The following is a 138,263-nucleotide window of genomic DNA, read 5'->3' on the forward strand; positions in this document are numbered from 1 at the left end:
GTGTAAAAAAAAAGCCCTCCGAATATTTAAAGCCATTTTGAGCAATCCAAGTATTAAAATATCTTCATCAGAGGTACAGGTTTTTATCATAATTGATTATTTAATAAATTACAAAAAGACGTAAAGTGAGTTATAATTTAAGAAAATGAGTAGTGTTATATAAAATGAAATTATACTATCATCATGTAAATACAGTATATTAATTTTATATTTTAAGAAATAAGATGGCTGTACAAGCAACCTAATTGAACTTTATAAATTATGGGATATTAAAGTAATTTATTTCCAAATTATTGTTTTAAAAGTTCTGCATATAAATTATGTTAATACTAAAATAAAAAACCTCAATTGAATTTTTTTAATATTTTTCGTTTCAAGGACAATGTATCAAAAGTTGTCCTTTTACAACATTTTCACAAACAGAGTCAAATTTGCAATATTAGAAAACAAGAATATTTTTGTACCAATTAAAAAGATATCCATCATCATATAAATGCTCGCCGATAGAAAAATTAAGTTCAAATAAATAGTTGAATATAATACAAGTGTCTTTGTAATTGAAATAACGAGATGGTGATTCTTGGAAAACCAGTAACATTTATTCAAATTTCTTTAAAAATCAACATATTCACATTCTGTTTTCCATTGCTATGGCAAATTAAACTTGGGCACAACTTTATAAAACAAATCTAGAGAACAAATAAATGGACGAAATACAAAGCTTTGGTCTCTTTATATATTGCAATGATTTACTTAGAGTTACGTGACGCTTGCTGCCATACGTTCGACTATACAAATGCACTCTCAGTATTAATGTACACAGGAAGATGTAGAGTCGAGATGTTTAAAAGGTAACATCTTCGATCGTCTAATTTTACTCTACGGATCTTCAAAAGTTTGTGATTGTAAATTTAGTTAGTACTATATAGAAGAAGGCAGTGACTAATTTTCAACATTTACCATTGCACAAAAATTGAATTTTTTGATAACAGATATTTTAAAGAAATGATAAAAGTTTTAAATACAAAAACTGTACACATTCTAACAAAAAAGTAATAATTTTGTTGGTATCCATTTCAAGTTACAATAGTTGAAAAAGTCTAATTTTTTTCTAATTCTTGATACAGTACAAAACAATTATCTGATTCATCCAGTATATAATATACAGAAACTATACAAGATAAAAAGTGATTTAATCTAATGTTTGGTGTTTAAAGAAAATAATATACAAGTGAATGGCACTATAAGATTATCCAAATATTTTTCAATATTAATGAGCAAACCAAATTGTCTTGCAAACATGTTAAAGCAATTTTACATAATGTGAATAATAATATGTTTATCATGATAAATACTTTTATGTTCAATTTACAAATAATGGAGTAAATTAGAATATTTTTCTTGCCACTTCTCTTGTATAATCAGCATGTTATCAATTAATTGAGAATACAACTTTGTGGCAATAATGAATTCTGTACATAAAGATAAAACAATGACCAGTATATAATTCAAGACAATTCTCTTCTGTGAGATATTGTCTAATCACAGTGATGGCTTCTCAGACCCTGATATGTCAAATCCTAACAAAAAGATTTTTTTACTAAATCGATTCTAAAGCAGTAATATTAATATGAATAGAAAATCAATTTAGGAATGACATATTTTTGGCAATTATATACACAAATATTTTCACACAACTATAAAAATTTTTCTTATTTATAATTTTTTTGGCTTTCATCCTGTATTCACCAAAATAACAGTTACTGTTTTTATTGAATAGAACACATCTTCCTGAAATCGTTTTCAAATTCGTCTTCTATTTCTTTCATGTCCGGAAGTCGTCCGCTCACGTCGGGCATGTACGATTCGTAGTCCAGGCCTTCTCGTTCGTAAAACAGCATATAGGCCGAATTGGCATCTATCTGATCGAGTTCTAATTCCTAGAAATGACATTTATGTCTTAAAATGAAAACAAATGCACTTCGAAAATACGACTTGATTTAACGGTAAAATTCTTACCTTACAACTGCTGTCGTTATAGCAATACCATCGATTGTTAGGATTGCAAGCATAACATATATAATGTCCTCCTCCGAGAATGCCAGAATGACACTGGAATATAACAGAAAAATTAGATATTGTTTGCTTAAAAACATGGAAGTTTTCATTTTAATTACTTACTGCAAGTGCATATAATTTATATTTTAAACTTAATGGATCATATCCACTTTGAAGTTGATGTTGATGATAATCCTGAAAGTTTTCTTCCTGTTTTTTTATGTTATGGATATTCATTTGATCTTTGCATTTCTCACCCAGATCCAAATTATTGTTCTCGTATTTTTCACTTAAGGGATGTTCAAAAACCACACTACCATTCATTAATTTATTTGTATCTTTTTTAGAATTTAAGGATGAAGTTATGAGCTTATCTTGACTAGGAACATTAATTGAATGTTGATTGCAATTTTGATTCAGTGGAACTTGAAATATATCATCACTGTCTTTGTTTTGCATTAAAGCTATATCATCATTACAGTTTGTAATAAGAGTTATATCTCTGTTACTCTGAGAAAGTGTTTTGTTATGCCTCTGCTTCCTCCAGTTCATTACTGCACTCTTTGGTTCGGATCCCAGATAGTCGGTGGGATCAAATTGATGGAATGGAAAGTGAACTATTTTGTGTGACTTTACCCATCGACCGTTTAGCAATTGAAAACGTTTTAGATGAACAATCTGAAAAAGATTTTGACGTTAAAATAGAAATGATTAAATATTTTCTAATTTCTTAATAAAATTTACCAAAATGGGTGGCAATCTCCAAATTTGTAATTTTTTTGAAGCTAACTGATGCTGTTTGCATTTTGAACAGTAATATTTTTCTTCTTCTCCAAGTTCTTCTTCTTTAGTAAAAGCTTCAAGACAATCATGTAAATTAATAGGTTCTGTCTGCTGCCTTCTGGTTTGTTCTACACTCCTATGATCCATAAATACCTATTGCCAAATTAATAATAACTTTTAATAATTATTTTCATTAGTACTTTCAAGAGATAAAAAAAATACTTTATTATGTACTAACTATACTGGATACTTCAAAAATCTTTTTAAGATCCAGTAACATTCTAAAGAAATGTAGCAAATGGCTACAAATAAGCAGAATCTATCATATTTTTAATCTATTACTAATTGCCTAAATATAGATGCATCTCAATATATTCACAGTCCAAAACAACAGTAATGTGTAGATTAATTAATCAGTACATATACATTTTTGGTTATATTAATGGTAATCAGTTTAAATGAGCTTTGTCAAATTCAAAATGCCTTTAAGGCAACATTATGATGTAGTATTAAAATGGACAGTTACTGTATACAGAACTGCACTAAAACACAGCTGCCAAACATTATAGTTTTGGTAATAAAATATGCATAGTTTATTTAACAAAACTTAAATTTTAAAATAACTATTTTTTTTTTTGAGTTCCTACAATGAAAAAAAACTCAAATACAGTATTAAAAAGATGATTTCAATTAGCAGTAAGCAATAAATTTTTTCCAAGTTTCAATTATTGAAGATTATAGTTTAAATTTTATTTCTTTTCTAGTTAATAAAATGAAGCAGTTAAAAAATAATTTTTGTGTCTAACTTATAATACTTAAATTCTATTTTCTGTGGTAACACAATATAATATTGCAATGAGTTATGACATTTATACTCTAATATCTCCTTTTGTACATTATCAGGTATAGAATGAAAGCACTACTAACTTTCTAGCTTAAGTTACTTGTATTTAAATTATTAAATACAAACTGGATCGACATAACTGTTTAAATACAATTAAATTGATCCTAGTTTCTTACAGATGAATATGAGGCAAAAAAATTTTAATACACAGTAGAGAACCGAAAATCGGAATCAATTGGGGACTGGGGTTGTTCAGATTAGTGATTTGTTCCGATTACTGATTATGTACAAATAAATATTTTAACCTGTCCGATGTTCAAATTTTTCTCCGTTGCGTGTCGCTTCGTGTTGAATTTTCGTCGATTTTAAGCCTAACGGAAATTTTTATAATAATAATCGAGGCTATTGTATCGTTAAAAATTATTTCTGCATTTTGTACAAACAAAATAAATTTATTGAAGAATATAAAAACATGAAAATTATACTTTAGAAGTAAATTTAGTATCAAAAATGTTCGATTCAGCACGACACAGTCCGACTGAAAATCGTTCCGATTACTGGAGGTTCCGATTAACGAGTCTCTACTGTATTTCTTTATTTGATAAAAAATTACTAACTCTTACATCTGAACTTTTATACAGTACGACCTCACTTAATGTGGGGGATGTGTTCCTAGATGACAAAGCGCTAAGCGAAACAGCGTTAAATGACAGAGTAAATAGGGATAGGTGAACACACGTCCAAAAATACACAGATTTTACTTTAATTTCAAGTAATTTTTATATTAATTTGCATAATAATATACATAAACATATACATACAGAAATGTAAAGTTCATTTTTTGTGACAAAGGTCCTGATTTTTCTGAAATTCTTGTTTTTTGCAATAAAGTCGTGAAGTTTCATTTGTCGCTTTTTCTTTCTTTAAGCAAATGTCGGTAGCAGAAGATCACATCCAAAACTCCTCATTTTGCTTTTCAAAATCTGAATCACTCGCGACAATTTGATCAACAATTTCAGTTGTCGTTACCAAACTTTTACTAAGGAAATCTGTAGAGAAATTTTTTGGGTTCTTCGTTTTCAGAATCTGTATTTTCCAGTTCTACATGAATTCCTTGTTCTGCCAGTTCTCAAAGGTCATCATTGGTAAGGCGCTCACCAGAAACCTGCTGTAACTTCTCAATATCTTGCTCGTCTATATCTCCTAGTCCCGTTATATTGATTAGGTTGACAATTTGGTCAACCTAACTATACAGCAATAAGCTCTTCTCGTTGAGAATTCTTGGATATCTTCAGCCATAACTTCTTCCACATTTTGTTCGTGTATTTATCAGTTAATTCTTGCCAAGCAAAGTTGATATTGCCTATGGCATCCGTGATGTTATATTTTTTCCAAAATTGCACCAAAAAACGAGATTTAAAGAAAGTACACCTTTTTGGCATCTTTTGCTGATTGGTTCGTGTTCATAAATAATCATATTATATACGAATCAATGAAATGCTGCGATAAATTAAATCAACGTAAATTTTGAGCTGTTTTTTTTTTTTTAAGGCTTAGAGCAGATCACGTTATATCGAATAAGCATTAAGCGGGGTCTTATTGTATATTGTTTTTTAATATTAATCCTTTTGACAATGATAAGATTTATTACTATTACTAAAAATTCTATCAATTTATCAAATTGATTTAAACTCCTTCAATACAAATAATTACCATAGATTTTCTGTTGAATATTTGATTACTTTTAATTTGTTGCTTACCAATTCTTGTGAAGCTTGATATCTAAGATGTAATGCTGTTGGATCCCAATCAATTGCAATATATGCTGCTGAAAAATTGAAATCTGCATCACAGCATTCTATACGACATCCCCGACAGAAACTGTTAATAAAGAGAAAAAAAATGTTGAATTCATTAAGTTAAATCAAAGTTTAAATTAATTCCTAAATTGATTTCTATTTTAAGTTCTTTAATCAACATATTTATTCAAGACAATTATAAACAATATTTTATATGTTCTAAGGTAAAAAAATTTATAATATTCTTATATCAAATATTTTCTATATTAAATAAGGCTGAATGATACTATATATATACAAATCTATCTCAACTTATAATAGGATTCCATTCCAATGTAGTATATGCAAATGAAAACTGAATGCAAAATGGTAGAAAGAGAGATTACTGGATCATTAGAAAAGTATCATGTCATGAGATATTTTATACTAAGGTGACTATACAGTAATCAATATCAGTAATGACAAAAACATAATGCGCACATTATGTTAAATTAAACCATTCAATATAGTTACTACAAAACGTATTATGGAAAATATAAAATCATATGTACTATTATATGGCAAGTAATATACTTACTTTATTCAGTTTCAACTGTATATACTGTACTGGTACCTTGTGTTTGCTTATACACCTACTATGAAGGCTTTATGAGATGACTCTTGCTACTTTGAATAGTCATATAGTATATCAAGGGATTCTAAATTGAAGTAAATCTGTATATCTACTGATTTACATGTTAATTATATTGATCTAAAAAGTATTCTAGTAATAATACTATTAAACAGAATTTTTCTGCAAAGTATGGTTCATTATCTCATACTGTTTACCTCCCACAGATTAGTGTATGCACCAAGTCAGTAAGTGATACTTCTTTGCATTTTCTCCCTGAAAATATAGACTTTTAGAAGCTTCTTCAAGTAATACACATGCTCAAATTTGAAACTGATACTCTCAAGTTCTCTCAACATTTGTTTTAGTAAACATTTGTCTGGAATTCTCACTATTGTTGGCACATTGTTGAAATTGTTATTCATATTTGTTCTGTATTCTTTGTGTTAAACAATATTTTCAGTAAAGTTCTTTATAAAATGTAATGATGCATTGAGAAAGCAGAGCAATCTTCCACTAAACCAGACTCAGGTAAAGAATGTGTGAAAAACTGTAAATTTAGATGGAAATAAAAAACAAACATATTTTCTGAATTTTCTAGTAAAATCAAATGGAAAATTGAACAAAGCAAATTTTTACTTTTTATGCTCTGAAACCAACTGAAGTTTTTTATAATGTTCACTCTATTTTGTCCTAATTTGATTCAAATAATTTTAAACTATTTTAAAAATTAAAAAAATAATTATATTGGCCATGTGATTCAAGATTGGGGAAGAGTTGGGTGGAATGGCCCAACCTCTATCACATGCATCACTCATCACTACAGTGCATTTATACACACATATCATGATATACATAACCCAAATGAAGAATTTAATTAGATTTTGGAATGGGAGGATAGGGGTTGGATCATCTCCCTTAAACATCATTAAAATGCATTGTCATTGGACTTACAAGGCTGAAGCTTTGAGGACAACCTATCTTAATTAGAAGCAGATGAAATTTGAGGATATGATAAAAAGCAAATTAAATAAAAGCATTTAAAAACAGAAGCTATTCTTTGCTGATACATGAAAGAAGCAGAAAGATGTTTAAATCTAAAACTGATATAAGATTTAATACAGCTAACCCTTGATAATCTGACGGGTATGGGACCAAAGGGGTGTCAGATTACCAAAAGTGATTGCATATTTGGCATTGTTTTGCTAGCAGTAGCCTACAATATTCCTACATTTTATGAGTAAAATGCTGCCTAGGTTAATATGGAAATGAAACACCCATTTCGGTTAACTAAAACATGTTTATTAAAAGAAATATGGAAGAAATATGGAAATGTACATACTGTATTATTTATGCCTATACATACTGTAAGTACAGAACTGCTCATGGAAAACAAAAGAAATGTGTGTCATCGTGTAAGAATTGGGTGGGGAGATTCATGTCGCGACATCCTTCTGTGCAAGCAGACACATAACGGGACGGGGACTACGGTGACCTTGACGGGAGGTGTGTCGGACTACTGAGCATGTCAAATTACAAAAGTGTCAGATTATCAAGGGTCAGCTGTACACATATTTGAGATTATTTATTAAAATTTACTAGATTTTAATATATTTTGCATTCTTTGTTCAATATTAGTCTTACATTGAACATATTAACTATAAATGTTAGAGGTTCCAAACACAACCCATTTAATAATAACTGGATTCTTTTCTTGAAATCTGATTAACATAATTTATATTTATTCTACTTTCACCTTTTTTCAAACAACATGAACCTATATCCACATTAACAACACATAAGAAATCATTTAATGTTGAACTAATGTGCCATGAACTGCATAGTGTGGTAGAAGGTGTTCCTTACAATTTTCTCTTTGCAAACATTTATTCTTTATTACTCATCCTTATCCATTTCCAATAATGAGAATTTAGTGTTCCTTCTTTTACCACCTACCCACCATCATGACTGCCTGCCACTCACTGATTCCCAAAACTAGGTAAATAATTATCTTATTTGTTTTCATTAAACTTTTTAAAATATGGTATGCAAAGCTCACAATTTATTTCAATCTTTCAATCTCTTAGAAGAGTCTTGTTTTTTTATTTAGAAGTTTAGTGATGTTTTGATGACTGGAAATATGCTGTAGGAACTTAACTCTTGTTTATATCATTTGGCCTATAGTAAAATTGATTTCATTATGCAGTAATCCTGCATTTATGCAAAATTCATGGTTGAAAAATTTTAAATAATTATTACTTACTTCCATAAAGTTGGTTACATCAAAAAGTTTTTTTTTTTGTTACTTATGTAAATGGAGGGATCACTGTATATTAAAAAATAACACCTGTATTACATTATGATTCAGTTATTGGTCATGTGCCAATAACTGCATCATAATGCAATACATTAATTCATTTATAGGAAGAGGAAACAAATTTACACAAGCTAGCCCCTAAAGGCCTAGGCTATTAAGAGAAATCAATCCAGGAAGGACTTTTTCCTGTCTACAAAGTAGTAACACCATATACTTTTTGATTATAACATTGTTATTATATCTTTCCTTTTTAATTTCTTTTTTTTGAAAAAATCTATAATATAGGTATGGTTTAAGTCCATTTAGTCTAGCCTATTTTTTGTCTCAGCTAGCTTCTATTGTAATTAGGCTAAATATGATTTTTTATTAGGCTTCTGACTATTTACTTTTACCTATTTATCTGTTTCAGAAGTTGCTAAATTCATTCTCTTGAAACCAAAGACAGATAGTCCTGTATAAAGCAGAACACCTAGAATATGATCTAAATATAATTACACATAGCCTGCCTATAAAAACACATGCAATGATCTGCTTTATTTAATTATAGTTCCTCTTCTTCCAGAATCAGAAAGGGTTCAAAACCAATTTTCCTATAACCTAAATTCTTTAACTAAAATTGGATTGTCAAAGAGAAAATTGCAAATTTAAGCAATTTGGGGTTTGTTTAGAAGATGAATCACAATTAATAATGTGGATCATTTCAAATGTAGAGAAAGTATATTCTCCAAAGTGTAAGAAATTCTACTTCCTGCCCAATCATTTTAAGGATGATCTTCCAGGAGATGGAGGGCCTCAAAAGAGACAGAAATGTATTAATGCAAATGCAAGTAGTGACAGATTTGTAAGTTTGCTTAGTTACACTCAAAACAGACTCACTAACACTTGCATTTGTGTTAGTAATGTTTCTGAATGTTTCTGGTTAAAAAACATCAAACAATATCTAAAACAGCCTTAATGTTAAATTCCAATTTATTTACCTGTTCTGTGCAATAAAATTTAGGAATGCACACAAATGAAAGTTCATGTTATTTGTATCCTACACAATACACAGAAGTATCAGTGTTTATGTCACTGTTGTAGAAAACAATATTCCTCAGGGTCATTCAAATTAGGATCAGAACCCTTTTCTGATTTTGATAAAATACAAAACATAAATTAACATAGACCTATTGAAAAATGTTGGCTAAATGGCATCAAGAGCAAAAAGAAGGTGACAATCACAGTCTTAACAAGTTAAAATCACTATGCCAACTGTACCAATAACTATACTTTCGCAGTTGTTTCTTAAAATAGTTAAATATTGAAAAAATGTAAGTGGCAAGAAAAACCAAGTTGAAGTTTGTAAAGTAAAATGATTAAAGTTTCATTAAAAAATTTATGTTGAAGGTCTAAAGACACCAGACTTTGTATTTTATTGATTCAAACATAAATATTTCCTTAAAGTACCCATCACTTGCATTTTATTCTTTAAAATTTGGTAAAAAAATTGAAGAGTATAAAAATATCCATCCCATAGTCAATGATTATCTTTTTGGGTTTATAATAGAGAGAAGTAATTTATTTTTACAAATCTCTCTATTTTAGAAAATACATAACACATTCAGTAAGATGTAGGTTTATAATTTAATAAAATACTAACCTATACCAAGGACACAAGGCACAAAGTAGACCATCTTTTTGAACTGCTTTCAAAGTGAAAGGATATTCATAACCCAGACTGTCATCACTACAAAAAAAATTTAAAATAATGTATTAATTATAAAGTAATATCAAATACTGAGTTATTATACTAAATGATAAAAAAATTGATCATAAGAAATTATATTTTAAAATGTCAGTAAAGAAAGCAACTGGTCACAATTTCATGAGTTTTTAAATACTAATATAAATTTTACTGAGTGATCCTCTAGATGCAGTAAATACTGAATACTCTTACTTAAAATATTGTACTGATTTTGCATAGACTTAGTCAATAAAGCACTAAACAAAAATAAACAAATATTTTCTTTGAGTTAATATTTCGGTTTTAGCATTTCATATTAATATAAATCATCCGTACGTATAAGTATTATTACTGTTGCAAATTACTAAAATAAACATGATGATCAGTTATAAAATCTTTTGATAACACACACTGCTTATTTTCATAATCATTATCAACATGTAGTACATGATTTAATGTAGTACACCTGAAATATTGAATTGTCAAATGATATTTTGTTGAAGTTTAATGGTATTCAACAATTTTCTGTGGTGTAACTCTATTGAAGAGGCTTTGGCAAAGTTGTCAAAGTGAATTGCATTTGGAGGTAACACGTGTGTTTTTTTATTGATGTTCAAATAAGACATCTAAATGTTTAGTGTTGTGTGTTCTGTTTATACCTCTAGAAACCCTCAATCAAAACTGATTGCTCAATTTTTTAAAAGTAATCTGATGTTTGTTTTTATTATGAAATAAAAAATGTGTTTTATCCAATACCAAATTCAACTTTAAATTAAAATAATGAAATATTACAAAGGACTTTAAATTGTAGTTTTTAACTTAAAACAATTTAATCAATACTACTGAGTTTTTAAGTTAAATAATGATCAAAACAAAAAATAATTCTCTTGAAAAACTCATAAGATTAATTTAAAATATTTCTGAATGTTTCATAAAGAAATTAATATTTAGTATACAATTTTTTATTTAAGCAAGAAATTTGTGTATGATTTTATTTCAAAACAATTACTAGATTAATGATTCTTATAATTTTTATTTTCTTTTATGGCAAGGAAATTCTAAAATTGGCTGAATAAATCATTTGGAATAACAAAGTACAATCCCATTAGTTTAAAACAAATATGGAAAAATCAGAAATTATCTATATTCATACTGATTACTTAATTAATTTAGAGTATAAAATGATTTAAACTTCTGGACTTTTTTAAAATTCATTTTAAATAGATGTTTTTGCTTATTACAAAAGTAACTTTGACTAGTAAATTCAATAAAGATAGTAAAGGCAGGACCCCTAATGTATTATATTTTACTGATATAACAGTTTTGTTTTTATAAAAATTGAGTAATCTTTTTGATACTTTTGACAATTTTAATTTTAAATCAACTATTACAAATAACTCAAGGAGAAAATAATTTATTTTTACTTAATCTATTAAAAATAAATTACTCTCTTTTATCTGCCAATTTAACAAATTTCATTTATTCAGTTATTTTATTTCATATAATATTGCTGTTTTCTTGACGAGTCTTTATTTCAGTATTAGAGATTCATTCAAGATCATCTTTATACTCTTGACATTTCTTGATAACTGTGCATTCTATTTTAAATATTTAATATATACATGAAAATTTTTTTAAAAATAGTTGATAGTAAGAAAAAATAAACATTTAAAATGATGCAAAACAAATTAGTTAGAATAAAATGGTTTGAAAATAGTTGATTATATGAGCATCAAGAATGAAATGTTGACCCCTAGTGGTACATAAAAGATTTGAAAACCAAAATTTCAAGGATACTAGCAGATTTCTTCTCCCAAATGGCAAGGCCCAAAATTTGTTGTTCATTTTTGTGTGCTTGTGTGCCCATGGCCATCTCTGTCTCCAATCTGCTGTTTGATCTCTGCCAGTTCCATCTCCAGAATCACTGATGACACAGCCTTGGAGCTGACTTGTCGAGAGAACATCATAGACAATGTAGTACTTCACCTCTGCTTTGGAGTTTTAACAAACATTGTCCAAGAAGAAGCACTTTATACTTTATGAAAAAATTACTTTCAAACTGAAAGTTTTTGTAAGATTTTGATTTCTTTCTAAATAAACAGGTTCAATTGTATGCCACACCCACATATCTCCCTTCATCCCTCTTTCTATTCTGAATTTGAAATTCACTCCATATCACTGGTCTCACACTGTTAACAAAACAGTCATCCAGAAAATTACCAGTCACTCAGTCCACTTATTACTGTAGAGAAGTTACATTTACTTGGTTAGTAATAAACATAATTAGTGTTGAACTGAATATTCAGCATTATTTGGTATTTGGGTATATTCAGACACAGAGTAAATACTCAATATTTGGCTGCAAAAGTTCACACAAGTTCAATATTTGGACCAAATACTGTATTCACTAACGTATAAGATGAGGTTTTCATTCATTTTTCACTGCTTCAAAAACCTAGGTCATCCTATACACGCAAGCAAAGGAGTCTTTGTGTTGTGGCCAACCTGAAAACACCAAATGTGTCTCCACATAAACTTTGTCTCTCTCTCGAGTTCATTCTTACCACATGTGTTGTACTGGTGCCAGTCCTACCACAGTTCCAAATAAAATGATTTTACTTTTTTAAGATCTGTGATTATTTGGTCTAAAACCCAAAGCTTTTTTGCAATAATTTCTGTGAACAGTATATAGTTCATTCCACCATTATAGGTCTACAGTCTATTTATTGTAAGTTGGCACCTACTGTAAACAAATTAAGACACTCCCCCTTTGTTTATTGGTTTAATTCTACATCCATCAATTGAAACCATGTTGCATTTCATTTGTCCACAGAAAATAGTTCTATGTTATTTCTAAAATCATTAATGAAATACAGGTCACTTAGGAATGATTATAAATGTAGTTATTTCATATTAGTTAAATTGTTCTTCTTAATGAATATTAGCACATACTGAATCATTAAAAATAAACTTTTTCCAGTCATGCATATTATAATGTTTTGGTTTTGTTTTCCATTATCATGTATTAAGGCAAATATGGTTGTTTGCCTTAATATGTGCATTTGATATTATTTTATTTGTGATTAAATGAAATAAAATTAGAATTGTATTAATAAATTTAATTTTCTTTATTTTGATCACTAAAGTCACACTTCATTCTATATGCGAGTAAATACGGTACTTCCTGAAGGCCAAACTATTCAACCAAATAATATTATTTTATTTGGGGAAAAAACAGTAAAAGAAGGAAAAAATAAAACACCAAATAGAATAAAAATAACATTTAAAATCTCAGAAATTTAAAAATATTGGTTATTTAATGCTTTCCAAAACAAATTAACTTTAATAGTGAGTATATGATCACATATTGGAAGTGGCCACAAAATAGAGACTTATGTTCAATTTAAATCAATGGAGAAGTTTTGAGAAATTTTTCTGTAACACCTCTCATTTGTGACCAGAAAAGGGGGTTTTACTGTACAATACATAGAGTTGATGGCATGCACCATAATGCCTCCAACTTAGTGTTGTAATATACAATGGTTAATATATGTTATGTGATTATGAACATACCACCATTGTAGATATAGCAGTTCTCTAATATAAGTGTATTTTTCATCTCTGTTACAAAGAAAATATTAATATTTTGTAAATAATACTCACCAATCTTGAGCGTGGTTAGTTACTGCTGCTTCAGATGGAGGTAAAGGAGAAACAAGACGGGCTACTTGAGTCCATACTGCTTGATATAAATCTTGATGAGTTGTCATTTCATGACATGGTAATATTAATGGTAGACCAAATAAAGTTGGTTTGGTTTTTTGAGATGAAAGAAAATAGACATCTTGTCTTATCTAATTTCAAAAAATATATATAAGTATCAAAACTAAAAAAATAAACAGACAATTGATTTATTAATCTTTTATATTAGAATTTAAAGAATTTACTGATTTAGTACAATATCTTATATTTAAAAATAATCTTCAAAACTTTATTTTTTAAACAACAGTTACATTATATTTTACTATAATATGTAGGAAATTGTAACAAATTGAAAAGTTTAAAAGTTTTTATTTATCATAATCATAAAACATGCAAAATTAACTGGAAAGCTAAATTTAGAACATTTCACTATCATTCAGTAGCTTCAGAATTTTTCTTAAAAATCATAATTACTTTAGAAAAGTATGCATGCTTAAAATTTTGAGTTAAAAAAGCAGATAACAAAACACATTTAAAAAAAATGTTGAATTATCAAAATTTGAATAATTTCATAAATTTATATTAAATAAAAAATGATAGAAATATTGATCACTCTATAACCAAACAATTCAACAAAATTGATCAAAAAATAAAAATGGAAACTGGTTAATTAAGAAATGAGAAGAAATAAATTATTAGATAATTATCATTTCAAACTTGTTTATTCTTAAAACATTTTTCTTAAATTCTGTATGAAAATCTAAACATGCAAGAATCACGAGTATGTACACTAAGAAGGGATTTTTTGAAATTCCCCCCAAGGAGGAGAGGGAGAGGATTAAAAATTACCCTGAAGAACTCAGCTTCTACTGTACTATTTTAGATGGAATTTTTTGTTTTTAACTGTGTTTTAGTAGGGTACCATGTGGGAATGAAAAAAGTGTATTCCGTAACAATGGAAGTGTTAAGAATGGGCGTGTTAACAATGGAAGTGTTGAGTAACAATGGCAGGTTAAGAGAAAGCAGCATGCAAGATTTAAAGGTGCAGATGAGATTTTTGCATTTTTACAGGAAATCGAACATATTTTTACACACATCTAAAAATTCTCTAATTAGTCTGGAAACAGGGGGACCTAATTCTTGCATTCTGTGAAAACAGGTAATATTGGCTATAATATAATAATCTTAATCTTTGCTATCGTTAACTTTTTGCCCAAGCAACGCCAGGCTTATCTGCTAGTCTATAATAAATAAAAAAGGACTTTAGTTTTATATGGTTGTAAGTGCATTCAAGATGCTAACAATATATCAGTTACTGTGAAAAAATTTATTATTACATGACGTATTTTTATTTAGAGAGTTTTTAAAAATTAATTTTAGTTTAAATGCTAATGTAATATTTATTACACTCTATCTGTTAGTTCAAATCATTTAGATTACATATAAGAATATATAAATAATACTTATTGCATTACTCAATTTTAAGAATATTTGAATTTTATTCATTTTATTTTAACTCAACGAAATATGCTTTTTTAACATATGAACATGTAACATATTAGGTAGTGATTCTCCACTAATTTTTCCATGTGTAATACATAATTTCCGTTCTTTGAATTTGATGATTCTGAAAAATCTTGTGAATGTCTTCTCTGCAATGCAAAATTTTAACATTGTATGCTATTTAGTTTACAAGATATTGTTTATTTTTACAAAACATCATCTTTGACAAGACTCCCAAAGCGATTCCTACAAACTTTGCAATAGCATGAGATAATGTGAAATGAATATAGCTGGAACTAAATGAAAAGGAGTGCTGAGGTGTTTCTCAGAGGACCAGAAAACGATTTTTCTGTATTTTTCAGACATGAAATAAAGCTGTAAAAGCATTTATATTGTCCATTACCAGAATATATTACAGAAAGAAATGTACATGGTTGTAGTGACTTGCAGACTGCCATGTCATTATGTCACGTACAGCTGACAAACATTTATGAAGTCATGACTACCTCTTGCTGCAACTGTGTTAGACCTCCATGACATCATTTTTGATAACAAAGTCACCAAAAATGACATCATATTGGAAAATTGCTGAGTTATGCATGCAATCACAAAATAACTATATAAATATTTCATGCAATCACATGTAGTAGTGCTGATTTTTCACAGTAGTTTTTGAGGGCCTGTGATAAGCAAAAAATTTATTTCACCTGAAATTTTTACTTAAGTTAAATGGATAGCAGGTAGCACAAGGATATCATGAAAGCGTAGCTAAGTAAGTCAATTTGGTGAAAAATGCCTTTGAAAAAAACTAGTAGGTGCAAAAACATATTAATCTGTGATCATATGCTCTCAGTTAATAATTTTATTTAAAAAAACAAAAGTGCTACCATACATTAATACATCTGTAAATGATATTTCACTGAAAGTAATATTCACACATACAGCTTTTTCCATTGTGCTAATTTAGCTTAAGATTCTTTACAGCTATTACATGACAAATAAGAAATAATATTTGTAAAGTATAAAATTTCTATGAGTAATACATTATTGTCTCAAGTCCTTCAAAATCATTTAATAAAAATATAAATATGACTTTTACAAAGAAAAAACTTTGCATGTTGTCCTCCTTTTTCACCGTTTGGACCATCAGCAGTCCTTGAATAATTCACACCAATATAGCGCTGGCCACGTACCTATATTGGTTTTTTTACTTAAAAAAAAAATCCTTCAAAATCCTTCTAACAAAATAAGTTTTGCTTGAATGTATATTTTTATATAACTTTCAAAATGTATGTTCAATTAGAAAATATTGATAATTGGATTTAAATGTTTCAACATTCTGAGTAACTTTATCCAAGAAACTTCACTTTATCTGAACCGATGATCAAAATTTTATAAGTGAAGTTTTGATCATGGGTTCAGATAATACAATTAATTTCTATTACTATTTGAAAAATAATTTTTTTTTTCTTATTACTTGAGTTATTTTCACTTATTATAATGTTATTCAATAATCAGATTATTACTTAATATAAAGTTTTTAATTAACATTAACTAATTGGTATAAAAATAAATATATTTTAATTTTTATATTCTTACCATTTTCCTATGATATGCAATAACAAAATTTTTTCTCATTACATCCATTAAATCAATATTAGAAGAGTTGCTAATTAAACTTGATGACATACTAGATGAATTTGAATTTCCTATTACAGGGAAAGGAGCCATTGGATGCCATGAACTCTGTGATAGCTGGTATGAAAACTGTGGTGCTTCATTCTAAAATATATGTAAAATAAAGGCTTGTTATATATTTCAACAAAGCAAATCAATTCTAATTGAACTATAGGTTAGCATAAGTTTTATAACTTTAAATATAATTTGTTTTATGAAACCATGTCTTGTTCTATAATTTAGACTTGATAAACACTAATGTTGTGTGTTTTTTCTTCAAAGACACTTATCTTTATTCATTCTGAATAAAGATAAGTGTCTTTGAAGAAAAAACACACAACATTAGTGTTTATCAAGTCTAAATTTAAATATAATTGTTAAACTTTGTTTATTAATATTCTTTATATAAGAAGTTAATTCTTCATACTAATTTTTTGTTTTTTAGACATTGTACTCTAATGTAATCAATTCTGCTGTAGTTTTTCATATGCTAAAACTAATCTTAGTTCTTCAATTTTATACAAAATAGTGTAATTTATGAACTGACCCAAAGTAACAGTAATAATGAGATAATAAATGACACTTTTAGCCCGTGACTTTAATTTAGATAGCGTAATAAATAGGATTTTAACAATTTGGAGGGCTTATCACACCAAGGGTGACAGAAAAAAGGACCAGATATTTTACAAAAAAGTTAGTCTTTAATAATCACCTTCAAATTTAGGTAAAGGATGTATTTTGGGTACAAGGACTCTTCATCAGCTTACAAACACATAGTACCAACTTAGCGCACAGATAATTATAACACTAATAGTTAACCAATACAAAGGAATTTTTGATATATACAATGCACTGTATTTACAATATTTAATACAACCCATATACTAAGAACTAAAAACTATCGAGCATAAAATTTTTTAATATAATAATGTGATATATCACATTATTTGGGACCAGTAAATGTCTTATTTTCTCCCACATTTTTCAAATTCTGGTAGATGGTGCCACTATTAATAATAAAATATTGTTAAGTATATTAAAAACCAAAAAGAGAAGGAAAACTAACAATAAACTTACTATTATTAAAATAATTGGTTTCCAGTCCTTAAACAAAACAAAACAATACACCAAATCCATAAGACTGTGTGAAGCCAACTACCTTGTACAATTCATTTTACAATAAAATATGTTTGTAAAATTTCTTTCGTTTAAATTAATGTTGTGACAATGGTATTTTGCCAGGGCAATGGCAAAACTCACTTTAACATGAGAATTTGCTTTATCAGTGTTTGTTTCAGGCAAGTCAACTGTAATTCATTTCAGTATTTTCTTTTTCATTGCATTATTGTTTTTTAAAATCTTTCTCAAACCAAAGCCAATGCTCTACAAGATATAACGTTGTCAGAAAGCAATTAAGAAAATAAGATGGCTATCACACTACACACTATTAAATAAAGTTTTTTGACTTTTTAAATTATTTATGTTAATTAAAGTAAAAAGATAAACTATTACTATTTAAATGTATCAATTTCCCTTGAAAATTTTCTTTTTTTCCAATAGATTAATTGATTTAACTTCACAGTTGGTTTAACCGTAGTTATTTCGTCTGTACCGCATTTCATCAGAGACAAAGACTATTGGGTTTTATTCACATTATTCTTTATTTCACTATGCATTTCGGGTGCAATCTTTTCCGTTTATTTTGCACCCCTCATCAGGTGTTACATTTCTACAATTGGTAGAGAATACATTTGTTACATTAATTATTGTAGATGGGTTTCTTAATATATATAAGTTATAAAAGATTATTACAGTTTTTTTGGACTAGTCATAAAGAGTTATTACAATTATTATAATTATTACATTATTTAGATTGATTTAACACAAATTAATGTAAGGGATTATTTCAAATTTTATTATTGTTAGTATTATTCGGTACTAACCTTTTTTAAGACCATTCCGTTATGAGGTGTTTATGTCACCGTCCCCTGAGACATTTCTAACTGTCCTTCGTTTAGTTTATTTGCGTTTCTTAAGCCCCTCCCCATTTCCTCCCACACTTCGTCTACCTCCATGCCATTGTTTAGATTTATTGTGTTGATTTTATTGACTATTGTAAAGTGTTCTTTGAATTTTCGTAAATAGTTGTCCTTCTCTCTGTGGATTATTTTTATACTTTTTTTTATCGATTGTGCATCCGAATTTACTGCAGTGATCGGTCCATGGTGATTGGTTATATTTGAGTCTGATTGCTGCTTCATGTTCTTTAATTCTGGTCTTTAGTTGTCTTCCTGTTTCTCCTATGTATATTGCTGGTTTTTTGCATGTACATTTTATTTCATACACCACTCCTGTTTCGTCTAGTTTGTTTTCATTTTGGATTTCGTTGATGTTGATGCTGTTTTTAATTTTATTTTTTAGTTTGGCTGCTATTATAATACCATTTTTTCTGAAGACTTTTCTGTATTTTTCATATGTGTCTTTAATATAGGGGAAAGACGTATGTGTAATATTCTCATTGTTATTTTTGACGTTGAATCTGTTTTTAATAAATTCAGTTGTCCATTTTTTTAATAATCTGTTTGGGTAATCGTTTAGGATAAAAGTATTTATTAGGTCATTTTTTTGTTTTTCTCTCTCTTTAACTTTAGATGTTCTGTTCCATATTTTAGACAATGCTGTTATAAAGTTGTTTCTTTTAATAGTTATGGGGCAATACGATTTATAGTTAAGGATTTTGTCCACATTGCTGCTTTTTTTGTACGGTTTTATGTTGATGTTGTTTCCTTCTCTGGTTATAGTTGTGTCTAGATAATTTATTGCTTTTTTACTTTCAGTATCACTTTTAAATTTTATTGTATTGCTTAGTGTGTTTGCATAGTTGCATATTATATTTTCATTGGTTATTGCTTCGTCGTATATTATTATTATATCATCTACATATCTAGCCATAAAAGTTATCCCATTTGTGTTTGCTAATTTTTTATCTATTTCTGTCATGCATATTTCTGCGAGTTTCGGTCCGATTATTGTTCCCATACTAATGCCATTTTTTTGTCTATATATTTTTTCTTCTATATGGTAGTAATTATTGTAAAAACTGTATTTTATTAGTTCTAGTAGCCAGTTATGTATGTCTATCTTGCGTAGGCTTTCCTCAATGAGTTCCCATTTTATTGATGGGTACATAGAGATTATGTCCAGACTTAATAACCTGTATGTTGGTTTCATTTTAACCGTCATTAGTTTCCTTATTAGTTCGTCGGTGTTTTTTATAGAGTAGGTTGAGTATGGGACTATTTTTAGTTTTTTCTTTATGAACAGTTCTAGGTTGGATAATATTGTGTTCTTAAAGTCCACTAGTGGTCTGCATATCTCGCCTGGTTTGTGTGTTTTAAGACGGATTTTTAAGTTGTGGTTTTCTGATGTCTTTGAAGTCGAGTATTTGTTTTTTTCCCCTGGTGTTATCTTTTGTTGTTTGTAAAGTTTCGTAATTTCTTTTTTCATCCATTTTTCAATTTCATCTTTTGGGTCTTCGGTTAGTTCAACAAAGTCATCTGTTTGGACTATTTCTGATTTTTTCTTTTTTTCCCATTCTTTATTAACAATGATAATTTGGTTGGTTTTATCAGCTTTGATTATGTTTAAGTTATTTTTCTTTAAATAATTTTTTACTATTGTGCATTTTTTTGAGTAATCTTTTCCTCCTCTATCACTTAGCATTTTTTCACCTAGTTTATTGCTGTTTTCTAGTCTTTTTATGTCATTTCTTATTTGGTGTTATATATATACAAAAAACCGCACCATTAACGTCTAATAGTAATAGTTTATCTTCTATAAGTATTTAAATGTATCAATTTTAAACATAACAACCCAAATACTGTATTTCATATAATACAAACTACAGTGATATGTAACCACTAATTTCAAAAATTGCTGTAACTAAAACAAAACCTTCACAAAATCTCACCAATAAAAAAAATCTACCTCACAGCATGAAAGTGCAGTATACATCTAAGAAGTAACATCCTAAATGTTCTGATTTTTTCTACTTCATTTCTGTCAGAGGTTCATTGTAGATGTAATTATAAAATAAGTAAAATGGAAGAAATGAAATTATCAATCATATATTAGCTTTTAAGATACAAATTCAACTCTCTATATTTTCTGAGTAAAAAGTTTAACCAACGTTATCAGACATTTATTTGTTTTTCATCAACAAATAAATGTCTGATAACATTGATTAAAGTATGAATTAATGTACAGAATATGCATGAGAGAGGATTAAAGGTGTAGCATATATATTTCTCTCTCTCTCTCTCTCTCTCTCTCTGTGTGTGTGTGTGTCCTATACAAATCTGTAATTATTTTGGGAAAAAGTACAATGGCAGATGAATAATCTAAGATTTTTTCAATTTTCTAAAGATGCTTTTATTGACTTTGAACAAAGGAAAACTAGTTTAGTACTTTGTAATAAATTGCAAGTTGCAAATTCAACAGGTAAGTCACTCTAATGCAAACCTATACCTAATTGGAAATTGACTTTTTTAACAAATAATCTGCACAAAAATACAGTATATCACATTTGTTTTATATTAAATAATTATAAAAAATTTAATAATAAATGCAACTTAATATAATCAGATTCTAATAAATGTTTTTGTCTAGTCATTTAGATGTTAGCAAGTTCAAATATAAACAATAAACAAAACTAAAGTTGTTAAATATAAGCAATAAAATCAATTCTCTACAGAAAACATAAAGAAATATATTGTGTAAGAAAATATTACATCATAACAAATTAAATTTTGATTTGAACACTGATTATTTTTTTAAATTAAGAAATAATTCTAAAACAAGCTTGAAATTAAAATTTAAATGATACAAAAGTTTCAAGAATCATTTTGTGACAGTTTATTGCTTAAAAAAAGAATAGCTCAAAAAATATGAACATTTATTATTATTATTATTATTATAAGTCTAATTATATCGTATCATAATTATTATTGGGAATACCTGACTAATGTAGCTGGAACATCCATCATCCGGTTCTCCAATTTTAAACATTGATTTACTACTTTCCACATTCTGATTTATATTTGTTTTAGATACATCGCCATTTACCATTTGTTTGCTGGTTGTGTAAATACTTGTTTGTCTTTTTACCGTAGATGATCCTGAAAAATTAATTTATTCTTAAGAAAATTCTATATCTAAATTTACATTCTTAAAAAATTTCATAATGAACATCAATTATAAATAGTATTACTGATACTAAAAATACTAATAGTTAAATTTATTATATCACACAATAGCAGAGAAATATTTCAGCAAGCAATTTTTCAGTTTTTATTAATAAATACAATAAATATTAATATGTTCATTAAAAATATTGAATTAATTTACATATTTTAATAAAATACTTAGAATAGCTTAATATATAAAAATTAATCTTTAGGTTGCTGACAGTAACATAATAAAAAAAAATACAAAAACATTTTTTATTGAACATTTTGGTAAATTTTTGGTAAAATAAAAATATTTTTACCAAAATCAAACAAGTGGTGCATAAACTATATGCATACAAGTAATTCCATTTGTGATTCCCTGACTTCCCCTAACCAATTATGACATTATTCCCCAACTTATTAACATCTCTGCATTTCCCCTTTTTATTATGCAATATCCAACCAATTTAAGCCCATTTTGTACTCAATTATTTTCTTAAAGTGACGAGACGGGAAATTCAAAATAATTTAAACAGAAGCACAGACCCATTCAAGGTCGTTACATTTCTTATGTAATTTGACAATTACTGTATTACTTGAATATACTTAAATATATATGAAGCATAAATTAGGTTAATTGAAATATAAAAATGTCATTCAATGCAGTTGGTTTCTGAATAGTTTTGAGATAATTTGGTTATTTTTTAAAAACTTTTCTGCTTTACATATATGCAAACTTGCATTATCTATAATGTCCATAATGTTTTCAAGTTCAAGATAAGAAAATTTAAAAGAAATTTATGGCATAACATATAATTAAAGATGAAATGTTAATAGCAGACAGAAAAAGAATCTCATACAGGCAAAATATGATTATGGATAAATAAAAACATTACATCAAAACCACCAAAATTAAATTCTTATTTATTGTTTTATTTTGACAGATCACAAAATAATACAAAAAGATTATTATAAATATGTATGTTTCTTAAAAATATAAAGTTTTCAGTGATTTGATATTTATTTAATTAAATTTAATAACATATAATATAAGAGAGAAAAAGAGTATAAAAAATAAATGTTACCTGAAAGGGGTATTCTTTGAATCTGAGTTAGAGTTTGAGGTTCTCGATGTTGACGTACATCTTCAGAAGTAGAAGTTTCTGAACAATTGGACAGTTCATAAGCAAAGAAATAGCCACTCATAATCATACGAATTTTGTGATCATCAGGAGGTAAACTCTAATAAAAAAAACAAATATGAATATTATAAACAAACATTGAAATAAATTATTAAAAATGAATTGTATATAAAAATCATACTAATTCTACATAAATTTTATGTTTAAATTTCTCTGATTCTCTATCTTTTATTCTTTTTAATTTAGTCATAAATATTCAGATAATACTTGCTATAATTTTGTTTTTAATTCAGTTTTCCAAACAGGTCTTAAAAACTAGTATTTTGTAATTCTTTACATTATTTTGGAAATGTTTTAACAACCCAAGAAGAGTCAACTTCAGTCACAAAATCATTGTAATTGCTTTTAACATTTTTGACACAGATTCAAAAACATTTCCAAAATAAAATATTTGTTTATTAAGGAGACAAAAAATCTAATGTTACATTATATACTGGTATGTAATCATGGTGCTAAGTTTTTCATATATTTTTTGAACACTGCTTTTGGGTAGCAGTAATAGAAAAAATATATGACATTTACTCAAATCAAAAATAAAATAAAATAAAAACAAATCAACATTGAATTTTTTCAAATTTTAAATAAATTATATTGTAAAACTGAAAAATATTTGCCACTATGATTGAATGTAATAAATAATATCAAATGTACTGCTAAAAAAGTATTAAATTCCGGAAAAACATTCTATAATTACATAACATAATAATATGTAATCTGAATATTAAGAAAAAGGTCAAATGAGATTTATTCAGAAAAGTAATCTATTATATTATGATTATTTTAAATTATCAAAAACATATTTAATGCAATTAATTATACTTGCAGTTAAAATTGCAATATAAAACTCACATTGCATTATAAATGTATTAGCAAAAATTCACAAACTTGTGGCATTAATTATAGCAGAAAACACAGAAATTAAAAAAAATAATAATAATCTTATAATTTGATCTTCACTAAAATTTCAACAAAACTCTTACCTTTATAACAGCTCCTGATACCTCTGCTATCAATAACTGATTTGGAGGAATTTCACATAAATTACTAAGTTGTTGTTTGAGAACAGAATACTTATCATCATGGTTTAATCTTAAGCCAAATTTCACAGGTAAGCTTCCATCTAACCGCACAACTATAAATAAATATTTATTCAGTTAAGTAATTTACATTCAACCTAAAGTCTTATTAAAAATTGAGATATATGTATCAATTTAATAGAAGATACATGGAATAATTAATCTGTTGTAATTTGTATTTGCCCTTAAATATAACTCTTTTTAATCACAAACAATGATCTAAATATTTATGTTGTATTTGAAGAACTACAGATAGTCATCATGTCCCTTATTAATAACATTGTAGAAATCATGACACAAAAATAAAATTTTTATCTTTGCATATAAAAAATATTTACGTCTTCTTAATATAGTTTATAAGATATTCCAAAACAGAAAAATGTTCCAATGGTTAAGAATCAAATTCAATAAATACTATACAGAAAATTAATGAGTTTGATTCATACTTTCAACTTTATATTTATAATCACAAACTTTGAAGTTACAATTTTGAAAAATAAAATACAGTAGAACCTCCATTATCCAGACCTCTATTATCCGGATTTTCGATTATCTGGATTGTTCAACATAAACAAAAATTGTACAAATTTGCTGATTTGCCCTTGGCAAATTGCGACACTTTATGTACATACGTGATGGAATGCATGGAACAAAATTTTGAAAAGACCATTAGTAAATTCCAGTAACAGTAGAAAGTGGTATAGGAGACATTGCGGAAGCAATAGCACAAATTTCAATATGTGCCGAATGTGACGAAGAAGATGTAACCGAGTGGTTAAATTGCGATGCAAACAATCCTGGATTCCAAATTTTGAATGATGAAAAAATAATTAAAGAAATATCTGCCTCAGATAAACAAGATCGAGAAGACGAAGAGATTTGCGAAGTAAGAGATATTGGTCCTACACATTCTGAAGCTTTTCAGTGCTTAGATGTCGCCATGAAGTGGTTTGAGAGCTAAGAAGAGTGTAACTCAGGACAACTTATATGTCTTAAAAGTATTCGCAATTTAGCAGCTTCAAAAAGAACAGCTAGCTTTAAACAAAAATCGTTAATTGAATTTCTTAATAAAAAATAATTTAATATTGAAGCTATACACTGTGTATGTAAATCTAGACAAATAAAAATTATTCATACTATATGCCAGGGGTGGGCAAGCAAGAGTTCAGTGGGAGCCAAAATGTAGGTTTTGCAAAATGCATGGGAGCCGCAGTTCTGTACTGTCGTGGCGGATAGTATGGTAAGGCGCGTGATTTTATTATATAATATAAATATAATATAAAACAAACATCTTTTCATAAAATTATAAAAATAAAATTGTAAAAACAATAATAAAAAACAGAAATTAACACTCAGCAAGAGCCGCATGTAACTCAATAAGAAAAATGCGGCTCCAAAAGCCGCATGCAGCTTTTGGAGCCGCATTTGCCCATGTCTGCTATATGCACTGTCAATTATTATTTTTTCGATTATCTGGATTTTTCCTTATCCGGACTACCTTCATCCCCAATTAGTCTGGATAATAGAGGTTCTACTGTATTTTAATCTTTAAATTTGTTGAATAAATCCATTAATGTCAAGAAATTAATGTCAAGAATCCATTCTGAAACTTATATGTTTTCCATAAAAACGTTAACCAGAAACCTATTTCTTATTATTTTAAATGGGAATGTAAATATTAATTCATATAAACATCAATCAAAAACTGTATTGAGATATACATACATTATGTGAAGTTTGGATCTTAAAAATCAAGATGTTCTACCAAGAAAGTATTCTAGGAAGACATTTTGATTTTGCAGGGTATACTATAGTCTAATTGTTTTGATAAATCATTTCATTAGTTAAATTAGTTTAAAACAATTTCTATATAAAAAAATAATAATAATAAAATGCAGAAAAATTCATGACATTACAACTTATTGAATTATTTGAAAAATTTAATAAAAATTTTGATAACTGGCAATAATAACTGATTTATTGTTTAAAGTAAAATGAATAACTATAGTGTAAACTGTATTAAAAGAAATATATATATATATATTCATCTTTTCAGATAAATTTAAAACTATTTAATAAATTATTACTACACTTACCAACTACTTCCAAATGAATACAACTTTCCATAGGAAGAGGAAGTGATAAATAGTTGAATGGATCAAAACGCACACTATTGTGACCACACACTTTACAAGTAACAGTGGATTGCAACTGGCCATGAAAAAGATCTACTATTATTGAGCGATTGCGAATGATGTGATTCTCCCAAGCTTCTTTTGCTACTTCCTCATCTGGCCGTCCATCACTATCTTTGAGTTCTACATAAGGTTTTTCATGAACCCTAGAGTAAATTTTCATAAAAATTTTATTATTATTATTATTATGTTGGGTTAAGTTAGATATACTCGGTTAACACCGGTGGCTAAGTACTATGCCGGACCATAGTCAAGGCATAGTAACCAAAACAGAAATTAAAGAAGTGTATCAGTGTGTGTGTCTGTATTCAGGAATTTTCTCACAATATGACATGTATTCAATATAGTGGCCTTCTGTAGAGTGATGTATGTGTTTCTATTCAATTCTAATTTATTAATCTATTATTATTATTATTATTATTATTATTTCACTATATTAATTAACTCTTAATTATAAAAAGCTCAAATACATCAATCAATGCAATCAAAAATTAAATTATAATAAATTAACTTTCATCAAAATTAACTTATTATAATTTGAAATCTTTTATCAATTTTCATTTATACCAAACCTCTGCACAGTTTTTGCTTTATTTATATAAAAACCAAATAAATAAAATAAATTGAGGATTCCAACAGTCAAACTCATAAAATACACAAATGAAACAAAAACTAAAATATGTTACAGAAAGATTGACTTCCCCTTGTAAAGAGAGGAAGAACAATCTTGTCAACATATTATACCTCCATCAGAAACAAATACAAACAACAGAAACATCAAAACAACTTAAAAGTATAATTTTTAAAAGAAAAAAAATACACTGCTAAATCTTTATATAATTAATCCAAACATAACACATACATAAAAACAGATACTGAAATATTCACAGATTCAATATTCATGTTGACCTTATTTAGAGTCATACAGACAAAACTGCACAAAATTACTGTTTGGATCAAGGTAAATTCTTTGAGAAAATAAATGGTACATGATTTTCATAAAAGATCAGGTTATGAATACAAAATAAATTATCATGCCTGAAATTTGTCACAATAGAGATGCAATTATTTATATAGACATAACTAAATACAAAGCACAATACACAAATACAAATTAATACACATATATTACTAAATAAATGTATACATAAATACTGACGTTAAAAAACAACACAACTTAAATAAGAGGTTTAGCAATAAAATAATAAGAATTTTATTATAAATATTTTATTAAAGGCATAATTTTTTGTAATTAATTAATATTTTAAAATAGTTCCATCCTAATACGACATACTTATGTCATCTCTTCTTCCAGTCTTGAAACTCAAAATTGATAGAAGAGATCAGCATTCATTTATTAGTGCTCTCAGTATCTCAGTCACATCTTTTTGGATATCCTCCACTACCCAAAATGATGTCCTTTCATTAATTCATTTATTTTGAAAAATATAGAAAAGATGTATAAATAAGAAATTTGCACTGTATAGTGAGTGTTGAAGCATTAAAATTTTTTCAGATTATGCACTCATGCACAATGATCAATGTGTTATCATGATCAAGTGAATCCATCTACTTTTTAGCAATTTAGAAAAACATAACAAACACTGCACTCTTAGAACCTATAACCGGTGTGATAAAAACAAAGGATGCAGTTCACCACAAACATTTTCGAACTGCTGGGAGTTCTTCTTCAGGTGTGAGATTGAATTACTGATGGGACAGAGCAAACCGTTAAAGGAAATTTGAGAAACAATAATAAGGTGTTAGATGAGACGGGTCTGTGTTCATCTAGTTGACCTAACATGAACTTAAAGGTCAGAGTCCATCAACGTCTGCCATGCTGTCGACAGAACCAACTCATCCTTAAAATTGATGCAGTTCTCATTTAGGGACAATTTGTAGATTTGAATAGTCTCAACACACTACATCACACAATAAACACCTTAAGTGGCTTGAGGCCATTCAAATCTACAAATCGTCCCTCAATGAGTTGGTTCTGTCTACAGCATGGAAGACGTTGATGGACTTCGATCTTTAAGTTCATGTTAGGTCAACTAGACGAACACACACCCATCTCATCTAACACCTTATTATTGTTTCTCGAATTTCCTTTAACGGTTCGCTCTGTCCCATCAGTAATTCAGTCTCACACCTGAAGAAGAACTCCCAGCAGTTCGAAAACGTTTGTGGTGATCTGCATCCTTTGTTTTTATCACACCGGTTATTAGGTTCTAAGAGTGCAGTATTTTATCCCAGTGTTTTGCAGTGTAGTGTAACATAACAAACATGTATGACATGTGTCAATAGGTAAACTTTTGTTTCAGGTAATCAAAAAATGAATAAAATTTCTTGTGCACAACACCATGGATACAAAGTAAAAATCAACATTTTGTTTTTCATTTATAATATTCAAGTTTTTTGTGACAGTGTTTTGTAATGTTCAAGTTATGCCTACACCTTCTTCCACCCACTGGTTACTCTGTTTTCTAGTCTCATAATTATACAAAAAGAATTAAGATTCATCTCTAGTAATTATCTGAGATAACAGTTTTCCATCTTCAATTTCAGCATTTTTCATTTCTACTTTTATCTAAATAATGGTTTTTTTTCTTTTGTTAAAAATTTATGAATTTATTTGTTTTTGATAATACTTTATTAGTTTCATATTCAAATCAATTAAATAAGAATCATCAATAAGAATAAAAAAAATAAAGAGTTTCTAAGTTTTTAACCATATTAACAACAAAGTTGTTTCATCAAATAACAATAACTCTGATAGATAGCATCACCACATATTTAGATATTAGCTGATAGATCACAGTATAAGATAAATACAAAATTATCAGATTAAAATGAATAAAAACATCCATTATTGGGCTGCAATTTGAAAAATTGTAGATCTATAAATTCCACTGTCATCCCTCTGTCTTTCCATACTCTTGAAAATGGTGTTAGATAAATGAAATTCAAGACCAGATATCGAAAGCTTAAGGGCAGGAGGCCCAATTAACTATATATGAACTTCCGATGCAAACTGGAAGTCACATTATTTCATTTGAAAATTTTCCCTGCAAAGAGTTAGATAGATAACCAGCATGACTCCGTTGCTAACAGGAACAGTATGATGTACAGGGGGAAGAACTACTAATTTGAGGTAGAGAGCATATATTTTAAATTAAATAAATGATAAAAATATGATAAAAAATTGCAGTTGTGATGTTGTCATAATAAATAATTGCTTATTTTTAAGAGTAAGACTTTCTTTATCATCTCTGTCAAGAAAGACCGAGGTAATTTTGACTCATCAAGACTTCAAAATATAATAATGCAATAACTACATTACACAGCTACATACAAAAAATTATATATTTAAGATATGTATAATGGTATTTTTTGAGAGACAAACTGCATTCTACTAATTTTCAAACAGTTAAAATTATTTTTGCTATTAATAAATCTGAAAGTTATAAATTAGTAAGTATAAATGCTTAATTAATTTACCTATTTAGATCTTCATGAAGACCATCCATAAGAAATGCCAATAATTCTTGAGAATCATGTTGTTGGAATCCATTAAATCTAGGTGCATATTTTCCAATAGTCCACTAATTAAAAGAAAATAGGGTAATAATTTATGAAATATTTATACATTTTATAATTTAGAATTTGGATTAATTTAATAAATATTTAAAATAAATCTCTTACCCTAAGTTTTAAAGGAGCAATTGTTTTTGAAGTACCACTCCACAAATCATGAACTAAATCACCATATCTTTTAGCAATATGACCTTTCATTCCTAATGGATTAGATCTAAAATAAATTATTATATATAAATTTTTGTCAACAAAATATAATTTTTATTAATTTCTTAATTTAAAAAAATAATTCGATTTTTAAGAGTTTGAACTGACATTTTTCTACCTGTTCAGTTCATACAGATGTTTATCCAATGTAAAATATAAAGTTAATGGTCTTGTATTGCTGACACACTGTAAAGCAGCATTCATAAAACAGGTATTTCCTAAGTTATTCAATCCAGTTGCACCTTTCTCTGTAGGTCCTATAAAAAAATCTTAACAATAATTATTTGTTGACAAATGTAATTTTTAAGTTTGTTAAAATATTATTTGTAGGATATTTCTAATATATTATTTCAAACCATGTAATATCCATTAATGGAACAACTGAATAAAATTTAATTAATTCTTGAAAAAGATTGAAAGCTATTAAAAAAAATCCACAAAATTTTTATAAATTTAGGATGCTTTAATAATTTAAATTAGATACAAAATTAAGATATTTTAATTAGGTCTCATTATATATGATTTCGGTTAAATAGTTTTTAAATATATTTGAATGAAACTTGATGAGCATATAGCCTTAAACACAAACAGTTCCTTGTCCAAATAATAAAACCCACTTCTCAAGTATTTCCAAAAATTAGGCATCTAAAAACTTAGTGTTTAGCTTATGTCTTTGGAAGCTTCACATCCCAGAGCAGCAAATGCCAAGTGAATAAGACGTTAGGCATAGGAGCTAGAGACTACGTACTTTCGAACCATTGGCATTTTAATTAATTTTTCTTTTTATATGTAACATTATTATTTTATTATTTTACATCATTAGCATTATTATTACTATTAATATTATTTCTCTCATTTAAAGCTTATAAAACAAAAGATTAAGTTAGATTTAAGTTGCCTAATTACTGGGAAAGTTTTGTGAACATTTGTTTTTAATTTTCATTGGACTAATTATAGTTCTGATTTTTTATAACTTTGGTTTATTATCATTAATGTATTTTTGTGCGTTTTTATTTAACATCTTGTACTGTACATAGTTCATTCATTTGTTCATACTATTTTCAATAAACTTTTGTTACTCTAATCATTGTTGCAAACTATCCCATTCATGTTATTTTACCCATTTACTGAAGTCAAGGCCTGGCAACCCTGGACTTTCACTGTTTTATATAATGCCATTTTGTTAGATTTTTAGTTCTGGGCTCACAAAAGGTGCATTACAAAACTAAAGATTTAATTAGATATAATTAGTTCTATTATCCCTAATCATATATACATTACATTAAAATTGATATTAAGTTACTGAAATATTTTTTGTATACAGTTTATGTAAAATCTCAAGTTTAAATATATATGTTTTTATAGCACATGTATTCAAAATTTATAATTTATAAATTTTTACAAAAATGCAATTACTGAATCTTTCTTGTTACTTTCTAGTTGTTATTATTTATTTTCTTTTTTCTGTTTTGAATTGAAGAATCATTTCTTTATCTGAAATTTGACTTACTCCAGTTTACATTCACTACTTGAAATTTAAATTTATTGAGTAAATAAAAAATCTTTTATATAAAAAGTTTTCCAATAAAATATTAGATAAATAGAAATTACAAAACTTTTATTTATTAAAAGGGACAGATATTTTTGTTTGAAATATCAAACAAGATTACAAATGTGATTAACTTTAAAATACATTAGATTTGCAAACTTGCATAACTCAAGCACTTTTATTTTTTGTTTTCCTTTCTCTAACATACATGTAACTTACTGAATAAAAACAGTAATATACCTTAATTATCTGTAATATAAAATTTCTTTTCCAAATAAAACAACTAAAGTTTCTTACAACTAATTAAAAATTTAATTGGATAAATTTCAATTGAATGTTCAATTCCATTATAGTCGACTACTTTAATATAATATGAAATAAAAATATATTATATTTTAAACTTAAATAATTTTATGAACTTATGAAAATGTATAAATTCACTAATAATATTTTTGTATGAAACATATATTAATATAACAATAAAATAAAACTGAACATTAAATAATAAAACAAAGATAAAGTAAATTAGTATTTGTGCATTCATATTTTTGCCTTTTAGAATAATGCCATATATCAGAATTTTCTGATGGGATAATTAAAAAGATGTTTGTTTATAATTTTTTATGATTTTTGGTTAAAAATTAATAATTATAATTGTTCAGTACTGTTAATTGTATTGAATTCTACTTTTTTCATATCTTACATTTTTATTGACAATATGTGATCTCAAAATTTAAAAATTTTTTACATTATTTAATTTTAAGCATGATCTAATATTTTGTTCTATAATCAATATAATTTATTTTATATTACATGGATATGACATATGATGTGATATATTTAACTCATTTCAGTTTATTTCTTTATAATTTTTAAAATTACCTTGACTTTTTTGGTCCAATTTAGCATTTATAAGATTAGACATTTCTTCTGGCCATGTCTGATCTTTATTTCGAACTGAAACAAAAAAAGTACATTAAATATTAATTTTTATTTAATGACAATTGTTATTTAAATAACAAAAATTTTCCAAATTAATTAAAAATTCAACAAGAAATTTGCACTATTTATTTTTATTATTTCAAATGAGTCAGAAAATAAAATGAAATATTAATATATTTACTTACTAATAAGCACATTAGTAAATAAATATTATATTTCATTTTGTAAAATTAGCAACCCCAAAAAACTAAACTTCATATATCATCAGAAAATAACTGATTTGCTATGGAATTCATACTCAGCATGGCTGAGTATGAATTCCATATTTCCACATTCCACTATTGTTATTTTATGTATCCTCAATCAATTCCATAATAAGTTTATTAGTAAATTTGTCACAATTTCATGCTATTTTTATGTTTGATATTAATATATGTGATGGGATATGAAACAGATAAGAAATTACTGTATTCTTATTTCTACATATTAATCTGTCAAGAAGTTAATAACGTTAGAGAAATTCCTTTTTTAATGTATCATTATGGTTTTTTAAAAGATTATTCTTAAAAGTTATATCTCATTAGAACTGAGGTGATTATTTCCAATAAACTATTAAAATAATAATATACTTTAAACCAAAATTATCTTACATATGATATTATAAGAATAAGTAAAATTCATCAACTATTATCATTTAGTAAATTCTGTTTGAGAGACACACAAGAAATATATTATACATTAGTTTAAACCAGGCCTGGCCTGGCCAACCCACAGCCTGTCACGTTAATTGTGTGGCTGCTAAGCAATATTATATATCTATTAAAACTTTTGTTTCCCATTATGTGTATACCAAAACAATTAAATAAATGAAAATTTCCATGTGTCATTGTTATAATGCGCAAGTGCGAGTACGAACTCTTGGTATAACAATAAAATCTTATTCATTTTGTATTTGTTTTACTTTTTTAAAAGCATGTTTGCCTAAATTGTGGCCCATCATAATGTTGTGTGTGGTCAAAGTGGCCCACGAAACAATTTGGGTTGGCCAGGCCTGGTTTAAACCTATAACTGCTTTCTATTAGAAAGAAAAAACAGTCCCAAAAATATTTAAAATGTTAATTTTTAAAAATGTTTGATTCAATAATTACCTTCAATCAATAACTGCACTTCATTATCTTGTGTGGCTAACTGTTCTAATATATATTCTTCTTCTTCCAAAATGACCATATTTCCCTGTACAAAAAAATAAAAATTGAAGACTATAAACAAACTTCATTTTCACAAATTAAAAGAATTTAAATATTAAAATAAATCAAAATTTTTTATTCTAGTAACATTTTTTTTACTCATATCCTTTGATAATTTATTATATTCATGCCATTGTAATCAATCCCTATGTACGCATGTTCAGAAAAATATGATTTAAAAGTCAAAAAATACAATATCTATCAAATATTTTAAAATCAATTTTCTGTTTTTAGACTTCTATTGATGTAAAATATCTTCATTTAGAAAAGTTTATCAGAAAAAACTATACTTTTATGTAATTTAATTTTATCTATCTATTTTAAATAAGTTGTATTTGCTTCAACTTTTCAAAATATGTTACCAAAAATAATCTGAAAATATAATATTCTTTTTCTATAACCATTATCTTAAGATAACATCTTTCTTTTAATAACTGGAAGAGAGTTTTATAGTATAATAAATGCCATTATCAGCTATGTTTTATGCCTTATATATATATTAGATTACATTAAAAAATTTAAAACTATGCAGTGAAAAAATATTAGTTGCAAAGCTGTTATTAAATATGCTATGAATTCATAATCAGAAGTTATTTTCAGAACTATGCATATAATCAGAACTTACTTTCTTAATATGTTTCATATATTGTAAGTATCAACTTTGAAAGTGATTTATTTTCTCTGCATAACCTCTTTTTCCGAATCATATTATCATAATAAAAAGTTAAATTTTTAGAACTTAATCATATTTACTTGATTCTAGAGAATCTATTTTTCTATAAGTAAGCTATATAAAGAAAAATAACTTACATCATCTCTATATAACCAGAATCTTGTATCCTCTAACCTCAATCGAAGACGAGCACATAAATAATCAAATACTTGTTTCAATGTGGCCATTCTACTAAATGAAGCAAGATATGCCAAATATCTTTTCGGAACTAAAGAAATTGAACTTATAAATCCGGTTGTAGCATTACCTTAAAAATAAAACAAACATTATTACTATCACCATCATCATGTGGTGTTATTGAAATATATTCTACATGGTATATATATAATATATAATATATATATATATATATTTATTATTTACATACACCATGTAGAATATATATATGAGTGCCTAACCTAGTGCTATGCTAGACCAAAAGTCAAGGTATAACTATAGAAAATTAACATTTTGTTTATGCACTGTTCATGTATGTAGCTGTGTTTAATAATTTCCTAATTATATGGAATAGGTTTAGTATGCAGCCTTTGTAGAGTGATGCATGTGCTGTTGTAAAGCTCCAATATTTTGAGACTTTTGTATAATGTATGTATGTGGTATGATGCCTCTGCGAAAAAGGGCTACTGGCACAACATGTATCTCGTCCATTCTCCATAGATGTTTTATTTCCTATACAGGCTTTCCTTTCAGTCCTTGTGACTTGGCTGCTGGTTTTTGTTTGAATGTGTTATATATGCATATGGTATTGTTCCTGTGTGCATGCGAGCACATGTGCATTTTAATTTTCCTGAATATTTTATTAACTTTCATTAAGTTTGATGTTATGTTATTTTTAGTGTGTTGTGTCAGCCTGCCTAATTGTTATCTATTGTTATTTATTTGTTTATAGTTTTCTTTGCTGGTTTGTTTGTGTTTTGATTGTATCTGTCTGTGATTGTAATTTAAGACCATAGTATGTAGCTATAGTAACTTGCCAGTCTCCCTTGATCATCCATGGTAAATGCAGCACTGGCCCAAATATGGCTAGCATCATAAACACATTCACTGCCTCACTCACATATAATGGACAACACACATGAATCCAGGAAAAATACTAAAATACAGAGGCAATCCAGTCACTGAACACTATGGCTGGAAAACCATGCTAAAAAAATGAAATGGACTAAACATACCTACTACATTATTACAAAACATGAAACAGATATGGCAGCTTACAGATAGACACTATGTAAAAAATTCACACAAAAATGCCCACATCTCACTGTTATAGTATAAAGAGTTTTTGATCAGAAAATAATAATTATACACAACTACCTTATTCCACAAATAATGCTTGAATATATCAAATAACAAGTTGCACAGCAGATACATTAACACTCAAACACTACATTACATGGTAGACCAGACACTCATTGACAATACCTCAAAAGCAGTCATTTATGAAGACATACACAGTATAACATGCATCCATGAAACCAAACACAATTACAACTAATATAGACCTTACTGGAATGGGTGGCTCTACTGGAAGCTTATGCTCTCACCAGCATCACTCCATGATTCATTGGAACTAATGAACTCTCTCATTCAACAAGATGGTGTCTTGCAAGAAGCCACCATCTTGTTGAATGAGAGTTATACCTTCACCTTCAATTGCATCTTTTAAAATATTATTGTTCTTATTATTATTATTATTATTATATCATAATATAAGTGATTTTCATTTTATTTTTGTAATTATTTGTACATATTATTATTATTATTAAAAATGAATAGATAAGTGATATATTGGCTTTTATTACCTGATATTTAAGCAATATTATTAAAATTTATTAATAATAATTTAAGAAAATTTTTTTATAATTTACTAGCATGATAAAAAAAATGAAGTCAATTTTGTAAAATAATTTATATATACTACAAAAGAATAATTATTTTCTTTAAAAAAATTCAATTGAAAATTATTGCATTAAATAATATTTATAGATTATCTGTATTTTTACTGTACTATACAGTAAAAACATTACAAATAATTTATAAATATATCTTTTTTTTTTTACTCTATATGAAAATATAGAACAATATTTTAATATTAAATGTTAGTGTTAAAATTTGTTATCATCAATATATTAATGATATTATAAAATTACATAAAATAAAATAAAAAACTCACAATTAAATTTTATTGTAAATCACAACTGCATTGTACAAATCATGTTACATATTTCATATAAACAAATTTATTAATTGCTATCAATTTCCAAAGTTGTTTAAATATCATTAAAGAAAAGCATAATTGAAATTGCAAAGATTTCCTAACCGTGACTTTAGGATCTTTTACAACTGACTACACTTGTGTGTGGATATGAACATGTGCATAGCATCTATATACAGACCTATTATGCATATGAATGACAGCAGATTAATATATTGAAACAATAATAAGTAAAATTAAACAAAAATGTTTTTTATAATTTCTTTTATAAATATATTATTAAATTCAAAATAATTAACAATTCTAGATACATTAAATATTTGATATTTGAAGTATGTTGACATTTATAGTCATTGTTTACATTTCATAAAATTGTGAAATTAAAATTATAATTTATAATTTCAAAATTTAAATCCAAATTATAAGACTGAAGTTATTGAAAATAGTATTTTCAAATTCAAAAATATATAAATTAAACAAGACATCATTTAAAAGTATAAATCTTACCACAAGCAGATGAGACGGTACCAACTACACCAGTCCATGGATTGCCAACTTGACGACTTGTGTTGGCTTGATGTCTGTACAATTTGAGAGTAACAGGATACATTTCTAATTCTGGTACGTCACTGTTATGAGGTAATATTACCTAAAAAAAAATATATTATATTTTCTAATTATTTATATTAATATCACAGAATATTCATAAAAAATTTTCACACTTAATTATTTACATCTATGGAAAAAAATGTTTTTATGATGTATATAAAAAAAGACAATTCAAACTAAACTTTGTCATATAATATGAATCTACTGAAATCAGAAAGTAAAGTTATATAAAAAAAATTTTCGGCAAAAATCAGTCAACTTCTTCAATCTTCAAAATACACTCATCCCCGTTATATGCAAATTTTGCATGCTCTGGTAATTTAAATATCTCTCATAAAAGGATTTGTTTAGAACACTGTTTGGTTCCTTCTGTATAGCTTCTTGGTTTTCTGAAATTGACTGAATTTGTCTCCTTTCAAAGCAAATTTTAATTAAATAGAAAGGGGTCAGTTTGGACTGATCCCTTTCTATTTAATTAAAATTTGCTTTGAAAGGAGACAATTTCAGTCAATTTTAGAAGTCCAAGAGACTGTACAAAAGGAAATAAACAGCATTCCAAAATAATCATGATTCTTGATTGCATATGTAAAATAGTAGAGCATGATAAAATTTATGTAAATCATAGAGAAGTGTATTTTAATGAATAATATTAAGTTTCTGCCAAAATCTTTTATATAATTCAATCCCTGAACCTCATAGAAACCCCTTTTATTAATCTAACATATCAATATTTGGATCTTATATTCTTATTAAGATATATCTTCAAAGAAACATTTTTGAGCTATCTAATGACTTTCAAATCATAAATTTACTTGTACTTCATCTTTTTAACAATTTTTGATCAATCAAATTACATAAAAATTTTTTATAAATAATACATAATTATTGAAATACCTGTCTTGGTAAAGCTGGAGATCCTCCATACCACTGCAGTAATGCTCTCCATACTGATTCTGTAACTAATTCAAAATCTTTACCATGTGAAATAGAATTTCGAAGTCTTCCACCTTCACCTGTTAGAATCATTACCTGTAAAATATTTATGACATTAACACTAGACACTAAAAACACAACTATGATTGAATTATAGTAACACTTGTCAAATAGTTGAATTAATCAACTGTCAAAGATATTTTCAATCTTGTTCTTATATGTTTTTATTATAATAAGTTAAATCCTGAAATTTAATTGCCAAACCTTGTGTTTTATTTTATGTTAAATACAAGGCATCTATTAAAATTAATCATTAGTTTAAATATTTTATAAATTTGATTTCTATTATGTTGCTCACTTATCTAACTTTAGAAATAAATTTGTAAGAATATTCAAATTAACATATTTTAAAAATAAATAAACTGCATCCATCACTTGTAAAATTAGTTCAATAATATTTTATTTTAAAAAATATAATACTTTTTCTTACTTTTAAAGCATTTGGCACTATAAGCAAAGAATTATCAATAGCTGATGGTTTTTGAGGAGAAAGATTAAAGGTTTTCCTGGTCAAGTTAGGAGATGGTGTTGGTGTTTTAGCAACATCAGATGACTAAAAATAAATTTATAAATAAAAGGCATTAAGGCTTTATAATAGATGTTCAAATTAATAATATAAATAAATAACATAAAAAATAATAAATAATATTTGCATTCAAGAAATTTATAATACTATTTTCATACTTGTCAAATATTATTTCATATTATAAGGAATGATTAAACAAAAAGTTTATTTGTAAGATGTTTGGAGACATTGCAAGTCAGACTTGATAACACTTACAGTAGTTGACCATGCTTAGTGGAGCCATGGGCATTGTGAGAAATACAAATCTTGAATATTTAATATACATTCAAAAATATTTGAAATTCTAAATAAACAAATAAAAAGTTTATAAACAATTTTCACTTCATAAGACCAAACTTTGATTTTTTTTTTTTCTTAGTTGTATGAACAGAACCATAAGATTATCTGATCTCTTCAAATAAACTTTAAAAGATTTCATGGAAAGTGATTTTAAGTTTGCCCAAATATCTTAAAGACGTTCTTAGATAATTTTCTATTTATAATAACTTTTTTTTTGTTACAGATCATAAAAATTGACATTTATTAAAAACTTTGCAGACAGTTTATAAAAAGTTCGTAAAAGTTTATAACTTTGTAGCACAGGTGATTCAAAAATTTTTGTTGCTTTGCTGTAAACTGTCATCTTAATTTTCAGTAATCTTCTCCTTTAATTAACTTTCCAGTACAAAAATTCTCTGTTTTGTTGTGTAAGCATTTTCAGTTATTGCAACACTTATTTCAAACAATAATAAGAAGCTAGCACTACACTTCAGAGTCAATGCTGTTGATGAATCAGTCAAATCAGTATCATCAATAATACTCCTTGCAAGTAAATTTTTTGTTTGATCAATTTACAAAGCAATAATACAAACAGCGCTAGTGTTCTGTTTGTATTATTGCTTTGTAAATTGATGTATTGATTTTTTTTAGAAATCAATACTATAAACATCAATGCTTGAAATTATTCAACACTATCAATATCTTTATGTTTGCAAGATCTATTAAGTTTAACAATGCATAGTTGTGTTATAAAAGTGCCATGCTGCATGTCATACTAACCAATAACTGTCTCTTCAATCAGGACAAACTTGCCAGGTTTATTGGTTTTCTACTAAATTGAATTACTTTGTATTCAAACTTTTTAGGAACATTTTATATTGGCAAGAGGCAAAGTTTGGAGATATTTTATATTAGTTTAATGTTCTTGAATTAATATTGTTTTCAATGATAAATAACAGTATTCACTAATTGTGACTTTGCTGTATGGAAATCATCATATGAGAACTGATGGTTATTGTTTATTAGTATTTCATTGCCAATATTTCTGTCAGATATGCATTTTAGGCACAACCCTTCACCAGTCTGATCTGTATAAAATCCAATGTTTTGTGTATATCTGTATATATCAGTATTACAACTTGCAATCTTTTGAATTTAACTGTTATCTAAGTTATGAGTTTAACTGAGTCTAAGTTATATTATAAAGGTAATAATATAAAAAGTAAAAATAACACATTTTTGGTATAAATTGTCTATGCATATTACAGTTATAAAAATTGCCAATAAACCTCAAGTGCACCTTAACCATACTCTCATAGTATGGTTAAGGTGCACTTATATTGGCAGATATATTGGCATAGGAACACAACATGTGAAGATATAATTGAGAAGTACTCAATTTCACTTATATATTTCAAAAACTGCAACTAGGAAGAAAAATTATTCTTTTTAATTAAAAAATATTTAAAAAACCTAGCAACAGGTTGTGTAACTTTCCTGGCTGTTATGAGATTCTATTTAAAAAATACTTTTATATTATTAATCATAATAAATAAATAAAATTGTTTCTGGCATCATCTGTTATGAGATTTTGTTATATAAACTTTCTATATTTTTATTATAAAATGACAAAAGACTTAATTTTGAGGGTAGAGAGCAGTTTTATAAAAAAAATTGTAAATGCTAACAAGAAAAACCTTCATTAACTCCAACCCTATGCAAGATATGATACATGACCACCCTCTATCTCTCCATCCCCTCAACCTTTCATAAACAAAATTTAATAGCATCAATACTCCTTACACACAAGCTACCATGCCAAATTTCATTCTATAATCTTCACCCCATCCTGAGATATTAAACAAAATGAACAAACACACCTGGGATTTTTTTCCTTTTTACTTTTTTGGGTTCAGAGGATCTCAAAATGTGTAGATTTGCAAAATACTCAGAAAGTGAAATCTGACATGATTCCAATACTTTCACTTATGTATACATAACAGCAAGAAAAGTAAAATAGACAAAAATGTATTTTTAAAAATTATGCCTTAGAATAATATTTAGCTTTTTTAAATTAATCAAAAGTATTTACTTGCAGATTATTAGATTTTTTTGACACAGATATTCCCTGAAGATGTTGGAGTGATAATTCACTTGAATTTTTTGAATTAAAACTATTCAAACTATTAAGAGAAGTGTTACTTCCACTATGACGACTAGGTGTAGGACTTGGCTGAAGTGAAGACATGCTATCATCACCAAAATTTGTTATACTAGAAAGAACAACATTTGTAGTGTCTCCCACTGCTTGCGCAACACTTCCATCAACTTTTCTTTGTAATTTGCTAGATCGTTTTAAACTGTCTGCTGGATATGGTGTTACATCCTGAAAAAATAAAAGATAATAAAGAATTTCACTAAAATAAAATGACAATTTATTTTATTCATTCAATATACATTTAACATAACATTTAGACTCTAATTTTACAAATAAAAAATAAAATATTCGAGAATAATACTGAAAATAATACATTTTAAAAAATTGTTTGTCCATTGAAATAAATATTAAAATTAAGTTTTCCCTAAATGTTTACTATAACAACATTATAGCTATCTTACTGATTACATTACATTAGTATAAAATAATTCAAATAAAAACAAAATACATACTTATTCATATTATTCAATATTAACAATATAGTTTTAATTCAGGACAATGTAATATTTGAATAAAATTTTGATCTGTTAAAGTATATAGTTCTCAAGAATAAAATAATTAATACTTACTTTGTAATCTAGAAATTCATTCCATGAACGCCACCAATCCATAGATATAAGATACCAAAACTGTCCAATCTGCATTCCTCGTCTCTCATCTCTTTCTATCCAACCTCTGAACAGTTAATTAAAAGTTTTAAAATAAGTACATAATAAAATAAGTACACTAATACTTAATACATTAACATATTCAGTACATCATACATGAGAAAAGATATAAGTAAGATTTTCTTTACATATAAAACATTAAGTATATATTATAAACTAATAAAACATTATTTGTTTTCTTGTTTTTAAAATAAAAAGTAAAAACTAGTGGTGCTGAATGTTTAAAGTTTTAAACATATTGAGAAAATATTTTAGTTTTTATTAATTTTAATATAAAAGCAATACAGTGACAAAACATAATGAATACAAAATTAGCAGTGCTTTCTAATTAAAAAATACAATGAATAAATTTTTCTACCACAGCTTATTCTACCACAACTTTTCTACAACAGAATATAGATTTTTCTTTATTTTTAAAAATGTTTTTGATTCAGTTTGAGCCACCTTCATTCAGAATATTTTAAAAGAAATAATCTAAGAACAGCATATAGACTAAAACAGAACAAAAATTTTAAACAAAAATTCATACTGAATTTAAAATACATTCCAGAACTTAACAAATATAATCAGAATTTAAATTCTTACACATTTATCGAAATCTTGCAAATTTATAAACTTTAAAAAATTTTAACATAATACTCAGAATTTACAAATTTCAAAATAAAATAAAGTAGAATACAGAAAATTTTTTGAGCTCTTAAAACTTTAGTCTTTCAAAGTTTTAAGGTGCAAAATATTAACATTTTACAATAAACAAAGTCAGTACATTGGCTATTAATTTAAAACTAAATGCCTATTTAAAACTTAATGCCTATTATAACTACTAATCTAAAGGATTTAAAACTTAATGCCTATTATATACTACTAATCTAAATGTTAGACCAATATAATAGGATTCATTGTATTTTGAAAGTCTTAACACAAATATCTCATCTAGATAGCTTACCGGTTTGATCTTTGTCACTTCTTAGTACCTACATAATTGATGGCCATCTCCTAACTCCTCATTTATACCCTGCTTTTCTTATATACACTGCAACTAGAGTTACTACTGAATTACTTGTTACCACAAGAACTTCTTGCTTATATTCAACCTTATCCTGTTTTACATACTGATGTTTTAATAATGTTATTTGTGACATTTTTTGGAAACCATGCCTGTGGGCAATTTTTTTAATTAGCTGAAATTCATTATTTCTATCTTCTTTTGTTGAAGAGTGGGATATCACTCTTTATTTAGAGCTCTGAAGGCTGCCAATTTGTATACTATTGTATCATCCAGTTTCCAATGTATAAATGAATCAATAGCAACTATTTTCTAAAGACTTTTGTACCAAAGCTTGACCCTTCCTTGAAGATAGTTATGTCTAAAAAAAACTAATGCTGTCAAAACTATTTTGTGTTAAATTAATAACCACACTTACTGATACTTTTCATAAATTCAATCCTGCAGCATCCTTCCATAGAATAAGTATGTCATCTAAATATCTTAATATTAGCTTGATTACCTTTAGAAAATCTAACATATGCAATCGCTACTCATTTTAACAAGCTCTGTCTCCTGATACAGGAAATCCCATTGGGATTCCTCTTTTTTGAAGATAGAACTTACTGTCCTATAAAAAACAAGTAGTTTAAAATTAAATCAATATAATCAGCTATCACTTTAAATTTGTCAAAGGTTATCTTGTCATCTTGACATATACATTCTCTAGTTAATAAAATAGCTATCACTATCTGTATTGATGGATAAAGACTTTCATAATCTAGTAGTGTATTCAAGTTGCTAGGATCTACAAAAAATGGCATAATTGCTTATTTTGTCTCTAAAGAAATGTTCATTGAATAGCTAATTTTAAATGAAATAGTGGATAGAAATTTATGCAGCTTCCTTTTTCACATTTAAAGTAGGGGTGAAAGAGATTTTTTCTAAAACTGGCCCTAATAGCCAATCAATTTTGTAAGTTTTAATCCTATTGAATAATCTAAGTATTTGTTCAGCAGTGCTATTTTTGAATTCATTTAACACTTTAAAATTAAAGGCAGGCCTCTATTAACTAGTATCACACTATTTTTAACCCAACTCTACCAATGTAATCTTTATCTAGTTTTACTGCTTCAGTGCTGCTAAAATAAGACTGCATTTTAGATTTAAAAGTGGCTTCTATAATGAAAACCAGAATTTTTATTTTGTCAGCAAACATGCCTTCCTTTTGTCTACACAGTATTTTTTGACTTTAATATGATCTCAAAATATACTGTATTCATATTTTGGCTTTCATATTCAACAATATATAAAGCTGTAATTATATGCCACAAATGAAGCTAAAATTTTTTCTGAATCCTCTTTTACAATAAATCTTTAAAAAAAAAAAAAAAAAATTTTAATTTGCTGAAGATTATCTGACATATTAATAGATTTTAAAATGTTCAAAACATAACTTTTGCCATGCTAGCTTCCAAAACTGGAAACTCTGTGCAAACATTTTATAATTCACTACTGCATTGGAAAGACTTTTTCTTTGATGCATGAATTTATATCCAAATGATAGAGCCAACTCGATATCTTATGTTGCCTCTAAATCTTCCTCTATGAAGGAATCTTGTAGTTGAATCAATAGCTTTATTTCTAAATCAAGGTACTTGGTTACCTATAATCCATTTTAGTTTTCTGACATGGTTTTGTCATATCTTGGCTTTAAGTTAGATAGGGTGTGGTTTACATTAGCTTCCAACACCTGCAGAAAATCAACAATTGTGTGCAGATATGCTTCCATGGTTGCTTGCAATAATTTTATTCTTAATAAACAGTGGTGAAAAGACTTATTTATTAAATATGGTGCCAAGTTTTGTTAATTACAATAAAATGTTCAATGAATTTTGAATATTATTTCCTGTATTTATTTCACACAAGTCTGTCAAATTTTGGTTACATATTAAACAGACACAAGGATAATATTGCTTTTATCTGTTTAATATTTTGATACTTCAGCATTTTGTATATTGCTAAAGTAAAAAAAAAAAAAAAAACAACATAAAATCTCCAAAAATTGTTTACTTCTGGAATGAAAAACTCCTAGAATCAACTTGTCAAGAGTTGGAAACTTATACAGTTCTACATCCTATAGCTTCCTATAGGATACAGCAAATAAGCATGGTCTTAGCAACTCTTCTTTTGACAAGGTTTTGCCAGATATAGCAAACATGGATTGTAAAAAGACATATTACTCCCAAAAAGCCCTACATATCAAATTGAAGAGATTTCTATAGATACCTAAAGAAGTTTATCAACAAAAAGATTGCCATTTACAGAAATTTAACCCTATTTCACCATGTTTGAAATAAAGAGAAGAGAAAACAAAAAGAAAAGGCTAAGTCTATAAGACTCCTATTAAAGATAAGGATAAAAACAAAAAACTCTTACATATATGTGATCCAAAGATTGCTTGACATCATACTTTGTGTTAAAGAATATAAGATGTGAAGAAAAGGAAATAAACTATAGCATTAGCAGAAGAAAGCAGAAGAGGGAAGCGTGGTAGAGAAAGAAAGAGCATGTATACTGCAAGAAATTAGAGGAAAAAAGAACCTGGGTGAAGCAGAGACTTCAAATTTTTAAAGGTCTACACAAGAACATAGTGTCAAGGACATATAAACCCTCCATAATGCATGAAAATGACATCTGAAGCATAGAAATATTTGCAAATAATGACTAAAAATGCTTAGAGAAAGCTGTAAAGGAATTTTTGCTAATGTCATAATGAGACTTCTCTATTTGTGTAGCAAAGTTACAAGGATAAATTTATAAATTCATTGATTAAACCAAATTTTTGACCATACAAATAAATTTAGGTCAGTACAAATTAATCCTTTTTTAATAATCCAACTAGAAACAGATGATTAACAACTTAAAACTGACAAAGTGACATTAAAAAATACATACAATACAAATTTATTTGTAAGTATATATTTTATGTCCATTTTATACCCAAATTTATTTATATCCTCAAAAATTTGATTTAATCAACAAATTTATAAATTTATCGTTGAAACTTCGCTACACATATAGATATGCAAATTATGAAGCTCTCCTAGTTTTCCACCAGAGGTCTGCAGATGGATATAAATACAACTGATTTGTACCTGGGGGATATTGTGAAGAATTTTAATACTGTGTTGACGATGTCAGATCCTCCAAGAAAAGGTCGGCATCAATTGTATTGTATGTATTTTTTAATGTCATTTTGTCGGTTTTAAGTTGTTAACTATCTGTCTCTAGTTGGATTATTAAAAAAGGATTATTTTGTACTGACCCAAATTTATTTGTATGATCAAAAATTTGATTTAATCAACAAATTTAGACTTCTCTATTTATTTGGTTATTTTGTTTTGTGTTTTTGTTTAATTACATTTTAATCTTCTCTTTATTTATAAATAAGTTTTACCATGGAACTGTCTTGCAATATAATGTTTAATTTTTCAAATGTTAAATGTTTTAAATATTTACTATCATAGTTTTGTGTGTGAGAATCTGGACTTCAAGTTAACCAACATAACATCTTAATAATAACTTTGTTGAATATCTGTCAACTTTCACATCTTTCTTCTTTATATATCTTCCTTTAAGTTCTCAGCATCAAAAAAGACACTTTTCCATGACATTCTGAACTGCTGTCCCGATTTTGTCATTTAATATAATAACTAGCAGCCAGTTGAGTCAGTCATTGCCAGTTCCTCCAAAAGTAAACGTTGTCGCAAATTTCTCCACGACACAAGAAGTCATTGCCAGTCCCCCAATAACTAAAGTTGCTGCCTGCTTCTCAAATGATATAGGCTGAACATCTCCGATAGGCGAATATCATCACCTCCAATAGAGGAATATCCCAATGCCTTCCTTCTTTGAACTGTTTCCATAGTGCCAGATTATGTCAATGGATTGTTGACAGAATCAGGCACTATCCACAACGTTCTTCTGTTGATATCCAGGTATTTATCACAACACATGATTTCATGTAAACTCTCTCTCAGGAACAATGTTGCTCTAGTATCAAATATCTATTTGTCTTGCTACTGTTATCATATAGATCATATAACAAAAAATAAACAGGTATTTGTTTTGTTAACCTAATATCTAAGTGAATTACTTCCGTCACACTGTCTTACACTCCTCCATCCCAAACTGAACTGCTTCCACATGTGGCTGCTTGTGTGTCCTAATTTCAAACATAACTTATTTGTCATTGCAGCTTCTGTGTCAAACAGGACACAGTGGTGTCATCCTGACGTGGCATTGAAGAAGTGCTGACCCTCTGGTCACATATGCAAAAATTTGAATTTGTAAACTTTGCTTCCTCTGAAGCAACTAACTAGCTTGAATGTACTAGGGCAATTTTAGTAATAACGAACTTTTTTATACTCCTAAAAAACAGTGTGGAACTATTTACTTGAGAATAGATAATTTTAGACCTACCAAGAAAGTATTAAAATAAATTATAAATACCTAACAATTTCCTTTTCTTCATCTTTTGAAGATGGTTTTAACCCAAAAATAATATGGCAAACCTAAAATTACAAGAACTGTTGTATTAAAATGTGCATTCTAAATAACTTCAAAAAATTTACTTACAATAAAGCAAAATTTATATTGCAGTTCATATTATCATTAATGCTTTATTATATTCTTAATAAAGAAAATAAACTTTTAAAAATAAATCTAACATTGTAATTAATTTTTTTTGATATAAATATCAATAAGATGTATCTATAAATTTATTTATAAACAATATCATATTTCATTAATATTTAAATCAACTTATGTTTTTCTGTAAGAAATATCCATATTGTGCTATATGGAAATGCTTATAATTATTATGTCTACTTATCATTTACTTCATCATAATTTAAAAAAAAATTTTTGAACTACAACAAAATTAAGATATATTTATAAAATATCTAACATTAAATTATTGCACAAATATAAATATATCAATGTAAACAAATTATTTAGTTCATTATTACTTAATCAAATATATTAAATTACATTTTAAAGTTTTATAAAATGGTCATATGGTAAAGTGTAAAATCACATTAATAATAGCATTTTTATTTTGATTATAAACTGAAACATTTTATGCTTTTTCAGATTTCTGATACCATTTTTATTTAATTAATTATTATATTACACAAAAATGTATTTCTAAGAATCTATATACTTTTTATCTTGATCTTACAATAATAAATATTTCTTTTCTCCAGAAACATTAAGTAGAAATTAATTTCATTAATGTTAAATTGTAATTTGTATCAATTTCACTCAAATTTGAATATTAAAACCTTAATCTATGGAACATTCCAATAAGAATTATTTCATTAGACAGAATTTATGTCAAATTTTTGGACTCAGCAATTTTAATTAATTTTTTAAAGAATTTTATTTGCATGAACCATATTCCTATGATTTAAAGGATGACCATCTACTGTAATTTCTGTAGAGAGACATTATTAGCATAACAATTATAAAACTTGGTAGTACATTAATTAGATAAAGCAGAAAACATTTTTTGAATTAAAAAAATAATAATTCCAATTAGCATTATTATTACTATTACTATTCCTCATGTTTAAAGCTTTAAAACAAGAGGTTAAAATTTTTGATGACATTTCCTGTTTAAAGAAAACAAATCTTTGTAGATTTAACTCTTTTAGATTGTTAAATAAAACTGTTATTTCTTCACATTTATTTTCACATATTTTCACTCTTGATTACATACTATGTCCTCACAAGTGAATAAGCTTTGGAATTACTGTATATGGACGAAAAAGACAAGTGATATGAAAATAGGGTAGCACATTTGCAACATTTTATTTTTTCAACTGTTAACCCTTTCCCGGCCAGGGTACCGATCTATCGTTACCCTGATTGTTTCGCAAAACGGCCAGGGTACCGATTCATCGTTACCCTGTTAAAAATCGATTTTTATAAAATTTATCAACAACAGATGTCAGCACTTGACGGTATCGTCTTGTTTATCGTCTGTTTCACATATTTTTGTCCAGATGGTGTTTTGTAGATGTAAAAAATTTTAATTATTGATGTTTTTTCCTTAATTTTTCATTTTCTGATAATTTTTTATTTCATTTTTAGCATATTCATGCAATAATATTACTATAATAAGTTCATTAATGCTATAATAAGTTTATTCAGCTATAATATGTTAATGCATTATAAATATTTAAGTTATGACCTTCAGTTCTGATATTTTATATATTTTTTTAATTTTTAATTTTTAATTATTTTTTAAATCTAAAATATCAGCAAATGTTACATCTGTTGCTACTAGTAATCATATGTTTATTACAAAAATAAATAATCTTGTTTGATATAAAATGAATAAAGTATATTAGTTCATTATATTAGTTGAAAGCAAAATAAAGTTTAGATTTTAAACAAATGTTTGATATAATGTGCGATAATTTCACAACGAATAAACGTACATGCATAAATGTTACATCAAATTGTACAGAACAATATTGTACATGGTATTGGCTCAGTGACAATAAGAATGAAGTAACCAGGCAATGTTAATTTTGACAAATAGTAACAAATTTTCAAGTCTGAATGTCAGTTATCATATATATATATTTCTTTTCCTCATAAATTTTTCAAACAAACTTTATCGAAATATGTCGTATTTAAAACTAACTATATTGATAAATATATGTGATTTTTTTCATATGAATAAGATAATAATTTAATTTTTAGTGAATTTTTAAAATAATATTGCCTGATTCACCTATTTTGACCTTGGCCGTTTTACAAAATAAGGGGGCGTGGCAAACGGCAGGCTAAGGGTTAATATTATGGACAATGTCCTCATGCATTCATGTTTGTTACACTTCAAATGTCACAATTCCACCATATCTAAAAATAAATATAAAGAAAATTTTATTTAACAACATAAGAGTTAACTCTACAGAGGCTTGTTTTCCATAAGTAGGAAATGAGTCACAATTTTTAATCTTGTCTTATAAGATTTAAATGCAAGGAATAGTAATAGTAATAATAATGCTGATGTTGCAGTAAAATAATAAAATAAGGTCACATAAAAAAAATCAAACTAGAATTCCAAAGGTTTGAAACTATAGAGCTAGTGGAAGGAATGGCAAAAGTAGATCGAGGCGCCTCTAGCAGAAAACTGGGGAAACCGAATCGGAGCTACAAAGGCAGCATGTGCTTCTCCTTTTCAGAGCAAATGAATAATGATTCTTAGAAGGCAGTGCAGTTTTGATGCAATATTTACCAAAACCCCGAGGAAAAGTAACTTAAAGAACTAACTAAATATTATACTCAGCTTTTTAAATTACTTAATGAATTATCCAACACCTGAAGCTGAGAAACGTTTTTTTTAACAAACATTAATGTTTTCAACCCAATATGATGGGCCATCTTCAGATGCAACTGAAATTTGAACGTATTTTAACTTAACATTTAAATGACAGACCTGGTCTGTCATTTAAATGCCCATCATATTGGGTTGAAAACATTAATGTTTGTTAAATAAACATTTCTCAGCATCAGGTGTTGGATGATTCATTAAACTTAAAGAAATTTTTACATTATTTACCAATGATAGCAACAAGTAAATTTTAATGCCTTGCATAATTTTGTTAGAATGAAATTAGAAGATATACTGTAATGTACCAGTATCTGTCATTATTTATTGAATTTCTCTTAACACCAACATTTCATGTATGAGAAAAAATTTCATGAAAAAAAACTTTGTTCCCAAAAATTTGAGCAAATTTAACTGTTTAATTAAATGTAATTAAATATTCGCATGCAAATTCCAGGTTTAAGCAGGTTTAATATATAGATATGTATATAGGCATACATAATATACAGATATATAACTAAGCAGGTATAATATACAGACATACATATAAATACTAAGCAGACAAAGTATACAGATTATATTAATCAGATATAATACATATATATACAGGTATAACAATAAAAAGGGGACTGATCAGTATTAATATTCTGATATTTATTATACTCTTAATTTTGTACAATTTAAAGGGTGGTGTAGAATAAGAAGTTAACTACATATCCATTGCATGGTAAATAATGAAATTTGTAACTAATTATATATATACGGCCTAAAGAAGCTTCAATAAGGACCACAGCAGTAGCAGATAGTATTGCATTAACAGGGAGAACTTTTACCTTCATTTCCTCAAAATACTAATTTTGCTTCTTACTCTTTTCTTCCACAGATCTCTTAAATTCAAATATCATGTCATATGCCAATTAATAATATATGTCAGATTAACAAAATATAAAAAAAAGGAAATTACCAAACTTTACATTAGAGAACCGTTTCAATACAAATCCAACCCAAAGATGCATGTGTTTTCCCAAAGCAGTTTTCTTTGCCTGCGTACAGATGGCACTCAACTCAGTTCCACTAGCTCTATATTGACTAGCTCCAGAACAGTGCCTCTTATTCACTCGGATATCACCACTCCTGGACACAAACTTCCAAATTCTTCTAAGCTAAACACTAAATTTTCAGAGGCCACTTTTTTGGAAATGTTTGAAAACTGGGTCCTATTATTTGGATGAAGAACTGTTTGTGTTAAGGCTATGTGCTCCCCAAATTTCATTCAAATTGGAGACCTGAACTTCTGGCCCTCTCCTTGTCATAGTTTAACATGTTACTTTTCCACATGGCAAACTGATAAAGCTACCAGAACCTGCATTAATTAGTAAGTAAAACTTGCGGCAATAAACAATATGAAGTGGTGAAAAAAATTAAAAATTTTTAAATTTATATTTTTAATTGGATAAATTATTTTTTGTATTTTTCGGAAATGGTTAACTGGACAGCCAAGTAGCTTATAAAGGAAGGTCAGGTCGTCTAAAAGTTTTATTCTAGAACACATAATAAAATGGTGGGGTTTCCAAAAGAATTTTTGAATCAACTGTGTCTTTATTTTACAAAAAAATTTAGCCATCCGACGAAATCCTATAATCAAAATTAAAAACTGGCAAAATTTGGCAATATTTTAAAATTTTCCTGAGTGACCCCTGTTGATGGATACTTTTTTTGTTATGTTATGAATATTAGTAATGGGTAATTGAAATAGTTACTATAGATGTTAAAACTACTTTATAAAAAGTATACAAAAGAAAAACAAAATACAGTAGAGCTCTGATTATCCGACTCAATTGGGGACTGGGTCAGATAACTGAAAAAAAACGGATAACCGAAAAGTATGAAAAAATACATTATTAGTATAGTATATTAGTATATCCCATGTAATTAGTATATCGCTATTAATCTACTTCGCATTGAATTTTCATCGCCTAACAAAATTTTTTAAAAATAATAATCATTGCTATTGTATCATTAAAAATTATTTCTTTATTTTGAACAAAATAAATACAAAAATAAAGAAAAAAATAGAAAATTAAGCCCGGTTTAAATACTTTCATGGTCGAGCCAGTGTTGCCAGCTAAAACATGCAAAAATTTAACAATAATAATATTAAAGTAGCCAAGACATAGCCAAATATTGTAGCGCCACATCACTAGTAGACATTTGAATTTGCTGACTAGAATACGATCGGTTAACCGATGCGACGGTTGATTGGGGGGGTCGGATAATCAATGCTCTACTGTACATCTAAAGCAAATGTTAAAATATGCAATTGAACACATTTAAATTATTAAGAATAAAATGTTTATTTAATAAACAAATTTTCCTTAACTTATAATGTTATTTTTGATTTACACAATATTTTATATTACTATAAAAATATCAAATCTATTACATTTCTAATCATCATTAGTTAAGATAGAGTTTACTAATTTTTTTTATTTGCATAATATATTTGGATCATTCAATACAAATAATTTTATAATTTAGTATAAAATTATAAAACTTTATTATGAATAATTAAAAATATTAAAAAAACTTACTTGAAAAAGAATATTTAGAAGATCAGTTGTCAAATTCTGATCAACACTCCAAACAAGATATTCATCTAAAGTTATTGCATCATCCTGTAATTCAAGATGTCTCAAGTTTTTACTTAGAATAAAGTTTTTAAACAAAATATATGTAATAAAACAATAATTTTAAATAATACTAAAAACATCTCCATATATTATTCAGATAAATTCTAAGAAAAAAAAATGTTTAATTTCTGTCAATGAAGGTTGCCCTTCATTGACAGAAATTATGTTGGAAATGCATTTTCATGTTGGAATGCATTTTCTTGGAACTTCACAAAGTATTGTAATAAAAATAAGCAATATTTTTTTTTTTGCATTTTATTGAAAGATGCAATTTTCATTGTCAGCTAAAATAGCTTTAAATTCTAATTGTACTATTTTTTAAAATCTTTTAGAATTACTTTCAGAATGTGTTGCTCAAAACATTTTAAAATAGATTTCATCCCAAGAAACTCACAGGAGGACTTTCTTCAGTTTGTTTTGCAAAAATTAAAGTTTAAATATTCCAACATTGATCAATTTGAAACAGTGCTAAGATATTTAAAATGTCAGATTACAGTAAAGTTGAAAAGCATCAGCATTTGTAAACTTCTAGCTAATACCTTTATTTATATTTTGGCTGTTTCATATTCAACAAGTAAAACTAATTATATGCCACAAATGAAGCTAAAATTTATCTAAATTCTCTTTTACAATAAATTTTAAAAGGAAACATTTTAATTTGTGGAAGGTTATCTGACATATTAATAGACTTTAAAATTTTCATAGAATGGAAAGTTTATTTTAAATAATTACTGTTCTTCTGATTGTTTGTAAAAAATTTTGTTTTTAAAATTACTTAGTTGCTTTACAAAATAATTATGAAGCAAGTATAAAGAAAAATGTTTTAAAAATTAGCAAAATTAAATAAAAACTTTACTATATTAATAATTTTTACCTTATTAACATCATGAATCTTCATAATTCCACTGACTATTTCATTAATTTCATCTTCATTTGCACAGAACTGAAAAATACAATTAAAATATTAATTAATCAGTAAGTAATTAAAATAAAACAAGCAAAAATTATTGTAACATTGTCACAATGCCAGGCTGCATTTTTAATCATATTCTTAATTTAAAATTTATGTTTTCCATCTCAAATTAGTAGTGTCTTTCCCTGTACATCATAGTTTATCTGATAACTGTCATGCTGATCAACTATGTAACTCAATTTAGGGGAAAATTTTTGAATTGAAATCAAATAACTTCCAGTCTAGACCAAAAGTTCATATATAGTTAATCAGACCCCTTGCCCCGTATCTGGTCTTGAATTTCATCTATCTAACACCATTCTTAAGATTAACAAAGGACAGATAGCACACAGACAGATAGATGACAGTGAGAATTTATAGGTATCCAATTTTTTCAAATTGTAGCCCAACAAATTCTTAGTTTAACTGAATTGGAAGATACCAGAAAAAATTTATTTAGAAAAATATTAACTATATAATTAAAGATTATTAATTTCTTCTTTAAATACTGTCAAATTTTTGTTAACAGAACAAAGAATTATGGAGGAAAAAAAACAGTTAAGGAAAACATCTTTCAATCAACACTCATTAAAACAGTATTATCCCTGATCAATACTAATTATAATATAAAATTATTTAAACATTAATCCACACAAATTTCAACAACAATTGTTTTGTTTATAAAAAGTACTTTTTTTACATTTATTTTTCTATTACCTTTTAAAATTAGTGTTTCAAAAATGTTATGCCAGAATCTTGACTTAACATACTACAGTGTGTCCCATCTAAAATCAGCCTCACATACTGGAAACAATATACTGTATTTACTCACATATAAGATGATCTCACATATAGGACAAGGTGTGACTTAAGATCAAAATAAAGAAAATTAGATTTATTAATACAATTCTAATTTTATATCAAATGCATGTAAATGCACACATTGTCCCTCAAAAATTATTGGCATTTTAAACTTTGAGGAAACATCTTATAAAATTGACAACATAATTTGTTCATGTAAAGCTAGACAATCCAGAACTTTTTTGCCAATTCTTAACAGTCAAATCCACTCTCCATTGATTAGACTTATGAGTTTTTCTGAATTCTGATTTCCGAATAATCATCTGTTTTCACCTGGAAATAAATTTAAACTTATATCGGGCTCCCATGTGATTTTGAAATTCAATTCAAAAGCTTTGCTTTTCCTATTGCTATTCATCTTTAGTCTTGACAATACACAAGAATGATTCAAACAACCCAGATAAAATACTTTTGTTTTTAAACACCATAGAGTGAGCATCTGGTAAAAAATGCAAATACATGGTTCACAAAAATTATTGCAAAAATGCAAAAAATCCTTTGCTCACATGAATAGGATGACCTAGGTTTTTGAAGCAGTGAAAAGTGAATAAAAACCTAATCTTATATGCAAGTAAATACAGTAAATAAATTTAAGCAAAAGACATTCATTAGAAACTATTTTAACATTATTTATGACTACAGAAACTTACAAAAAGATGTAAAAAGTAGTCCTTGTAGATCAATGTACCTTTGTGTACATATAATCATGCTCAGACTGACCTTATATAAAATACTGATGTTGATGGTGCTCAATGTTTCTGCAAGTGCTTTCCTTTAGTTTACATATAGTTCTGGGATTGATCTTGTACAATTTTTTTTAAATATCTCATATAAAATTTACATCACTAATATTTCATCATCTCAGTCAGGCAAATTTTATGTGAGACACTATATAACTTCTATTTGGATAAGGAACATAATCATCAAACATAATCTTAACTTTCACTATATTTACTTGAAAATATTAAGTATCAAAATACTAATTCATTTTTTAAAAACTCAGTTTTATCAATATTCATTTTTTAATTAAAAGATTACAATTAATAAACAGATGATAAACAGATGGTAAACAGATGGTAATCAGTTTAAAAATGCAACAATAAATATACTGATAATTTGATATTTTCCACAAATAAATTCAGTAAAAATATGTAGATACATAATAAATTTTTATATCCTAATATTTATTTAAATTTAAAAATTTATGTATACACTTTCACACACATTTATAGTTTCACGTACTAAAGACACAGAAGTAACAAATATTTTCATTTAAACCAGTAGTGCAAAACTTTTCAATTATGTATAAATCATAGTAGGCAGACCACATCCACCAGTGGCAAAATAAATAAAACTACAATACAAACATCAATAGTTGGATACAGGTTTGCACTGATTAATGGGCTGTTCTTGTACAGTTTTTGTCACATGTCTTACATCTAAAAAGTAACTAGTTTCCGACAAAGTCCTCCTGGGAGACACTTCCCCTTGGCAGATCTCCCATGTGTTATGTTTCATTAATCTTACAATCTTAAGCAGACCACAGATATTTTATATATTTCATGTATGCTAAAACTAAGCCTATTTCTATCATTTATAAGTAATGCTAAATATGTTTGCAGGCTGGATTAGGAGAGTTGTAGACAAAGATTTCTTTTTGTCTGTATCACGAGACCTATTAGAGAAAACAGATCTTTTTATATCAATTGGTATTCCAATCTGTTCACTATCATAAAGTATAGAATATTTAAAAAATCTAACACTTTTTTGCCAAAAAATAAAAAAACCAAACAACTATGCAATGTCCAGCTGTAAAGAGTCAAGTCCAAATGTTTATGGATTTCATTTTAATTATGATCATAATTTGGTTTGAGAACATTTTAATTTTGTTTAAGGATGAGAACTCCTGCACCTCCCATTTCTAATTACTAAAATGTCAAACATTATTACTTACACGAGTAACGTCATTTGTGAATTCATTTGTTACCAATCTGAAAATGGCATCTCTAATTAAGTGGTCTCCAAAATGAGTTAAAGAATTCTCTCTTATTATGTGTACAAATGTACTTTTTAGATTAGTTTTTGACTTACGACAAAACTTGGGAATCTAACCTGTTCATAAGTAGCAAAACACCTGTACAATAGATTTGTTAATTTGTAAAACAAATGAACATTTCAAATATTAAATCACTATAGTTTCAGATTGTTTAGATTTAGATATAAATTTTAGATATGTAATCTAAAATTTGTATCATTAAGTTTAGAAATATTTCATTAAATTGCTTCCGATTTATATTTTCATGTTATTTCACTCTTCAAAAAAGATATGTTTAATATTATTCTTCATATTATTGATTTGTTAAATCAAGACATCTTCATCCATTAGTTATGTTAGCTATATTAAGTTATAAAGTTTATCAACATTTAAAATTAGCTTCATTTTTGGTAAATTTTATATTTTTATTTTTAGAAGGCAGCCATGCAATAATAATTAAAGTTCATTAATTATGTTACAATTAATAGCAAAAATTATCATTAAAGTTTACTTAAATGAACTTAAAGTGTTAAAGAAAAACTTACAATTCCATTAAGTGATCTGTTTTCTTCTCGAACAAAAATAAGTGCTTTAACCATCTCATATACTTCTGATTTTGAAAGAATTCCATCTTGATCTTTATCAAATATCTTGAAGCAAACTGAAAACAATCACATATGAAACTTTACACTTTATTTTACAAATATTAATAAAATAATATCATGTATAAAGTTATTTCACTCTTAAATATTTAACATAGTCTCACATGAAAATCAAAATTAAGAAAATTTTATTATTACAGATTAGCCTAAATTTTCAATTTTTATTTATATAAATATCATAAATAAATTATATTTTTTAAATAAAGAAGCTTTATGAAAATGGCTTATTTATAAATAAAATTTAAATTCAAAATTAATTAGAGAAAAAATCATTTAAAAATAAAATTTTTTTAAATTTTAAATTGCATAAATCTGTAACAAAAGTTATGTATTTTTGACTATTTAATTTTGATATTAAGTAAATTACAAAAAATCATAAATCACACATCTTGCAAGACTCATAAGTAAAAAATCTTAATTCAGAATTTGTGAATATAATATAACATAAAAATTTTAAAGTTCTAATAATAAGAAATAGAAAATAATCTTAAAAAGAGCATTAACACAATTTATTCTAACAATCTATATATAAATGAGAATGTTTGTTTGTTCGCTATACACTCTTAGGCCATTCGACAATTGCTACAAAACTCAGCAATTAAGTTCACATACTTTCTAACTTAGACAAGGTTGTATAGTACATCCCACCCCAAATTATTGATTGGATTTTTATATATCAATTAATTTCTATCTACATTTGATTTGCTGGCTTTACATGTAGCACCATCTATTAGCAAAAAATTTAAGAAAATAATAAAGTAAATATAATTCTTACAAAAAAGGATATAATTTAAAAAATAAATTATATTGACTTAATTCTTGCAACAATGATATAGTGTGAAATAGAGATGTTATTAAGCCAGTGTTCTGCAACCTTTTTCTACTTGCAGCACACCCACAACTCAATATGGCACACCAAAATGTTATTCCCCTCAAAAACATGTGAAATGATACTATTTATAGAATTACGTAATGCCACTAAATTATTATTATTAAACAGACATCAAAACCTGTGAGCAAATTTATTTTACATATAATTTCATAGAATACATAAAAATGCATGGCTTGTAATAAAGTATAAACAAATATCATCTTATTTCATCAGTGCTGCAGCTGAGAATGAAATAAAAGCATAAGAAACACAACTGTGATAAAAATATATAAATAAAACTTGAAATTAACAGAATATGTAAAAGTTCACATCACACCTTTCACCATGTGACAGCACACCAGTTGCAAAACATTGTATTACACCATTACTGTGACAGGTAGAACATAATGGAGTGTAGTAGTATTTTGCTCCTGTACATTATACTTTTCCTGTCAGCAATAGAATTGTGCAGGTTACGTATCTAACTCTGTTCAGGGAAAAATTTTTGAACTGAAGTAACATTACTACCAGTTTTCACTAGAAGTTTGTATATAGTTAAGCCCTACCTCCTGCTCTTAAGCTTCCATACCTGGACTCGACTTTCAAAGTCGAGTCCAGGTATGGAAGCTTAAGAGCAGGAGGTAGGGCTTAACTATATACAAACTTCTAGTGAAAACTGGTAGTAATGTTACTTCAGTTCAAAAATTTTTCCCTGAACAGAGTTAGATACGTAACCTGCACAATTACAGCAACACAACACCTGAGTGATCTGCTGAGGAGGATGCATCTCAAGAAGACTTTTATGCAAAGCTTAGATGTTACTAATATGAAGAAAACCTGGAAAACTCCACAAGGCCAGTTAATTGGCAATGTGCGAACCTCTGACCAACTACCAGTGCTTAGTGGTTTTATCCACTCTGTTACTGGAGGGTACTTTTTGGGCTGCAATTTGAAAAAATTCTATATCTATAAATTCCCACCATTGTCTGCCTGTCTATCCTTCCATACCTGGACTCGACTTTCATCGAGTCCAGGTATGGAAGGATAGACAGGCAGACAATGGTGGGAATTTATAGATATAGAATTTTTTCAAATTGCAGCCCAAAAAGTACCCTCCAGTAACAGAGTGGATAAAACCACTAAGCACTGGTAGTTGGTCAGAGGTTCGCACATTGCCAATTAACTGGCCTTGTGGAGTTTTCCAGGTTTTCTTCATATTAGTAACATCTAAGCTTTGCATAAAAGTCTTCTTGAGATGCATCCTCCTCAGCAGATCACTCAGGTGTTGTGTTGCTGTAACTAAATAAACCAAACTAATTCTAATAATTTTTCCTTAAATGTGATATTTACAAGGACATACTTAACTACCATGAAACTTTGACACTCTGTCCCTCCTGATTTTATCTCCTCTTATTAACTCAAATCTATTGCCCCAAACTTCCTTCACTGATACTGCTTAAAGATGTTCTAATGTTCAGCCAAATTAATGTACTGTACATGCAACAATTTTCAGGCACAAAGTAGAGCTCAAAGTCCATTTCTGTGCCATTGTTCATTTTTCAAATTTATCATCATGGTGACATTGTTTCATTCAAAATTTCCTATAGTTGTAATCTTTATAATGTGCACTTTATTTACATGTTGAATCTTACAGTCAAATCTGCTTCCACTATTTTTATGCCACAAGTTTCAAATGTTTAGATGTTTTTGCTGAGGTTTACTTTTTCACCCTGGTTTCAGCAGATTTTTTTTGAGAGATCACATAAAAGCAATTATTCTCGCATTTTTAAAGATTTTTTTTTTATTTAAACAAGTCATATGAAGGTCTTTCAGATGTTAAGGTTAGCAATTTCGATCACCTTGCGGAGCGCCACCACAACCCATCCAACATGGATTACTTTCCAAATATTAATAGTAGACCAGTATTAATTAGTATAGTTGTTGACCATCCTCTCTTCCAGGAGAAGGTCAACTTCTACTTTTGGTTGAATTAACTTCAACCTCTTTTTTGCAACAGTAGCTTTTTCCTATCAAACCTAGCAACATAGTGGCATTTGAATAGGAAAATGACATAATACAAGGTTACCTGCAAGCACAAAATATCTTTTAAATGGTTTTCAACAGTGTCAAGTTTAAATACTTGGTCCAATTTTTTGCAAAATTTTATTCGTTGGCAGATTACTATTTGATATTTGGCTGTGAATAAAATAGTTTGTCAGTGCTAACATTAGAAAAAATATATATCATATCTTAAAAAATTTAAGGTATCATATTTTCAATTCATGTTTACTTGACCAATGAAATTCTGCCATTTCATACCATTTGAGTATTGTGATAAACATGACATTGGTAAGCTAAAATAATCACTGTTTATAGAGTTTTCATTTTAATATTTGTTGTATTATAGTATTTGATTTATATATAACTACAAAGGTTATCTTATGTAAGGATTTACATAAAGTGACCAATCTAACACATTTTTAAAATTCTTTATTTCTCTACTATACATAATTTAAAGAATTTTTAAATGTGTTAGATTGGTCACTTACAAGGGAACTGTCGGAGTGTCATCTAATAGATTTTAATAAAATTTAGTTAATAATTACGTTAAAAGTATACAAACTCTATGACAAATTTCTAGAATTCACTAAAAGTGTTAATCAGAGTTATTAGCAATCAAATGTCGTACTATTTTATAGTGGTTTAACACAAATATGCAAATTTTTAGAAGTGAAAGGGTCGCGGAGGAAGACGGCGATATTACATTTAGAATAAATGCTGGAATTTTCGGAAATGGGAGAAGAATTAATAAAATTTAGTTTAATTACGTTAAAAGTATACAAACTCTATATCAAATTTGTAATGTTTACTAAAAGTGTTAATCAGGATTAATAGCAATCAAATGTCGTACTATTTTATAGTAGTTTAACACAAATATGAAAATTTTTAGTAGTGAAAGGGTCGCGGAGGAAGATACAGTAATATCTCGATTTTTGTTGACTTTGGTTTTCGTCATTTTGTGCAAAAAATTTGCCTCGGATTTCGTCGGAGTGCCACATGATTTCGTTGCTAATTTTGCGAAAACAAAGAGCGACCTACGCATTTTTCTGCTCACAAGTCATCGTGGCGGTGTTTTTTGCTGTATGAGCATTACTCCGCGCGTCTAGCCAAACAATTCCATTGCTTCCATTCTTTTTAGTTCCATCGTGGGAAGTTTCCAGAGCCAGTAGCCCTTCGAAGAAGGCCAGGAACACGATCGAGTTGAAGGAAATCATTAAAAAATACGTGACCGGCATTAAGATTGCTGAAATCGGTCGCATGTACTGTACGGGAAGTCGGCATCCACGATAAGTTTCGTTGTGGCGAAAAAGGGAGGCTAATGTAGCGAAAGGCGTAAATGTGCTAATGAAACAGAGACCGCAAAGAATTGAAGAGACCGAACAGTTATTATTAATTTCGATCAATCAGAAACAGTTAGATGGCGATTCTGTTTCGGAGACCATTGTGTTAGTTTTTTATACTCATTTTATATTAATTTCTTAATTTTTTTAGTATTAAACACTACGAAAACAGAGGTATCACTGTATTACATTTACAGAGTGGAAGAAGGAATGACTCAAATAGGAAACTCAATAACTCAATAAGGAAACTGCAAATAAATATTATAAAAGATTAGATATATATACTAGTTTAACAATGAAATTTAATATAAAAGTATTGATAGAATAAATATAAAGAAAACAATCGAAACGTAATAAATAAATACATTTTAATAGATATATTTAAAAGTTATTATATTCACAAATTATTAGATGGGCAACTATTTACATGATATTTTTCAACAAAGCAAAATAAACAAAGAATCTGTTGGCATCGTGCACATTTAACAAATCGAAGATTTTCGCAATTACTCTCGACACAATTTAAACTGTCAGTGTTTAAAAAAGAAAAACAAACTTGTTTTACATTTAAGAATTGACACCTTTCATTTATGAGTCCAGAAGCGAACCATGCATGTTTAATCAAATTATTAAATATTGGCGCAGATAATTGATGATGAAGAATCGAATGTAATTTTATAATGCCATTTCTAGTTGTCCAAAACAATTTCATCGAAGAATCATTACAGAATAATTGTATAGCATTTAAAATTTCTTTAGCTAAAAGTTTTAATTGTCTATGAAATCCGACATCTAAAGGTTGGCATATAGACGTACACTTTGGTGGAATAATTAATATTTCGCATGAATTTCGATTTGTAGATGTTTGAAATACTGTATTATAAATATTAATATTTGTTTGTCCACTCCACGAGTCAATTATTAATAAAGAGTTTTCTGTTATATTTGGAGATAATACGTCTTTTACATAGTTTGTAATAATTGCTGTAGATAATTTGCCAGATGAGCTAGCTGTAACAGTTACGTTTGGGGCATTGAACAGCGATGCTTGAACTCTAGGTCCAAAGGTTCCAGAGCCTCTTGTAAGCAAATAAATACATTACCTACAACTTGTCCGTTAGCATTAACTAAATATTGAACAGTGTAGGAATGCGTAACTTTATTACTTGGAGAATGTGCAAATCCAATAGTGTTTTTTTCTCCTTTATATGAAAGTGTTCTTGGTGAAATCATTTCGTATGAAAAACCACACTGATCCGTATTGAATATGAAGTTACGCGAATAAGATGGCAATAAATTTTTTACTGTTGTTTGAAATTGCGCAGCTTTTACTAAAATATCCTTTTCGTTCGCTATTTCTGTTTTATTTACAAGTTTTGTAATCTTTCGAGATACTAATCTATATTCTTTTTTAAATTTTGCAACCCAAGAATCACTAGCTGTAAATTTAATTGAACTATTCAGTTGAAGAAATTTCTGTAATGCCCATATTTTTAATTGATTTCCTTTAACAATTTTATAGCTGCCTCGAGCTTCGTCAAACATTTGTTTAGTATGTTCTTTAATGATTTTTAACGTTTCAATTCTATGCTTTCAAGATTTAAATTGTTTTTCCCATTTATATAAATCACTAAAACGTTTTAATTCTTTAGCTCCTTTCCGCTGTAATGTGTGTAATTTCCATTTTGGATGTTTCTTATGCAAGTTAAGAATTTCTTCTTTTCGTTTTGTTGAGATTATATTCTTATCGAATTTTTCATCATCTGAATATCCTGATTCGCAGTCAGTGTCTGCGTTATCAATTTCTTTCTCTAGAAGCAGACGTGTTATTTTATTATCTGAAATAGGCCTATCTATAATCAAATTATTATTTTCCATCTGACAAAACTCTTCGTTATCTCTACTTACATAACTACTTAAAATATCGCTAAATGCATTAAAAAGCAGTTTGGCTACCTGTTTATCAACGTCTGAAATATTAGGCCTACAAATATTTTCTGTAGGCCAAACATTATCACATAAACGTTTAAATTCTGCTATAATGTTTTGAATATTTACATTTAATTCTCCCATTTTCGAAAACTACAATTCATTCATAAATGTAATAGCGCCGTCTTCCTCCGTGACCGTTTCACTACTAAAAATTTGCATGTTCGTGTTAACACTTTTAGTAAACATTACAAATTTGATATAGAGTTTGTATACTTTTAACATAATTAAACTAAATTTTATTAATTCTTCTCCCATTTCCGAAAATTCCAGCATTTATTCTAAATGTAATATCGCCGTCTTCCTCCGCGACCCTTTCACTTCTAAAAATTTGCATATTTGTGTTAAACCACTATAAAATAGTACGACATTTGATTGCTAATAACTCTGATTAACACTTTTAGTGAATTCTAGAAATTTGTCATAGAGTTTGTATACTTTTAACGTAATTATTAACTAAATTTTATTAAAATCTATTAGATGACACTCCGACAGTTCCCTTGTTAGTGTGATAAACCCTTACATAAGATAACGTTTGTAGTTATATAAATCAAATACTATAATATAATATAACAGAAGGGTTAGAAGTACAAAATAATCTAATACTCTTAATCTTTGCTGTTATTTTTTGCCTGGGAAACACTGGGCTCATCTGCTAGTATTTGCTATTTGATTATGCCTTACTTTTTTCCCAGGCAATGCTGAGCATACTTGTTAGTTACATATAATTTATGAACATCATCATTATTGAATTGTAAAACTTTCTTAACAAATACATGAAGTTAGTATAAATTTATCTAATTGTGCACTTTTTTTTAACCATAACATTGATTTTATATATGAAATATTAAATTATATATGAAACCTCTCCTTACTTAAAATTCCCATTGTAGACAAACAATCATCATCATTTATCAAAAATTTAATTCAATCAAAAAATAGGTTAGCTGATTTTTGTCATCAAACATAAGCAGTAAATTCATAATTACTTACTTACTACATTTTACTTTACACTTACTTATTACAGCATAAGCATAATTACTTGGATAAAATTGCCTTCAAACATTGTTATATAAATCTTGCAAATATCATTACTAAATATCTCCCTTAATATCTGAATTTATAAAATTAATGTGTGTTACACATTTTAGCATAAAATATGTGTTAATAAAATGAATTTTTTTCTTAAAAAAAATATACTTTGGCAATTGATCTGTCAAAGAATTTTATTTCTCTATGGTACAATGGTTTACAAAATGCATTTTGTAAAGTGTTATTGTATTATTACATATGAGATGTAATTTCAATCAAGATTGCGTATGAGATTATTACATATGAGATGTAATTTCAATCATCATATTATTAATTAACCTTGGACCAAATATCAAATAAATATACAAGGTTATTTTAGATTATTTAAAAATCATAAAAATTTCAATTGGTAGAAAATTCCATAGCTTTCCTAAATAAAATTCCCTAATATTCTCTGATTTTCCAGAAAAATATAAAATATCCCCATTTTCTAGATTACTAAGCTGAATTACCACTCTGTAATATATGTTAATTTGGTTAAAGTTTACCTAGGGGACCCCAATGGCCGCGCTTCCGGTAATCTCGACAGCATGTGATATTAGAAATTCATTGTAGGTGGCGCAATTTTCAAATTACATTATCGTATGCAAATTTCTTTTTTTGCATGGCAGTAAGACTCCTGTGTGTGTTATTTTGACTAGTTAAACATTTATGAAGAAAAAGTGTTACTTTCTGTTATTTTTAATAGTAAATAGGTAAGTTTCTATTCGTTCTAGTTCTAATGTTGAAATGTGAAGCAAATTTAATAATTTTCTCATAATAATATCTGTTCATAGAAGTATTTTTTTGTGAGATAATGGCTATTGCTGACATTAATTTGGAAAAATTTTGGAATAATTGTACTTCTGGACAATTCTCTCGATTAATGTACTCTGGATTCGATGATTTAGCGACAGATAAGAAAATACCGAGTGATGTGAAATTTGCAATATTCTTGAATTTGCAACATGTAGAAGAAGAATTGTCCGAATCCTATTTGTATTCTTTTATGTATAAAAAATATCACAAATGGCAATTGAAATCAGCAGGGGAACGTTTTGAAATTTGGTTAATGTTACCTTAGGTGCCAATATGGCGGTTCGTCTGATTACAGCAAGGAAACAATGGGACGCACGTTCTACCCTAACCTATTCTAATAATTTGGTTGCTAATAATTATGGTAATTTATTAGAATAGGTTAGGTTAGGTTAGAACATGCATCCCACTGTTTCCTTGCTGGAATCAGAGACAAACTGCCATCTTGGCACCTAAGGTAACATTAACCTCAAATTTTTATAAAACATTTGAGGTTTATTCATCTCGGGTCTGGAATTGAGCCGAAATGGAAAGAACCGGAGTCTGTTCCAGCTGCTCCACAAAGAGATGAGTGTAAGAAGGTAAAAAAACAAAAATAGATTCACGTGTTGAAATTAAAAAACGTGTAAAAATATCATGTAAAAAGAGAAAAATTAGTGATAAGGATTGTAAATCCAATAAAAGTGAGAAAAAACGAAAAGGAAATGTAAAAAAGTGTCAAACACGTGAGTAAAGATTTGTTTTATTTTATAGTTAGTGAAACTTGTAAAATAATCTTGAAACATTTATTATTTACTGATGTAATAATTATTTTTTCAATAAATTCTAAATACTAACTAATTTGCATAAGTTTTTAAACATAGTACACGTGCGTAGTACAGTAAACAAAATGGCAACCGGAAGCACGGCCATTGGGGTTCCTAGGTAAACTTTAACCGTTAATTTCTACTTACATAATGTTTATTTTACATGCTTTTATAATATATTTTTAAAAATACAATATAAAATTCTTACTGTTTCCTTTAAAATTAAAGGTAAAATTCAATTTTATAACAACCACTTACATTTTTGTCTTTCAGTTAATGGACCTCTGCAACATGCCGATATACCACAGGCCATTTCTTTAAAATCTATATGCCCATCTTGATTTTCATCAAATGCATTAAAAATTCCTGTAACAAATGTTTTTCAGTTATAAAGCACTAAACTGTATATATGAAGAATGATACTTTATTGATCATTAAGTCAAAAGTATGCTGAAGAACATATCATTTATTATTTTTAAATATTATTTACTTTAAAATAAAAAATAGACAGCACAAACTCCATAAGAGAATATTTTATCTTAAATACTTTTCTGATAAATGCACTTATATTTTATTATTGCTTGGATTTTAAAAAATCAAATCTATCTGCATTAATATTACTTACTTTGTCTATATTTTAATGAATGCGTACATATATTTTTTCATCTTTTAATAATTTAGCAAAAAATTACTGTTTTTTCTATTATTCTGAGGCCATACAATTCTTATTAAGCACACAACTATTACTTCAAGTTAATGTATGAATTATTTCCATCGTATTTTTAAAAAATTAACTTGATAACTATGTTCATTAACTAATTCATGTTATAAATAATGAATAAAACTTAATTTATTAAATCAATAACTTAAAAACTCTGCTTTATTGGAACTCTGTTATTTAAAGTAAATCAGTGAGTTCAAATAAAGCAAATTTTTAAGTTATTCACACTACTTTTAAAATATGACTTTGAATTAATTGTAAGTAATTTTCATTACTATTAGTTATATTTTAATAATATAAATTATTAAACTAGATAAATATAAAATGATAAAACTTAGTAAACAAATAAAAAACAAATATTAAATTGCTATCTTACCTTCACATAACAGAGATGGAACTGGTGGTGATAATAATGGATTCAATGTTTCTAAGTCAAATTTTCCAGTTCTAGATTGTGTTTTTAAGACCCAATATCTCTTTTCCAGCTCAATTATATCAGTTTCTTCCACTGAAAAATAAATTACAACCATTACCGTTACATAAATAATATTTGCCACTCGATCGTTTGTTATCCAATCTTAAGTTAATTTAGCTAGAAATATTTGACTCTATAAACAATGCCTACATTTGTGATACACTAATCCAATGTTAACTTGATGAACTTGTGACTATAAAACTATTTTTGGAACCATATAAAAAAATTTCTAACAAATATTCTATTTTTGCTTAATAACTATATATTGCAATATGTAAATAGTAACTATTTCTTGCTTTTGTGTTCTGCATTCACTGAAGATTTATAAGATGAATACTCTTTTTCAAAAGAATTTTTTATTCATTACTCTTGTAATTTCAAGAGAATAAAATAATAATTATAAATAAATATAATTAATGTTTAATTTGCATTTATTTTGTGAACATTGATTATATTTAATTTAACACTTCTAAAATATAAATAACTTTTTCCTTTAAAATTTACTGATAATTAACATTTGATTACCTTAATATATGATTTCAGAAAATTGCAATTAAATTTCTGAAATACTAAAACTTAATATTTTTATAGCATCTTAGATTATTAAATAAATCTCAACTTTATTTAAATAGAAACTCAATTTTAAAGATAAAAACTGCTTTAATTACGATAAAATATATTTTTTTATTCTAATTACAAATTCATTAAAAATCTACATATCATTATATAAAATGAAATTAACTTACAATGTGTGACTCCTGCTAATGTTTGGTAAAAAGTTGGCGTTTCTAAATCATTGGACAAACTCACAGTAGAAATATCACTGAGCAACCATCTTGTCAATGTTGTTGCATCTTTATTTATTAATAACCAATCACGAAATTCTTCAAATGTTACTCTTTCACTCTGGAAATATATAAAGGCAATATTCAGTTAGATATAACATCATTTATAACTAATTAAAAACAATATCAAATTATCACATCAACGATTCCAATAATAATTAAAAAAAAGATATGCATATATAGTTTAACCATTTTGAAATATTCATTAAATAATCCAATTAATAATCCAAATTAAACTGAACAGAATTTATAAAAAGTTACATATTGTAATGTCATATCAAACCTTGATTTTGCATTTTTTGAACATCTAAAGCATAGATGTTATACTATTGCAATTTCCATTAAAAACTAGTTTAAACAACAACAACACAACATTTTAACAGATTTAGAAAGTATGTCTTTTCTTCATTTAAACTTACCATAAAATTATAAATTATATAATATAGAAGAAATCAGTTAATACAATATTCAAATTTCAACAACGTGAAATCAGAATTAGTTTTGAAATCTTTCTTATTAATACATGTAATGACTAGAACTTAATTTTAGTTAGCTTTTAGAAACAAAATGTAGTCAATACTTATAAATATAAAAATATTATGAAGTATTTTTATTCAAACATTTACCTCAATAAAACAATCAGCAACAGCCTCAGGAACAAATCCTCCATCACAGGATTGAACCAATTTAACCATTTCTTCTTTAACAACATATGCTCCAGATTCATTAGCACACAAATTGAATATAACTATAAAAATATATTATTATTATAAATTTAGTCAATTTGAAAAAAATATCAATATATATCTATAAACAAACTAGACACTGTAACATAATGTATCAAAAAAAATTTAATAAAAATATATGAGGTTATAAAAATAATGGGTTTTTTTTAATATTTATTATAAGTAATGTTTTAATATGATGAATAATAATTTGAATATTCATTTTACTATTACTATTATTATTATCATCATCATTTACATATCAGAAACAGGTGTATCATTTGCAATGGCACAACATTTATGATATATAAATGAATTTATTTATGGCATTTATGTCCTATTATTATGTAAGAAATAAAACATTTTATGTAATCTCTTGATTAATATACAGAAATTTTTATTACAATATTGTATTTGTAATATTTATTTTAACAAATATTAACTATTTCCATACTTTCTATGTTAACATTCTATTCTAAAAATTATATTTAAATTGCTCAAACAATTTTATTCATTCATTTTTATTTATTCCAATACAAGTATACTTCGACTTACGTCGTTCCCGATTATATGTCATTTGTCAAAAAAGTATATAGAAAAATAAAAATCAAGTTTAAGTCATTTTATTCGACTTTACATCCGTCCGCCACAAATATTGAAGTCGTAATATCACTAGAAAAGCATTAAAAGCACATAAAATCATATTAAAATATGTACATTTACAGTAAATGTTAATATAATCATCATAAATCCTAGAGAACAAAACATGAAAACATCTGTGTTTCTGTGTTGTCGTCTTATTTAGCAGTCTTTAAGTGCTCATTATTGGCGTTTTCCACCGTAGTTTCGACTTACGTTGTAACTACACAAGTAAATTCGACTTACATCATTTTTTGACTTACGTTGCCTCTCCTGGAACCAATTACCAATGTAAGGCAAGGTATACCTGTATACAGTTGAAACAAAAAGTTTGTTTGGGTATTTACATAATTGCTTGTTTGTGTTACCTGTATCGTTATTTCTCTCTAAAAACTAAATGAACTTTTGGTTCAACCCTATACAATTGATTTAAGTGCTCATTTTATTATTCTGTTCATATTCCATAGAAATCATAACATTATTCAGCAATTCATGCTATCTATTGTAGTTTCACTTTAAAAACAGAAAAGTAGAATTAATCAAATTATATAACATGTTTGAGTAATAAAACAAAGATTAACTGTTTTTGCTAACAAAAATTTTTTATTACAATTTATGCTTCAGCTTTGATCAAGGGAATGGTATCAATTGTTCCAGAGTTTACAAACTACTTGGTTATATTTTTCAAAACTCTTTGTCAAAGAAAAAAAAAAATATCAATATAATATTTGAGTTTCTTTGAAAAATGGTTCCAGTTGGATGCTAAAGACTTGAAGAATGCTAATTTTCAGCATAAAAATGAAGTTTTGATAAAAGTTGCAATTATATTTAAATTACTATTTTCTGCACAATCTTGTTTTTTTATACCATATAAAAATTTATTTACATTGTAATGACATCAACTGCTTTATTAGTGATATTTACATTTTTAAGCCATCAAATAAAGTTAAATCCAAAAGGAAATACTTCAGATTCTGAATATACTCAAATCTTTATAATTATAAAGTATTTCAAATGAACTAGTTAAATTCTACTATTTCAACAATAATATATTTTTAAAGCAAATATGAAAAATGAAACCACAAAACCACATCTATCAATTTCTAACCATTCAGAACCTTTTAAATATATATGTATATGTAGATATATTCTTTTTAAAAGGCCAAACTGACATTGGATCCATCCAAGACTATCTAAAGCAAATTCTTTCATTTAAGACTTGAAACATCTTTATTAAATAATAAAAGTAAATCAAATGCTGTAGAATGATTAAAAAACTAAAGGTCACAACTTCATTTTTCTTATTCTAAAATTTAGTTTTATCTGTTGACATTTTGCAATTTTGTTTTGTGTCTCATAACTGCTCAATGTCTCCTTTGACATTTCTTTAAAGAATAGAATGATCCATATAGTATTATATAAAGCAGTGGTTACATTTTGCAATTTTCAGCCTTGCAGACAACTTAGATGGTTAGTCCCACTAACTAGTAAACCCCTCTGAATACTGAATGAATGCAACTGCAACTAAAAACAAAAAGTTTGTTGTCCTTGCACTGATTGTAAGTGTGCAGTCAATTAACAAATGTTTACTTCATCCTAACTATTTAAAATGATGGCAAAGTAAAACACCAACTTGGAATTACAATTTTAATAGATTTGATCCATAATCAAAAATGTCTGTGGAGAATTTCTTCACTAAAATTAGTGTTTTTCTATCTAATAAAAAAATAAGACATTGAGTAAATTATAGAAAAGGTTCCAGGCCATGATCCCCTCACATAAACATGAAGTAAGATTTATTTTAAAATGTTAACAATTTCAAAATCTTTACTAATGAAAGGAAGTCAGTCAGAGGTTTAGACTAATTTTGATCTGCTGTAAACAATAAAACAAAAAAAAACACTGAATTTTTCTTATATGCAAGTGACTATATCATTGTGTATTAAGAAGAAATGTTTAGAATCTCACAAGAAGCCACTGAATGAATTCTCTCCTTTGGTTTCTCAAATGAGACATCTACATTTATATGCTCTGACAGCAGAGTAGTTCAGCTATTAATATTCAAATAATCAAAATAAAAACCCCCTTATATAAGTGATACATTAGTACTCATTCAAGAAAGCAAAAATATACATATTCAATTCCATTAAATTTCCTGTACACTTTTGCTTTCTTGAATTAAAAGTCACTCTGAACTCATGACAACAATCAAGCGGGGTTATCAGCAAAATTTGCATTTCAAAATTCTATAACTAATTAGTAATATAGAAGTTTGACTGCATTTAAAACATATAAGATTAATCAGTTTTTAAATGGCTACAGTGATCTCAAAGACTATTTATATAGATTTCAAAAATCTTTGTCATGATAAGAGCTCCATACAGGATAGTTCCCATGTATTAAACACAGTTCAATGCTCTCTGTATTTTTATATTTCAAATTTTTGAACAAACTTGCATAAATAATATTAATTAATGAGCAGATGAATACTCATCTAAGAAATGTTACAAGCTATAGAAGTTATTAATTTTTTACTCTGAACAGTGTCAACAATAGCTCTATTACTAACACTCAAACATGAGTTTTTCACTTGCATATGCAGAATAAAATAAATTTATCTAATTTTAATTACACTTCAACTGTTTCTGTTTATTATTTCAGTTTTAACTCTATAATGCAATTTTACAATCCATCATACACATTTTATTCTATTGTTATCTTCATTTGTTAGTTAACTTGCTTAATACATTGTGAAACATAAATGTATTAAGCAAGTTGTGCAATAGAAAAAAAATGCATACAAAGTTTTTCTAGATCTAAATTATTAAGAATCAATTGTTTTTCTTCAACATTCATTAAAATAAAAATCAGTTATTGATCCAATTATTATTGCCTCTTCTTTCTAAATATCCAATTAACCTATTGATTCTCAGTAAATCACTTATATCACTTAGATACAAAGCCTTTTCCTGAGTGCATCATTTGACAGTCTATCCTTTAGAGCAGTGATTCCCAAAGTGGGCAATCAGTAAATCTAGGGGTGAAAAGAAGCAAATGGGTGGCAGGGGGCACTGAATGCAGGGGTCAGTAACAACCTTTCCCATTTCTATGATAAAATGTGTAAAAAGAAACATTGCATTTAATGGTCTCCAGATGTGGAGAACAATGTATGGAAAGGACACAAAGTGTAAGATTCATAGAAAAGTTTTTCTAAGAACATTTTTAAGTCTTTCTCACACAAGGGAAAATGGTGGCTTGAAAAAGTTTGAAAATCACTGCTTTAGAGACAACCACACATCCAGCAAGCTATTTCATTTCTGTTCTATCCAGATTTGCTACCTGTGTTTATTTGAAGGCCAAGTTTCACTTCCATATATGAAGTGTGCAATGCCAAATGTTGTAAATGCCAAAAAAGAAACTTTTCAGGAGGTAAAAAACACTTTTCTAATAAATGAATTCATTATAATTCTCAAACACAAGACTGTGTTACTAGTTGTCGTGGTCAGGATCGCGAGACAGGTGATTCCCGCCCTTTTGTGTTATAACGTATTTCTGTAAATTCAAATTGATAGCCTTTGGAGAGGAGTCCATTGGAGAACAACCGTTAAAACGACTGTTAAGATAATGGCCATTGGGTTTAAATCAAAGAGCAGCAATTGGTCGATGAAAGCATACGTTGAACTGGTGAGCCAGAGACTTCGCAGCACTGATTGGAGGATGGCCATGGACTCTGACAAGTATAAAAGGAGCAACTTTCGGCGAGGAAAAGGTTCCCTTTTGAAAGCTGAAGGCGAAGGTTCCCTGTTCGAATCCCGAAAAGTGTGGACTCATGTTGGACTATGACATACTTGCTGTTGTATAGGACTCGAGGGTTCTACGATTGATACGTTCGTGCAGCGGAAGTCATAAGGTGCTCTTCCAACGGACCTGTTACGGAATTATTGTCAGTTATAACTTTGATTTGGTGCTTACGTAGAAATCTAGTCTGTAAACGTTGATTTATTTTGTGTCATCGAGCATTATTGTGTATTTATTTTCTGTATTTTTGTTTTGTCAATATAAACGTTTGTGAATTGTCAACCCAATTTGGTGTTTGAACTTGGCATTTATTCATCTTATTAATAAGATGAATAAACACCAATTGTTTTAATAGTAACACAGTCTTGTGTTTGAGAATTATAGAAAATTATAAAGCATGGTTTCGGAAAATTGACATCAAATGAATTCATTTCAATTTTACAATAAAATGGTAAAAAGCTCACTAGGTTACAAATTCTCTGCAATATCGAAATGATGTAACATTTTAAGTGCCAAAAATCACGTGACTTGCACTCTGCTTTAAACGTTATATCTTCACATAAATTCATCTTCAAAACACAGCCACTTACAGTGCTAATATTGCTGCAACATTCTTTTGCAACAGAAAACATTGCATTTAGAATTCCATTTTTCAATAAAACATATTTAGAGAAAAATGGCATTTACAAAGTTATGGCATTGCACCCTTCAACCATATATCCAGATACAGGTAGATACGGTCCTTGAAAATACCACGTTGTGGGAAATCACGTTATAGGAGACACCAACTTAATACAAAAACTGGGATTGTTCTAAAAAGAGAAAAACTGCCTTTTGTGGTGTAACATTTTCATCATTTTTTAAATTTAGGTACATAAAGAGCTTAAATAAAATTCAACGTTATATAAAACTAAAAAGATTATGATTTCAAGTCAAAATCAAAAAGAAACATAATGTTATGCTCACAAATTCAGTCCTCATCGTCACTTATTATAGTTGTTCGAGAATGTTTGACTGGCCTTATTTCAAGATCTCAGCTTGTTTCATCAAGTTCCACTGCACTTATGTGATCCGTTGCGAATTTTTCTGTTATGTGAAAGATAATTCGTTTCTAAATACCCTAAACCATGTTGTAAGAAAATTTCCATGTTTTTCCAACTGCATTGGAGCAAAAACACGTAAAGGTACTGCGTTGTAGGAGGGCTACCTGTATATATATAAATATATATATGTGAGTGTGTGTGTGGGGGGAGTTAGACAAGTACAGTAATACCCCGAACTTACGCAATAGGTGGGACCGAGCGATAACTGCGTAAGTTGAATTCGCGTAAGTTAGGGTACAATTTCGTATATAAATACATACAAATTATTTTTAATTGGGGCCAGAGACCAAAGAAAACAATAATTTAGAAAAAAATGTTTAATAAAATCTTAGATAATACATATGTATAACAAATTATATTATTAAAATCTAAAAATCTAATAAAATCTTCATAAAATCTAACAAATTCGTCTGACGGCTCAAAGGTTTCTTTTTCTCCCGCAAAATTTCCTCATAGCATGCTAATGATATTTTTATTTCTCGTTTTGTAGAAGAAATGTGCTCTTTGTTGGAGTCTATATTTTTTAAAGTTTGTAACCCCATTTCAATTGAACTCAGCCCTTCTGTCAAGTTTTCACAGCTTCGAGAATTTTTTCTTTATCTTTTATAGTTGTTCTTACCGTTGATTCCGGTAGATCAAACTTCTTTGTCAATTCACATATTTTCATTTTTGTATCAAAGTCTTTGGAATGTAAAGTTAACATTATTAAAGATAAAGTTTTTCTTTTCTTATTTGATGCAGAAGAATCAGTTCTACTTCATTTAGATGACATAGTAGAGTCTCTCAAGTCTCCATAGATATAACAAACACAGAAATAAATAACACAAAATAAATTGTAGCTCTGCGTCGATTCTGCATGACACATCCAAACATGTAAGCTGAACAATAGTGTGGGGGGAGTGAGTAATCAAGAGTTGTGTGGCACTCAAACAAAAGACGAATCGATGAGATTTTCAAATCGCGTAACTCTGGGTTTGCGTAAGTCGGGGTAGCATAAGTCGAGGTATTACTGTAGAATAAGGAGAAATGACAGTTGGTTATGATGCAAAGAGGACTAAAGATGTTACAGACACCATAACATTATTGTTCTATTCATAATTTGAAGATGGTTACAAACGGTGGAAGATCATTGTCATTTCTATTTCTATTACTATAATTTCCTACATATATCAATGAATTTCATATACATGTTTTATATGTAAATTGTATCCTTTTAATAGGAAATAAAAGATAAACTATATGCAGAATGTAAAACATACAGTTTAAAAATAAATTCAGTTCATATCACAATGAACTGACTGTTATAGAATAAAATGCTTCAAACATTTTAATATACCTTTATTAGTATAATATTTAAAGTAAATGATGGCCTCATCTTCAAACAAAGCAAAAACATATACTTTTCAAATGTTGAAATGTCAATAAAATCCAACTAGTTCAAAATCTGTCTATACATGTTCCCAACAAAGAAATTTTCAATTGGATATGTATAATGTTACCAATCATTTGTTAGAATGCAAATAGATCCTGTTATTATTCTAAAAAACTAGGGCCAATGTGGGTAAATATGAGACAGCCCAAAAAATGGAAAAATAAAACATATTTACAGAAAAATGGCATTTACAAAGTTAAGACAGTAGTGAAATTTGACTTAATCTATGTCTGATCTGTCTTGTAATAATGCAAAATAAAGTTTATTTAGTGCTTTTTAACATATAACTTTTCTGAATGAAAATGACTATGGTTTCATTGAGTCTTTTTAATTTTTAAGAAACACTACAAAAATAGGTGCAAAAACTTTTCTGTCAGTTCAACTAACTTTTTCTCTGTATATGTCAGCAAAAGACATTGATATTTAATTAGAAATTTGTATGTAGTATATAAACACAGCTCTCAGCTGCCAGTTGTTTTTTATTGCATATTTCATCTTTTGTCTGAGTTTTGTACATTTCAAAATGAGATAAAAATGAGATACACCAGATTTTATTCATCAGTCATTACTTTCCATGAAACTTTTTTACTTTAGTTGTGCTGTATCATAGTAGAAATATTTCTTTGTTCTTACAGGTGTGAATTTTGAATGAAATAATAAAGATGCCAAACAATTATCAAAGAAAAACTAAAAAGTAGAATTAATGTGGGTAAATATGAGACGCTTTTCAAAACTGCTGAATATTTAATCTTATCTATTTCTAAATATCAGGGAGCAATGTTTTATACAAAAATGTCTTACATTTAACCTGTAGTACCTCATTATTAACTTCCCTGTTGGCATAGGCAAGTCCTTATGGTGATATAATGGGTGTCTCATTTTTCACCTCCCGGTGTCTCATATTTTACCTTTTGAAATATGAGACAGGGGAAAAAAATCTTTTGCTCAATATTTCTCATACAGAAAAAATTAATACTCCATTAGATTTTAACACCATCTGTAGACCTTGTCGTGTATTTCTCTTTGTAAAATACTGATCCTAACAAATGCTGTTACAAAAGTTTTGAAAAGTGTCTCATATTTACTCACATTGACCCTAATTAGATGCTGATAGCCTACATATATGATCATAATTTATACATTAATTAATTATAATGTAGATTACTAAAAGTCAATATTAATCATTACAATAAAAAAACAATTATAAAATTAAATACTTACATCTGATCTTTTCATCTTTCTTTCCTCTTGTGAGTAAAACAAGGCCACAAAGTAAATCTTTAAAAGTGATTCCTTTATGAGTACCACCACAAGCTTGAAATATATGCTGTAAAATATTTAAAATATGTGTAATTCATTTTCAACATTAATTTTACTTTAAGATTAGAATCTATTCAAAAATAACAAATTTATACAAATTTTAATATGTACTTTATATTAAAAATAATAATAATAAAAGAAACCATTTTAATTACATTTTATTCATCTAAAATATTTTTTAAAAGGTTTTGCAATTACATTTCTTATTGTATTTATATAGAAATAAAAGAATAATAATAATAATAATAATGTCATCATCTTTCTATGGTGAGAGAGCTCAGTAATTCTGATGAACCGCAGAGCTATGCCAGCTGGAGCATCTGCTCCTGGTAGGGTCAACCTATGCTAATGAGGTCTGTGGAGAGAAATTTAGCCAAGAGTGATTGACAACACGATCCAAGTGTAATATGAGCTTGGACATCACCTGGATTAACAAAGTCCATGCTCATGAGTAAGACAGAAACTCACATTCAAAAAATATGTCACAGTCTCCCTTTGCCACCAGCAGTGAAAGTAGCATTGGTTTAAGTATGGCTACTGCAATGCCCATACCAGTTTTGGAAAACCAGCCTAATTTTGTGGTTTCTGAGGCAATCAACCACAAACCACTAAGGCAGGTAAATCACGCCAACAGATAAAATAGACATCAGAAATGAATGAGTTTATCATCCGTACTTACTACACAATCACAAAACACAAAACAGATATGACAGCATTAATAAACCAACAAACGCCTAAATAATCGGACTAATAAATGGCTATAATTAATTAATAAATACAAACAAATTTGGTATAGAGGTAAGCATTAGGTGCCATCTCTTAACTAAATTAATATTAGCCTGATTATTTAGGCATTTGTTGGTTTATTAATATATATCATCAGGCTTTGAGTTGTATTATATTTAGATATGACAGCATACAGACATCAGTTAAATCACTTATTTTCACATTATCATCCTCATCTCAGATGTTGAACAAAAAAGAACAATTATACATAATAACCTTATACCACAAACAATGCTAGAACATGTCAAACAACAAATTGCAGAACAATTACATCACCAAACAAATACTCCCAACATCAACAACAATCACATAAGCCATGAGGATCATCAAGAGAGATGCATTGACAATACTGTTCCTCCCATCACTATTTTCACTGCTGCTGACAATATCAACACTTCTTCACTGCCTGAAATAGAGTCAGGTTTAATTCATACTCTCTCTCTTCTTTTCCAGGAATCACTAACTAAATCTACAGGCACTGACACTGCACAATGGCTACACATTTCCAAAATCAACACTTCTGGAAAACTCTACATTATGTGAACACTTGCATATTACCAGATTGCACTCATTATATTTCTACTCTCAGATATCCATACACTAGTCCAGGGGTCGGCAACCTTTCAGCGGTGTTGTGCCGAATGTAAGTTATAATGTTATTTCCGAGTGCCAACATGACTACCAAGTTATTATATATGTTATCAAAATTAGTCCAGTTATAATGAAATTCAAAAATGTATAATTTTGAAGTTAAGTTGTTAATTGAATTATTTTTTTACATGTGAAGCACTTGCATAACATGGCGAGACAGCATAAATGCTTGTGCTGTAATAGAAATTTACAAACAAGAGATTTGTTTTTAATGCACCACAGCCTTCGCTAAACTATGACTTCCATTTAAATGCATAATTAATAATTAAAATATAATTTTTACTACATTTCTATTCAATCGGAGTGCCACTGAAAACCATCCCACGTGCCATAGGTTGCCAACCCCTACACTCATCTATGCTGGTGCAGTCACAATAGTGACCTATCATGGACTAAAACTACATCCACAAACAGAAGAACACAAATAAAAAACCCTTCAGAAGCCTGCCTGGCAAAGAATAGAAACACAAATAAACAATATTAGACAGCAGCTAGGCCATCTAACACAATATATTAATAACAAAACAACACCTGAATTAATGAAACAACTAAAAATAATTTTCAAGAAAATTAAAACACACACCAAGCACAAACAACACAATGTCCATAGAAAGTTTAAATTTATGCTGCTTTTTAAGAAGTTTAAATATTGAAAGTTCGAAGTTATGAACATTTCTGTTACAAATGTCAACCATCTAGTACAGGCATGTCAAACTCATATGACATTATGGGCCACATGATCTATTTTGTATAAGTCGGGGGCCACATGTTTTCAATGTTCAAAAAATTAATAAAATACAATTTTTAGAATGATTATATTATGTATTTATTAAGCTCAATGTATAGTACATAGACATGTTATATTTCATATTATTTTTTTAAACTTAAACTATAAATATTTTATATTTTTTATAAAAAACAAAAATAAAAGTTATAATAAGAAATAAACAAAATCACAGTTTAATATTACTTTTTAGAAGATATTTGACGTTTTTCACAAAGCAAATTCTCATTTTTCTTGAAAATTATGATGTTCCTCTTCAATTGACCTTTTCTTACTCATTGTTCTTAAAGTTAGTCAAATTTGAAATACCTCTTTTCAAATTAAACAAAACGTTTATGACAAATATTTGACATTACATGAACTTACAAGGTTTACGAGATTTACAAATCACAAAAATTACAATGTTTACAAAGTAGATTCACACAAACAGTCAAAGTTCCAAAAGTCACTATTCCTGAACAGATCCGTCGAAAAGACACCTTGCGATGTATACTTCAGATACACTTACTTGGAACAGTCCTCCCGTTACTCGTCATGGCAATAGTAGACAAACTTCAAGGTGGATGTTTGTGTGCTCTACCTTACGGTAGAGTTATTCGTTCAACCAATTCGAATTGGTTGACGCTACGAAAGACGGTTAGATAACGGCTGCGGCTTTGAATCTACGAACGATGATTGGCTGGTGAACATCGTACGAGAGCGGATGTCTGGGACGTAAGAGTGGATGTTTGTGTGCTCTACCTTACGGTAGAGCACAAACACACTCACGTGAGTTTGTGTGCTCTACTTACGGTAGAGCACACAAACATCCACCTTGAAGTTCCAGCAAAAACTTGACTTTTGCACCAAAACCTTTCCTTTTATATGGATTATAGCAATCGCTGATGGACCAATCAGCACGTAGCAGTCTTCCACGACGTCCACTCTCGTACGATGTTCACCAGCCAATCATCGTTTGTAGATTCAAAGCCGCAGCCGTTATCTAACCGTCTTTCGTAGCGTCAACCAATTCGAATTGGTTGAACGAAATACGGAACGAACAAACACAAAAAGGGTGGAAATCATACAGTTCAAAAAAGTTCAAACTTTCCAACTTCAAGTGTCAAAGTTTGATATTTAAAAATTTTTAAAAAGTCTCAGCAGGCTGCAACCCATATGTTGGCGGGCCGCGTGTTTGACATGCCTGATCTAGTATGACATCAGGTAAGAGGTCTGGCCTGTTTGTAGCTGGCCCATGTTCAAACACTGAGATATAATTTAAAAATTTTGCACTTTCCACATAACGTGATTGTTGATAGCTTGTTACTATAGCAATGAGTTTTTGTTTATAAATTCAAGATGTATCAGAAAGTGATATTCAAATAAAATTTTTGAACAACAAGGAATTTCAGCTTGGTGTGTAGTAAAAAGAGCCAAAGAAATCTTGAATCGACATTTCTCAGTACACTGTTGTTTGGGTAATTAAATGCAAAACCATGAAACATCAAGCTGAAAGAAATGATGAAACATTCACTTTCAGATCAAGCCTCAGATGACTTGTATCAAGCAAATCATCACAAAGATGATTGGAAGAAACTGGTGAAGGAATCTAATCCTATTACCAAAATGAAGTTATTAAGTGTTGTGGGATTTCTCAACATACTGTTAACATTCTCTTTTGTTAAAATTTGGGCCTTCAAACAAGAAAGATGAAAATAATTTTTTTCTTTTATTCAAAAACACAGACTCAAGATTAATGCAAAAACCAGGCTAACAATTCTAGAAAAATGTACGAACACCATCTTAGCAGGAGGCAAAATATTAAGTAAATGGTCACACTGGATGAGATTTATGCATACACAAGTTACTGCAATGACCAGAGAAAGATTTGCTATGTTAAATGTGGACAACAGGTTCAAGAATGGTTGACTTATTGCAATGAATGCTGACCTGATGGTTTATGGTTATAGGTAGATTACCAGATGAGGAACCCTTCTCCTATATAAAGTTCCCAAGAACACCAATTAATACAAACTATTACATTAACTAAGTGTTAAAACCATATTTAAATATTGAAGTGTACCATGGGAAATTAACAAAAGTCATTGTCCACCATAATAAAGCATCCACACGCTGTGCTGCCATAGTGCAAAATCGACCAGCATATGAACTGCGCTTAAAACTTTAGAGCCCTTTTTCTCAGAATCTCCTGGCTAGGGCACTTTACAATTCTTCTGGGTGGACCCCTTGAGATATACTACTATTCTGCAAAGTCTCATCCTGAACTGAATTTCCGAGACCATAACGTCCCCTTGTAAAATCTCAAACTTTCTAGTATGACATCACTATAACTTCAAAGATATGTCCAAGTTCCAGCCTGTATGTAAAATGGCTGTAATTTGAATCAGATTCTGAGAACCATTTGTATATTCTAAATCATCTGTAAATAAATTTTTTGAATTTTAAATAAAAAAGCTTTTTATAATAAAAATATGTTTTACTATTTTCCTAGAAGTAAGATACAAATCAATTTGGCCCTTTTATTAATTCTTTATTTCTTTTACATATGAAAGATTCTCCATGACATTCACTGCAGTCCCAGCTGTAAAGAACTTTCCATAAAACTGTGGCTGTTTTTGGAACCTTAGAACGCTACTCATATACTTTTTAGAACTCATGAAGTCGTCTCCTTGCTGTAACTGAATGTGCCAATGGATGTTGATTGCTTTTTGTCAAAATCAAACACTACACCACTCTTGCTTCATGCACTGCTGGAGAGGTGTCAAATTTTATTAGTCCATTGTCTTATATTCTTGCACATCAACAGTATTGCTAGTCACAGTTACTGTTGCCTTAGTCTTGGAAGTTTTGTGTATCAAAATTACTTTGCTATTGCCCATCCTGACTTTTAATGGTACTTTTCTTGTTTTATATTGAATGTGTCTTGTAATATTTTTTCATTAATTATACATAAATTACATATAACCAATAAAAATGTATACAAATATATATGAAAACTCAGGAATATTAAAAAACTGTTGAAAATAGAAAAGTATTAAGAAAAAAGTGCTTTTGTTAAAGAAGTTTGTCTTGTATCATTCAATGTGTGTTTAAAAGATTAATATTTTAAAAAGACAGTTCAATTTGACAAGTTAAAAAATTTATTTTAACAAGATTAAACATTGGATATACTTATATAAAATTTAAATAATAATTAATATTACCAAATTAATTTTGTGATTTTTTAAAATAATATTAATAATAAAATAATATAAAATACAATAAAATGTCTTCTTTAGGAAGCTAAAGTATTTATTCAAATAAATAGTTTGGCTACCTAAAGAAGTTATTTTATTTCATTTTGTTAAAATCATAAATGTCAAGAGTTATGAAATTTGATGAAAAAAATAAAAAAAAACAATATTTGAAAGATATTTTCACTTTTTAAGTGTTGCACTTTGTATTTCTAACTGCTTTTATCTTTTTTAAAAATACTAATACTGTACTATTCCTATTAAAAGCCAACCTTTAATTTTACTATATCTTTGGTAAACTATCATAATAGAGAACCCTCCCCATTATGGTATCATGCTTTGTTATTGAGAGATCAGCATTTTAATATATAATAAATAGTTTATTCTAATGAAATCTGAGTTTTTTTTTCTTTTTGCTCCGAATAACCATCTTTTCCTTAACCATTTCTATGATGTTTTTGTACTAGTTTAAATGTATTGAGCTATTTTCCTACAAAAAGAAATAGAATCACAATCCAATGTTTTTACCAATTTGTATTATAGCTTTATCTGTACACAGAATTAAAATTACCAATAATAAAAAATATTTAAAAACTATATTTTGTACTTTTTATGTAGTTTTATCATGAATAATATACAGTAATTATGGGCTTTAACAGAAGCATATGTTTCAGTGAGCTTCTAATAAGGACAATAAAATTTATTTATCTAGAAACAAAATATATTATTTAAAGGGGAAATATTCATATTAATTACTTATCAAAATGTCTACAATCTTAATCCCTAATATATGTTTAAAAAATTTTCATAATGAAATTAGATATCAAAACTTTTGCAAAATATGCAATTATTGAATAAAGTTTCAATCCATCATGGTATAAAATAATTATACAAATTAATTGCATATACAATCATATCAGAAAAAAAAATCATCTTACAAATGTTTAAAACCAAAGATGGAAAAAATGTCTAAATATAAACACATTTCTCTGATTAATTATTATTTTAAACATAATACAGCATAATATCTTGAGGAACACAAAAAAGTAGTTTAAAATGTTATTATTCTTTTGATACATCAATCAAAATAACTATTTTTATATATGTATTAAGATAATTGATGTATTAATATTTTACAAAGAAACTTAATTAAAATTAATTTTTTGCTCCGTACTATATAGCTATAATTACTTAGTTTTGATATTAATAGCAATAAATAAAAATTAACTTAAATGAAGAGACAGAAATAAAAAATATGTCTTAATAAATCATCATTTAAATTCATCAAATTCACTAAAATTATACTACTGACTGCCATCGACAATATGAGAAATAAATTTTAGTTAATAAATTATTTCAATCAATGACATGATATACACCTCAAAAACTTTAGAATTTCCATTTATTACAACATAAACTTTAATTATCAAAACTATTTTATGAAAATACGTTAAAAAAAAATACAAGAATTCAAAAACTGAAAGTAAAAGAACATATCTTTCACATGCATGATTAAATGTGTGATTATAGATATCAATGTCACCTGTAAATTTGATATATTTAACATGGTATTTAAATTATGAGTTTATCTTTTTATTTCAATTGCTAAATATTTCAAATATCAAAATTATAATTATTCATCTGATATTTCACGCGAAAATTTCTCAAAAAGTTTTTTAAAATACTAATTTATCTGTTTAATAGATATTAAATTTTCAACTATAAGAACTATTAATGTAGCTTAATATAAAATTTAAAACAAATAGATCAATTCAAAAAATTGAAAATTTTATCCTAGTGATAATAGCCATTATCATCTAGATAAAATTAAATAAAATAATACATGTAGAGTTAAATTTTCATGATAAAACATAGAACAATTAATACTATAGTTTGGAGTAAAATAAAAATATAAAACAAAACATTAATTTTTTATTTTATATGAAGTCCAAAATCTAAATGAATATTCTTTTTGGAAGTTTTATTTACAGAAATCAAGTTCTTTTTTAATTGAGTATGTCATATTAAATATATGATATACTTCATTCTGAAATTCCACAGACAAATGTTAAATATACTCTATGACATTAACATTTAAATTTAAAATATCCAATCCATAAAAATAAGTATATTTTAAAATACAAAATGTCTTTTAAATATCACAATGTTATTTTAAAATATATTAAGCATACATCGGGCCCTCATAACTTATGTTTTCTCTCCGTACAAAAAAACTTTGTTTCCAAGTTGATGTTGGACTACCAGATACCATCTGTAGAATTTCAGAATAATGCATTTTTTAAATACAAACATTAAATCTGAAGCAGGTTTATGAATAAATCAAAAATGATAGCTTCAGTTAAAAAAATAAATTATAAATTTTACTTACCTCTGCTAGCTTCAAGGGCACAAATTCTCCAAGTACTTCTTTTATAAAAGCTTGACGAGTAATTATTCCATTAAGATTAGAGGCACGATAAAATGCATCACGAAGCCGTTTTAGTTCTGCATCAGAAACTAAAATAATAATTAACTTTCATGAATAATTTGTTTCTTTGTGTAGACATTTTTAAAATCTAATTTTAATTAACTTTACAATATCATTTGTACAGTATATGTGAAGAAGGCATTTATGATCTATGATATATCATATGATTACTAGAAATTCTATTACTATTTTAACAGATATTGTTAGCATTAAATTGCTTAAAAATATGAATGACTAATAATAATCATTCAATAATTTTATTGAATTTAATATTTTTTCATTTTGTTTAACAAAATAAAAATTCTCTCTCTCTCCTTTTAATCTGTTATATTTTTAACAAGATTTCAATAAGTAGACAGTAATGTTTTATTAATGTTTCTACGTAATTTTATTAAATAGTATATATAGCAATACCATACTATATAATAAAATTTTTAGCAAGATATGTGTACTATAAAGAATTATTTTGAATATAGATCTATACATCATTATATAATTACTACTACTTTTAAATTATATCAGAAATGGATTAATCAAATAGCACTAAAACTACTTTGAGTCTTGAATACCTTTTATTTCTCAAAACATATTTCTCTTAATAGACATTGACACATTCCTTTCTAGTACCATCTCCATGTCTTAATTAAACAGCAAAAAATTTCATTTAATATAATTCAAGTTCATACAAATAAATATTTTCCCTTTTCATCAATTTTTATAAATGTACCTGGCCACGCATTGCTGTGGCTCAAAATGTATCTATTATAAATGTATAACAATCCCCATGGGGGGAGAATTTCAAAAAGTCCCTTCTTAGTGTACATTCTCTTGACATGCCCTATTAAAATGCAATCAAAAACACAAAAAACTGCATCTAAAATAGTATAATAGAAGCCAAGTTCTTCAGGTCAGCCTTAATCCTGTCCCTCTCCCGAGGGGGATTTTGACATCTATATAATATAAAAACACGCATGTATTCGAATGCAATGTTGTGTCAAAATTTCAAAGCAATCGGTTAAGAACTTTCTGAGATTTAAGATTTTGAACAAACAAACATTTACATTTTTATTTATATAGACTAGCAGAGAAACTCAGAATTGTCTAGAAAATATATTATATCCTTTGCACAAAAAGTATCAAAAAAGACATGAAAAACAATTTACTTAAAAACAGATTCATACACACTGTTTTAATTGTAGAACCAGACACAAAGACACAAATTGTTTCCACTTCCTGCTCTTGAAAACATACATAATGTTGGTTATGGAAAATACAAGAAATCTACAGGTTAAATGTTAACAACCTTAAGAGACTGGCTTTGTGCTTTGTAAATTGGCACTGCAAACATGAAACACATTGAAAATTAGATAAGTATGAATTCAAAAGACATAGGATCCATAGGAATGGTGGGTAATTGAAATATTGAACACAGTATTTCCTTTAGCACAGTCTGTCAAGTACAGTACATCAATTAAAATTGAATCACTTTTGCTTTTGTCATTGTACCAATTAAAAATAGTCATTACTTTAATTTTTCTTTAATTTTTTTAAGTATTTTGATTTCCTTCTATATTTTTGCATTAATGAAATGATGATTTACTTTAATCAGAAAAAATTTCATGTAACTGTAATATTCAATATTTGAATTTCGTTTCAAAGTGATTGTGCTCATTAAAACACAATTTGTATTAATTGCTTTCTTAAAAGCTGAATTCTTTTTAGTTTAGGAACCACCCAATCTACTATTCTGACTACCGGTTTATTTAATCCAAAACTCTTCTCTAACTCTTCTTTGGAAGCCAGTTCTCGTTTGTTCTTTTGTTCGATTAACCTGAAGCAGACCTCGAGTGAGACCGAAAACGTTTGTTTTTGGACAGTAAAGGAAGTACCGAACACAAAGGTTAGAGAAGAGTTTTAGTTTAGAAACCATCAAGATTTTGAGGCTAGTATAACCTCAGATATGAATTCACAATCTTGTTTTCCATAAAGCATTGATATGATTGTCAGTTTTTTGCAAATGGATTTCAACTGGTAATCAGCCAACAAATTCAGATTTCAAAGCAAACAAACTGAAAATTCAAATTGAAAATCCTCTTAGGTACATTTTTATGTTATTTATAATTTTCTATTAAATAATTCATCTTTTCAAAATGTCACTCATTATCTTATCAATCAAACAGATAGAAGAATCTACCGTATATAAAGAAATAAAGTTTATTCAACAAATATAGACATTGAATTCTTCCTTGATGAAAAAATAATCACTGAAAAATTTCATTACATATGTTCAGATCATTTCCAAATATATAAAGAATAAACAAACAATAATTCTTCTTTTTATGTTAGCTATAATAAAATATTTTTCAAAATATTTTGATTATATATTAAAGACAACATTTGGCATTCTGTCAATATTTTAAATGATCTAGTTACTTGCTGTAAAATCTGTTATTAAATCATAAACCAAAAATTCTTTAGCAATTACTGTACTGTACATTAATATTAATAATACATTCATTTCTTATTACATGAACACTGACTTTATAAACTATAAACATTTATATCTACTTTTCATTATAAAAACAATATTTCACAATTACAAATAATATTTGTCATACAATATGTATTGACCATAAGACAGATATAGGGTGCAAAAGAATGCAATGAATCTGCTGCACTCTATCTAACAAATGGTATTCCAACAGTCTGATAAGAGAGCAAACATGATAATTTAGAATTGATTTTATTTATTTGCATTACTATATGTTATTTTGATAAAATTATGATTCCCAACACCTAGCTGGACATTTTGAATAATAGGTCATCTAATGAAATTTGGTATTCCTAACAGATTGAAAACTACAGTAGCACTTAAAGAATGAATCATATTTTTTCCAACAATACTATTCCATATAGACTGTTTATGTTACGACGGGGAGTTTTGAAAATAAGGCATCAAAAAGGTGAATTAGTCAATCTAGATCCATAATGTTTATCAAATTAAAAACTTTTATATAATATATTTTAATCAATGTTAAGAGAAATCTATTATCTAACACTACATGAAGAATATAAACCATACTAATAAGTAAAAGCATTACATAGCATCTATAGTTTAATTATTTCAAATCATTTCTCACTATCACTGCAGTATTAATAATAATACTGTATATTCTATTACATTATTAGCCTTAATTAATTAATCTAATTGTAAAAAAATTTAGCTACCACTAAAAAATATTGTAATAGGATTATTATTTGTTTTTGTAATTAAAGTTTCTCTTATTGATACTTGGGATATTGTCAAATCATACAATATAAATTTTAAAAAACAAATTTATTTTTTTGAATTAATAGCGAGGTTGAGGCCGAAGTTTTAAACGCGAAAATGTGTACATCGGACGTTCAGCGCCGTTTTCCTGTAAGCCTAGAAGTTTGACAATGGTGTTTGGAAAGTCAGTGGAATCATGCTCGACATTCCAAACGCTATTGTCAAACTTCTAGGCTTACAGGAAAACAGCACTGAACATATGACGTACACGTTTTCGCATTTAAAACTTTGGCCTCAACCGCACTATTCAACAAACTAAAATACAATTTCAAATAATTATTTTATTTTTCATACAATAACCATATAAAATTTGTATATTAATAAAATCTAAATAAAATTGTTTAAAAGAAATACTGTACATTATTAACATTAAAAACATGCATTTTATGTTTTTATGTAAGCCCAATTGGGTTTATATTTAAAAAAATGGTCATGAATTTGCAAGGACAAACCACAAAAAATGGAAACTGAATCAACCATCATAACAACAATGATAAAGAGAAGCAGAAAAGGAGGAGAGAAAAACAACCTTGAATTATGTATAGTACATATTATTTTCAGTAAATTGTTCAAAAAGTTTAGAAATTAAAATGTTCATTACAGACCAGAATGAAACTATTCTATCTCTAAAATATGATGATTTTTGGAATAAAAATATTAATATATTATATATATATATATATATACACACAAGAATCCTTATTAATTTGAACTCAGATAGTTCAAAATTCCATTAGATCATAACTGTATGTTTATTAGGGACATAGGATTAGTTTTAGAGATTTTGTTCAAAATATGGCTACTTCAAAATTTGAAGTGAAAATTCTGTCCAAACTGTGATATGCATATGTTAACTCATTCATTTAGATTGAAGTGTCTCCACACTATAAAAGAACAATAGACAAAGCACAACTCTAATCTGGTCAACATGGCTTTGCTTTTATAGTAATACATTCTTGGGTGTCACCTTACCCGTGGAATACCCTTTTTTTTCTCATATCTCATAAAATATGGCTGGACAAGATTGGGCTACAAGTAGCATATTGAGATATTTGTACAACTCTAGGCTACTACATTTAGGCAACTTACTACTTTTTGGGCCACATTAAAAATAATTTGGATTACTTTTTATAAAAATCTTTCTGGCAACCAGTGAAGTTTTCACCAGACACATGCTGTTTACCTGCAGTTTATTTATATTATTACTATTAATTAACGAAAATAGCATTCTTTATAAGTAGCTATATTCTGCTTGTTTAATAAATTACATCAGTTTCGTGGCAACTGGCATACTGTACAGAAATATGTAAATCTTGGATAATTCAAAACTCGATAATTTGAAGTTGCAATTACTTCATCCCTTAAATTTCGAACTAATGAGGATTTCCTGTATATATATATGGTGCTATCAAAAAGTTCCAGAACATCCTCAATTGTTTAAAAAACACATCTGCAGTTGTCACTGCAGCATCTGTTATCATGCAGCAGGCACGCAGTTCTTATTCAGGATCATTAGAATAATGAATCTTGATATTTGCAAACCCATCATTGACCATAGAAAAAGCCAAAAATTTTTCAATAAAGCAAATGAAATGTTATGTTAATGTTTTTTTGTATACAGGGAATCATTCTTAAATTTTTTTCTAAAAGCTTTTCCACTATTAATGCAGCAAGTTACTAAAAGATGCTCCAATCCCTGTATAGAGCATAAAATCAAAATATCCAGATCTCACTGATGGAGTGGTGCTCTTGCATGATAATGAATGACCTTATATGGTACAATCTATTAAAGATCTATTGGCAAAAGCCAACAGATGATTGGGAAGTGTTGTTTCATCCTCCCTGTAGCTCTTATCTCTCACCATGATTTTTACCCATTATCCTGCTTCTGTATATTTCTAATTTTTCTGTACTCATCACAAATGATGATGAATGCACTGGTTTTATGATGTCAGCCTCCTCCCACTTCACAACTGAGGTCACTTGGGTCATGGTGGACAACACAGTGCAAGACTGTCCATATACCACTTATCAAATAAACCATCACCAGTTCATAACAAAACAGAAAACCCATTTTTCTGTTTTGTTATGAACTGGTAATGGTTTATTTGGTGAGTGGTATTAACAATTACCCAGATTTTAAAATATATGCAAGACTGTCCTTTTTTGATGTATTTATGCTCTTTGAGGAATATTTTGAGATTTCTTTTTCCTGACTCCAATGTGTTCTTTTTTGACCCCCAACTGTTCATTTACATACAAAATTATATAGACTCCTGCTTTTGCTTCTTTTTTCTTCTTTAATAAATTCAAGTTATCTACAACACTTGATTGTTAAATTGATTTTTTAATTGATGATGTGGACAACTAAACAATCCTCAGTGCTTCATGACCAATTTTATTCCCTTTTATCTATTTTGAAAAGCAAAAGTTTCTTTTGCTTTTCAAAACAGACCAAAAATAGAACGTATTGTACTTTTTAGTTGCTTTAAGTAAAAAGTGACAAGTGCAAATGCTCACATTCAAATAAATGTGTTGCATTTTGCCAACTAAAATCGTTATTGAACTATAGGTGTATGGGTTAAGAAACAAATCTGCAAATTCTCTAGCATGATGCTGTAATATGATACTTTTAAAATTGTAAAGAACTGTAAAGTAATAATTTAATAGATAAATCTTTATCTAATTTGGGATCAGGTAAGACCATAAGCCATTAACTTAACAACTGTTTGTGTGAACCATTAGGTCAAGTCAAGAGACAAATATCATAATAAGGAAAATTATTTTTGTGAATAAAATAATTGAGACAAAGTGCACATTCTCAAGTTACAGTCTTTTTATGTATTAAAAGTGAAATCCAAATTTTAAAGGAGTCAAAATGGATTACCTATGTTGTAACCATATCTTTTCCATGTGTAATGGAATCATATTCTTTAACTGTGGTTATCAAATTAGTTATAAACACATGAATGCATTCTCATGATAAATTTTCAGTCATTTAGATTTAGTAGCTCACTGTTGTCAGGCTTTGATATAATCTTCTGTTCAATCTTCCAAATTTACTTGTTTTAAATTTTTGACATTTTTCCTGACCTAGTAGGTCATGCAAACAATTGTGAAGTTAGTGGTTTACCGAATCATCTTCCTTGTCCCCAATTTGGGTAAAGATGATATTTCGAGCTCACAACTCAACATTCACCTGAAAGAGTTGTACAAGAAATAGGTCTGCAAGAAGAGATCATAGTAAACTACCATAGAGCATTGATTATCCAAAACAATTCAGGACTAAGGTTGTTCAGATAACTGATCATTTACGAAAAAATATATTAAACACAAAACTGTACTGTATATAATTTGTATCACACATCTTACAAATACATGCCTTACATAATGTAGTACATTAAACTAGGCCTACAGTTTAGGCTGGGAGAGAGGGGGAGAACGCTGCAACGCCACAACACTAGCAGAAATTTGAATTTTCCGACTGGAACGCTTTTGGTTAACTGGTGTTTCGCTTGATTGGTATTCGGATAATCGATGCTCTACTGTAGTACAGAATTCAAATGTTAGAAAAATTAAACAGCAGTGAAAACAGAATGCACACTAAAAATATGGATTAATGAGAAAGTACTATCAAAATCTTAGTTGATATTATCAAAAAAGATACATTATGATAATCTTTCTGCAACATAGAAGTGGCTAGAAAAGACCAGATTTAAATAGATTTTTAATTTAACTGTTAACTTTATAGTAATAGTTACATTAAATTTTTGTAATAATAATTTCATAACATCTAAAGAATTGGATAATAGTATGCATAAGTCTTCTTAGAATATTCATTTGAAATATCATTTTATTTTATTTTTTCAAAAGATGTCCTGTTAATCTGAATATTCTGTGTTGTTCAATGTGTTTAATTTTAATATTATACATTTGATGAAAAATAAACACTGAAGTACCTAGATCAATTTCTAATCTGGTTAAAGGACTCAAATTAAAGCAGATAGTTTACTTTAAATTCTGTGTTTTAATAGTAAATATTTATATTTTACTTGCATAATTGCATTTTCTTAATATACTTTTACTAGCCTTAAATTGTAGTTTTCGCAATATTTATTTAATAAATAATATTTTACTGTTTAAAAATATGCTTAAATCTTTTATTAGTACGAACATTAGTCATAAATTTGAAACATAAAATTCAAAACTTAAATTTTATTAAGTATTAAGTTTTTACAAATCACTTTAATAAAAAGGGAAAAGTTGATTTTAGTTTATATTATGGTTATAATATAGAAAACAATAACTGAATTATTTAACAGATAATGTATTTGATTACAAGATTGCAGATAAAAATCACACAGGATATTATTTAGGATAAAATATGAAATAAAAAATATTTAGAATACTGAAAACTAATATAAATGAAGAGTTTAAATTTAAAAAAAAAAACATTGTAAATTAAAGCAACAATTTGTACACTCAAACCTGTTTTTGTGCAGTCTTTTTTTGTGCGATTTTTTATTTGTGCAATTTGTTTTGTGTGATTTTTTGTGCGCAGTATATGAATTTCAATCAAATTGGTGTACTGCACAAAAATAATTGCACAAAACACATTGCACATATAAAAAATCGCACAAAAAAAGACTGCACAAAAACAGGTTTGAGTGTATTGCCAATTAAAAGTAATATTTTAGATAATAAAGTTAATCATTTTAAATTTTCTCTTCTTTATTAACAAATTAATATAAGTTATCATTCATCAACAAAAAAATATGATTAATAATCTGATCTAACTTGATTAATAACAACAGAATTTTATCATCATTTTCCTTAGTTCTCACAGTTTTATCTGTAATATAATTGCAACAATTGCATTTTTTATATAGATATATTTATACATTTTTGTTCTTAATGTAAATTTTTATTAAGTATGCTATCCATTCTCACTTATTTAATTTTTTGAGTTTATTATTCTACCTATAATGATGTTTTGTTATAATCGAAGACTTATCAAATCTTTTTTATTAACTGAAAACATGCAAAAATTAAAATTTCAATAAGAAATAGATTTCTTAGTTCTCATACTACTGTTATATTCAGTTTTTTTTTTTATACGAAGCTAGTCAGTAGACATATAGATTTTACTATTCTTAATTTTATAAATGTTTATGCAACTGTATACAACTACTGCTCTGAAATATGCTATGAAATATGCCAGTACTTATACATTTTATTTATATATGCTAAAAAAAGCTATTTACAATTGTATATATTATAACAGCTTTTCTTATAATTGTGTTTTATAATTAAACATTATAATCAAGGAATAAGTAGCAGATTCTATTATTATCCATGTATACTAAAAAATGAACATTGATACCTAACAGATTGTACAGACTGATAACTCTTTATAATATACTGAATGTCTTAATTAGTAAAATTATGTTCCTATTATTAGTAAATATCTTTTAATACAACAATATCAACACTTCTTGCATAATAATTTACTTTGCAGTGGAAAGTAAGTTCAGAAAAAATATTAACTATAGGTTATATTATCAGGAAAATATAAAAATTTTAAACGAGTATTTTAAGAAAATACGACCTTCTGTAAAATCCCTATTGTTTAAGGAAATTGAAATGATATGGATGAAAGATGATTCCTTTATTCATAATTGATAGATTTATGCAAATATTTCTTATATACCAAATAACCATGCAATATTATGGGATTAAGCATTCAAGTTTTAAAAAATTTATTCAATAATTAAAATGAAAAATTAATTTTTAATGATGATTATTTTTATCATTCACAAGTAAATAATTAACATATTAAAGCAATTTTATCAATTTTTTAAAAAATAAAAGAAATATAGAAGATAAGATAATCTACTTTTGCTTTTGATAAATTTACTAAATTACATAAATTATGTAAACAAATATATAAAAAGTATTATATTTAATAAATCTGAAAGAAAGTTAATATAATACTAATTAACATTAATTATTAATAAAATCAAAAAATTGCACAGCTGTAAGCTAATGAGTTTAATTGACATATGATCTTGGATTAATATTTTTAGTCTTTCTCTATAAACATTTGAAACATAAATATAGGCAGAGCTATTTTTCAGCCACAACATGGCAATACATAGTTCTTGATACAGAAAGTACCATAATCCTTTTTGGTATTCTTTGCAACAATCGTGCAATTGGACAAGAAAGAAAAGTGGCCATTGGGTAGTTCGTAAACAACAACAATACAAAAATAAATAAATATAAAAATATAATAATTTTAAGGTATTTTTCATTAGAATAATTTTATTGCAAATAATCTTATTGTGGGAGTTAACCGTATTCTCATCTATATTGTTTAAAGTGTGTTCAAGTAAGATAGTGATTTGGCTTAAAACAGTGTTTCTCAACCTTTTTTGGCCATGCCCCACCAAAGAATCTTTAAAATCCTGATGTCTACCCTGTGACAAAAACATGGAAAGAAAAATAAGAAAAAAAATTAAAAATTTAACAAAATTAAAGTAAAGTTATAAACTTTAGAGAGTTTAAGAGGGACACCCACAAGCACATGAATTAACTATAGCCTCAACACACGTCATATTGACATTTGCGCTAGTGTTGCTATTTTTTTTTCCTAGAAAGTCAGGTTGCCATATCAAAAATATTTTCAACAGATGTGATTTTTTTACAAAAAAAAAAATGTAACAAATATTAATTATTTGCACATTGCCCCCCAAAATATTCAAATTGTCCCCCAGTAGGGTGTGCACCCACATTGAGAAGCACTGGCTTAAAATGTTATTTTTACATCTATCATTGTTACAGATAATTCTAATACTGCTAATAATTGGAGATGTGGAATTAAATCCAGGTCCAATGTCCGCTTCCCACCACCATTTAATTATGAGAAAAAGATTACTGATATATTTTTAATAAAAATTTTTTCTTGGAATTGTCAGGAAAAACTGGGTTTGACCACAACAAACCAAGACTTTGTAAACTTATATTATAGCAATAGTCGAAACCTGGTTGACTTTTTCTTACAAAAGACTATTTTCAGCCTTGGATCTTAATCTTCCATTCCAAACCTAATAACCGGTGCAAAACAATTATATTTCTGGCTAACGTTTTTGGTCCCTCCACTGAGACCTTCCTCAAGCCTATATTTCTTCTTACACGATCTTTTCAAAACGATTTTCGAACAATCGAAGGTTTGATTGTTCGAAAATCGTTTTGAAAAGATCGTGTAAGAAGAAATATAGGCTTGAGGAAGGTCTCAGTGGAGGGACCAAAAACGTTAGCCAGAAATATAATTGTTTTGCACCGGTTATTAGGTTTGGAATGGAAGATATGCTTATAGTCCAGTGTTTTTAGAGGAGTTTTATTGGATCCTAATTTATTTATTGTAGAACAATTAGCAAGGAAGCCATTTCATCCAGGCTGACAATTTGGAGGACTAATTTTAGCAATTTCTCAAAGCCTGAGTTATCCAGAGTTTGCTAAATTTTTATTTAAATCTGATAATTTTGTAGTAATTAAGCTCACTTTTGACAAAAATTTATTATTATCCTAGTGTACTTAAATATATAAAAATATGATGAACTACTAACTAAACCTCAATACATTCTCTCTAGGGTCATGGTTCTCAATCTGTGGTCCATGGAATATGAATGCTCTGTGAAGCCACTTCAAGTTTTCCGTGAAAAAATCAAATATACAATTAAAAATTGTTGCAAAAGAAAAATTAATACAATGTAAAATAATTTTTGTATGGGAATGTAATCAGCAAATGCCAATGACGTTATATACTAGATCAAGTGCGATCTTGATTTCAAAAAGGTTTGCCACCCCTGCTTTAAAGTTTATGTATTGTAAGTGTTCTGCAGATAAAAATATAGTTGGTTTGAAGTTTAATGTTCCCCAACTTCAAAAACATTGAGAACCACTTATAACAGGTGATACTAATGCCATAATAAGAAAAGAAATACACAGTATTTATTTTGGCTCTAATACCAAAATGTTTTGAATTTTTGAATCCAATGACTTAATATTCAGTCAAAAAGGGAAAAATATTATTTGATGAAATGGATTGTATATTCAGATATTCTTTATCACCTGTGAACAAAAATTAAGACACGTTGGCTGCAGGATGTGTATTATTTGCAAAAGAAAAAATATATTTTTAAAATACTGGATAACATCCCTTGGTATCAATTTGTTTAATTATTGTCTACTATATAAAAGTCTCTAATAGCTGGAACATATATAAATTAAAAACAACATACCATGCATATAAAATTTCCAGCAAATAAAATGTATTTGAATTAGTTTATGAAATTAATTGAAAAATAATGCTGTTTTTGAAATTATTTGAAAAAATAAATTTGTTTCAATATAAATCTAAAATAAAATAGGCCTATATAAAGACTAAAATTAATATCTTAAGATAAATTGTTTTCAACATTATTTTCTATTAATATGTTATACAGGCATACTCCAGGTTATGTACATAATGCATCCTATCAAATACTAGGAGTATCTTGAATTGCATTATCCATGCTTTTTTTTTCAGTTAAAAAAGTTTTACCTCATGGAAAATTTTTGATCAATGACCAATATGGTTTCATGCACCAGTGTTCCACAGAGGATGCCCTTGTTAATCCGGCTTGAAAATGGATGAAACAGCTGCAATTTTTAAATGCCCATATTTACAATATCAGAAGCATTGGAAACAGCTAAGGTGATACAGAAGCAACTGATTTCTTATATATTTTGGAATTGTAATTTTTCAAGAAAAAAAAAATGCAAATGGCAAAGTCTTTTCAATTTCCTTTCAAATATAAGTAAATTATTTAAAAGAAAAATGTAAAATATCATCATAAGAGTTCCTAAAACTCCTGATAAAAATATGTTTTCTTATATTTGTTAATTGCTGAAAATTATCAAGTGTTTATACTTCATTCTTATTTTTATACTGTATATAAAAGATTGCTGCTTTTTTTATGCTTAGTTTTTTTAAAACTTATTTTTTTGCTTATACTTTTATTGCACAAATCTAAAACAGCACAAAAATTACTCTAAAAATATTATATAGATTATTTGTCAATTAAATTTATTGTCTATATGTTTTTAATTTGAATACTTTTTCTTGAATTATTATTATTATTATTATTAAATGATTTTTTCTATATCATCTGCTGTTTATAACTTTAAAATTTACACTGCATATATTTTAATACATTATCATCAAATAAACACACTTGCATTCCTTCATGAAAAACATATATATAAAAATGTAAGATTTTCAATGTAAAATAGTACAACAGAATTCAAATTAAAATCTGTTATCATCAACAAACATTACATACATCAGTAGTAAATAATTAATATTTATTTTATCTAAAAAAATTTTATATATTTAACAGAATAGATTCATTTTTAACAAAAATGTCCCATAATTAGAAATGAATCAATACCTATTTGATATTGTCTTGATTTCAATTAAATCAATAGACTTATACTTAATTTATATAGTTCAAGTTTAAATAAATATTTGCTAGTTTCATTCATTATCAGTAGACATTTTGGAAGCAGAATTGAAAAATCTATTTATGTAGAATTACTTCTACAATATTAATTTTAAAAACGAATCGCAATTATTTATAAATTTTAGATGAAGTTACGTATTTCAATAAAAAGAACCAAGCAACCAACCACGTACAGTACAGTACATAATCAAGAAAACGTATCGTAAACAAACGAAAAAATGTTCAATTTCCAGCTAATATAATCAAAGTGACAACAGTAGGCGTGGCTATCAATAAACATTGATATATTTTTATTAAAAAACACATAAATAATATAATTTTACGTTTAGCATTTAAATAAATTTGAGAAAATTACGAAGACCATCGGTTATTTATCATTATTTTTTATGTACGAATACGAAAAGCTAATATAAATAAATACACGTAAACAGAATCGTGCATAAACCACTACGTGTATAGACATAGAAGATATTTGAATTAAATGAAATTATAAAATCAATTGTTTTAAGAGTTGGAAGAGTGTTGATCAAAATCGATGATTCTATTAGGCTTACGATATTCGGAAATCACTTGTTTTAATAACTTCATACCTCTTTTTAACGCTTCGTCGTAAGTAATACAGCATTGTTTTGAATCCTTAGCACCCATTCTCAAACAACGCAAGTATTTAAGGGAGGGATGTTTTCATTTCACTATCCAAGATATTTCACCACATTACGAAAATCAGCCATCTTAATAGTCACATGACATTCTACTGTAGTGTTGCCAGATCAAGTTTATTCGATATTATTTTAGATTGACTTGCATAAATTAAACAATTTTTTAAAATATTTTTTATAATTATTGATTATCGATTTATATAATACTATTAATTAATTATTTATTATTATCGAAAGTTATAAGAATGAAGCTTAAATTAAATCGATTATAATAGAAAAGATAGTCTTTTTTGTTTTTTTTTTGTTTTTTAACTCTTTCCGCCCTGTGGGCACTAAGAGGGCCTCTTTTAGTAGGCCCATTATGGGTTCGGCCAGGCCCACAATGGGGCGACCGGGTGGTGAGGGACGGGGCCCGACATATCCGAACGGACCACCCCCCGAAAAATAGAAAAGATAGTCTAAAAATCTAAGACGTATCATTTTGAAAGTCTGTCTATGGGATTGAAATACATTAGAATATTTATGATCTGCCGGTAGTGTTGGCAGAGGCGGTTAAGACGTCATATATCGCGTCATATATTGTCATATATCATGTGGAACTTGAAATCGAATCCGAGCAGGTCGAAAAATCCCAGGAATTTTCGGAGGGTGATCTGTCCCAGATATTCGGGGTCGACTGCTGGAGCGGTCAAGATGGCAGCCATGGCACTCTGGGGGATTCGGGATCAAATCCGGACCGGTCGAAAAATCCCCAGGAATTTTTCGGGGAGTGGTCCGTCCAGACATGTCGGGTCCTGTCCCTCACCACCCCCGCCCATTGTGGGCTTGGCCGAAGCCATAATGGGCTTGCTAAAAGAGGCTCTCTTAGTGCCCACGAGGCGAAAACAGTTAAATACATATATAATATATATATACGTCATGGTTCATTCCTCACTACCCGGTCACTTCCAATGTCGGTCTGGCTAAACTCACCATGGGCTTGGGAGGAAAAAGCCCTCTTCGTATTCACAAGATAATAAGAGATTTATAAACTCTGGAAATACTGTACAAATAGTTGATAAAAATAATTATGGATAATTAAATAGTATTTATATTTCTATTCTTTTACTTGTTGTTTTTATGACTATTTAGAACTACAAAGTAATTTAAAATAATTTATAAAGGGAAGTGGATCCATTATGTTACAAATTTAATTTTTAAAATTGAAAATTGTTATTTTTTAAACTTTCTCCAATTATTCAAAAATTTAGTACAATTCATCGATTTCCAGTGCCACCATTCTCTATTTATTTATTTATTTATTTATTTTATTTTCCGTAACGGAAAAACATGTCGCGGTGGTTTTAAGTTAAATTAAAGAATTCCTTTGTTGTTGGAATTTTAATACTTTTAATTTCATTAACTTTTTTCATTGAGAAATGAACCAGCAACGAGTTGCTCAATTTCTCGGCTACATTAAAAAGTTTGGTGGCGCTATCTGTTATCATATTTTATTAAAATATTTCTTATATTTTTAACTATTATAAAATGGCAGAAAGGTTAATTTTGGGGTACAGACGAGTTTTATTTTTAAAAAATTGTAAATGCTAATAACGAGTAAAATCGTCACTAAGTCTGACCCTACCGACCCCCATTATCTTTCCACCCCTCGACCTTTAACCGCCAAAATTTAATATCATCGATTACTTTAATAATCAAACCACCCTGCAAAATTTCAGAAATTTTGTTCGCCCACTTTTAAGCTTAAGCGCCTTTTGTCGAACATTTCTGAAATTTGTGAATTACTGTAAGACATTCTGACAGCATTACCTGGCATGCAAGGGGCCACAATCATTACAAATTCCTCTTTGGATTGTCAAAAATACAGATAACATTACTTTAGAATAAATGAATGATTCGACATTTCTATAATTTTATTTATTAGAAAACAGAAAGCATTATTTTAACTTAAAAAACATAAAGTAATCCTGTTTCTAATGAACATTATTATAATAAAATAATCCTTTCTGAAATATTTCTGAGTAATGTTTTTACGTAACGCGTGACGTAAAAATATGACGGGATCATAATACCTCACGCGTTCTAAACAATACATTCTAACAATATGTAACGAATTGTTAAAATGCATTGTTGGCGTTTTCTATTGTAGGTGGCTATTGTTAAGCGTAAATTTGTTCGAAAGTTCCGCGTTTCTTTGAGATTTGAGAAAAAATTGTGATTAAGTAAACTTCAGTAATGTACGGGAAGCAGAAAAGGCTCTCTGTGTCGCCTTTCTCTTAGGCCCGCTCGAGTAAAGAGATGAAATTTCCCGTCGGCCTTTTTATTCGAGTTACTCTTTACTCTTTACTCAAACTAACTCTGTGTTCTGCATCCTTAAGGTTCGCTCGGATGAAGACGAAGACAGCAACCCGTTCTAATAAAGCCCGCGTAAGGCGAAGAGGCCCGCGTAGGGCGAACAGGCCCGCGTAGGGCGAACAGGTCCGCGTAGGGCAAAGAGGCCTTCTAGGGCGAAGATGGAAGATACAAGAACGGGAGGATCCAAGGCTCCCTGTGTTTTGCATCTTTAAGGCCCACTCGGGTAAAGACAAAAGACGGTGAGGCTTTTTGTATTTCGTTTCTTTAAGGCCCGATCGAGTGAAGAGACCGACCGGAGATGGAGAGGACTTTCTGGGTTCCGGTTTATTAAATCGCGCGCAGGGCGAGTATTTTTTTTTTTTTTATTGTTTTTGGTTAATGAGGTTCGGTATGAGATTGAACTAAATTTTGTGACCCTAACGTGCATTTTATTACGACCAGGTGTATTTATAGATTTCCGTCTTTCTTTATTACTAGTTATTGTAATATTGCATTTCTTAGTTCAGATAGTAATAATATGGTGAGTTTCGAATAGCTGAATTCAGAGGTAATCTATATATATAATCGAGACGAGTTGATGATGATGCGATAATAATAATAATAATAACTCTCGATGACAATAATAATAATAATAATAACTGTCGATGATGATGATGATAATAATAATAATAATAATAATAATAATAACTCTCCCGTGGTCACCACCTGGTCGTGGTGGGAGAGCCCAGTAATTTTACTGATCCATAGGGCAATGCAGGCTGGAGCATAAGCTCCTGGTAAGGACACCCATGCCAGTAAGGTCTATGGGGAGAAATGAAGCTAAGAGTGACCACGCCCACATTCTGTGGAGATATTCATCATGGTAATAACTAGATCAAAGTGTGATACCGGCTCGGACGTCGCCCGGGTTAACAAGGTCTGCGTTCGTGGGTTAGGCAGAGGCTCACGTTCGAAAAATAGGTCACAGTCTCCCTTGGTTACCGGTGGCGAAAGCAGCACCGGCCCAAGCATGGCTACTGCAATGCCATCAACAGATGTGAGGAACCAACCCAGCCTTGGTGTTTCTGTGGCAATGCATCCACAGACCACAAAGGCTGGAAAACCACGCCAACGGATGAAATGGACAGTAGAAATGAACGAGTTTATCATCCGTACTTATTATACCATCACAAAACTCGAAACAAACATGACAGCATACAGACAACAACTACACCATAGATTCGCACAACAGTATCCTCATCTCACTGTCACCGAACAAAGGGTTGTTGATCAAAAAAGAACAATTATACACAACAACCTTATTCCACAAACAACACTTGAACTTATCAAACAACAGGTTGCTGATCAAATACATCAACAGACAGAAACATCTAACATTAATGAAGATCATGTAACCTGTCAGGATAATCCAGCAACAAGCATTGATAATAACACACATACAATTACCACTAATGATACTACAGACACTTCCTCATCCATCACTGATAACATAGACTTGGATTTAGTTAATACGCTCTCACTTATATTTCAGGAAACACTCACTAAATATACAGGTACAGATCCCACACAACGACCACGAATACCAAAAATCAACACGTCAAAGAAAGTAGGAAAAACACTAAATTATGTAAACACTCACTTACTACCACACTACATTCATTCAATTTCTACACTCTCAGACATTCATACATTAGTTTATGCTGGGGCAGTCACAGTAGTGACACACCATGGACTAAAAGTACAATCACAGACAAATACACAGAAAACACAATTCTATCACAAGCCTGCCTGGCAGAGAAGAATAGAAACACAAATAAATGACATTAGACAGCAATTAGGCAGGCTAACACAATACACTAAAAACAACATAACACCCAAATTAAGGAAACAGCTCAAAAACATTTTCAAGAAAATAAAAACACACACAAAACATGAACATCACAACACACGCATTACAGAATACATTGATACACTAAAACAAAAACTTGCTGCCAAAGCACGTAGACTCAAACGATACAAAACATGTACACTACGAAAACAACAAAATAAACTATTTACAAACAATGAAAAACTCTTTTACAGACAAATTAATAACAAAGCAAACACTGATACACAGCACAGTGGCACACCAACAGAAGAAGAACTCACAACATATTGGTCTTCTCTTTGGTCCAGTGCTGTCACGCACAATGCTGATGCAGGCTGGATCGAGGAGGAGAACAGAAACTTGCACAACATACCAACTATGCCCTGTGTTGAAATAAACATACATGATTTCCAATACACTATTAACAGAACACACAACTGGAAGACACCTGGTGTAGACAACATTCACAATTTCTGGTACAAAAAGTTTACATCACTGCACCAGGAACTAGCTAAACATCTAACACACATCATCATCAATCCACAAGACATGCCAAATTTTCTTACTCAAGGCATCACCTACATGAAACCTAAAAACAACAATACCACAGACCCCACACAATACAGACCAATTACATGTCTTCCAACACTCTACAAATTATTGACATCCTGTATTGCAAACAAAATATACAAACATGTTGAAGAACACGACATTCTAACAGAACAACAAAAAGGTTGTCGTAGAAACCACAGGGGATGCAAAGAACAGTTACTCATAGATTCAGTCATTCTACGGCAAGCACACAGACAACACAGAAACATACACATGGCATATATAGACTACAGAAAAGTATTCGACAGTGTTCCACACAGTTGGCTGCTACATATCCTACACATGTACAAAATACATCCATCACTCATTGCATTCTTTCAAAACACTATGCAGCACTGGAGAACAACACTACATCTCAGGGTTAGTAACACTTCCATACAAACAAACCAAATTTTTATTAGGCGAGGAATTTTTCAAGGAGATTCCTTGAGTCCTCTCTGGTTCTGCTTAGCCCTGAACCCATTATCCAACATGTTAAACAACACGCAATATGGTTACAATATCAGACACAAAAAAACAACACAGTTTACACTGTCACATCTCATGTACATGGATGACATAAAACTTTATGCATCCACACAAAAACAACTTCATCAACTCCTACAAATCACACATTCATACACCAAGGACATACAAATGAAATTTGGCCTAGATAAATGCAAAACAGTTCACATAGAAAAAGGAATCCTGAAGAAAGAAGATTTTGCACTTGGAAATGGAGACATTATTGAATCCATGGAAGAGGGCGAGTTCTACAAGTATTTAGGATTCCAACAGGCCAAACTAACAGAACATACACAAATAAAGCAAAGATTAATTAAAGAATACCAAAGTAGGTTAAATGCTATTCTCAGAACACAGTTAAATGCAAAACACACAGTTAAAGCAATAAACACATATGTCATCCCAGTACTCACATATTCTTTTGGAGTTATACATTGGACTCACACAGATCTTGAGCAACTCCAAAGGAAAACAAGAACAACACTTACTAAGCATAAACAACATCATCCTAAATCCGCCACAGAAAGATTAATCCTTCCACGAAAAGATGGCGGACGTGGCCTGATTGACATAGTTAACCTTCACTACAAACAAATACAGTCACTGCGAGAGTTTTTCTACAAAAAACAAGAAACATCACAATTACATAAAGCAGTAACTCTAGCAGACTCGAATAACACACCATTAAACTTACACTCACATCATATGGACACAACACAACATATAAAAGGCATAGACACCATTAAGCAATCGTGGGCTCGAAAGGCACTCCATGGCAGGCATCCTTATGACCTGGCCCAGGATTTTGTTGACAAAACTGCATCAAACAGCTGGTTAGCACGGAGATGCCTCTTTGGGGAGACGGAAGGATTCATGATTGCCATACAGGATCAGGTCATAAATACTAAAAACTACAGAAAACACATACTCAAAGATGCAACACTCACAAATGACACATGCAGAAAATGTCACATCATGCCAGAAACTATACAACACATCACCTCTGGTTGCAAGCTCTTGGCACAGACAGATTATTTACACAGACATAATCAAGTAGCAAATATAATATACCAAAAGCTTGCAAAGAAACACAAATTAGTAGACATCCACAAACCTTACTACAAATACATTCCACAGACATTATTGGAAAACAACACGCACAAAATGTACTACGACAGAGCCATAATCACAGATAAAACAAATTACCACAACAGATCAGACATCACACTCATTGACAAACACAATAAATTCACATACATTATAGACATATCCATTCCAAACACTCACAATATACAAAACGCATGCACTGAAAAAATTAGCAATTACACAGAACTCGCCCAGGAAATAAGGCATCTGTGGAGGATGGATAGGGTGCTTATTGTACCTGTAGTTCTCTCCTCTACAGGTGTCATACCACACACACTACACAAAAGCCTGGGCACATTACAATTGAATAGAAACTCATACATCACACTACAGAAGGCCACTATATTGAATACATGTCATATTGTGAGAAAATTCCTGAATACAGACACACACACTGATACACTTCTTTAATTTCTGTTTTGGTTACTATGCCTTGACTTTGGTCCGGCATAGTACACAGCCACCGGTGTTAACCGAGTATATCTCACTTAACCCAACATAATAATAATAATAATAATAATAATCAGCGCAAAGCCCAAACGGTTAGGAGTTGAAAGATGAAATTTGGTACACAGTTAGGGTACGTCACGAGAACGCACGCTAAGAAGGGATTTTTCAAAATTTCTCCCCACGGCGGAGAGGGACAGGATTAAGTCTTAACACTTCCATCAACAATGAAAATGTTAAGTAACAATGGAAGTGTCAAGTAACAATGGAAGTGTCAACAATGGAAGCGTTAAGAATGGAAGAGTCAACAATGGAAGTGTTATGTAACAATGGAAATGTTAAGAGCACAAACGGTTAGGAGTTGAAAGTTGAAATTTGGTACATAGTTAGGGTACGTCACGAGAACGCACATTAAGAAGGGATTTTTCGAAATTCCTTTCCACGGCGGAGAGGGACAGGATTAAGTCTTAACACTTCCATCAACAATGGAAATGTTAAGTAACAATGGAAGTGTTAAGTAACAATGGAAGTGTCAAGTAACAATGAAAGTGTCAAGTAACAATGGAAATGTCAACAATGGAAGCGTTAAGAATGGAAGAGTCAACAATGGAAGTGTTATGTAACAATGGAAGTGTTATGTAACAATGGAAATGTTAAGAGCACAAACGGTTAGGAGTTGAAAGTTGAAATTTGGTACATAGTTAGGATACGTCACGAGAACGCACATTAAGAAGGGATTTTTTAAAATTCCTCCCCACGGGGGAGAGGGACAGAATTAAGGCTTAACACTTCCATTGTTGATGGAAGTGTTAAGTAACAATGGAAGTGTCAACAATGGAAATATCAACAATGGAAGTGTAAAGAGAAAGCGACGTGCAAGATGCAGATGCAGGTTTTTCGTTTTTGCGAGAAATCGAACATATTTTTAGACCCATCTAAAAATTCACTAATTAGTCTGGAAACAGGAGGACCCAATTCTTGCATTCTGTGAAAACGGGTAAGGTTGACTATAACGCAATAATCTTAATTTTCGCTAAAACGGTTAGGAGTTGAAAGTTGAAATTCGGTACACTGGGTACCAAATTTAAGTACCAAAGTGTTATGTAACAATGGAAGTGTTAAGTAACAATGGAGAACAAGAGGAAGCGACGTGCACGATTTACGGGCGCTGGAGGAAAAAAAAAGAAAAAGAGTAATATGTTAGAATATATTCGATTTTCAAATTTAAACAGATTAGTTCGGTTTTTCTCGACTTTTCTTCTTTAGAACATTCGATGAAAATCGAACGACATAATCAGAACACGTCGTGAAAATCGAACAATATTAGAACATTCGACTTTTAAATTCGACCTTTCTTTAGAAATATTTAGTTTGTTGATGAAATTACTTTTTCTTTTGTGACTACAACGTAATAATCTTTGCTATCGTTACTTTTGCCCGAGCAGCGCCGGGCCTATCTGCTAGTAATTAAATAAAACAGTTTTAGAACCCTTAATAGTAAAAAGTGTTTGATTTTATTCATTATTCTCGCTTCGTTGAGTTGAGATTTTAAGAGTACTGAATTCTTTGGAAAAATATTCGATATTTCGAATCTTTATGAGTACTGAGTTCGAAGGAAACTAATAACAAGCCTAATTATTCTCACATTTTTCTTTTACATTAGTGGAGAGAAATTTAGTCACATGTATCTTGCACAAGCATAACATTTGTGCGCCCACCAATGGTTGAGTTGATAAAATATACTGAATAGACCTACTGTAAGTAGTTGGTCGTTGATTTGTGCCTCGCCAACAAACTGGCCACGTCGAATTTTCCGGGTTTCTTTTTCTTCACGTTTGTGACACCTAAATAGGGACCAGTTTCCCTTAGAAAGTCTTCCCGGAAGACATTCCCTTCAGCAGATCGACCACGTGTCTCATTGTCGTATACAAATAAACCAAACGTTTGTTTAATTTATAACTATATCAAAAAATTAACTTAACATAATACGATTCAGAATTTGTCTTTGGATATCTTACATCATGTATCGGATTTATAAACAGATAAAAGCAGATGAAAAACACAGAAAATGTCTGATTACATAAAATTTGTTACTAACCTTTGGCGACGACATCACAATACTGGAACTAATTATAGTTTTATTGAATAAATGGGTAGCTTACTATGCTGAGTTCTCGAAGAATATAATTTTCCATCTTTTTCATTAAATGTGCATGTAAGTCTTATTATTTTCTTTCTTTCACAATGCATTGATAATAATAAATAAAACGTAGGAAATAATTATCTTAATGATTTATATCATTAATGTAGTCTGATGCATTAATGCATCAGCGCTAACAACCTTGTAATTTGTGCTATCATAGATGGCTGTGAAGAAATCTGTAGAATCTATTCACGTAAATGTTCTGTAACAATTTCTTGTTTAAAAACATTAATTTGCAAAATTTGTAAATGTGTTGTAAATACTACGATTCAAAAGACTAGTTCATGATATCTGTATCATAATTTTTTCGTTTTTTAATTTTCAAACAACTGAAAACTTTTTTAAAAATAATCTACTAGTAAAGAAATATTTTTGGACAGTCTTGATATATTGTAAATGCCTTTTTAATGTGTTTGTTTTTAACATATTGTTAAAATTATCTTTTAAAAAAACATGTTTTGAATTATCATTTTTATATTTCATTTACGAGTTATAAAGATGACATATTATTTTGTTTTAAAAAATAGTATTCCTAAAATCAAATCGAAAAAGAACGGATCGTTATAAAATAGAATAAAATACGAATAAAGAGAATCTTTCTTTGGTTTTTTCTATTTTATAATGAATATATAATTATATAGTAAAGAGTGGATAACGACTATTTATTCTATAAATAACATGGTCATTATCTATTCTGTATTATGTAACATATTATTATAAAATAAAATGAATTTTTTAGCTATGATTCGTTTCGCAGTTTTTCTATTTGTTAATACATTCAAAACATATTAAGTTTTGTCTTTATAATTAATTTCTGCTTCAATGTTATTTTTAAAATATTGAATTTCTCGTCTCTTCAATAAAATAATCTTAATACGAAATTTTGCCTATATTTTTTTTTATCTTAATAATATATTTTAAAAAAAGTAAGATAAAAATTTAACTTCAAAATAATATTAATATTTTAATTAAAGATGGAAAATATAATCATATGTATAATATACAAAGTGTAACAAAACTCCGTAAGGATAGATTCTAAGGTAAAAAATAAACTTCAAATCTTTTATAAATGTTTTTCAAAATCTCCACTTTACAAGATTTTGCAATATCCATCCATTTTACAGTAAAAAAAAAGATAGTTGGAAAGCAAAAGTTTTTCAATGTAAATTCACTTTAAATAACATTATGTCTTTTACAAAATTAAAAAACAATAATTTATAAGAACTGCTGAAAATGTTCCAAAATGTCTTCAGCGTCAGGCTGAAAACATATTGAGTTCAATTTTCATGTATTCAAAATTCAAAAAAAAAAAAAAAATTAATTTTCAACATTTGAAGTAAAGCTTCAGTGTGGGTAACACAGAAATGAAAGACAAACAGAGGTATCCTATTTGCGGAAGGTTAAAATTGGTTTCTGATATAATTTTTAGGCAGGCAAGATCTCGAAAACGAAGAGCAATATGAAAACGATTATAGAGAATTTTCAGCTAATTTTCGACCCTAGAATCTATCTCTAAAATATTAACAAGGAGTGTCGTTCAACCTTCTATAATATTATAAATGTCTTAAATTATACGTATGTATGTGTATACAAAATTACATTTACAGTATATGTAGACACTGTGTACAATACATACACGATTCGAAATTGAAATACTGTGACAAATAGCCGATAAGCTTGGGAACCGAAAGTGGTCCATATTTCTGGATTTTCCGGTTTTATGAACACATGGACATAAAATAAACAATGGAAAAGAACAAAAATTTTTGGGATAAGACAGCATGGAATAAAAGTTGGAGAATGGGGTAGCATTAATCATTTTTAGTGTCGTTTAATCCGGTCGTAGAAATCTGGAAACTCTACTTGTAACATGGCTATTCACTTTAATTCGAGGATTACGTTATCCAATGTTAGTGATCCATTGAATACGAAAAGTAAAATAACTCTTAATCTAAAGTTATCACCCGAAATATCTGTTTACGAAAGTCTCGATTTAAAACGTTGTCGGTGAATGCAGCCATAAAAGTGCTGGACTATAGAAACATAAGCTATCATTTTCCGACCAGTTCGTGTCAGCTCTTCGGAGTGCTTCACTGACGTCAAAACAGACAGTAAATTAGAATTATACACTGTCACTCTGGGAAAGCGAATTTTTTTATACAACCAGGTTAAGTAAATGCACCGTTCTCTCGCACTGTGATTAGTCAAAATTCATCAAGACAGAATTGCCATTGAAAAGTGTTAAAACTTTATACTTTTTAAAGGAACAAATGATTTTACTTTGTTTTCAGTTGTTTTGGAATTATATAAAATTACTGTACATCAGTGGCGCGCCGTCATTGGAAGCGGTGAAAGCGCCGCATCCACCTTCCAATGACCTTCCCTTGTATTTTCTAAAATATAAATTTTCATATTTTAACGTACTTTGAATTACTTAAAATTAATATTTTATTATAACTGCATTATGTATCTTATTAATAAATTCTATACTATATGTGAAAAAAACGATAACATTGTTATTGTACATTCGAATGTCAGTGGCAGAATGGAAGCGCTTCGGAAACAGCTTTCACGGCGAGAATAACTGAATGGTGTAAAGCAGCCAGAGGGCATTGGCGCATGCGCTTTACAGAGCACCGACCTCAGCCGGTTTAGCTGGTGGAAGCTACACACGTGTAACGCTTCCAGCGATTCTATCCCTTAGCCATTGGGTATGGAGCTATCTGACTAAGTGAATTGTTTAAGATTTAAAAAGTAGAGTATTCAATGTTATTTTTATGTACGTTTCTTTGCAAAATTATATTTAATTACAGTATAATTAAAAGAAAATTATAATTATATTGACAGATTTTCAGACATAAAATCTTTAGAATTTTTATCATTTTTAAATGTTTTTCATAATATTAAAATTATTAACAAGTTTTCCAAGCGTGTTTTAATTCTTTAAAGTAAGTAAATTTTATGGGAAATTTTTTGATTTATCTAAATTACGTAGTGAATCGCAATATTTATATTCGTGTCCGGACTACATTGACAACTCTTAGACATAAAACATATTATAATTAATGTCGATCCGAACAAAGACGTACTAAAAGAATTATATGATTTAATATCATTAATTTTTACGGTACCATCTACCAGTGGGTCTGTTGAGCGCAGTTTTTCGACCACGGAGCGAATTCATACATTGACCAGAAACACTCGGTCGGAGGAAAAATTGTCGTCGCTAGCGTTGCTTTCGATAGAAAAAGTGCTTTTAAATACGTTGATGAAGTCGACCACCAGCGACTTTTATGATAAAGTAATTAACGACTTTGCGGAAAAAATCGCCAAATAGAGTTAGTTTATAAAAAATTTAAAACAAAACGAGTTTTTCTATTATTGTTTGCATCATATCAATTTGTATTATGTATGTATTATTTGTATTTTAGAACTAAAATACATAAATTGTTTATTTTTGCCATTTCCAGTATTTGTTTAAAACTTTTATGGAAATGTCATGTACCAGACAGGTCTGACCCGTCACGAAAGACACGAAAAAACGGTTAATTTAGAGAAAAATGTATTAGTTTAAAAAAAAACATAGGTAAAAGTCGTTTGTAGTCGGACACCCATTGTTTATATCAAACTGCCAGGCAGAAACCATAAATCGCGGAAGAAAGTCGTCCTATAATCGATGGAAGATCGAATTCGTCTTCGATTTTGACTTTTTTCGCGCTCCAGGTAAGAGTCTCGTTACGTTTAGTAACGTGGGACCAACCACTCGGGAAGCATGATTGAGGGAGAACGACCAATCAAAATGGATGAAAGAAAGAACGTAGATTGATATAATCTCCGACAATCGAGGACACCTGGCACTCGATTAACGTTCCGAATAACCAAAATGCCGTGTGTCAACGTGCAAAAAAAAAAAAAAAAAAAAAAAACAATTTCTCGTCTATTGTGCCAACTTGTAACCCGTGCCACTTCGGAGTTAGACCGTGTCCCCGACTCCAACGAACGAAGTCTCCTCGTGCCTTACAGACTTGTCAATGCCACTGTCCCGGGGCCACCTTCGATCGACCATCGAAGAAGACATCGACGCTCAGGATGTCCGAACGGCTGATTGTTTTAAAGCAAACTATTTTGTACATAGTGTATGTTTATTTTATGTTAAAATAAACGGTTTTTGTCAGATACTTGTCGTCTTTGTCTCTACAGCCACCACCCATGTACGAATGGACCCTAGACCATTACTGACGCGCAAGTAACTGATTGCCCCTGGAAGTCGGCTTCTTACAGAAACACAGCTTCCCTATCATCAAATGTCACGGCACGCCACTGCTGTACATACTTTTGTTCCTTGTAAACGAAGACATGTCAAATCTTGCTCATGTATGGAAAGGAATTCAGTTCTCGTGCACAATGTCAATATTATTGTTAGTCGATATATGAAACAATATTACTAATATATATTAGAGAGGTTGCGGCCGAAGTTCAAACGTTAAACTTGTACGGCAAGCAGAAGTACACGTTGAACTCCAAGTAAAACACGTTGCGCTCACACGTTCACGTCGCACACTGACTCATGAGATATTGTTGATAAATGACATTTAACAACAACGAATGTTACCAGCGAAGGTAAATAAAAAATTAAACTATTTTAAAGTATTTATAGGATGTTTAATAACACTAAATAATTATTTTTAATTAGCGTCGTGTCTCCTACCGTACGATAGGACTACCTCATACTTTTGTTGAGGGAAGTAGTGGCTTATGTAAATCCGAGGGAATTATTTTTAGAAACTTTACAAATGTATTACGCTGTTGATGGTAGAAGATGCTGTGAAAGAACAACCTACTCCTACAGAATTATGATAAGCTATTATGAACAGAAATATATCTGAATTTTAAAGGCACTTCACATCACTTGCAAAAAAATTGAAAAATTAAATAATTTCTGGATTAAAATCGTCTGTTTCTTTACAATATTATTCATAAATGCTTAAATAATCATTATTTTAAAAAAATACGTTATAATTTTAACCCCAAACACAAAAAATGAAGTTTAAGCCGAACTTTTATTCGCCATGCTAGACGTAGCGAACGCCATTATCAGCCTTCTAGAATTGCCAGATGGCGGCGCTAGACGTCCAACGTTCACATTTTGGATTGAAAACGTCGGCCGCAACCTCCCTATTAAATGTACATTTAAAATATTCTGTAGATATTTTAAACTATGTTTATAGTAACTTATATTATTACTTTCCCTCGGTTATATAGAACAGAAAGAAAGTATGGCGATCAGTCAAGAAATGAACCCCCCAATATGTTTACATGTTTCTACTCGGGACCTTGAAACATCAAGAAATGCAAAAAAAAGAAAATAAGGATTTTTTTTTCTGTATGTGTGTGGAGGCACGATTCTGTTCATTCTCTTTGAAGCTTAATAACTCTTGTGCTTTTTGTCGTAAATTTCTGAAATTTTGCAGGAAAGTTTGTGTATTGGGAATTGATACTATTAAATTTTGTGGTTGAAAGTCGACGGGGTAGAAAGATAGAGGGGGATCATATCTCGAGTAGGGTCGAACTAAATGACAGTTTTACTCGTTATTAGCCTTCACAATTTTTTTTAATAAGACCCTCATAATCAAGCTTTTTGCCATTTTATAATAATTAAAAATATAAGAAAATTTTAATAATAAATTTTAAAAATAATAATTAAAAATATTTAAAAATTTTAATGATAAAATATCATAATGGATGCGTCACACACGCAGTTTTAAATGTTGCCGGGAAATTAAGCAATTCGTTGCTGGATTTTTAAAAAAGTTTCCCCAAGTTAATATTTTGGGCAGCCACAGAAAAATATTCATCTCAAAAGGGGCCAAAAGTCAAAACAAATTGAGAAACACTCATATAGAGTACAATACAGTACTCTATATTGTTAGTATACAGTTAGTAAAGTTTTTACAGTATACACACTACGAGTAATACTGATTCCTCTGTTCTTTTTGAAAGAACCTTAATTAAGAACAATTAATTATGTGAAAATAAATATCTAATTTAGTTGCCGAAAGTGTTATGGTAGAGTAATTTCTTTCTTTGTTTTTTAATAACAAGATTAGACTATAAACTAGATTGAGAATGAAACTTTTCAAAATATAATTCGTTTTAAATAATAATTTACCAGAACTACGATAGAATCAAGCTATTTACTTTTGATTACATTATTTATATTTTAAATGTCAATATGTATGTTTTCGTTAACTTTGAAGTATAAGTTAGATAGCTAAATTCTGTCTTGAACAAGCGATGTTTGTTGATAAAAAACCCATTAATATTGCGAGCTAGACATACCCGTAGAATCAGCTGACTAAGGCCGTATCTAGTTACTTCATTTTAAACACGAAACAAGTATAGATGAAGTTCACAACTTCTATGTTTATGTTAAAGTTTTAACGAATTATTTTTATAATTACTTTCTTTACGGAAGAAATATGACCAATATGTACTTTTTTGCATTTATATGGGTTTTTAACGCTATTTTTACATACGGACTTAATTATGGTAAGTTTTCCAATATATGTTTTAAAATTACGTAAATGATATTAGAAATACATTATTTAATCTAAACATTTATATTTATGTAACTGTTAAAAATTATTTGACCTTCTCTACATTTAACCTTATTTGTCTTTCCTCATTAATTAATTTAATGATGAGATATTTTTTCTTACTGACTTGAAAAAATAATGGATGGATAGTGAGTGTTTAGTCCTATATGTTGTTTTAAATATTTGATTTAAATTTCTAGTAATTAGTTAAATATTATTATTATTATATCACAACAATATACGTGTTATATACAGTATACATAAACATGATTTTATGAAAATAAAAATTTTGTTTTACTAATTAAATATATATAAATAATAAAACATAGAATTTTTCTTTTTATAAAATCATCAATATTAAGATTTTAGCAAAAAATTGTATTTCAAATAATTAATTTTTATATAATTATAATAAATTACAAATTACCTTCGAATTTTTATAATTAGAAATGTAAAAGTCATGCAATGCATAACTTATTTCCACTTAAATTATATGAAATATCAAGATAATCTTATAGTTTTCTTAAAAGTTATCTAAACTATTAAATCTATTAACATCTATTTCAACAGATTAAATTTTAAGAAGATCATTAATCATGATTATTTATTGATATTTATTGTTTTATATCTTAGGATAGCGATATGCCCTAAAAATATAGTATTATGCTTTTACGCAAAATTTCAATTTAAGAATAATGCTCATTTTTCAACAGACAAATAATCACTAGGTATTAATTTTACAACAGTCCCTTTAGCATTCAACATACTTTATATACTCAAATGTTTAATCTTCTTTGTAAAAATAAAAATTTATTATATCTAAAGTTTAATACAATATATTATAATTACAAAATTTTATAATTCAATACATTAGATATATATATATACATAGAATTATTACATAGAATAAACATATTGTATGAAATAATTTTATGTGCTTTTATTTATTTATTTATTTATTAAATTATAATGTATTATTGAAATAGTAGAAATAAACATGGCGTTAAATAAATTAAATATAAATAGCTTCAGTTCTGAATGATTACAATATTAAAACAATTACATTACTAAAATAAAAAGTAAATATTTATAATGTTAATGTATCTGAAATAAAATATTAAATTTAATTACAGACATAGCATTTTATAGCATTTTATATTTTTTTTTTATATCTAAAATCTTTACATGTCAGAATTTAAATATAAACAATAATTATTCATATTCACATTTTGATTCCAAATTTATAATTAAAGACCATTATCATTAATTTAAACCTCATATCAAAGAATCAGAATCAAGGGATACATTGATAATAAACTTTAAAAAATGTTTGTTATTATTTTATTTCTATCAAAAGATGAAAGATAATTAGGTCTTATTCTTGATCAAATGTATTTTTTAAAAAAGAAAATTGAATAAAGAAATATCAAGGACTTTATTTATAAAAGGTTATGATATAATCAAGTTATCATATCTTTTTATTTATTAATAAAATCATTAATGTTATAAAATAAATAAAGATTATTTTAAACCCTCATTTATTTAAGTTATCCAAACTCATTAATTAGTTTAGATAAGTAAAAGTTATGTAAGTGTAGTAAGTTATATATATGTTATTCTGGTATCATTTAAATTTTTTACAAATTGTATCATAGAAAATTATTTTTGTATTATATAAACTTTGAGTTTTTGTTTTACTTTTCCGGCTGTTATGTGTACATAATACATAACAAGGGAAAGCATTGGAATCGTGTCAAATTTGACCCTTCGAGTTTTTTGCAAATCTCTATGTTTTGAGACCTCCTGAACCCAAAAAAGTAAAGAAAAAAAAAACAAAAAACCATGTATATGTGTGTTGGCGTCTATTTCGTTTAATGTCTCAAGATGAGGTAATAATAAGGAACAAGGGCGTCGCCAGGGGAGGGGCAGAGGGGCAGTTGCCCTCCCCTAAAAATTCGAAAAAGTTATTTAAATGCTAAGTTTTAATTAAAATAATCTTCTTAGGCTTCTTGTAAGTTAAAGAAAATGTTTTATTTGAAATATTTCTTTTCCGGTACATAGTAAATGATTAAAACTTTATGAATCGTTTCTATTTTACCTACATACAATTCATATCCTCTATCAATTTACATCATCTTGCCCCCCCTTACCCATTGGCTGGCGTCGTCCTTGATAAGGAAACAAAATTTGGCACGGTAGCGTGTGTATAAAGGGCATTGACGATGATAAATTTTGGTAGTTAAAAGATCGAGGGAAGGAGATAAAGGGGTGTCGTGTGTCATATCTCGAGAGGGATCAAACTTAATGATTACTCGTTATTAGTATTTACAATTTTTTTTTTATGAAACTCATCACTACCTTCAAAATTAAGTCTTTTGTCATTTTATAATAATTAAAAATATAAAATTTTTTCATAACAAAATCTCATAACAGATGACGCCACACGTAATTACTGTATTTATTACAATTAAAAATATATTATAAAAGTTATTTTTTAACAGCCGGGAAAGTTATGCAACTCATTGCTGGATTTTTTTCATATCATTACGCTAATGTCTACCTAATTAATAGCGAGATTGAGGCCGAAGTTTTAAACGCGAAAACGTGTACGTCGGACGTTCAGCGCCGCTTTCCTGTAAGCCTAGAAGTTTGACAATGGCGTTTGGAATGTCGAGCAAGATTCCATCGACTTTCCAAACGCCATTGTCAAATTTCTAGGCTTACAGGAAAGCGGCGTCGAACGTCCAACGTACACGTTTTCGCGTTTAAAACTTTGGCCTTAACCTCGCTAATAAATAAGTTTTTAATTCCCCTCGCGTAGCATCGCGCACCAGAGAAGGCAACGAGGAATCAATCTGGTTGTAACTTCCCCCAGGATACACCTTGGCGCCTTACTGACCACTTATTAACCTGCGCCAGATGCTCGCCGACGTCAGAATTTCTGATATGGCACGCAGAGAAAGAGAGTATACAGGCCTAAACAAATACCGTACATTAAACAATAATGGCTTTCTGAAGAAATCAACAAATATTTTTTTGAACTAAAATGTTTTTGAGATATTCTGATCTCACTTATAAAAATTCAAAATTCATTTCATAACAGATTTAAAAAATAATAAATTAATTTGAATTTTGACAATAATTAAAAGAAAAAAAGCATGAATATTTAGGATACGGAAGGCTAGTTCTATAAAGCTAGTTCTAAATTACATTGGGATGTAAAAATGCTTTAATAATATAATTTAGACTTGATACTTGGTCTTCATTGCTTAGTTTTTAACATAAAAACTTAACTCTGCTTTAATCCAAACGAAGAAAAGATATAAAATTATGCAAAGTTTATTGGTTAACCTTGTAATATCTAAACATAGAAATCTAAGATTCTTCAAAAGCATTTAAGCATATTTTATATCATTAGAGCAATAAGTTTAATATGTTTACATCATAAATACTAAATAAGTTTAGAAAATAGTTTGCATTGGAATGATTCAAAGTATGAAAATACTACAATTACTGTAAACACAAAGTTTTATTTGAAATTATAAAATATTAAAAATTTATCTATACTTAAATCATAAAATTTTTTCTATTCTATATATAGAAAGCATTTTTTTTAAAAATTAGTTAATATTTTTAATTATGAAAGTTTTTCTATTTGTTATCACAGTTATATATCCTCATATGTATTATTTTTCTTCTACAGAAGATGAGGTAAACCAAGATCCAGAAATTATTGAAAGTCGAAAAAATGCCATTAGTTGGCTTTTCTCTAAGCAAAATGAAGAAGGAGGTTGGGGAACAAAAGATAATCCTGAAACTCATAGAATTCTTACCACTCTTAGTTTATCAAATTCTAACTATACACAACACAGTTTAAGCCATCATCAAGGTCTTACAAAACTGAGTTATGAACTTACTTCACTCTTAACGTAAGTTTAATATTTGTCTATATTAAATATTACTAAAGCATTAAATTATATCAGTTATGCATTTTGTCAAACATTTAATTTATTTCTAAACTAAATTTTCAATTCCATTAAAACAAATGTCATAAAAATGGAAAACATGAACATTGTAAACACTAAATTTAATTAATTATATATTCTATTAAGTTTTATTTAATTCATGAAAACTTTAGCTAGTCAAATTTTTGAATAAAAAAAAGTATTGGTTTCATAATATAAGTAGAGATTTAATTTCTTTATATGTAAATTAGTTTAAATATATATATATTTATTTATAAACTAATTTATGAGAGAACTTTTTAGTAATTAATATAAATAATATAAAATTAAACAAAATTTGTAACAAAAATGTATACTATATAAATAAAAATATTCTAAAAATTTATATTTACTGTACTGTAATAGATTCTTTCATTACCCATATAATAGAGTTCAATTTTATTGATTAATATTTCATTATTTGTAAATATAAGTTATTGAAGCTTAGTGATTTCTTAAATCACTATTCAATGTTGTGTTTTTTTATATCCTACATGAACATGTATCATTATATTTTAATTTTTACATATACAGGGTGTTAAAAAATTAGACAACAAATGAAATAGGTGGTATAAGAGGTCATTGCAAGCAATTTTGGTCATATAAATAGAGGACTGCCACAGTTCTTTATAAGATTTAGACTACTAAACTTTTTTAGTGATTGTTGCCCTGTGAGGCACAAATGCAGTACAGAGGAGCCTGAAATTACTATTAAACATTTGTTAAAGTTTTATGCATAGAGTATTATTCATTCCTACTGTTCTAAATACTACCATGAAAATTCTCTCCAAGCTGTATTATCTGCAGGGCTTTAAGCCTTGTGCAGCATAATGGTGAAAGGAATGTAATAACCAGGACTGCAAAGAGGACAATGGGACAAAATTCATGTGAGAATGCTGGGGGGTAGAGTCGGTTAATCTCCACTCAACTGACACCAATGTGAGATCAGGACAGTGAGATCCCACTCACTATAATCAGGAAGGATAATTAATTTAAAGATGAAAAGGACGCTGAGAGCCGTGAAATCTCTGCCTCAAACATCAGGGTCTTGACACTAGTCCTTGATAGCATACTAACCATTTAGCAGACTCAAATTAGTCCAAGTGGTTAGTTTAGTTTAATCCAAGTGGTAGAAGAGATGTTACTTCCTAGGAACAAAAATGGAAGTAGGCTTAAGTCAATTTATGAAATGACTAAATATATTTATTTGCACATTAATAAAGAAAAGGACTACAATTAACGATATTCAAATACTAATATATCAAACTAATATTTGACTAAATGAGAATACAAATAATTGATTATTCAACCATTTAAACTATTCTAACACAAACTACAAATATTTTTGAGAGAGCTTACAATAAAACATATATGTTACCTTTACCCGTCCTTGTAATTATGGACGTGACGAGAGAACCTTTTTCTTTGAGTGGGAGGACTTCTCATATCACTTTTTCATGATGAAATGGATGCATCAAAATTTATGCAGGAACAACAAGGAATGTATTTACTTTGCTAGTGACATGTTATTCCTGACAAAAAGCACGGTAAAGAGGTGATTTTTACCTTTTATATAGAATCAGTGGACCAATGAAGATTGTCCACGATTCTTTTCACGCTCTGTTCCTAAGGGAACTATAAAGTGTTACTTTCACTTCTAAAGAAACAATGTCACTTCTCTAATGATTCACAGGAAGTGTGAAGATGACAAGAAAGATAAACTTTCTATCTTTTTACAGCTTAAGAATATTCTAAAATAGTGACTAAAAATATTTTTAAAAGTATAAAAATGTTCCTTAACAAACTTCCAGTTCTCACATACATATTACGATTCTATGACTATTCAAATGATTAAAGTAAAGGAAAAAATACTGTATAGGAACCCTACTTTCTTGTGACCCTAAGCAATTTGTTTCTTTTTCCCTTCAGGATGTCCCTGTTAGCATTTGTTCATGGCACAGTCCAGGCATTAAAATATTTGGCTTAATTACTACCTTTTTATTGTTAATTGCAGTTAATATTTGATTTGCAATTAAAAGTGTTATCAATAAAGAAATAACAACTAACAAACATTCTGTATTGTGATTTGTGATCACTTTTCTGTGTATTCTGTATTGTGAACACTTTTCTGAGATGCATTTCTCTAAGTTTTTAAAACTGCTATCATCGTGAAACAAGGCAGGCAATATTCCTACACTGCATGCATGTGTGCAAGGCAGCAAAGAAACAGGCTTATGAGATTCAGGCTCTTTTAAGATCCTGTATCTCATAAGGGAGATTGCATTGCCCTCCAGTTGATATGACCAAAATTGCTTATATTGTCCTTTTTTATTATCCGTTTGATTCTTTTGGTCTTCTTAACAACCTCTATAATAAAATTTATTTATTAACACTTATTTTATAAGGATTATGTTATTTTTAAACTTATGTAAAACAAAACAGCTTTAATTTCAACTACGTTGCATTTTTATATTAAATTGTTTTTGTTTTTGTTTTATTTTGTAATATATACTTTTTCTTATTAAAATGGCAAGATGCAATTTTTTTCTAGATGTGACACAATTTCATCAGGGCAGTTAGCATTATATATAAATTCTATATTGGCAACATGCTACAAAAGTTATGATTTTTATGAAATCATAAGAAGAATGAAACACAAACCAAAGGTATCTAATTATGAAAGAGGTCTTGTATCTCTATCAATTTGCATTGCTGGATATCGTGTACCTAAGGAAGATATTCAACATTATTTAAAGATGCTTAAAAATCAAACTTCAAATATTGACAAAGGTATGTAAAAAAATCTTTACAAATTACAAATTTTAAAATTTTGGTTACTTACTTTGAAATTAGATTTTAAAACAAAAATTTACTCCATTTCTTTTATTAAATTTTTAATGTAAATTTAAAACTGATAAATCAGCAGTGATCTAATTTATTTATGTGTAAATGATTACAAATGTAGCAATGTTTTGTAATATATACAGTAATATCTCGGTTTTCGTCGATTTTTTTCGCGAAAAATTTGTTTCGGTTTTCGTCGATTGCCTCGGATTTCGTCGGCGTGCCCAAGTGACCTCGCTGCTAATTTTGCGAAAACAAAGGACGACCCACGCGTTTTCCTGCTCAGTGTGGCGTTATTTCTCGTTCTGCGAGCATTACCCCGCGACGGCCCATCATTGGCCAACGTTTCTGTTCCCTGAACACTGGGAGTTCGGTCGTGGGTTCGCGCGTCGCCAGGACGGGCTGGTCACGTGGAGTTTTCCGGGTTTTCTCCACGTCTGTAATGTCTGAATAGGGGCCAGTTCCCCTTAAACGGACATTCCGGAAGACATTATTCCCCGTGATACGACCATCATAAACGCATACAACTACTATAACATGACAATTACGTCACACTTTACCACGGGGGGATATAGGCTAGACCAACTAACTTCTACAAGACAAGACATTACCTCCGCGTGTCTAGCCAAACAATTCCATTGCTTTCCTTCAGATTAGTTTTTTTATATTAATTTCTTATTGCTTTTAGTATTTAACGCTATATTAATTCTCTATAAAATGTGTTTTTGGTATGTATTTTGTACTGTCTAGAACGAATTAATTGGATTTACATTGATTCGTATGGAAATAATTGCCTCGATTTTCGCCGGTTTCGGATTTCGTCGATTGTTTTCAGACGAATTATCGACGAAAACTGAGGTATCACTGTATTTTTACTGCAATGTGATTGGGTATTTTTTAATTTAAATTCGAACGGATCACCGATGTTCTCTCCGCACGTTATATTCCGTTAATTAATTAACTCATCTGCTCACTGCCCGTGCTTTTCTGTAATCAGTGAAATTTCTTTTCAAGTAGAATTGCGAAAATCTACTAACAATCTACATTTACGTAATTTTTAAAATAGGCATTCTACTCTGATACATCCAATATAAATCGCTTTTCTTTCGTTAGTTAATTTACATACAAGCAACAACTAGTCACTTGAAGCTGTGTTGTGTTTTTTTTTGTTTTATTTTTTTAAAAATGTTCTAGAAAAACACACATCGGGGTGTAAATAGTCTTCTCCATGTTTAAATTCATCACGTTTTCGCCGAACCGCGTAAGAGCGCTCCGACACTCCAAGTTTTCGTCATATCCGGTGTTTTGTGGTGTGTCCGGTTTGAGTCTACACTGCTATATAAAGGAATTTATATTATATAAGAGTTTAGTACTTACATGTAACGAATAGAGTAAGGTTTAAAAGAAATGGTGAGAGAATTATGTGGACGATAATCGTTTTTGCATAATTTGGCCACGTAAAATGAAAAAAATAGACATTTATGCCGAATAGAAAATTTAATTCGGTTTTTTGTTGTCGTTAAGCAATTGTTATTATTGTTACGAAATACGTTGTCGTTTGCATTGTTGAAGGCTAAATGGCGAATTTTACAATAAAAATGGGGATTTTAGAGGGTTTGGAAAGGGATTACATTGTTGTGGAGCAGAAAAATTTATTGGAAAGTGCAGGAAATGTGTGTATGTAAGAATAAATGAATGGACGCGCGTGCGACGGACTGGAACACGGTCCGATGCATGTTCATATTTATATTTCTATTTTTGGTTTTTTGGTGGTCCTTCCAACGGGACAGTGGGCTCCAGGGCCGCCGATAAAGCGAAAATCCCAAAGGGGGCCCGGAGAGCGGCTCAAGAACGGGATAAGCCCAGAGAGCGGCCCAGCTACAAAAGGGGCCTGCGGAGCGAAACCGGAATCCGTATCTAAATCCGAATGTAATCGACCAAGTGCGAGTTCCTCGCGGGGCGCCGGATCCGCCCAACAAGTAGGCAGTTGTCCCAAGGAACCCCCGGCCGAGCAAAGGAGCTCGGATGCCTGTTTATTTATTTATTATTTTATTTTAAAGGAGCGTCGGTGAATCGAACCCATGCCTTCAAGCTCAAGACGACACAAACGGCGGAGCGTAGCGCATGAGGCGACCACTACAGCTTTCTGTTGCATTACAGATTGTAAGCAATTGGCAATAATAAGTCTATTGTTGACGCGCGGAATTGTTAATTTAATAGCAATTCTGAGCGTTTATTACTGGTGTTTCACAAATCTAAACCATTTATTTACAAAACGGCTTCTCAAATTTTAAAAGTTTTATTTGAATTCCATCTGAAACGGGCTGCATTTGAAAAAATTGTACTGTACACCTATGAATTCCAACTGTCGCCGCCGTCTGTCCGGCATTATAATCCGGAACAGCGTTAGATAGAGAAGAATCGAGAGCAGATGTGGAAACTCTAGGGTCAGGAGGCCCTGATTAAATATACACGAACTTTTGATGCAAACCGGAAGTCACGTTATTTCAATTCAAAAAGTTTTCCCTGAAAGGTGTTAGATAGATGTTTAAGGAAAAGTATAATGTACAGGGAGAAGCCACTGGTAATTTCAGGCGGAGAGCACATATTTTAAATTAATTTAAAATATAATTAAAAATTGTAGTGTACAGTTTTCTCCGATCCCTCTTCAGTCTATCTATATATACATGGTGTCCCACTCGGGAGTACAACTTTAAAAATACGAATTACTCGCGAACGCGTGCATGTATCATCATGCAACAAGGTTCAAAATATTCCTTATTTAATGAAGAATTGATTCTGTGTCATAAAGAGGCGGGCACTATAGCGGGCGCCGCTACGGCGGCTCCGGATGTGGCAGCGGCCGGGCTGCGCCAGCCAGGCCGCTGCCACATCCGCAAACCATCAGAAAATTGGCCAAAAAGTTGGACTTCAAGAAGGTTACTTCCAACAGGACAGGGTAACGTGCCATACCTCTCATGCCAGTATGGAAGAAAACCGATCGTTTTTTGGAGACAGGGTGATTTCGAAAGGTTTGTGACCACCTCGATCGCCCGATTTAACTTCCCCAGATTTTTTCTATGGGGATATTTAAAGGGCAAGGTTTATGCAGGCAAACCCAAGACCATCGAACAACCGAAAGCAAACATCGAGCGTGAAATTGTTGCCATCGACAGTGACATGTTGCAGAGGACATTCTCGAATATGGAGCGTCGCGTTCTCTTGTGCGCGGACGTTGGGGAAGGACATTTTCAGCACTATTTGTAATGTGGACTTGTTTACCACTAAATACAGTTATGTTCAGTTCTTACAGCTCGCCTTTACGTTCACGCGTTCGCAAGTAATTGGCATTTTTAAAGTTGTACTCCCGAGTGGGACACCCTGTATAATCGAGACGAGTTGATAATAATAATAATAATAATAATAATCAGCGCAGAGCCCAAACGGTTAGGAGTTGAAAGTTGAAATTTGGTACACAGTTAGGGTACGTCACGAGAACGCATGCTAAGAAGGGATTTTTCGAAATTTCTCTCCACGGGGGAGAGGGACAGGATTAAGGCTTAACACTTCCATCAACAATGAAAGTGTTACGTAACAATGGAAGTGTTAAGAGAAAGCGATGTGCAAGACGCAGATGCAGTTTTTTTTCGTTATTGCGGGAAATCGAACATATTTTTAGACCCATCTAAAAATTCTCTAATTAGTCTGGAAACAGGGGGACCCAATTCTTGCATTCTGTGTAAGGTTGACTATAACGTAATAATCTTAATCTTCGCTATCGTTACTTTTGCCCGAGCAACGCCGGGCCTACCTTCTTGTAAACAATAAAATTATTTTGTAGCATACAGTTAATAATTTTTTAAACAAAGATACAAAATATAAAAATAACTTACAAAGGTACAATCTGCGACAGAGTTTACACCGATATTTTTGGCCGGTCGCGATCGCGTAACATTGTTCTTTTTTTTTTATATATGACGTCATCTCATAACATTCCGCTATTCAAATTAATTAAGTTATAATTATTTTTAATCGCTACATGTTCTGCAAATTTCCGTAGATATACATGGTGTTGTAGAAATAAAATTTTAATATTACTGTATATAATCCAAAATATTGTTACATTTTATTATATATATAATTTAAAACAATGCATTATTTAAAATATTGTATTAAAATCTGTGATAGAAATAAATCATAATAACTTTATCCATTTAAAGGATTTAGGGAAATAACCCTTCCTTGATTCTTTCAGATTAAAAATTTAAAATAGAAATATATTCAAGTAAAATATTAAGTGTTTTATTGTTAAATCATGGCATTAAATATAATGACTATTTCAAATTCTTTGAAACACTTCGTAAGATATTTTTTATATAAATTATATTGAAAATTACTCATTAAATAGCAAATTCATAATAATGAATAAATTAGGCAATTTATTGATAAGAATATAGTTAGTTGTAACTATTAAACTATATTCTTTCTTTCTTTTTTTAGATACAAAAGCAATCATTGTAATGGCTTTAATTTGTGTTAAGAGAAGTCATAGTTATTATAATTTTCTTGAGCCTTATATCCAATATCAGTTACATTTATTCAAAACATTACAAAATGGCAATGACAGCAGCTTTGGAAATATTTATACTTCAGCATTAATTGTTCAGGTAAATAAATTAATATGCATGTTATACAGATGATATAACAGGTTGAGAAGGAATTAGGAAACTACATAGTTAATATGAAAAATCTGGAGAAAAAAGTCTTTATGTAAAAATTAAAAATTGTTTACACTTTTTCAATATAACTTTCAAAAAATTTTTATAACTAAATGTTTTAAATCTAATATTGGAAATTTTGTTGTTTGTTTATATCAGAAAGTTTTACAAACTTAATTTTTTTTAAATTTTATAGTGATATTTTTCTTTGGAAGAAAAATATGTTGAACTGTTATATTAAACATTTTCAGTATTCTAAAGACAAGTGACAGAAAATTCAAAATACAGTAGTATTCTATTTAACTACTAAGAAAAAACAAAATAATAAAATTACATGAGCATAATTGATTTACTTTATTTGAGAAAGCTATACAGAATTATAAAATTCTATAAAATTAATTACATTAAAAAATTAAGATTACTGATAATTTAGTTTCTAATTTTTAATATAATTTTACAGATAATCATGTGTTTAATTTCATGTTCTTTATTTATTATTGATATTAATATAAAAATTAAAAATCAATTTTTGATTAATGCATTCATTATATATAATCATTTTTTAAAAATATCAATTAAAATTTTTATTATTTACATTTTTATTAAAACTTCTCATTATTTTAGAAAATATTTTTTGACAGTTAAAATAATTTCAATATCTTGATATTTTGCAGTCTCTAATTGCCTATGATGATGGCAAGGATGATTGGTCTTTTAGAAATAGTCTCCAATATTTTCTATCCCAACAAAAAGAGGATGGCTCTTTTGGTGATTTACTAGCCACTTATTTTGTTCTTCCTATACTTAATGGACACAGTTTGTTACATATAAAAAATATTTTATGTGAAGATTCAGACGAAAAATATGAAGGTAACTTTTTATAATATATCAAAAATACTTTTTATAGTATAATATTTAAGGTGGTAAATTTAAAAAGTAATTTTTTATAATGTAAATTTTTTCTATATTCTAATTTTCTATATTTTAGAAACAAGAAATTTAAATTTAATTATCATCTCATTAATTTATATATTATGAATAATTTTATCTTGTAATCCAGTGGGTTCCATTTTCCAATAAAGTACGGTCTTGTTTTATGCAGGATTGCATGTCAGCTGATATTGTGTAAAACTCTGCTTAAATTTGTTTTCCACTCCAAATATCCAAAATGATTGAAAATGGTTATACAACTATTTACAATTATTTTGGAATTTTTGGAGTGTCCATTTTGGAGTACTAATCCAAATTAAAATATGCTTAAAATGTTTTACTTATATTTTTTCTATAATGAATAACATTATAGTCAGATGTTTTTATATATAGCATTTGTATATTATAACATTATAGTCAGAGCAAAATTTCATTACACTGTATCAAGTATGCTATTTGATGAAAAGATATGCAAACTAGAGTATTTATTGCAGTATCATTCAATAGTTCTGTGTGTGTAGAATGTCAGAATCTGGAGAAGCAGTTTTCTGACTTAATTCACAGGATGCCACAATGCGATTTCGTAATTCCTCGACATATTAACATGTTCATATGCAAATTTGTGGTAGAAATTTTTCGTAGAATCAGCCCCTGAAATGTTTTGCATATATTTAGAATCATCCTGTATATTAAAAATGAGAAGAAACCGATTTGTACACAGATTTATTACACTCATAGTAAACTGTAAGGTTATATCATGGTTGTAATAACCCAGTGGTGCCTATAAGTAGTAGGCTAGTGATTAGGAAGGACAGACAATGGATGACAATTTATAAATTTAATTATCATCTCATTAATTTATATATTACAGACCTCTAAATTCTCAATGTCTGTCTGTTATTCCTTAATCTTGAGAACAGAGTTTGATACAGTACTTGAAAATCAAGACCAGAATACAGTACTTATAATTTATGAAGTTTGTATGCATTTTTTGCAACCATAATGTATTTGGGTCGGAGAAACATCCGTGCACTCTTCGTGTGCTCATTTAGCTTATTTTTCACAACTTATCCATTTTCCTACTGTTCTTGAAAATATTTCGTTGCAGTAGCCTATAAACATTCATTCTCAATGCTGAAAAATGACATGAGCAGGGCATGCTCATATTACCCCACACACATTTCCAGATTGTTTTGTCAGTTGGCATAGATAAACTTTAGCTGTGAACATCGACATATTCATATCGATTCATTTTTAATCCAAAAGAGCATTCTTTTCCAAAAATATCATACTACAATTAATCTAGAGCACAGTTTAAGTTTACGAATGTAATTAGCAAGCTATATTTTTATGTATCTCGACAGATTCCTACAGATTATCGCTGCAAAGTTTTTTCTTCTAATAAATGTATGCGGCCACATTGTTAAAAATGACTTCATGGAAGAGTCTTCTATTTGGTATTTCCCATTCACACTGTTGTTACGGAGTTACGAATGTATGCTCATATTTCCCATATTCTCATATTCTCCAACCTACTTCTGCAGAGGGAGATGTGAGATCATTGCGATCATGGTCACTTAGTTTCTACTTTGTACTTAGTTACTGCGTTAAATCCTTTGTTTTGTTTTTACATTTATGTTCGGTAGTGTATATACATTAATATCAATTACATTTGACTTAGAAACGAAGTGACATTATCGTGATGGTTCCAGCTTGTGACATTTGCTTTTAAGTAAGCTTTATATTAATACTTTCATACTTTTTACATAAAGATTTAAGTTTTTCTGTTTAAATTTTTTTATGATTTAATATAAATAAATTTCTGTGTTTAATATAGGTGATAAATAAATAAATTTATATTCAAAATTAATCTTATTTTCAATAATAATATCAATAATTTGCATAATGATTATATATTGATATTTCTTTTATTTTAGAGTTTGAGACAAATAAGCAAAATACGTCCATTAACGTTCGTTATTCTCTAAGTGACAGAAATATTTCGAAATTGATCACTGTGCCTGAAAATTCCACTTTTTTAGATGTCATGAAAATTGCCCAAGCATCAGATTGTAAATACAGGTATATTTGAAAATTTCAATTTTATATTTCGATTTTTATAATTATTTGCAGTTCATTAAATATTATCATTATGAAAACTTTCATTGCTATCCATCGAGCGGGAATACCCAACCATGTCGGGTATTATCATTCAATGGTTAGGCATTGACACTCATAATTTTACTTAAAGATTTACATACAATAATAGTTACATTTATAATTTTTTGGTGTTTACTCTTCTGCAGTCTTTGTGTGACTACTTTTTGCATTTATGTCTTGGTCTTTGATTTTTGCTTTCTAATGACTCTAGTTTGTGAATTTTTGGAGTTGCTATTAGAATTTGTAAATTTTTTATTATGTTTAATCAATTTTTGCCATTTAGTAGTATTTAAATACAAAAAAGGAGTGAAATATCACTTAAAAGCACTGGTTGTTGAACTTAGCGTATTTGAGTGTAATTACCCTTCATCACCATATTGGATTCTGATGCTTCTTTGATGGCCTAACAGCATATTATAAATCAAATGAAAAGCAGAAATGGGAAGCTAAATATTGTGAGGTTGCCGAATTCGAGATTTCCAAATGTCAGGACTTATCGTATGTGGGGTGAAGGAAAGTGAGGCAAATAGCTGCAGTGACAAACAAACCCGTTTATTTACACTAAGTCTTACAATCTAGTGTGTCTTGCATGTCTTGTCTTCTGGTGGCTCTTGATGGTTCGGTTGTTGGCCCCGGGGCAGACAGTTGATGCTCGACCGTGGGAGGTTGTGACGAATGGTGAAAGCCCGAAGTTCAATCGGATGGTGTCCACTTGTAGAGGCAGAGAAAAGTCTGGACAGTTGATTATAGTTGTTAGCTGGGGAAAGTCTGAACAGTGGTTGACACGGACAGAAGCTGGGAGAAGTCTTCACAAGGGGAGGCAGAGAAAAGTCTGCTTTGCCCTTGAGATCCAGGTTTTTATAAGATCTTTCTCCCCTGGATCTCCAGCTCCTGATTGGTCGGTTTCCTGTCTCTAGGCAGACGACCGACCATTTCGAGCTATCAAAGGTTTAAATTCGACACTGTGTTTTATTCCGATCAAGGGAATTTAATCGCAACTTGAAACCTCTGCTCGTATTCAATTGTTTCGAATTCTTATAAGTCTGATACATAATATCAGCGCTGCATCTCCTTTTAAGGTTAAAAAAAGAACATTTTTCTCTCGATTAATAGCTTTAATATTTCCCGATTTAAAGTATCCTTCCAATTTCTACGAGCATCAGAATCAAAAGCTTGTTCCCTTGATTTGACATTTTTATGATATCAAAAACACATGAGCTCGAGTATCGCTCGGGCTTCACAATATATATACTTTATACACATAATGATTAAATACATCTTTATTTTAAATTGTTATATTTATCCTAAGTTTAAATTTGCAAAATTTTCGACGAGACCACCTCAAAAACAACACACAAATGAAAGAAACTCTGCTTCTGATGACAAACATCACATGACTGTAGACTTATGAGGACATTTGCTACCTGGCCATAACAATTACACATTCACGATTCAATTCTGTTTTGAGATGCTTGCATGAGTGGGATTGCCCTCTGAGCAGGGGCGAATTCTCCGGGCTTGCTTAGCATGCACCGCATGCTTAAAAGAAAGTTTTGACTGTCAATATACTTTTTATATGAGAAGAAATATGCCAATAATAATTTATTCTAACGTGTAAATTCTTATCATTTGTGTTTGCTTTTACATTGACAAATAGCGGATAGCCGTTTTAAGTCAGTGCGATGCTTGCCGGAACTCGATCTTTTTCTCGTGTGGAGGTTTGCCGCAGCAAACAAGTGCGCGTGCATGACGTCATTCGAAGCATTTAACACGGCCAGATTGTATCGAAAGCTTGCGGTACTCAGTCATCATAGATGGATTGTGTACAGGGGCGGATCTACATAGACATTAATAGGGCTTAAACCCTGGGCCCCTAGTGTCAAGGGTTGACAAAATTTGAATTATTATCATAAAACTTTTTATACTTTTTCATTATAATATATTTCATGTGTAGATATAATGGGCTTTATAATAGTCCATACTTTTTATTCACACCAAATAACGTTTCTGCCTATTGTTTAGTGCTAGAGATAGGCCTATTATTCTTATTATAACTTTCAGCATGCCCAAAAATTTTGGTCAACATTCGCTTCTGCCTCTGAACATCATTGCCCAACTTTCCACTATATAAATTATAAATTTATCGGTGAGAAATTCATCTGTATAGATATTGTCCCTTATAAATTATAAGTGAATCGGAAGAAGATGCCACACTTTTTTCTTTTGATGGAAATGTCAGGTGCAATTTACTTATTTGTATTCTTTGGATGCAATTACTAAATTTTGAAACATCCTTCAAAAGGATCATCCTTCAAAAGGATCTTCCAAAATTAGCACAGAACAACAAAGATTAAGTTCCATGTTTGTAATAATGAATTTTCTTCTTATGTGCAAATTAGGCATCTTATTTCGACCGTCTGGGAATCATTTAAACAATCTGATTCCATTTTCACCGGTTGCTGACAATCGAAAACAAGTTTTAATGTATAATAAACATGGTTTATGATTATCGGTTTATTAATAACTTCGGATGTTTTAATAATAAATTTGCAAAATCGATTATAGCTAATTAGGCTGATATTTACTTTAGATAATTTATGAATTCTTCTATAAATATTAGCGAAGTTGAGGCCGAAGTTTTAAACGCGAAAACGTACGTCGAACGTTCAGCGCCGCTTTCCTGTAAGCCTAGAAGTTTGACAATGGCGTTTGGAATGTCGAGCATGATTCCACTGACGTTCCAAACGCCATTGTCAAACTTCTAGGCTTACAGGAAAGCGGCGCTGAACGTCCGACGTACATGTTTTCTCGTTTAAAACTTCGGCCTCGACCTCGCTATTACTTAGTGACTAAAATATCTATAAAATTTTAAAAATTTAGAAAAAAACCATTAATGATAATACTATTTTAATTAAATACAAACTAATATTTAACTGTCTTCCTGGTAATAATAACAGAAATAAAGGATCATAACCAAATTATGCTAATTTACGATTTTAATGTTTTCATAACATGCTTTTCTCAGGATTATTTTTTTAAAAAACCAAATAATCATAAGTTTATGTTCTTTAATTTTATTGTTATCTACAGCAGCATTTACTGGATATCTGAATAAATCTTATTAAGATAAAATTAAAATTAAAATCTTTAAATAATCAACTTATAAGCAGAAAAAAATTGTTTAAAAATATGATGTTTTAAAATTTATTTTGCATGAGTTTTGCTATATTAATTTTTAGTACAGTATTTAATTATGTATTAAAGTTTGTATTAAAATTAAACTATAAACAGAAAATAATAGCAATAAGATAACAAAACCTGTATTTATTTACTTTTTGCTAATTTATGTTGTTATGTTTATTGTATTGACATTGTAAAATTTTTCTTTTCCTAGTTTTAAAGGAATAGAACATTCATTAGGTTACTTTATACAAGAAATAGGTGGAAACTCTTATTGTTATGGAATATTATACAAAATTGATGAAATGGGAAATTTATTTCCAATATCAAATGGTAACTAAAATTGTTCTTTTATATTCTGTATATTAACAGATATGCAAAATAACAAAAACACTATGTTTTCTTATATATTACCGACAGATTGTGTTTAAAAGACCATTTAAATGAATGAATGGTAAAGAGATACATTTCATCATCCATTTATTTTTAGGAAAGACACAAAAAACTGTTTACTGAGTAAACCATGGCGTAAGAATATAGGTGATACCACTTCTATTGTTTAACTGTCGAAAAACTTGTCAGGAATGTGGTCGTCTTATCGGGAAGTCCATTTTGTATCGTTGTTTACCACTTACTATCGCCTCGTTCGACAGTGCTTTTAAGAATTATTATAAAATCATGTCTTTTAAATGATGTGTGCATAATTCCAAAAGCAATTATTATCCAAAAAAGAAATAGTAAATGTATTTAAGACACCAAAAGATTTGGAATTGTTTCAAAAATGAAAACGAATGATATCATACCATGTGCAGTTCGAGAACTGACTGAACGCTACGATATTTGTGAAAAGCATTTTGCTCCGCGTTAAATTCTTCGTATATAAAGATAGAAAAGAAATCGTCAACATTCCTTATGAGCCTCCTTTACAAACTAAGAGTGCCCAGTTTGTTTTCGAATTGCTCATCACACCTTTCTAAACCCAGCAAAACACTTCGAAAAAGTCTTTTAATTACCTTTATTATAGTTTATAAACTATTTAACCAATCCGTAACCTAAAATATGCTTCTAATTGCTGCATTTTTTATACAGCAGTGTATAAAAGTTATAACTAAATATATATATATATATATTTTTTTATTACGATAGCTTTTTGGGATATTAGAAGAGCTAGATGTCAAAATAAACATCCTGCTTTTCCAACATTTTTGCGGCCCACCAGTGGTCAAGTGGTTTCGTTCCTTGAACACCGAGTTCGGTCGTAGGTTCGCCACGTGGAGTTTTCCGGGTTTTCTCCACGTCTGTAATGCCTGAATAGGACTCAGTTAAAAAGACCACCTGGAAAGCATTCCCGTAGGCAGATCGCCAAAGTGTTGCATTGCCATAACTTAATAAAACAAACAAACCAACATTTTTGCAACTATATAATGATATAGCCTATTATATTAACTACATATTGAACTACATATATCATGTACAGTACATATATTTTCATTTTATTTATTTATTTATTTAACTAAACGACACTATAGCCATTGGCCTTTTCCAAGTGTCAAAAAAAAAAATGCAGATATGCTCTATTAAAACCGCCAAATCAAAAGAGGACCTTACCTACTTAAAAATATTAAAAGAGAAATTGGATACTGCTGTCAAGTGCGTACAGAATAAAACCTTTCATAAAGGACACTTCTAAATAAGTTGTGTCTTTATCTGCAATCTGTATTTGTAAGAGTTAAATTATAGCCATTATCCATTAATATTAAAAATTTTATAATATTAGAGCGCTTCCAACAGAACATAGGTAGCATAAGCTTCTGCTAAAGAGCAACTATTTAAATAAGCAAGAAGTTGCGTGTGATCATTGATCAAGATACTTCTATATAATGATTTTGATTTTAAAAAAAAACTATTTCAAATAGAAAAATTTTTGAAAATCCTTAGTGTATCAACATTCCACTAAAAGCCCACACTCCCTGTCACAATCTGTCAAAATTTTTACGTATTCCCTATTTCCAATGCAGACATGACATTTGAATGATCCCTTAAATAAATGCATTTTTAAAGTTGTGTATTTACTGAATATTTTTTAATATACAGATAATTGTTTAAATTATAATAGCCATATCAATTATGTTTCTTAAATTATAATCTGAAATCACTTTTTTTACAGGAGTTGATAAAGAATATCCAAAGAATGGTGATCATTACATTTTTGAAGATCGAATTTTGAAATAATTATATGAAGAAAGAAAATTTCCGTGAAGAAACATTACGTTTTAGTAGGGAAAATATCTATATATTTAATATTACTGATATTTGAAAACGCAGTTTATTCATTGTAATAATATAAAATCATATAAAAATTTCCACATTTTTAAAAAATAAACTCATGATATTAAAACAAAACACAATTAAAAACGAGGTTAATTAAACTAGATACGAAAAATACTGAAGACTAGAAAGTATCTTTCACATAATTCAAGAATGTAATGTACAGGCTGTTCATATAACGTCATTCTGCTGATTAGTTTCCGAGTTTTATCTTTTCGAAATGTGAACTTTAATTATTAATTATGAACACAACTTATACTAATATATATATATAAGTATAAGTTGTAAAATAAGTGAAAAAAAAAGTTAAGAAGTTACTTTATTTCGATCGAAAATGTATTAGTAAAACTATTAAATTGTCGTTTTATTAAATAAGATAAAAAACCATTATTTGAATGTTTAGTTTACTAATATTAGCATATTGTTTTAAAATGTTCATCTAAATTATAAAATTTCTAAAAAAGATTTTTATCTAAGTGATAAGAAAAATAAAATAATAAATAAAGAGTAATTATCATGTATATTTATTACTTCTTCAGTTCGTTTGTTATTTTTTTTAGAAGTGGTGAATCACTTTCTTTTAGGAACTCGCTTCGCAACTTTTATGACATCCGCTAATTATCATGATTGTATATCTTTATTAACGTTTAAGAACCATCTTAAAATATGTCATAATAATATATAACAGAGTTTACACTTTTAAAGAAAATTATTACATTTAAATATATTTTTAAAGATATTCGACAGATAAAATTTATATTGTACTTTTACTTTTAATGAATTAAAATTTCATTATTTCCTCTTTAGTATTATTAAGAATGAAACTGTCAACAGATATCAAATATAGAAATAAAATAACTATCTTTATACAGTAGTTTACTACGGCACTGTTTTGTTTCATATCTGAATTACGTAAATCTTATTCAGATAGAGATTTCTTCATAATATGTATGATATTTGATTCGCTTCATAATATTTTAATTATTATATAGATGTAGGGTGTTTCAAAAATTTTTCATGTTCTTTCCATGTTTTCAAAAATTTATCTACACAACGAAGAATGAACCATAGATTCTGAACTGAACGGTTCAAAATCTATGGGTCAATAAGTTATCGCGTTACTGTTTGTTACATTTAATGATACAGTATATAGCTTATATGAAAAACAATAGCATATAAATGGTGCACTTAAAAAAAACCTGCGAGTGGAAATGCGAGTTTTATTGTGTTGAATTAGATTCCAGGAGTATTTCAGAGGTGGTCCGTCCTAGATATGCTGGGCCAAGTCTTTCATCACGTCATCGTCGAATTGGCCGGTCCTATTATGGGCCTGGCCGATTCGATGAAGGGTTTTTTTCTATTCTCTCTTAGTGCCCACGTGGCATAGATTTTTTTTAAAAAAGCATGCCGGATAATTATCGGGCATTTTTGGATTACCGGGTGCCAGATTAACGAAGTTCTATTGTACGTAGACTGTAGAACTAATGTGTAAATTATAAATTTAAGCAAACTGATAAAATATCTAAAAATATGAAATAAAAGTTGTAATCTTATCAATTTGTTGTATTAATATTTAAAACGTGGAATAAAGCATTAATTTAAAAAAGTTTAATGATATGTCTGAAATGTGTTTTTAAGACACAAAGATAAGATAAAAAGTTCTATCCCAACTTGTTTATTAGTTACTAGATAAATATGGAGTGGATGACATTTTGTTTTGATGCAATTATAGGTATCAATTCCGTTTACTTGTGTCATTAGGGACTTAATTTTTACTATGATTGCTGCCGTACGTTATCGACGATAATGGAACAAACAAATGGATTTACTTATGTATGAAATTCCATTTTTTTCGATTGTAAAAAAAAATTGAATTTACTACTTATTATTTCAAAGCTATGAAAGAATACGTAAAATTTTACATTATATTTTTTATTATAGCTTTTTGTAATTAACTTTTTATAAAATACATTAAGAATTATAATATTGTATTATCATCGAAATTAATTTGATTTGATTTTGATAGAAAAAAGACTTTTTTCTTATACTTTGAAAAAAACAGAATCGTGATTTTTAAATTTGAGCATTTTTCAATCATTGACATCATTTCTATTTTCGATATTACTGGCATCGTTGCTGCAATGTTAATACTTGTATATAAGAAAACAAAAAGTAAATGAGCGATTATTTATTGTGACATCGTCACAATGTCGGGCTGCAATTTTTAATCATATTTTTAATTTATTTCATTTTAAATATATGCTCTCCACCTCAAATTAGTAGTGTCTTGCTCCTGTACATCATACTTTTTCTTTGACAATAGAGAGTTAATAGATCATCTATTAACTACTTTCAGGGGAAAACTTTTGAAGTGAAATAACGTAACTTCCAGTTTGCATCAGAAGTTCGTGTATAGTTAATCGGACCTCCTGCCCATAAGGTTTCCATACCTAGTGTCGTCTTCCATCTATGTAACCTCCGTTCTCGAGATTAAGGAGAGACAGTGGGAATTTATGGATCTACAATTGCAGACAATAAAATCTTAAAATGCTTAAAATGCATTTTAAGATATTATTGTCTAGCCAATAAAATCTTAAAATGCTACTATAACTCATTTTCATAATATAGTAAAATAGAATATAATCTGGATTCTTGTGATGATTTAAGAAGTAGGCCTACAATTCAGAGATATCGTTCTCATCCCCAATCATCACCCATGATGATTAT

The 138,263-nt window shown here is 28.7% G+C and overlaps 2 protein-coding genes across 3 annotated transcripts; one reads left to right on the top strand and one right to left on the bottom strand.

The window, feature by feature from the left end:
• Positions 1 to 344: 344 nt before the first annotated feature.
• Usp32 (Ubiquitin specific protease 32) lies at positions 345 to 99,753 on the bottom strand. Its single transcript, XM_067277936.1, has 34 exons — positions 99,574 to 99,753; positions 85,988 to 86,115; positions 78,046 to 78,151; positions 69,754 to 69,875; positions 69,029 to 69,188; positions 68,184 to 68,315; positions 67,345 to 67,452; positions 58,016 to 58,131; positions 54,497 to 54,565; positions 53,524 to 53,607; positions 48,040 to 48,101; positions 42,441 to 42,546; positions 41,746 to 42,039; positions 39,240 to 39,362; positions 38,711 to 38,845; positions 37,715 to 37,856; positions 35,070 to 35,239; positions 34,161 to 34,245; positions 32,953 to 33,027; positions 30,640 to 30,778; positions 30,423 to 30,528; positions 30,219 to 30,322; positions 26,619 to 26,863; positions 24,427 to 24,578; positions 23,330 to 23,486; positions 22,033 to 22,193; positions 16,939 to 17,121; positions 13,798 to 13,988; positions 10,051 to 10,137; positions 5,446 to 5,566; positions 2,803 to 2,994; positions 2,182 to 2,736; positions 2,020 to 2,112; positions 345 to 1,940 (listed from the first exon to the last, which is right to left on the bottom strand). The coding sequence occupies exons 1-34, from the start codon at positions 99,629 to 99,631 to the stop codon at positions 1,770 to 1,772; spliced, it is 4,932 nt and encodes a 1,643-aa protein (XP_067134037.1). The 5' UTR covers positions 99,632 to 99,753; the 3' UTR covers positions 345 to 1,769.
• A 15,184-nt stretch (positions 99,754 to 114,937) lies between these two features.
• LOC136981166 (uncharacterized) lies at positions 114,938 to 136,226 on the top strand. Of its 2 annotated transcripts, XM_067277446.1 has the most exons (9): positions 114,940 to 115,325; positions 119,076 to 119,301; positions 121,928 to 122,166; positions 126,721 to 126,887; positions 127,613 to 127,808; positions 129,806 to 129,950; positions 133,423 to 133,541; positions 135,376 to 135,696; positions 135,734 to 136,226. In XM_067277446.1, exons 1-8 carry the CDS (start codon positions 115,256 to 115,258, stop codon positions 135,438 to 135,440), a joined length of 1,227 nt encoding a protein of 408 aa, XP_067133547.1. In that variant the 5' UTR covers positions 114,940 to 115,255; the 3' UTR covers positions 135,441 to 135,696; positions 135,734 to 136,226. The 2 variants fall into 2 exon arrangements, with proteins under 2 accessions (XP_067133556.1, XP_067133547.1); XM_067277455.1 differs by lacking the exons at positions 135,376 to 135,696; positions 135,734 to 136,226 and adding an exon at positions 133,629 to 133,748 and having other exon boundaries at positions 114,938 to 115,325.
• The last annotated feature ends 2,037 nt before the right edge of the window (positions 136,227 to 138,263 follow it).

This window comes from Centruroides vittatus, unplaced genomic scaffold (assembly GCF_030686945.1).
Source record: "Centruroides vittatus isolate TY-2023 unplaced genomic scaffold, ASM3068694v2 contig_1168, whole genome shotgun sequence".
Lineage (NCBI taxonomy): Eukaryota > Metazoa > Arthropoda > Arachnida > Scorpiones > Buthidae > Centruroides > Centruroides vittatus.

What these genes read in the sequence shown, in the direction of transcription:
- LOC136981166 (XM_067277446.1), top strand. Translation starts at nt 115,256, where the DNA reads ATGACCAATATGTACTTTTTTGCATTTATATGGGTTTTTAACGCTATT. An exon ending in GAACTTACTTCACTCTTAAC is followed by an intron (nt 119,302 to 121,927) that starts GTAAGTTTAATA and finishes ATTTTTTTCTAG; the next exon opens with ATGTGACACAATTTCATCAG. An exon ending in TTTATTTCCAATATCAAATG is followed by an intron (nt 133,542 to 135,375) that starts GTAACTAAAATT and finishes CTTTTTTTACAG; the next exon opens with GAGTTGATAAAGAATATCCA.
- Usp32 (XM_067277936.1), bottom strand. Translation starts at nt 99,631, where the DNA reads ATGGGTGCTAAGGATTCAAAACAATGCTGTATTACTTACGACGAAGCG. An exon ending in TGCCCTTGAAGCTAGCAGAG is followed by an intron (nt 78,152 to 85,987) that starts GTAAGTAAAATT and finishes AATATTTTACAG; the next exon opens with CATATATTTCAAGCTTGTGG. An exon ending in TTGCTCCTTTAAAACTTAGG is followed by an intron (nt 30,323 to 30,422) that starts GTAAGAGATTTA and finishes TCTTTTAATTAG; the next exon opens with TGGACTATTGGAAAATATGC.